This window comes from Trichoplusia ni, chromosome 8 (assembly GCF_003590095.1).
Source record: "Trichoplusia ni isolate ovarian cell line Hi5 chromosome 8, tn1, whole genome shotgun sequence".
NCBI lineage: Eukaryota > Metazoa > Arthropoda > Insecta > Lepidoptera > Noctuidae > Trichoplusia > Trichoplusia ni.
This window is the reverse complement of record NC_039485.1, coordinates 3284261-3428439: the sequence shown is the minus strand read 5'-3', so window position 1 is coordinate 3428439 and position 144179 is coordinate 3284261. Positions and strand designations below refer to the sequence as shown.

The following is a 144179-nucleotide window of genomic DNA, read 5'->3' as shown; positions in this document are numbered from 1 at the left end:
TGCCTCTTAGATGCTCATTTAAACAATGAGTTCAAGTTCACGTTTGGAATTAAAGTACGAAAATAGACTTTATTGCTTTGCACAGAAAGGAGCTGTAAAGGACATGGTAAACTGTTTGCATAAAGATTGATTCAATAGTGAAAAATGTATACTGTAGTCGAAGAAGACCTTTTTCTAATAAAGAACGAAAATAAACCCGGGGCCTTAGCATCTCATCCTCAATTTATAACATTGTGACTGGAAGCGTGACAGCGCTTTGTACGAAGAATGGTTTCTCCCTCTGATACCTGCAATAATATCGAAAGACGTGGTAGTAGCCACGTGTAAATTGCATTGCCATTGGTTTTGAAGCTACCCTGAAAATTTCAACCTGCTAGCATATCGGGAAGTGCCTCAAAATTGATTTGCAAAAAATTAACCAGAACGACAAACAAACATCCAAGAAAAGTGAGTTTATAATACCGTACAAAAAAAATTACATAATTAACATGGAGAAATAAAAGAATCCATTCATTGTTCACATTTAATAAACGTACACTACTTTGAGCAACTAATATTCCCAAAACATCACTGCATCGGTTACCTCATTATCGAGATAGCGTGAATACAAAATTTGAAACAAAGTGAAACTAATACAACTAAGTGAGAGACCATTACTGGGACCGATAGTGCTAATGCTCGTAAACGGTTTAGCGGGGCATAACGCTTGTTCGGGGCTAGACAGGCCACAAACACACTAGCAACAATGTTACCTTTCAAATTAAAATAGTTGTAGTGTCCAGGTGTTGCTAAAATTTATTTCTATCTGTACAGTTGCCTCAGTTAGTGTATATTATTCGGTCTTGATTTTGATGTTTTTTTTATTTTAAGTTTCTTAAGTCTGCGTTCCAAATTGTTAAAAATCGGTTTAATAATTAGAGGTAGTGAACTTGGCTAACTTAAAGACAGCAAACATATCATCAGCTATAGACGTCATTTACATGTAATCCAATAAAATCCAACAGATTCAACTGGACTCGTTACATTAATTCAAAATCTAGCAAATATTTACAAATTTCCTGAAGAGCGGTCCTTTATAGCTTGAATTTGATACCCTTTCTTTTAATACCTATGTCAAGTAAACTGTTATTGCTTCCCGGTGTTTGGGAACGTGCCTTTGCGTTCCATTTTCAAGATCTTAACAACGTCATAAGCAAAATGTGTTGTTTCTTTACCCTTTACAAAACGCTGTAAAACGGGGTGATTAAATCTGCTTTTCTCTTAGTGTTTCTCGTGTTGAAATTGCAGCGACTTCCATGAAGAAGTCGGTTGAAAAGGTGTGATTGTTTACAAGGAAACATCATCATTCAAACATCAACTCTAACAACCAACCTGAGGAAAAATATTGATCCAGTGTTGATCTTCTCTTCTAATATATAAAATTCCCGTGTCACGATGTTAGTTACCGTACTCCTCCGAAACGGTTCGACCGATTTTTAGGAAATTTTGTGTTCATATTGGGTAGGCATGAGAATAGAACAACATCTATTTTTCATACCACTAAGTCATAAGGGTTGCTCACACTAAAAAAAAAAATTTTTTGGACGAAATTGTTTTTTTTTATTATGTGGCATTAAAAATACATACAACTAGAAAAAAAATATTCGGCAAAGCAACGTTTGCTGGGTCAGATAGTATTAGAATAATAGTGTATTAGTGTAAAAGTACAACCCTTTAAAAACTATAGTGAGTCATTGATAACTCATTAAGAATATTTTTTCGCGTATTCGATGACTTTATAATTCCTTTCGCTCTGCCTTATTAAATAATTGCTTGCGCCAGAATAAACGTTCGGAAGCAAAGCTTACTAAGAACAATTAAACTTGGTCGTAAACATCGTTCGTCAGCTGTGTTCGTTAATTCCAAACTTTTGATGGTAACTTTTGTTATATGGGGCGCAATCGATCGACTTACGAGTCGAACATCAACCTCCACTTTTGTTGCTGATCAAATCTTTAGTTTAGAAATCTTTTCGCAATTTTCTGACAATATATATATGATGATCTACGCAGGATAGCTGGCGGGAGCTGAATGCGAGCAGCCGAAGGTAGATCTCGATGGCGTCCAATTGGGGAGACCTATGTCCAGAAGTGGAAGAATATGGGCTGATGATGATAAAGATGATGATATTATGGAGTCGGAATCAAATGAAACAATGAAGAAAGGATTTCGTTCAAATTTGCAGAGACTGTATGGAACTATACGTGCCGAATTATTTATACACACGTATTTATCTTGAAACTAGTCAGGCTATCAAAATAAATAAGCGTGAGTAAACCATTATTAATTGAGTATCTATAAATCCGCTACATGAAAGGTATTATAATAAGCGTGCGGAAAATTGTTTTGTCTGACCATAGATGGAAGGTGTAATAATGCACTTGACTTATACTCTGTCATCCACATTATAACAGTTTCCAAATCAATTAAATGTACCTATGTATCCCTTAATCAGATTTATAAATACCGAAGAACTGAACAAAATCCTGTTTCGTCTTCCCAAATAACGACATTCCTTATTTGGGACTACGAGCTCTTATATCAAAGCTTCCTTTATGAGAGCGAAACGGCGAATACAATTCGAGCATTTACCTCTCGCTTCCTCAACGGCGTCAGTTCTTCTCATGACAAATGTACAGCACTCAGAAATACGAAAAAGGTTCAAAGCAATAAGTTCGATAACTTGGTTGAGCTTTAACAATGGACATCTGGGCTTAATGCATCTTTACGACGGACGGACATCACACATTAAATGCGGAACGAAACGCGATCGGGCATCGCTAATGGTTTAATGGGTTTCTGCCCGAAAACGTGACGGTCGACCAGAGAATGCTTCGTAATAGCGATTACTATGCAGATGTCGTTCTAGGTAAAGCACTCGATTATTTTATATTGAGTTTTTGATAAATCTTTAGATACATAGTACCGTAGGTAGTCTTAAAACTTATATATTATGTTGATAGCACAGATAGCCAAGTGGTCAAGGTCACAACGCCAAACCCACTGAGCGCAATGTTTTGCGGTTTCAATTCCCACTTAATACAAGCATTATGTATCTAGGTGTGTTTTTTTGTTGGAGTCAAGAAGGTTCAAATAAAAAAAAAGAAATAGATTTTTCAACCAGTTAAAAAAAAAAACAAAATTCAATCCTAAATTAACCCCAAAAAATTATAAACTTTTAATTGATGCTAACCGCTTTACGCAGTATTACTCGAACACCTGCATATTTATGGAAAATCTACTGAGAATTAATTAGTATTAAAGTGAAGTTCAAAATTATGTACGCTAAGCTTATTCAACATTCAACAGGTGAGGTTCGTTAACCTACGACCTCTGTCAAGTTACACCTTTAGGGCCTTCAAAGGTCTGTAATCTATGTTGAGGTAGATTAGGCAAGCCTTCACATAAATCTAGGTTTTATTTCACTTCGAGAGAATCTAAATCTATTTGGATCAGTTTAGGTCTAACGTGTCTTGACCAGTAGTGATAGGACCAGCTCTTAGTAAAATTATCGTAACTGCGAAAGAGAGACAATGCTATACGCTGAATAATCCTCTTTCTTGCTCACACATTTGCAATAATATTACTTTAAGACGTGGTGGTTACTCAACCTGTCTGGTCCAGCTTCATCATTTATCTTCAGCAATTTAGTACCTACATTAGATACAAAAACGGTTGAGGTTTTTCTGAACGTGACTTTTTACCTCAATTTCTTAGATAGGCAGACGTTTATATTGTTACGTAGAGTTTTCTTTAAATCGGTTAGCACTCTCCGTTTCAAATTATGAGTAGGTAGATATTATACGCTTTATAAATGAATGTCATGTCATGATGGTAATGAACACTTCTGCTGAGGAATTTTATTCTTGTGTCATAGGGGTTTTACAAACATTTAAATCGCATGGATTCTGTCTTACTATAGATTTGGATCTTAGAGGCTTGATTATGATATATTTTACATGGATATTATGTCAAACCTCTATCTGTAGTAGACAAATCCATCGATCCATCATCATCTCCGTAGCCTTTTATCGACTATATTCGAGTCGGTTTCCCGTCTCAGGATGCAGCTAACTAGCAATGTTTTACAAAGAACGTCTATCCATTTGACCTCCTCAAATCAGTTACCTGGACAACACGATACTCCTTAGTTCGACTGGTTATCAGACTTCCTAGCTTCTGACTAACTATGAATAACGACGAATAAGTAACCACGAATAGTCGGAACCAATTTAACGTAGCTTCCTAAACACGGAGGAGAATAGAATGGAATAGATTACTTAATTTATGATTAGTTAATTAATAGATAAATTATTTATTGTACACTATACAATTGCAGCATAATACATACAGTGCTAGCTATTACACAGATGGTCATCCATCCGCTCACCGACCGTGTCAAGTGTAGCTTAACTTAGCTTAAGCTTATAGCTTAGCCTTGAGTATCAATCCACGGATTATTGAAAAAGGCCGTTACAAGTCAACGAAACAACTGATTTGCATTTGTAATAAGACAGTAAAGATTTAATTATTATTATACTCTATCCCCCATAACATGGGTCGAATATCAAGCAAATAGCATATCATTCACATTTGAATGATAAAGGGATTTAATTGAATGGACCGGCGCTTAAATCTTAACAAATTATTCCACCCACGATCCCTCAGCCGGGCAGCCTATAGAACTTAATTTATATCTAATATCTTGTTCCTAGGTTGAATCGAAAATTTAAGGCTGTTAAGCTTTAGAAGAAATTCGTAGTCGTTTTTAGTCCATAATTGACGTGGAGGTATTAAATCATTTAGGCGAGGCAAGAAATTTCGCTTAAATATCAATTCAACAATATTCCACAACTTTTCAAGATTAACAACATAATCAAGTCTCAAACTGAACAAAGCTTGTTTTATGAGTATTAGACAGCTGATATACATACTCATATATTTACAAACACATAATATAGATGAATTGAATAATTAACTAATAATACATAAACTAATGGTGTTCGACACCCAAAATATGTTTTGGGGGGGACAAACCCACGACCAATATACCCGTTAGAGCCACTTACCACTATAATAACAGGCCAGTCCAATGAATATCTCAGCTCCGCAATACATATATTGGATTTTAAGCGGCAGCATAGATCTGCTATCAAACGTCCCGGTCAAATCCGGACCCATAAGATAAAAACGGAATCCTATTTCTGAGGCATCACCGACATCACCAGGCTGAATCTCAAGAACCGTGCTGGCTATATTCTATTCTATAAATTGATTGTAAATTATGTTATTTTGTTTCTCTTTAGCCTATTTGTACGGAATCTTCAGAGCCGCGAATCCGACACGCACTTGACCGGTTTTATAAATGAACTGTCTATAGATTTGGAACTAAAAATACTTGTGTTCCATTGGACATACGATAATAATTGGTCTATAGCGATGCTACACCAAAGACTGAAGATTAACCATGTACTCGTAACTTACTTTACATATAAAAAGTTTTACAGTAGGTAGTTTTCAGTCATATTTGAACACCGTTTCTGTTATACCTGTACGGTGACTGAACTAGGGCAAAAGGCAGATAGCAACAGCACCTTTGTTCCCCGGTTCTACCTATTCAAGATGTTTCAAAGCTTCGGTTAGTTGGAACAGGGTAAAGTAGACTAATCCACATCCATACCTCCATTTACCTTTACCTAGAACTAGCTCAGGACACCAATTTGTACTTAATATTTAGAACAATGTACTTGGATACAATGGTTACCATCCTGACCTGTTGTCCAATGGAACTGAGGACCTTGTAAGGTATTAAGATTGCAGTTGTGGAAGTGCGATAACGTTATACATTTTGTATAGTTTCGTAGTTTTTCTACAATTACAATAACTTTTTTTAGTAGGTGATGATCGTAAGGCTGTGCATAAAAGAGTGCATGGGACGTAATGATGAATAATCGAAATAAAGATAGTTGGTCACTGATCGCCGTTGGTTTTTTTTTGGCCAAATGCCCATTATACCACATATTTAATTGAAAAGCTATTGTCAGAGTTAGTTATGCAAGCACGTTTTAGTTGTCCTGCAAGCCTTTAGGTACTCATTGGTACCCGGAATTCTTAATAATCAAATATTAAATATTTGAATTTCTTTATACTTCAATCTCTACTAGGTAAATAACACATTTTTTTATTTTGATTTTGATTCTGTTTGTAAGTCACACAAAATTGTTTGTCGTGAACCCTAATGGACACTAGAGATGAAGAGATTATGAGAACCAAGTAAAAGCTCAACGAGGCTTAAACTCTGACACCAGGTTATACCAAGTCAAGCACACACTATCCGAATAAAATGGTACAAAAAACTTGCATTTTATAATAAATATATTATTGAGGGTGAATCCCAGTACAGTCGTTGTCTAGTTTGGAATGGGAACCTCACCTTTCCCAGGAGTGCCGTGCAGTACGACCTCACTCACGACCTACTTTACGAGTTCGTAGTCCTCAGGATCTAAATGTGACTGGCCGTACAAAATTATAGCTTTTAATTAAATTCATTCATATTATATAGGAGAGTGGTATCATTGTCCAAGAGTGGCCGGTTGGTCTACTTGGTCTAGTGTTTAGTGGCCCTGACTGCTATACTACAGGTCCACACTGTCGTGGGTTCGATTCCCACATGCCACAACTTTCAGACAACGTCATCTAGCCTCAAACTAATCAAAGTCCAAATTATGAGAACGACACAATTGATAAATATACTTCTATTTGTCTAGGACATTTAGCTTAGATAAATAAAATATATCTAGTATCTAAAGACACCCAGTTCAGCCAGCCAGGTCAACCATTCATGAATCGCACAAAAGCTTGTCCTACGCTAGGATTGAACCCGCGACACGTCGCACTTAATAGGTTTGACGTGATGACCTCAACCACACGGCTACGCTAATTATTTTGACGACCTACTTAATATTGATCTAACATCCGTGTAAGTACTTTCAATCCATTAACCTGAATATAACTAATTGATTAAGTATTTACGTAGTTCGCGGATGTTACGAGTTTCGAATAGTTTGTTTCATTTCTAAGGTTTAATCTTTGATCGGAGTTTAGGATAAGTACATTTCCGGGTAAATACACATTAACATGTGAGATGTTACAACTATTTGTAAATTATTATTTATCAACATGTATATATTGACTTACTTAGGTACATATACACCGTGATTTTTTAGTCGTCTATAAAAGCAGTCCAGTTCATGTATCCAATGACTAGAACACGTTCATGATAAAAAAATAGGTATTTATGAGATTTGAATAAATTTAAAATGCAATTTTTATTCAATATTATGATGCAATTCGTAGTTTTTTAGAAACACAACTCTGTTGCGAGCGCGGTCCGAGCCTTGCAACAATGGTGAGGGGCGCGGGCGGCGGCGTTTTTATCATTTTTAAGAGTATATTTCAGATTTCTTTTGTTTAATTTTTCTTCGTACTTATTATCTTAGTTGATGATAAAAAAATAATAATCGCGCCTAGGGGTATTTTACGTTGGATGCATGAACTGGGCTACTTTTGTAAGACGACTAAAAAATCACCGTGTTTATGTATACAGTCCTCCTTATCGTTTTCGATAACGGCGACCATTGGCAATTTACCTCCTAGCAGTAGCCCAGATGTGACTAGCTAGACCGAGTTTGGATCTAAACACTCGGTCGCAAGCACTGCAGTAAAATTGACTGCAGAATTGAGAGTATAGGTTAGGAGAGGCTTGCATTAAATAGGTCCTCTTGGCGCACAACTGTTTTTGTAAACGTCAAGTCGTTCGATGTAAAACGACTCCAGAAGCTAGACGAAAAGCGCCAAGCCCAAAAAGAGAGGCCTAAGCCGTCGTACACCTTACTTAGGTATAGATATATGTAGGTATAGCAACAACAATACTTTGGAAGTGATCTTGCTGTAGTGATATTCCCATTATTGCTGAAACGATCTGATATTTTGTACGATGAGACTAGAAAATCTTTCAAATAAAGTCTGATTAGGTGCACAACATCAAAGGCTTAATTTTATATCAAATAAAAAGTTAAACGAAATACTCAAAAAACATTATGAAAGTTGAAGAAACGAAAATATTAAGAGGAAAAGATGAAGTTATAAATATTAGGAAAGTTAAGGGAACTAATTTAAAAGTTTTCGGAATATTAATCGTTGCTGAAAAACGCCTGTAATTAAAGCCCGTAGTCCCTTTTATTTGATTATAAAAATATTTAATATCTGTCTATTTAGTTTTAGGTTCCATTTTGTAAAAACAGCTTTATCAAGCAATATTTACCTATCTCGCAGAAATAATTAAAAGTCCCAAAGTCAACAAAAGTTAAAGACAAGTTTGGAAAATCATAAGTCCTCGCACACATTTCAAAAATATAATAGTTCTAAAAAAACATTTTTTTTTTTGAAAAATACATTGTGTTCCACCGCTCTGCTAATAATAACACTGCTGAAAATGTTTAAAACAATAAAATTTAAAAATGATATATCATTAATTATAAGCATAGGCTCCTAAAAGAATTATGTAAAGTTCACTTTGAAACTGAAAACACTAAAATTCAATTATAATTGCGGGGATCTTGGACTAACTCACCTAACCGCCATTGCAGAATGATCCATTTATTAGCATACAACGGTCTAAATTCAATCACAAAATAAATTATAATTAAACCTCAGAACTAATTACGTAAACCTATTAAACCATTGAACGTATCTATCATGCATATGGCTTAATTACAATGGATATTTACTTAATACACGCAACATAAATCCAACATGAGCTAAATCCACCAATTTCAAAGGAAAGACCATCATAATAAATGCGTATTAAGCAAGGTCCTACCACCTGTTTAAGTAACACCGTTGCAGCTGTGAAAGAGAGAGATGAAAAATATAATATTCCACAACTTTCACACAACGCCATCTAGTGTCAAACTAAGCAAAGCCATTATTATTATTAGTACTAGACAACATTAACTGATATACACACATAATAGTGATAGATTACACCCAGAGACAGAAAAAAATATCGTGCTCATGGCACAAACATTTGTTCTGGGTGGGGATCGAGCCCACGACCTACGGTATAGCAGTCAGTTACTAACCACAAGACCAACAGGCCAGTCACCAGTAGTTCGTCTCGCTCTCACTTTGGAATAGAATGAGTTTAGGAGTAGACGGTAGGCTTCCAGTGCTTTACGAATACGTACGCTAATTGCTGATTAGATGTGGGAATTGGGAAAAGTTGCCAGTTGAGATATGTAAAATCTGGCACGGGAAGCTTAGGCGGGAACTCTCTAGCGAGCGATCGTATACAACTGACTTATTGCTGAATTTTATTCATGGTTTTACTTGTTTGGTAGAAACTTTGCTATACGAAAATTTTCGATTTTCAGACATGTTTTATTAAAAGTAGTTTAAAAATTTGCTCGTTTTTGTATTTTAACATGTGTTTTAATGCTTCCTTGCATAATGTACCTTTTCCAAATTAACGATATAATTATTATGTAATGCACATTATTGTAAATCATAATGATCAAATATTATATATTCCAAATGTGTTTGTGATTGTACGCATAGATAATACGTATACATAGGTAATAATGCGCGCGATTAGTTTTATAAATAATGTACCAAGATATAGGCATTTTGTTTTATATCTACTGTATATTTTACAATTACTCTTTGCTTCGCTTAATAAACTTATACTTCATTTATTTAAGTAATTAAAAAGGGTAAACAATTTTTTGCTTTTCCTGTCTAAAAACTGAATTTTGAAATGAACTATAAAACTGGAAAGTTAAGCAGCCCCAGAACGTAAAAATAAAATTCTGAATCAATATTCAGATTGCTGAAATACTTCGATATTTTACTAGGTTTGCTTCTGAATATACGGTTACACCAGCAAAGGTCAAACCCCAGTAAAAATAGATCGAACATAAATCGAACCCAGTATTGCTCGCCTTTTAGAATTTGCCCGATTTTTTTTCAAAAACCTTCCCAGCATATGTGGTGAAATTTCTGGGATAAAAAATAATTTTGATATATATAACTGGTATTTGCGCATAGATATCATGCAGAAACTGATCTATCTGCAAGTATACATTCAACATAATAAACCCACTAGGAGCGAAGACTCGTGAGTTCGATCCCTGCGTACAAAGCATTTGTGTAATCTACAAATGCTTTTCCTTAGCCCGGTAAGTAACTTGAATGTTTGAAAAAGTCCCCGCGACAAAAATATCAAATTTCTAAGTTAAGGGAGAAACGAATAAAAAATACTTTAAGACGTGAAGTTTTAAAATATATTATTTTATCGTTTTACCTAGTCTCGAGTTTATTGACTATTTAGTACACACGCATATTTGTTTAGATTTTACCATACTTACTGCAACAAGCCTGTCAAATTATCACCTCCATGCTTTCTACATTTTACCAGTAAAATTTGTCCGCCTCACGATTTCCTTACAATGTATTTTACTTTTACACTTTAGTACCTAAGTGACAAATAGTGTTCTGTCTAGAATCTAGATCGGTGCTAGTAGTGCTGTCCTAAAAATAAGACAGGCTATTTTATTTGTGTTTTGTTTGTTGATGTAACGCTTTGAATCACAGGACATTATTTTTCTTGTTCTTTTTGGGGTTACCCATCTTTATATTAGAGACGACAAAAGGGCCGTTGGATCATCTCTTGTTATTCTACTATTAGTAAAGGCTGATGAATGAATGGCAATTGGATTAAAATTGAAACTATTTCTAATCTCTTAAGTATCTTGTCCACACAATAATTCGAAATTATTTAGTATTGACTGTGATTTTTCACCCCGTATTGAAGAACCAAATATTGTGTGATACGGTTAGTGCCAATTTCATCCATTTTCTATTCGTTCATCGGCCATTGTAAATAGCAGAATTTTGGCTCTGCAAGTAACTGTAAACCGTCGCACATAGACACCCACAACACTGCAGGATCCGCTGATGCGTTTTCGTCCTTCAAGCAGAGTGTGGTGATGAAGGTCCTTGAAGGTTCCAAAGTCATAACCATATGAGAATATTATTGCAGTTATTTTGTAGTCATGATCATTCTAGCCTTTTCCCAACTATGGTGGGGATAGCTTCTAGTCTAGCACTCTAGCACCGTAGTAAAGCTAGTAGTTTACTTGTAGTAGACAGTACAAAATGCGTAGAGAAAATATATTGGACAAAAAAATACAGTAATATAAATTACTGTGGTTTATCATTGCTATATGATATCTAAGTCTTTATTTGAAATATTGTTGTTTTAGATCTGCCTAGCCTAGAATGTAACCAGATCAATTTATTTTTGGATTAGATTCATTATTTTTCTAATATGGCACTTAGAAAGCACAGAAACAATGAAATAAGTGGCCGTCTATATTCGAGTCTTATTAAAAAATGCTACAAACATAGGAGAGAATATATCGCCAAATATATATCAATATCGAATCAAAGAGACAGTCCGAATTAATTATACGTCCCACAAAGCTTTTTATACTTGCCAATTCAATACCAATTAAAACAAAAGCTCTTTCCAAAGACGAGGACAACTTAATATCACGTCCAACGCAATTCCAAAAGTAATAATTCCTGTTTTAAAATTCCCGTATTTCCCGTTACTCTTTTGTTTTATCGAAGAATCTATAGACACGAATACAGCACGCAGATCGCAATCATCTCATAACAAAGAGCCCGAATAAACACGGAACAGCAAAAATATTCGTGAAAGAGAGTATTATGCACAACTCGTGCTAATTTATTCTAGCAATTAGCAGAACAATGTATTTTTCTCCCTAGAGTCGCTGGGACCTACAAAATATACATTGTATAAGATTTTACGTTATGCTCGTACATTATAAATTGGATCTTCCGTACCGTCCTCTGGGAGAAACCAGGAAAGCTATGTAAGCGACCATTATTTTGAAGATATGCGAATCTTGGCTACAGAAATGTTTTGATAACGCCGTGAATTATTTGCAGTGGAGACGTTTGCGTGCGTACATTATTTAGAGCTGAACAGAAAATTAAGATATTTGAATTTACAACAAGGAAGGAAGTTTATTTTATTATAACAAGCTTTTATTTACTTTCACCTGGGCCTTTGTTCGTAACCAAATCTTGCAAGTTTTATTTCATCTACGTCCTTCTGAGCATATGTATACTGTGTGGTAATTCTATATTATGATGACATGGATCTGATCTTATTCTATACCTGGATGATGACTGTAGGAGTGAGGAACGACACAATCACGTTTTGGGTTTTCATATGTATTGACAAATAATTTAATCTTAATTTTCTGTTACGATTCCATGCATCCCTATATTTTTAGATGTTAAAATAATACTATCTATTGCTATTCCTACTGCTACTATTTCTTGATTGTCTAATAAACTATCTATTGGATATAGAACAGTACGAACACGAAAAAATAAATGAAAATAAACTTTTCAAAACATCGAAGTCATCAAAACAGACCAAAATAACCCAAAATTGATATGGTTGTGTCGTTTTATTGGAGAGCTTAGTTAAGACCCTCCTGCCGTTCATTACATCAGCTCCATAATATCAAAATGCTTTATTTTCCAGCAAAACAGTACGTGTGCTGTTTTAAATTTAGGAAATATTTTACTTGCAAGACAACAAGTAGTAGACAAGTAAAAAAAGCTTGTGAAAACAAATGAGTCTCAGTTACCATTTACTTATACAAGTACCACTCCATTACAGCATGATATAACCATTTACTACAATCCCCTTGCGCCTAAACAAAGCTTATCAGGAGCAATAATCAGTATAGAGCCGTGCAGTAACTAACTTACCTCTAATAACTCAAGTTCTCCCGAACTACAGACAGGCAGGTCATTCCGCTGATATTAACTAACTTTAGCCATCGACTTCCACTAATTACTATACGAAATAGCGTCAAACTTGATAATAATATATACTTCTATGGAATCTGTGGCGATGCTTCCAGAGAACTCTTTGTAGATTTCTGTGGAATCATCATCATCGGCCTAGACTTTTCCCACCTATGTTGGGGTCGGCTACCAGTCTCACCGCTTTCAGCTAAGTAGTTTGTGTGAAATTTCATTTGTTAACAATAATTCTTCAAAAGTACATCCTTTGGTAGATGCTACTGGTGGTGAAGGGAGTTGTCGTTGTGAATCTGGTCTTGTGGATTATCAGAAGATTATGGACATACATGGATGATCGGAAAAGGCATTTTAAAACTGCTACTATTGCCATCACTTGTTATAGAATCATGTATCCTTAAACAAATGTCACCTAGAGTATACAAACTTAAAATGGCGCACTTTTGGGAGGCCTATATTACAGCGTTGGCCCGCGATTGGCTGGTTTGGTAGACAGAACATATGTTTGATTAAAATGCGTAATAACAAAGAACTCTCCAGGAAATACTAATCCAAACAACTTATCCAAACAATAAGAAGTTAATCTTTAATCCAACAAGGTTTTCTCCAAAAATTTCTTCAAAAACTTCAGGCTTATACGACTAATGTGATAAACCGAACTTCTAAATTACATTTTCCTCACAGTTTCTAGAATTTCCAAGAGGATTTCTAAGAAAAGCCTTGCTTATTTGTTGTCTGGCTGCAAACCGCTTAATTGAATCTAAAGCAAATATCGTTGTTTTCTCAAATGATATGAAAGCGTGACTTTCACAATGATATATGGTTCCAATTACTATTGAAATGTTGTCTGTATTTGTATTTCGTTAGTGGTTCAATGGTTTAGTTTTCATCTTCTATTTTAGTTATTGTTATCTAAAGGTCACTATTTCTCTTGATTCATCGAGTAATAATAAATTAATATGGACGATATGAAAATAGTGAATTAATCTCTGTTGGTGAATGACGCAATGGTGGATTTCATTTCCAATCGACATTTTACCGGCGTTCAAAACTTTTACATTTTCGTACATACACATAGGATAATAGGTTAATTACATATACAATTAATTATTTATTGGTTTCAGCCAAACATGCCAAAATATTTGATTTATGATATGGAGTTTTTCTTTGTTTTTATAATACCTATTGTGAGAATGATTCATACTTAGAAGATGCAAGTTTACTCAAGCGTGTTTATCGGGATTGCTCGACTAGTTTTGGATACGATCTGAGTTCCAGCTCACACGCTGACGTGGAAGCGTGTTTACTTTGCCTGGTATTCGGTTTTTCTAAAGCAAACTTCTGACCCTTTGCCTAAAAATGATTTCCTTAATCTGTATCTATTCTAAAATTCTTTTCATTTTTTCTAATCCTTTAAGATTACCCTCATTGAAAACCCTTATTTATCTTAAAATAAATACAAACACCGTCACCAGGTACGTCTTAAACGAATTTGTTTTTCGGTTGAATTTGGACAGGAATTTTCAGGTGCCATAAATTATGTAAAAGCGATTTGACGCTAAGTATCCCAACATAAATATAAATTGTATTAACGGTATAACTGGAGGGGAGATACGTTATCCAAGACAAAAGGTAAACGTGATGAAACCAGGGAACATGATTAAATATTCAGTGTTCAGGACGGTTATGAAGGAAAGTACTAGCTTATGTACTTGAGGATGGGTGGAGGTTACGAACAAGACTGTTACGTAAAAATCTGGTCTCCGTTTTCTTGTATTTGTTTTAAGGGCCCCAAAGGCATTTTTCAAAGCAGAGGCCTATCCCTCAGTTTTGAATAAACATTGTATTTTAAAAAAATCTATTTAATGCCCTTAGACCCTAATTAGACATGACACATTTCCATTATTGCTGGATGCTGTTTCAAGTACTTAATGGTAATTTTTCCTTTACTTTTTAATTGTTAACTAAATAATACTTTTCCTGAATTTCCGTTTTGTTGCTAATACTGTTTCTTCCTCATATATATTATTTTATAATAATAAAAGTATACACGGTGATTTTTTAGTCGTCTTACAAAAGGAGCCCAGTTCATGTATCCGACGTAAAATACCCCTAGCCGCGATTATTATTTTTTTATCATCAACTAAGATAATAAGTACGAAGAAAAATTAAACCAGAGGCTCGGACCGCTCTCGCAACAGAGCTGTATTTCTAAAAAACTACGAATTGCATCATAATATTGAATAAAAATTGCATTCTAAATTTATTCAAATCTCATAAATACCTATTTTTTTATCATGAAAGAACTGGGCTGCTTTTGTTAGACGACTAAAAAATCACGGTGTATAATTAAGTATGTTATCCAAATTAACTCCATAGTCACCAAACAACATCATCATGCACAGCTTAGACAACCGTAAATAAAAACAAACCTATAAAAGATTACGACCACAAAACCAATGAGGCACCCACCGAATAAGGTAGTGCGAAAATAAATAATAACTATCTTGGGAAGCAATCATACATTTCTGGACGGGAATCAGTGACTCGAATCAAATATATCAAGCAGAAAATGGTACAACCAATCCTAAAGGTTACGCAAGTACATAGGCCTTTTTGAGACAAGAGGAACGATTGACTGAATATAGTCGACTCACTGTAGCCCGCAGGCCCGCTCACTGTAAGATGAACATGATCCCACGGAAACAAAGTCTGGATAAAAATTTTACCCTTTGTTTAAGCCAGGCTATAAGCTATCTGTGTACCAAGTTTCGTCTTAATACGTTCAGTGGTTTTTGCGTGAAAGAGTAACAAACATGTCTTAGTGAATTCCATAATATTTATTGTATTCGGATTTCACCGCTGACATAAACCTAATATATTTTTGTCGTAATATGTAAGGCGTATATTTATGTAACCCAATTATATCTTTTTGTTCCTTATATCTCTATTTAACTATTTACTAAGACCTTAATTGTTTTTATCAATTGCTGAATAAAACCTAAAACCTCTTTTTGGATCCTACATACAAAAGCGTTAAATAACCCAATGTTCGGTTACCGGACTTTGGGTACTAACTATTCGATCTAAAAGCTGCTCGCGAACAAAAGTTTATTTAGGGGCGTCGCATTTTAAATAGAAAACGAATTGAACGAAAAACTACTGCGGTTATAAGAGAAGCGATACGTTTTTTGGACAATACTGTTCTAAGTACAGTTAATGTTTTATAATTTAAGTATTGACTATTTTGGTAGATGTGATTTTTTTTCTTTCAAAAAATAAGGACACAAGTCACCAGTATTTTTTTGGAAGTCCGTCTTGCGTTATAATATGTAGACAAGATAAGTATGATAAGATGATATGATACAAATTTCGCTTGCAAATATAAACTTAATTACCATAGAAATAAAGCATATTTACAAAATTTTACATTTACAACTGTTTGTTTGATAAACAAAACTGAGGTCTTTAGGTTTAATACGACCTAGATTTAATTAAGCTAATTGTAGTCTTGAAATGTAACGAGCATCTTGATAACACTTGAAGCAAGGAGTTGTTAACATAATAGCACACGTATTTCGTGTAGATATTAACGTTAAAATGTTACCTTATAAGGGCAAAAGTAACTTGTAGCGAAATCCAAAATTATTGTAGCTGAAATTGTTAGATTCCTGTTAGTCTGTTTGACAGTCGAAAATTAATGGATTATAATATTGCAATTAGTTCAGTTATTCAACTGAATAAAATCAATGAAAGGTGATATTCAGATAAAGATAATGATCCCAATCTCTTTAATTAACCAAACAACAAATGTAACTACTTAACACTTCCAAGTATTAATACACTCATGCATTTAGATAGATGCAGTTCTTTATGTGAATTGACATTAATTATATTCTATTTGTTTTGAAGTGTTTCTTAAACACGATCACACGATCAAATTTTATGGATGCAAGGGAAATCACAATTTCAATCTAGCTAAGAACCCGCAATGAAATCACGGCACTCCCACGCAGAGAGTTAGCTCGTACAAAGGATAGTGCCCTAATTTACTAGAACACTAAAGTACTCAACCCACCCCGACAGTAACGACTAATAACGTTACCCAAAAAACACGAAACACGTGTCTTGAATCCAGAAAATTTACAACCCCGTCATCTCTCAAATGGGCCGTAAAAGTAAACCTTCCGTAACTTCAACATAAAATATCAACGGGACATACATATACAGAACAAAAGAATATGAGATTTCTCCATTTGTCATTACAATTGTAATAATAAATAAATAAATAAATAAATGCGGACAACATCACATACATTGTTCTGGACCCAAAGTAAGTTGCTAAAGCACTTGTATTATGGAATTCAGATACAACGAAGGTACCACAAACACCCAGACCCGAGACAATGTAGAAATGTGAATTTTTACATTGATCCGACCGGGGATCGAACCCGGGACCTCAGAGCTAGCGACACCTTGAAACCGGTGCGTACGCCACTCGACCACGGAGGTCGTCAAACCTCATAATAACATATTTGTACATGTAATAAACATGTACAAATATGTTCTTGTAAAGATATTTGCTGTCTACAAAATTACTCAACCCCTTCAGTTCTGCTAAGGTCTGGTAAATTTGAGGCCTTGACGGTATGTTATGTTAACTGTCTTTTGTTTTGAATTTACAGACGGATCACTGAACAATATTAATAAGTTATTGAAAAGTCAGGTCAACAAGTTACTGTATTTGGAAGTGAAGACGTTCTGGGAACATTGTGAATGCGGAAGTTTTGTATCTAGTACGTTTGATATACGAGGTTGTCTAACTTTGATATATTTAAGCGGAAAGTTATGATGTTGTCTAAATAAACAGCGAATAGCAAGAATTTTGATTGTTACGTTTAATTTCGTACTTCCTATTCACAGTATACAGCATCAGATCAGTTTTCTCATTAAAATTAAAAGCCACGTAATGTACCTGTTCTATTCATAAATGCAAGCAAAATGTCAGCTCAACCGGAAATCGGAAAATGGGTCAATTATAATTTGCGAGGTTTGATAACAGACAAAAAGTAAATAAAAGCTTGTAAAAAAAGATACCCGAGTGTCATTTTATGTCGTTAAGCCCTATTTTTGAATCTCTAATTAAAAACGAAGCCGGTATAAGCCAAAAAGCTTTGACGAAAGTAGGTAATTTTTTGGTCCACTTGTATACATATTTTCGTCCAATCGTGATATCGGAATTTTTTGTTCAGCAAAAGCTACTGATTACATAACAATTTTTTGAGGCACCTGTTAACGTACAAATATATCTAACCTAAGTACGACTTCTAAGCAATTTTAAACTTTATTGAATCACAAAAGAGTATAAAATGGAACGGACCTTCAACTTTTAAAGAAATATTGTAGAAAAGTGATGCCACTTTACGTCATGTAGTACGTCGTAAGGTATTGGTAAGGGCCCCTGGTTTCATTACATTTTCCTTAACAGTTAAAGTGAACGTTAACCCAAAGGAAATTAACGACACTCAATGAAATTTAAATTCTCACAAACCAAAACTTTAATGTTTCGAAAGCATCTCCAATATCAAAAAGCATTAAACCGCTTATCCAAACCAACAAAACTTTAGCCGTCAGTGTAAATGACTTCATTCCACAAATGTAGGTAAACACTAATTACTTCAGGAACTCCAAGTTTCAAAGTGTATCTCAAAGAAGTTCTTCACGACAAAGTAAATAAAAATATCTCTGGGAAGGATTAGTACTTCAAGATAAATGTTACCGTCTTCTAGAGAAAACTGATCCAATAGATTTACCGTTGGAAGCCGCCATTTTATATCATGTGAATTTTCCGTAGATAGACATCTATATACTGCAGGTTAGAATAGTGGTCGAGGTCACCATGTAAAACCCACTGTGCACCGTGTCACGAGTTCAATCACCGCGTAGTACAAGTGTTGCTGAGATCTAAATATGCTTGGTCTGACTTTGGGTGTCTTTTTGCATATGGCTTGAATTCTACTGAACGTAAACAAAACAAAAAAACATGGGACATAGAATGAAACCCGTTAACTGGTAGTCAGATTCGCTACACTGAAGGTTCCGTATTAAAGGGCTAAAGAAAATCAAATTTGCAAACGAAATTTTGTCACCTTGCCTTAGTGACCGTCACTCGATTTCTTTTATTTGTGGCATCATCTATGACTCATTATATTTCAACTGTGTAGCTATCACGGTTTATAAGATCCAGATGACAGACGTACGGACAGCAAGCGGAGGCTTAGTAATAGGCTTCTATATTTACCCTCTGTATTCATGCATTCTGATGCAAAATAGAGCCCGCGAGGTAATGAAATGTCATTCTCGATGTGTGTTTTCCTTTGAAACGCATTGAAAGGAGAAAATAGATACACATTATGATGGGAATGTATAGTTTAGCTTTGTATTGAAATGTGAATATTGGATATTGATTTTATGATAATAAAAGTCTTGTATATGATATTCGAGACATCTATGTAGATTGTGAGTTTTTTAGTTCTCAGTTATGCACTAAAGCCACTGAGCGCACTGTATCGCGGATTAGATTTCCGCTTCACAACATTTGTGTGATCTACGAATACTTATTCTGAGTCTGGGTGTCATTTGCGAAATCATTAGCAATCGCTACCGCTAGCGGGTTTTTCGACCAGTCTTGGAAAATTATCAATAGTGGACCTCCATATTCTTATTCTATTAATTGAAATGAGGAATTCATAAACCACCTTTGCTTCGTGGAAATAGCAAAAACTAAAAAGAATGCTGACTAAAGGTCAAGGCAAATTACGTCTGAACTTTACCAAATAGGCCATATGTAACCACAGCCCATGCAATCACAAAACAGAGTCAAAGGACCGAAGGATCAATATTAATAGTTTAGCTTTGTCTACTTGTAATATAACCGTTGGCATCGTGCCAAACGCGTGAGGAAACAGCAAGAAAATTTATAGTTACGCACCAAGGCATTTTGGCTTTGAGTAGCTGCCCGCAAAGTTTCTCCAAAGGGGAAAGTTTGGGAAACGAAGTATGAATTTGAGGAAGTTTAGGTGACTTTTGGAGAAAAGTTAAAAGGTTAATTTGAAATGACTGGGATGGAAAGGAATCGGGGTAGTATAGATAGTAATTAGGACCTAAGCCCTACGGTTGTATGTGGAAACATAATGTGATCTTTTGTATTGTCATAATGGGTGTTTCATAATTAGTAATCTAAAACTTTTGGGTTAATAAGGTGGTATTAGCTTTTGCTAAAAGAAGGTTTGTACTCCATTTCTGAAAGCACGTTAATTCAAGTTGGAACCTTCTTTTTCCTATGAAAATGAAAATGGTCGTGAAGTTAAGGATATTCATTCCTTTTCTCATCACTCATTTTTAAGTAAAATAGAATCATGTAGATATATAAAACTACTTCTATTAAAATCAGATTTAATCAAATTATTTTTGCAGCAATCCCCAAAAAATAAATAAATAGAAGACTGATAGTTCGCACAGCGCTCTACAACTATATATACTTAAAGTACAAACACAGCCGATAACACTTGTGTCCGGATTGTCCGGCAATGTCAGTAAACATGGCAACAGTTACAACTCCTGGCATCCGAAGTATGTTCGGACAGTTTATCTTTGTTTTTTCCCAGATAACACGTAAACTTTACATATATGCAGTCGAGGTTTTCTCTTTAACTGATAAGAAACTTTACCGCGTTTATTTGCTAACTAACTTTGTGGTTTGTTTCTTTTAGTTTAAAGGTAAGGGCTTTTCCCACGTTTTATACGCTCACTTTTCTTGCTTGTGTGTTCGTTTGTATGTCGTTCCAGTTGGATTTTTGCAACACAATTTTGAGGCACTTCCCGATTAGCTAGCAGGCTGAAATTTTCAGGGTAGTTTCAATCCCGAAAACAATGCAATAGAAAACTATAAAAAACGGGTGGACCGGTTTTACTAAAATTTTAATGGAATGACATTTTATAAACGTAGGATTTTAGATTTTTTTTAATCTATAGATTATTTATAGTTGCTTTAAGTCAGTTGTTTTCATGAGTAAAAGGGACTAATCAATAAACAAATGAAATATGATTTTGCAGCACTGGTTACTTCTTTGCCGGCAACCCGTGACCTGATTCTATCTATATCATATTAAAAAGTTATACACAAAACCAATTTTTTGTAAACCAATTTCCTCCCTCTCCATTTTAAGGCTTCACTCGAAAGTTCATAAGCAACCATTGATTAACTTGGTACGTGCAAATTGCTGTTTTGAATCGTTTTTGTTCATCCCCTGTTGGTCAATTTGGGGGAGTAGAATGTGCTCTCATAGGTTCGAAACAATCCTTTACAATGAGTGGATTATTTTATTACGAAAGTTCAGCCTCCGCTTTTAAATTGTAGGTGCTAATTAAACGGTATTCGGAGTCCTCAATTAGTAATTTGATACGGACTTTTAAGTATAATGTGAAACTTTGTTTGGATTTCCAGTTTCGTTTGGTTTTTTGGGATGTAAAAAGAGATACGATCGTCACTTGTTTTTAAATACCAGTCATTTATTGTAATGAACATTTTTTCCTTTTTTAAATAAACGTTTGTGCCTGTAGACAATTGTACCAAGTACTGGTAGAACCGTTTCGATAGTATTTTGTTTTACAAATAATGTAGTTTGATCACAGATACATATTTAGTTTTCTAATCACTTAGACGACGTAGACAAATCACAGCATTAAATAAAATACAATCCAATTGAAACCCTTTATAAACGCATTAGAACTTTTATACCCAATAAAACCTTTCCTTAGGGATTCGCATTAAACAGCAGAATGAAGATTGAACTGAGCTTTTTTTACTCCGTTTCACGATTTTAACGAGTAGAAGCAACAGTTTGTATTTGTTTATATAATAGGCCTTTGGGAGTTCTGAAAGTTGCAGACATGGATTATAAGAAATACGTAAGCCTAAAAAACGTTAAAACCTTATCGAATGAATCGATAATGGATTTGAAGCTTACGGAATTAACATTGTTTCTCTTAAAAACATGCTATGCCCGCGTCTTCGTTTTGCATAGTAAAGTGAATTTGTGAAAGTGATAAGCGTTACAAACAATTATTATGCGTGACACAATAAATTAAAAAAGAAATGTTTATTTGACACATGGAGAACTTAATTGGCATTACTTTCTTATTTATAGACCGATTGAATGACGGAAAATAAAAAAAGGCACTGTAAAAAACAGCGAGTTGCACTACGGAATTAAATACTTGTGTCGCGGTGAGTTTCACAAAAATTAAAGTCACATGCACAAAGACACTTTATTGTTGTATAGAAACATATACCTAAGTAATAATGTATTTATCGTATAATGTCAACAGAAAATCAGTTTATATACAGGTCATAGAAATGTCACAATCTCGGAGCTAAGATATAACAATATCATATCGTATCGGCCACTGCCCTAATAAATTAATTAAACAAACATTTTACGCCAATTGACACACATAACTAAATTAACTAGTTCGTAAGTCGCAGTCGCAACTATAATAAGTCTTGATTATAATGTAACATAATGAAATTGAATCGAGTTTAGTTTTAAACTATGGGCTATACGGCGCTACATCTAATGTAAAAACGGTCAAGTGAGTCATGGACTCGAGAGAATGATGGTTCCGTACGAATAGGCTCAAAAAAATTGCATAAGTCATCAAATTTTTGGTCAAACCAGGCTTTGTTTAAGCTCGATTTTTAGTTTTGTTATTGCTGATTTTTTTGTTATAAGTGCAAAAGAAATACGTCACCTGCAAAATCTCGGTTCTTGAGATACAGCCTTGCAACAGGTGGACGGACAAGCGGATAGACAGCCTAAACAAATAGGGTAACGTTTTTATTCTTCGAGAAAATCAATTCCAATAACTATGAACTTTAAAAAAATGCCAAATCATACGACGAGACAGTCAAACATGTTTGTCTAAGACGTTTGAAGCCGTTTGAAGTTAGTTCAATGAATGACTTCACTTTAATTTTTGACAAGGCTTTCAAACTGTCAGCTGAAAGGACCAAAAAGATTTCATTCAAAAACAAAACACGATAATTCTTTGAGACAAATATGTTGGATAGAGCCCGGGGATTAAGGCTGCGTTTCCACCAGTGTGCGGGGATGCGAAACTAGAGATGTGTTTGTAAAGAACCAATAGTCAGCACAGCACAGGTGGAAAAGGCTCAGCGGTCATCCTCGCACGACCTATTTCCATCACTATTTCCGCAAATGCAGCCTTAACAGTATGTCAACTATTTCTATAATTGTTTTATGATTATCTTATTATAATAACTCTCATGAGGCAGATTCGTAATTATGTTTTTTTCCCAGCGTATTTGTCGGGATCGCCCGACTAGTCGCACGTTCAGCTCGTGACCCCGTTTCAACCCTTGATTAACGACTCTGGGCGCGTCCAAAACTAGTCAAGGTTTTTTCATGTTTTGTTTACGTACTACACTGCTAAGTGAGTTCTCAGCTTTAGAAGTAGGTTTTTGTTACGCTACTTAATAATAAAAAGATATTTAAAGAATGAAAGGACCTATATTAATAAGTAGGCCATGTTTTGATGTCTAGACGCAGAACGTCTATTATTAATTCCAAATGAGTTGATAAACATAAATATCTGTCATTGTTACCTTAAAGCTAGCATAAACCGCGAGGGTGTTTAAGTTTCAAACATCTGTATACATGTTATCTCTGTTTTAAATTGTAGTCAGTTATGCGAAAAGTTTTTATCTCAAAGTTGGTTTCGTTTCAAGTTCGTTTTTCATAATTTTGACTGTCCGCAAGGGTATCTGCAGCCCTGGTGCACAAAGGGCAAAGGAAGGATCATGAGTGGGATTTTAGTTTGTCAATGTCTGATCTGAAAAAGGTCCACTTTAAATATACGTAGTAAATATTAAAAATTGTTATGTTTGAAGTTGTTAATACAAAAAATTCAAATTACTCAACTATAACGACGCTAAAACGACATAAAACATTCCCAGAACGGACAAAACTGACGGTAGTTTTGTCTATTACATTAAACTCGAAATGAACAACGAACTCAGGATTTACAATAAAACACCTCTATTTTCCTTACCCTTCAGGGATTAGTCGTAATTTAGGAAAGCAAATCCGTAAGAAAAGTCCCTCATTCCCTTCGAAACCCTCCTCAGAATATGAAGTAGGTTGCGTGCAACAGCTATATTCAAGTGGTATTAAGGTCTTCGCATATTAGGGAGTCTTCAAAATAAGCGAGAAAATGTCTTGCAGCAGCAAATTTGTCAAGCGCGGTACTGACACGGCACTTTAAAAAAAAAGAAGAAGTAATTTCATGGCTAGTCTATAGTGGCGCTACTTATAGCTAACGCCATTAATAATTTGAAGGTTACTTAACAAAGACTCAACGTCACTTGCATTCTCACTCACGAAATATGAGTTTTATGCTGTGTGAATGTAGAAGCATGAAATTTGAACGGAAAAACATGACATCTTGTTCGATTCCTGCCTAGCCACGATGTTTTTGCACTGTGTTACTTGACAGATTTATATTCAATATACCTAAGTTCAGCCATTGGTACTGTTTTTCTTAATAAAGGACAGACGTGTTTCCAGTCGCTACTTACCTATCTTAATAAATTAGAGTGGTACTAAAAAAGAATAAGAAATAAAAATACTTGGTCCATCAGGCTTTGACATCAGACATCATACGGCCGTAAGCCGTACCAAGACTTGAGTTACAATGGAGGCGTTAAGTCAGTGTAATGTGCGACGACCTTTACAGTTCCGGATCACATCACTCACTTAGCAAGGAGTTTAGTAACATTGTTAGTCGAGTTTGGTGTTAGTACCAAGATTTAATGAGTAGTACTAATTAAATGTAGATTTTAGCAGCTAATAGGAACCTGAGTGTTAATTTGGCGAATTAAATGTACCCAATGTCTATAGTGAAAGCTTTGTCGGTGAAAAAAAAAGGAAACAAACTTTAAAACTTACTAATTTGACAAAACTGTTTGAGCCAGAGTAAACCGTTTTGTCATTCGTAGATACTTATCGGGACTCGTCAGACTAGTTTCAGAACCCACCCGATAGACCTAGAAGTAGGTACTTTGTACCAGAACTTAGATATTTATAGACTACCTAAACATCTCTAAGTTCTGGTTCAAAATACTGAGTAATAGTATTGAGGCGAATTCCTAAACAAAAAGGAAAAAAATCAAATACGTAGTTTAAGAAGTAGCCAATAACAACAAATTTAAGCTGCCAATAACAACAAATACCAAACTAGAACACGAAATAAATGTATATATCCGTCCACGACCCTGTAAAACACAATTCGTACCCGCCAAAAATATTTAAATAATGAATCCCAACAATTCAACTGACAAAATAAATGAAACAAACATCTGAAAGTCGCGAAGTGAACTTCGTGACGTAATCATTGTTATTCGGCTGTAAACTTTTTGTCCTTTGCTCCAAACAAGTCTTTGTCAGGTCCTCAAAGGATTTTCATAGGGCATTAAGGCCTTGTAAATTGGGGATTGGGGTTCCGCAAACTGTTATTACTGCGCGGATTACCTTTGAAATTACAAAGTTTCTAACTCCATAATGTGATTGCTTAGTTTCGTATAGACGTGTCTTTAGAAATGGATACAGCTTTTAGTGGGATTGTTTACCGAGATATACCGAGTGTCTCTGTAAATACTACGTAATTAAGTTTTACGTTTAAGTAGTTCAACTACTTTATGCGAAACTCGTGGCTTTATAGTTTAAAACTTTATTAAACGACTGATGTAAAAGATAAGTTGCGCTAAATTCTAGCTTTTCGATTTTGTAATGGCTGCATACTTAATGAGAATCTCTAATGTGTCTTTAATTATAACTAACTAGTCTATGAAGTGTTTTGGTATCTTCTCTTACAAAGTGGGTTAACGAGCGGAGACATCTATGCAGATGTATTGTGGATACTCTAAGATAAAATAAATGTTTATAAATGTTTACGATTCATGATAAAACAAGTAATTTTGTACGTATATTATTATCATAATGGACACGGTCAAATATAAAAACTTTAACAAATGATCGGAAAAATAATACAAAAAATACAGCAAGCAAGTTACAAATAATTTAAGTTACAATACAACCTTAAACTGAAAACACTGGCACATTTTAAGCATAAAGGAATAAAAAAGTAATACCACAGCAAATGATTTAAATTTCGAACCGAGATCAGAACGCCGCCATATTTGACAGCAGCACGTCGCGAAATTGACATACCTACATGAATTCATACAAATTAATTAAATTGATTTACAAGATTATTACTTCTGAATGACTTCTAAATAATAAGTAACCATGCAGTCTGTGGTGACGTTTGAGAAACCGTTGCCACATCTGAGCTTGGCTGACTGGGATGCTCGCCTCTACGGGTTACAGGTAAGTCTTTATGATGTAAGATTTATACTGTGACTAGCCTTTGCCCGCGACTCCGTCCGCGTCGACTTCTATTTACAGAGAACGACGGACAGACGGACAGACCAGACAGAGTTAAATAAGCAATATTTGTGTCAAATTTAAATATACTTCAAGATTCTATTTACTTGTTTTGGTCTTTTTAGAAAATATTATGTAAACGAACGATTATAACTGGAAAATATTTTTAAAACTCTTGTGTCGGGCGCATCTATCGTGCACGCAGTAACCATATTTACGATAAAATTCATACTTAAGCACTTTACAACCATAAAATTATTTATGCTCTTTCATCAAGCTTCTTAAAATAACTCTTTGTACTTTTAATAAACGAAACAGACAGGTTTTATTAGAAGCTATTGTTCAAAGTTATTGATTTTCGATACGTTCACTTGGAATGTTGAAAGATGGGTTGTAATACGCTTGAGCCGTACGTTAAATACCTTTGCCTGACTGTGATAAATGTTTTCACGTGCTTTGCAAACTGTGACGAGAATAGGAGACATTGTTTTTGGTTACGAATGGACTACTAAATGGTATATTAGGCATAGTCAAATGGGTTATGGATGTAGTACTCGTTGTTTGTAAAATATAATTAACTAGCTGTTGCCCGCGACTTCGTCCGCGTGGTGAGAAGATAAAAGTTATAATTCATACCTGCCTTCTATCTATCTATCTGCCTTCTATCTATCTTGTAGGATTCAGTCAGCGTTTGCAATGTAAGCGCGAAAAATGTGTCTTTTTACGACCTCACATTAGAAACCTCAAAAATTGTAGCCTATGTGTTATTCTGATGTATAAGCTATATTGTGGTAAAGTTTCATTCAAATCCATTCAGTAGTTTTTACGTGAAAGAGTAACAAACATCCATACTTCCATACTTACAAACTTTCGCCTTTATAATAGTAGTAGGATGTACAGCTAAATCGGGTAGGGTTGAAAGTCGACCCGAGCATCGCTTTGGAAAAGGCAAATTATGAGTAGTTAGATCCAAAATAATATTTACTCAAAGGACTGCTGTTGCTAAATACTAACTCCAAGTTTATAAATTAAGTACAAAGTTGTATTCGGCATTTGGTAACAAAATCAGATTAACAAACTGCTAGAAATGCTTATTGAGGATTAGAACATTAGTTTTCAGTTGGTTTTAAGAGGAGTTTTAATATAAAGGCTTTTTGTATTACGTGGCTTGATGACTTAATTAGCACCTCCTTTAATAAAGCTGGTGGAATTTAACAGCACGAATAGCCAAGTGGTTGAGTCAAACACATTGCGTGACGTGGTCGCGGATTCGATCCCCGCGTAGTACAAGCGTTTTTCTGGGGGTGTCTTTGTTTTTTAGAAAGAATTGAGTTTAATAATTAAACTCCTTAGGGTAGGAGTCGATACATATAAAAAAAATGTTAATGCGAAACCGTGCTCTACGCTATGGAGCTCTATCTTACTTTTGGATGCAGCATCAGCATGTACCTAGCAATAACAACTTCATGCAAATGATTGCGTTTGAGTGATTTATAAATCTGATTTTACTCATGAGCTTTTAGCTGAGATATACTCTGAAGTAGTTACGTCCGCGCGTTGTTATAGAAAAAATATAGTTTATTTCTTTTCGTCTTTTTCTTGATAAAGATCATGTTTCCCTCTTTATGAGGACTCTCATAAATAGTATCATCGCAATAATACACATTTATATCGAACATAATGTATCAGTCAAATGGAGAAATGCCTATTACGGAGATTTTATATCGTGTCATCGAACCTCTAATAATTTCATGAAAGCTTGTTATTCCGTAAATTAGAAAAGTTTTATTACGTCTCTGAGGTCTGGAAAGCCTATCATAAACGATGAAATACCTTTTTGTATTTGAGTCGTGGTTGTGTAACTTTTAATTAGGGATTTCTTTTTTATTTTCATGCTCGAAGTAAATTTCAGTCTATTGCAATCGATGAGCTGAACTTGGTACGAATAAGCAGGTGATTTTAGCACCGAAATAAAGTTAAGACTATCCCATCATTCATCATCATTCCCCTGCCCTTATCCCAATTATTTTATTTGTGGTCGGCGCAACATGTCATCTTCTTCCATACCTTCCTTTCGGCCGTCATCTCACCAGAAACACTCTTTACAGCCATATCGTCTTTCACACAATCCATCCATCGTTTCTTTGGTCGTCCTCTTCCCATATATCCATCCACATCCATGCTTAACGCCTTCCTTACCACATTTGATAAACATAAATTGACATTTTATTTGGCGATCTTTTCGTAGATACGAGAAAGAGAGATACAGGATTTGAATACTTGCCATATCTGAAAGAAATTGTTGATAATCATCAAAAGAAGAGATACAAGAGTGTACAACATTATTATTTATAACTTTACTAATAAGCTTAATGAATTTGCTTAACTTATATTTGTTCTTATAAGGCAACAAAAAATTATATAAAGCCAGAAAATATACGTGTTTCTAGATAAAGCTCTTAGCAACGGCATTTAGAACGAACTGTGTTTACAGGCGCGAATCTAATTTACAAAGCAGGTCACTTATGCACACAACTGCCACACATGGGAGTGTTTTAACTTTTACTCCGGCAGTTTAATATAAAGTTTCATACTTCATTAGATAAACAGTTTTATGTGGGAGTAAACAACAAGCTAATGAATAAATTAATAGAGATTACTAGACTTTGGTACCTGGTCTATTTCTTTGAGCATAGGTTGCCTAAAGATTGTTGTGTTCAACGTACAATTGTGGGCTTTTAATGTAAAATTACGATGAATTGTTTATTTGAATCTCTCCATATACTTACAATTTAATACAGTGTAGGTTTCTATTATCGTTATTTGGTTCTAGCAACGGATAAATACTGCACTAGTAAAGCATACTTGAAAATACTAATTGTTCAACCTAAACCATTTACCATATTAATTACTGTCACCAAAGAAGTGATACGGTCGCTACATCATTTTATACAGCTATACCCTAAAAACCTTATCTTCCCGCCCATACAAGAATTGCACAAGTTTAGTAGCAACATAACTTCCAACATAGAAATTGCTATAAAACTTTTCTCAGGCGCTTATACGTGCGTCACTCAACGATACTTTTACCAGGAAATGAGGGCTGGCCTGATGACCGATGGTCTTTATGTCATCCCAAGTTCCACAATTTCCCCGCGTCAACTTTTCAAGGATACAAACTGCCCCTGTGACGTCATTAGGAAGATTTACATTATGTGGCACGACATAATGTTTGGTTTATTTTGTGTGACTATGGCTTTTACCTTCGAGGCTCGTAAATTGTGTTTCAGCGTTATTTGGGACCTAAAACAATAGCTAAAGCACTCGATCTAACTTATTGTTTGCGTTTGAGCTAGGTTTGGTAGGAACGTAATATAAACAAAAAGCTTGCGTGTGTATAAATGCTTGTGACGATGATTAAACAGACTTCAGTTGATAAATTTAAACATAACAGTAACCTACATTTTATCAGATTATTCTCAATAATTCAAAAGTAAATCTAGTCGATTCCGATTCTCTAATCCTACAAAAAAGTCCAATTTATTTAGATTTTCCCACTAATATAGTCTTAAAAATTCCTAATCAAATGTCCTATGCGCCAAAGGCCTAATAAAGAAAAATAACTTCACCATTTAAATTCACATTACTGAACAAAATCTGCACCTTTCAAAGCAATAAATCAACGATACGTACGTTATCTAATACGTTCCCAATTGACACCAGGTAACCGCTGACACCAGAAGGGCCGATGCCTTCGACCTCCGTCACAGCGCCCACCAGCTTCGTAACGAGACCCGCATCAAGACTGAGTGGGACAGCTACCATAATAATAACCGCCTTCGGGCCAGGTAATACTGAAACATTATTGTTTTTTTTTTTTTGCCTTGACTTTTTCCCCTGGGATGAAGCTCTAATGACTTCAAACCACTTGTGCAAGGGATATGTCGGTCTATCGCCGACTAAATTCACTTCGGGCCCCTTCAACAGCCTGAGCGAGAGCCACGGGATTGCTTGCGCATGCTGTGCGAGGCTCTGGCTGGGGCTTTCGAAGGCCTACAATCTGTTTATTTTTTTTTGTTTTGAAAGCAAGGTGGCGTTATATGCCAATACTACGCCCCATCGCTTCCACTACAGTATGATCGTTGTTGCGTTTGACAAAATCAGATAAATTAATTTAACTGAATAAAATATCATTATCCAAATAAACTTATCTTAAAAATGGTATTTTAATAACATTTATGTATGCAGAATATGAATACGAACAAAATATACCTCTATACATTTTATTTAGTCCTGCAAAGCATTCTATTCCTGACGCTAACTGCATGTTTTTGAATTTTCTATTCAAACAGAGTCTATGAGATCGAACAATGGCGATCCACACTGCAAGAACTGCTCGATCTCTTGGACCGAGAAATGGCCAGCCTCAAAGAGGAGAAGGCGTCCACAGAACGGGAACTAGAACAACTCAACCTCCCTCTTCTCGTGTGCTCCGAGTGTCTGTCCAACAGAGATGGAAGACGCAGCTCCGAGTTGACTTACGATCTTGCTGATACTGAGCTTAAGAAGGTGAGATGTATTTGGCTTTTTGAATGAGAGAGGAGACTGTTTGGTTGAGGTCATCACGCCACTGAAAGCGCCGTGTCGCGGGTCCGATCCCCGCGTAGGACAAGCATTTGTGTGATCTACTAAAGCTTGCTTTAAGTCTGACTGTTTTTAGTGCATGCAACTTGAATGTTTGTGGAACTCTCCTGCACCACAAGGATTCCATTCATAGCAGCAAGAGACGTCTTTTTAGGAGATACTTAGAATAACTCAATTTCCCTCTGTACTAGTTATACTGTATCTGTACTAGTTATACTATATCTGTACTAGGTAGTTCCCAAGTAGACTTTTGATACTAATCTTAAACAGGTCCATCTTCTTTATGGCCATTATTTTAGATAGCTTTTAAGTATGATGGCATGCTACGTATTAATGCTTTTTCGTTCACCTCTTTGCTTTAACTAGATTTTTTAACAATTATTTTAAAACTAACATATTATCTTTAACAAAACATGTCCCCAGGACAGTTCTGGAAGTGCTAACTTTTCCTACCTACTTTAAATGAAAATCACTAAAATTCCACTGTACTAATTGCTCAATTTAAAACTGGCTACCAAATCTAATTTGCTGATTGTTAAGTCCACTAGAAGCTCCAATTAGCTCGCAACTGCCGGCTAAGCCGCTAACAGATCGCACTGTTTAGTAGTTTACGTTTGTATTCCAACACTTAATCGCTTACTATCGCTACTCACTGTGAATGTACATTCTCTAATAATATAGCGATAGCCAATCGATTGATAAAGCTATTGAGACTAAATTGTTCCAACGTAAGGAATTATAACTTATCTTAAGATGTATCGGAAAACTCGGTTAAGATGCAAGTCGAACTCGCGAGGCAGAAGTTTGCAAAATACTTAAATTCTAAATAATTAAAATGTATCCCCATTTTAACTGTTGCTTAGCCTCGATTTTTATTTTACTCCGATAATATTAACATCTGTGTAAAATGCAACTGTTTAAAAGTTGCATTCTAGTGTCAGACGGACGGACAGACTCAGTATATCCTTCGATGTAGAACCCACATTATGCAACTCACAATTTTGTTTCATTGTAAAATGTAAAATTAAGAGTCCAGAGACTATTATGTGTTGTTTCTATAAATAACTGTTTTTAGATTTAACTTCCTACGGGGAAAACTGCCGTCACAACAGACGTACTTAAAAATAATCCCAAATTAAATTTACCCGCTTTTAAGTTAGGGTTAATAGTTTAGTAGAAAATGAAATCTCTCTTCGTTTAATTAAAATATCCGAAACCAAAGCTACTTTAAGCTTTTGGCTTGTAAATAAAATATCATGGTTATGAACCTAATTGATCTTATTAGCAATAGTTGCTCATACCACATATTGCTTTTAACCTTAACTAATTAGGCTAAAGTGCTTTGAATTAAGTTTACCTTATGTATAATTATGCTAGTTATTTTATGTTGAAAGTATTCTCGTACTTTACGAAATTTCTTTACGTTATTTTTGTCACAAGCCTTGTACAAATCACATTTTAAAAATATACGATATCTTTAAAAAATATCGTAATGCAGTATTTATTGTTGCCTATGAAATCAATCAAAATATTTTGTACTTACTTTATCTTCAGTTCCCATCAAATGTTACATGGTTGTATTGACTTAGTTCCAAAATATGTATTTAAACAATTTACACCTTTAAGTACATTATGTGAATAAATCAATACTAATCAGACAATCAACTTTCCACAGGAACTCTGTGTCACCGAAAGCAATAAAAAGATGCTGATCGACAGATGTCAATCAGCCTGGGAGAAAATTAACAAGTTGGAAGTAATCAAGTTCAAACTCCAATTGGATTTAAATGACAAAAACGAGGCCCTTCAGATAGACAAGGATATGCTCAATTTGGACAAAGACTGTGCCAATATCACTTACAAAACTGATTCCCTGAAGACACCTAAAAGGTTTGTTAATAGATTTAAAAAATCCGAAGTTTTACTACTATTTGAAAGTTGATAATAAGTGTTCATTTTTGCTTTTTATTTTTTGCCGTCAAAGGTGGCAAAAATATTATATACAAACATAATAGAAGTTTTCATTTTAAGCACGTTACTGCTAAATAATTACACAAGGAATATAATATTTCTTGGATGCAAAAACCCAAGCTTTTCTCTTTACAAAATGCAAAACTGTAAACACTTAATCATCATTGAACTCTAGTGCTAATATAACATTAAGGTGCAAAGATACGGCAAGCCAATTCCAAAGACTTCTTGAAAACATTCGAAAGGACTTAAAACTTGGTACTTGGAAACAATTAAATTTGTTAAAGTTATGATACTCGTCGCGTGTCGCTGCACCTGGGACCCTGTTAAAAGGTTCCAGAGGATCCTAGTCTCATTAATAAGACAAGATATGAGCAGACGCTAAGCGACCCAACTTGCCATTTCGTATCGTCTTTTCTTTCTTACTATGATCATAAATTACGAAAAATCCACCTTGGGAAGTGAATTTATAAATATAGCCATATTTTCTTTTATAAAAGCTAAAAGTGGAGAGCTAAGTAGCTAGGTTGTGAAAAATTAAGGTAAGTAAAGTCTCACTGAAGAAAAATGACAAAATTTTAGCTAGGTTTCTAAAATTGTGTACTAGCTAAGTTTGGATTTAGTAAGATTGAATTACAATCAGTATAAAGCTATCGCTCTTTTTTAATATTAATCGAAAATACGAAATTCGTCTTGTTGTAGTGAGTGTAATATCCTATAATGGTACAAAATAATGTTAAAATATAATATATAATACCTATAAAATAAAATATTTACTCAATACAAATTAATGTTCTCTGATTCTCAAAAGGCTACATTACACCTACGAGTATTAGTTTATAGATTAATTACCATTGACGGTATCTAAGAAATTATTAATAGAATCTATTACTTCAACCTTTGGTTTTGTAATTGGGTAAAATTATATTTAGAATGTAGGTAATTAAGATGGTTTTCCAAATGTTTAGAAGGATTTAGTAACACGAATTCAAGTTTCTGTTCATTGTAGCTTTATTTAAGGGTTGTGCTTTAATTTACGTGTTTCGGTTTCATTGTTGTTTGTCTAAGTGTTTGTTTCCGCAAGAATCGGATTATTTGTAAGATCTTCTATAAATATTTACTGTTTACTTAAAGGATGTTTATTTTAACGCCTACAGATGTTTTAGAAAGAAATCTCTTTAACACAAAAATCTTTTCATTTTACTTCTTATTAGCTTTTGAAAAGGATTGTCAAGGTTATTGATTTAGGTGACTATACTTAGCACATTCCTTTGAGAGACCATACGCCATAATAAAAGCTGTTTTTCGTTATCCCAGGATGATAACCAACCAGCAATGGATAGACAAATGCGAGGCCACAAAACAAATGGCCATAACCGAACTTCAAGACACTTTACGTCTCCGTGAATCCCTATTCGTGGCTCGGGGTCGCGCAAGGAACGCTCTTAGGGCCCAAACTGACGTCACGAACTACATGCTAAGAAGGCGCATATATGACACACAGAGGGCCAGAAACGAACTGGATTGGCAGAAATTAAAGGTATAAGCTATTTTCTGAAATTTTGAGCTTGAGAATAAATGACTAGGATTAGCGCGCAGCGTAGATAATTAGGTTGTATGACTGTGTTTAATAAGCTGTTTGCTCATTAGCCTGGTGTATTCATATTGTTTACCGCTTTAAAACAGTGCTAAGTCCTGAAACGGTAAATAATATGATTTAAATGTTTACTCCAGTGAATGAATAAATGATAAATAACGTTCATATTACTGGACCCAAATTCAAAAGGTTCACAGTTTTTGTGGATAAGTTTTCAGCAATAATTTCTTTAGTAATCGTTCACGTTCAGCATAAATATTTATAGAGATAGTATTGTAACAGAAAGAAATTCTCTTAGGCAAACTATTCCTTACATAACCTTAGGTAAAATAGAAATTGTAGAGATGTTCCGTTACCCGGTAACGGAAATACACAAAACAGTTGGAAAACTTAGGAAGTTGGTATCGTACAAAGTAATAACTCCAAGCAACTTTATTCATATACTTTATACTTAGGCCCCGAATGAGACAAATAACTTAGAACTTTTCAGTTGTGTTATTAGGTATTGTGTTTCCATTTTTTGTATAGAACATTGCTTATCTGATATATGTTCCATTTGCTTGTGCTTGTACTAATATTTAATAGCTTCTTGTTAGCCTGTGAAGCAGTTTAACGAAAAAAGTTACGCAAAGCAGGGAACCGTAAAATGTCTAAAAGATTACGAAAATGGGGCAAAGGCAAAAATATTACAAAAAATTGTCGTAAATTTCAAAATAAAAGTAACTAAAAATCTGATTATTTTTAGATGGAAGAAAATATGGACAAGCTAGCAACAGAACTCAAAGTTATGGGAGAACAGTTTGCCGATAAAGTGAACGCGTTGAAAGTGGCTGAAACCCGCTTGGAGACTCGAGGGTACCGCCCGGGGTCTGAGTTGGCAGCTGATGAAGCCGATATAGGCCTGAAAGATGAGGTTCGAAGCCTAAGGGAAACCATACGCCAGTTGCAAGAGAAGTTAGACTGTGCTAAGTAAGTTACTATGTTTAACAATCAATCTAAAAAGATATGTTACGTGTAATTATGGGATGTTAAGGTGTGCAAAAATGAAGCTCTAATTTTTGTTTATATTTATCGATGAACTAGCTGTTGCTACCGTCTTCGCCCGCCCTATAATTCTTGCCCTTAATTTCTCGTCGACCTCTGTGGTCGAGTGGCGTACGCACCGGTTTCAAGGTGTCGCCAGCTCTGAGGCCCCGGGTTCGATCCCCGGTCGGGTCAATGTAAAAATTCTTATTTCTACATTGTCTCGGGTCTGGGTGTTTGTGGTACCTTCGTTGTATCTGAATTCCATAACACAAGTGCATTAGCAACTTACTTTGGGTTCAGAACAATGTATGTGATGTTATCCGCATTTATTTATTTATAATTTCGGTTTTAGCTAAAAACATTACCCTCTTTTAAAAGTCTGATGAAATAAGGTTGTGTTAGGTACCGCCATAAATTTTATTGCAATTGGTCCTACCGGTCGAGAGGTATCTCAAACACACACACATATTCCCAAAAATGATTTATTTTTGTGAATAAACAACGAATAGCTTTAACGATTTCATAGAAGCACCTGCAAATTCAACTTCACACCACTTATCTCTACTAGCAAATATACAATTGGTCATTCAAATTGGTCATCGGGGATAAGCTATGAACTATTCGGACACCTTGAATAGCACTAAAATTACCAATTTCCTGCTTATTTCAAAACAGAATAACACATTATTTAGACCGGAGAATTTATAGTCGTGTTATTTTAGGTCGGTAAGTTTCCTTTACAGGGTAAAGGAAATTATATTATTATAGTTATGAAACATATTAGATTTTTTGATAGATTTAGGCGGTTCCTTAATTTCGTTTCTCATTCTACTCTTGCCCTGACCATAAAGCATTTAGTAAAGAATCATCTATATTATGTCTTAAAAATGATTGTTATCTGAAAAATAACTCAAAATCATGAAACTCAGAATCAATGAAAAATCAATCAAATACATATATTAATTGATTTTTTCAACTCTGCAGAGCTACATACAATGCTCTGGAAGCCGCTTCTATCAAAATTGGTATCGACCTTAACGACAAGAACCAATCTTTGGAAACTGACACTCGAGCTTTAGAAATGAGAGCGGCCTTAGAACCAAAGAGACCCCAAGGTTTGAACAAGAACTTGATTCTCGCGAGCATGAAAGATGAAGTGCCCAATGTCGAGGGTTAATATACCCCAGCAAGAAAGCCAAAAAATATATTTCATGATTATCGAAAATTATTTTTGTATAGAATTTGTTTAGATATCAAAACTATTAGCATTTTTGTGTTTCAAAATTTTCGTGTCTCATCAAAAAAGAATTCGCTTCTATTTTAGTGTTTAACGGTAATTGTTTCTACATGTCTCTTGAGAGTTGTGTGTATGTGGTGAAAATTTTGTAATTAATAATTTTATGTTATTTCTATTTGTTATTCATAGCTTTACGAGTTTATGTTTATGATCAACTTTAATTGTACGACGTAATTTATGACTTAACTTTACTATAACTTTTCTGTGGTTAGTACAATTAATAAAGACTTTTTGAAATACTTGTCTTCCACGCTTTTTATTTTCAAACAATTAAAATGATATGGTATCTCCCAAAACCGTTTAAAGGCTTTTACATCAAACAGACTTATTTAACACAAGCAAAATCAGAGATATTTTTTCTTTACTCTGTAGTGAAAAGAGAAAATGGTAGCACAAACGAACTGATTTGTTTGCGAAAAGTAATTGTGCAAGTTAGCGAAAATATTTCTGTGATGCCTAACGTGCGTGTATTTAGTTTTTTTATTTTTCCGAAACGTAACATTTCAGAAACTTGTTTTTAAAGGAAAATGTTATTTTTGAACCAGGCTTTCAAACGTTTTCAAAACACATAAGTACAAACTTTATTAATATAATATTTAACTACACATCAACCATGTTGGAAGCATTTTAAACAATTTATTTTATGCATGATAAAACTAGAAATTTAAGCATATTAATCAAGTTTGAACTTAATACCGGCAAAAGTTATATGTGGCCAGTCATGACCTGTCTCTTAACTTGTATTGAACACGGATCTTACATTTCGAGTAATGTATTTTGATCTATGCAAGTTGAATTGCGTCACAAGGGCGTTTACTACGTTTGCAGGTCACTGTCCGGACTTGTAATGCGTCAGAACGGAAACACTGAAGCAGTGTACATAGTTTTTTAAAGGCTTTTGTAGTAGGTATGATGATTTAGGTAAGTAGAGAACTGGACATTGGGGGAAATACGGCTCAGTGGCGCAGATTACCGCGTAAATCAGTTTCTCGACAATTACACATTTGGCTACAGAAGTAGTTTCAAAGTTCCTAGTTTATACGAAAGTATACAAGACAATGATTACCGACCGATAACTGCCGATGATTGAGTGACTGATTTTGCCCTCCCATAGGTACCTATTGCTTGCGTCGCCTTTCTTTGTTTTTAGTCCTTGTAATGTGTCACATTCACAAAGACACACTCAGGACAAGTATACGTAGATCACACAAACGTTTGTCCTAAGCGAGGATCGAACCCGCGGCACGTCACTCTTTGGGCTTCTCGTAGTGTACTTCAGTACAGCCTTTTCGTACGAAGGACCTAAATAGAGAGTAAATAGAAAAGAGCATACAAATATTGTAAGGACTTACGTATCAACGTTTCATGCTAAACACTATACTAAATGGTTGAAGGCTAAAAAAAAATCAGTCATCACAAACGCATCTAAAATGTATATCGAAAGAAACAAGTTAAGCAATCTATCAGTTAATTTCCTGTTATCATGACAGCCATTGTGTATATTAACTTACTCATTTTTTGTTTATTTTTCGTCGGTATTTTTAGACTCGCCATTTACTTCCGATGAGGTTCATGATAGGGCATTATGTCGCGTTTCGGAAGTGACTGGCCTCAAAATGGTAGGTAAACGATGATCGATTGTCAGAGTTCATCAACGAAAGTCGAATATCTGGCTGGCTGCCAGTAATATTACTTTGAAGGGACGTAATTATTTGTGTAGTTTTTTTATCAGTCTCATTTGGGAACTAAACGGTGAAACTTCAAGACATCAAGAGATAAGAATGAAAAATGTCCATTCTCGATAAGTTTCTACTTTTCTTCAAATATCCCAATACTCTTGTTGCTAGGCAGATAGGTTTATAAGATTTCTTTATCGCTTTTCTGGGGCTAGTTCGAATAACCTAGCGAAAAAAATATTCTAAATATATTTTGAACGAGCGTGCCTACACTATCGTGAATTGCTTTCGGTACTTTAGTTTAAAGAGAACTACGTTTAGTAGCAGACGACGATATGTTGATCTGATGATGCTTCTTCTTTATATGGAAAAACAAAATTAAATAGGTACATTTATTAAATTTTTGTCCCATTCAAATTAAGGTCTTTGTGCACTCATGTAGTAGCGTAGCAACGTGTATCTGTTTTCTTAAATATTTTATTCGTCGTCCATTATCCCGCTAAATAACTGTTTTCATCTACTCAATTATAGCATGACAATACTTATTTATAGCAGAGTAGGCCTAACTTTAAACAAATACAAAAAGTCTAGAACCAAGTAAGCGCCACAATTTGAAATTTGTAGTCATTATTTTAGAACTCCACTTACCAATTTGGAGTCGTGCCTAAATATCGTGGTAGGCTCTGTTCAATTACGTTGGTCTTATGCTGTCAAGCGAAATGACGGTCAACGATACCTCTCACGCTACTGTATTTCCAATTTGGAAGACAAATTGCAGAAACTGTGCTAAATGGTTCCAGGAGATATTATAAATACCAGATTAATTTTTCTTTTATATCCTGATTTTGTTTCTACCAATTAACAATTGAAAATTAAAAGGAAGCATTCATTTCCACATTATCCACGTTCATCATTACACCAACTTTCATTATTCTTTTATATTGGTATTTCTATTGCTCTCCAAAAACAATATTTTGCAAACTCTGCAGTAAATATATAAACCTATGTATTATTTGTCGCTTAATGAAATAAATTCCCGTTTGAAATATTATACAAATATTGAACATGAGCTTTTAATTGGTTTTAATGTTTATACTCTCGTATTCCGGGATAGTCGGTACACTTGTGGTGCTTCATTATTATTTACGCTACATTTTCAACCCTTGTCCTAAATTTGTCGGTTTTGTCATACCAAAATTGTTTTTTTTTTGCTTATAACAATGTTATACTTCCGATCTGACTTGATTTACGCAAAATATCTTCCAGAACAAATTAATATGATATTTCCCTTAGGCTCAAGTCCATCGCAGACTCTCTTTTCTTGTTCTATTTTCTTTTTGTCTGATAATATAATTGGTCTCTATGCTGACGAATTGGTTGTAAATTGACCAATGATTTTTAAAAATGAATAAACTTGCCTCACTCTATACTATAGATATACTATATTTCGTCAAAACACAAATTTTTCGTCCAGTACATTTTAACAACCCTATCAGACTCTTAAACTAAACTCCATGGTTCTCATCAGTAAGTCCTCGAAAACTAACACTATCAACTAAAACTACATTGACATTGTTTAACTTTAAGCTCGCGAACGAAGCAGTAGCAACCGGTTTTAGTCTGCTGTCAAAGTCGTCAGACTTGTTTGGAATTTTCATCCGGGCGTGCGACATGATTAATCTGTTGTAAAAGAGAACCGGAGCGAGTACAGTCTAGCCAATAGCTTTAGGATTGCCTTAAACTAAGCTGAAGTAGAGCTGAATAAAGAATTCTTATTGTAGTAGATTTTTTATGTCTTTGAGGTAATAAATAATGTTACGAAATGAACGAAAAACATACTGGAACAAACATGAAATTAGCAAGGTAAATAGATTAGAATTTTTGCGTGACACTACTACTTCAAACTTTAGAGCATTTTATTTTGTTAATTATCTGCATCATTATTTAACAGACGAACTCACTGGAGTTAAAACTTTTGTTACATCCGTCCATTATTCCTCTTCTTAGTACCATTGACATCAGGTAAGTATCATGAATGTTTCCGGTATGAACAGCTCGACCCTACAAAATCGAGAAGGGATGTCGAAGTACGAATGACCAACGACAAACACCTGTTTGAAGATGTTATTTTATATTAATGTTGTGTGTGTTTGTTGCCATGGGTTGCTATACATTACCGAACAACATTGATAGGACAAATTTGAAGAATGCAAAAGCAAACTTTATATCATAGTTTTAATTACTTCATTATTTTACAAGACGGTTACGGCTTTACGGCTGCGCGTAGACTTACGTGACGTGAAACTAGCCGCTACTTAAGCAAAGTTACAAACTAAATCTAGTATTCTAAAGAAGTCACAATGAACCAGAAAAGACCTGGAAAATTAGCAACAGTATAAACCACTAGTTGTCGCCCACGACCTGAGCGGGTTATAGCTTCCAAATCATTACTCACTACAAAGGTAGTTTGTGTTAATCCTCCGTATCAAATTTCATCGAAATCAGCATGCGAAATTATCCAGCCATGTGGCCGTGAAGAGCCAACAAACGTACACACATACTTTCGCATTTATTATGTTGCCCGCGATTCGTCGATTTATACCAACCCTATTTTTTTCCACATTTTCCTTTGTGTATTCGCTCCTATTAGTCGCAGCGTGATGGTATATAGCCTAAAACCTTCCTCGATGAATAGTCTACTCAACACAAAAATATTTTTTTAATTTGAACCAGGAGTTCCTAAGATTAGCCTGTCATACATTTGTATAGAAGTATAGATAAGAGTACTAAGGCAGTATCGAAATCTTGGACATTATCTAAATCAAATTAACAGTTCCATATACTTAATGGATACCTCCCGTAGGGTTCAGACATGGTTGGTTACCTAGCCAGTTGGTTTTAGTATAAAAAGCCGAGTATTCCCATCAATCTTCACATTCCTCCTTCTATCTTCTTCCCTTCATCTACATCTGAAGAACATCTTCCAAGTAAGTATTCATCCTTTTATTTGTATCGCTTTTCTTATTAAACACCTTTGCATAGTAACAGTTCATTTGCTACTTTTTTTGTACCATATATTGTATTTTAAATTTACTGAAATTTTCGTTTTGATGATTGATTTTGTCTTAGTCCTTTAAAGCCTTCGTTTGCAATAGTCAAAAGCGTTGCATTATTATGCATGCCCCGAATTTATACGTATTTATACGTATCGTAATCATAATATTCACTTATCGTATTAGAAACGCAATAAAATTGATACAGAATAGAAATCTTGCTGCTTCTTTATTATATTTAGTTAACACAACGCCTGAATAATTTCAAACCAAAATTTATTCATCAATGTTGACCCATTTCTCAGTTCAATTTAACAAATGTGCAAAAGCAAGTTGATTTTCAATACGAATGTGCACTTGAAAGTTACTTAAAATAAATTCAGGCTCCGAACATTCTACAACATCCTGATGCAAAGCACTTAAAACCTCGTGACATGAACGCAGCAACTGCGCATGAGCACAACAGACTCGCATTATACCTTAATCCCGTTTTAGACATCGTCCATTTTCAAACCGGACTCATATATTTTGTCAGCATGATTTCATACGCGGAAACACATATTTTTTGTAGTTAGAGAACATTAGAGCATCAATCACCTCATCTCGTATCCGGCAGGATCGAGAATTCATAATTTTAAATTTAGGAAGTTGTATTAACAATAATTGAGATTTAAACTGATAGTGTGATAACGAGATCCGCTTCCTAAAAGCCACGTGGGCGTTCCATGACCATTTTCATCTAGACAATTTCCATTGCTCCGTAATTACGATCGCATTGAACATGCGCCGGCTTGACAGAGCTATGTAAATCTGGTAACGATATTATCGGTGCCTATCAGCTACTTAGTACACGAACCGTGTCTAGAGGTTGTTTACATTTGACTTTTGTTCGTTGGTGCGGAAGTAAAATGCTTTTGTCCTAAATGTTGGTTTATTCTGCAACGTCATAACACGTGCAGAAAAAAGTTGTTAGTTTTGCGTCAGCACGTTTACACACGTGAGTTACTAAGATGTAAGGTCAGTAGGATTTCTATTTCGTATAAGACTCTGGGTAGTCTTTTCACATTTGTATGATTGACTGGTAAAATTCGGATCCATCTTTGTATATAATGAGCTATCGAAACAAGAAATAAATATCTTAAACAACTTTCATACACGGAAGTCAAACAAAACAACCCCAAACCGCAGAATATTTCGCACGGCAAATTAACTCGAGAAGTCAGTGAACAGTTATTGAATAGCCCCAAAAGTATCATCCACAAACATTCAGGCGCCGCAGGCTACCGCTGAAGGCGATCCGGTTGATTCCGACGCGACAGAATAGTATGGACGCGTACAGAAAATATATTGCATAATTTTGTACCGGTAAAATATACAACAAGGGAACCTTATCTATTTAATTGTGACCGGTTTTTTAGCCTGTAATCAGTTTCTTGACCTGTTCCTGATAGATTGATGCAAATAATTCAAGGACGGATGTAAATAAGTAGATATCGAACGCTCTGGTAAAAATGTTCCATTTGCGTTGACTACAGCTACGTTATAAACGGAAAAATTACACTAATCGTTGTCATTGTTATTTTTCCTGCTTACAATCTACCGTACAAGACACGTTACATTGCATCTTACGAAACAATGATTCACAGTTTCCTTGGAAGACATCTAGCAATAGTTTCGCTATCAATCGAAAATCACACCTTGGTCTACTTAATGTATTACATAAAACCATGTGCGGATTTCCAATGGCTTGCTCGTATAAGGAATTTTAAAAAAACGAAGCTATGCGGAAGAAATTTTTAAAACAATATTTATAATGTCATTGATGATATTTACAACCAGTTTTGTTTAAATATGTTTATTAGAATAATATGTAATTCTAATGTCTTTTTGTTCTTTGTTTTTAATGCATGAACCAGTTAGGTACGTCAGGGGTACGTCACGACGGCATAAATCTAACATAAGATTATGTAAAACACCATATGATTAATATCATTGATTAGTCAGCCATTGCGAAAACAATTCCATACACGGTTGATTAGTGTGAACTTTTTAAAGCTTTTAATAAAGAAGATTTATTTATAAATTGATGTCGAAAACTAAATTTACAAGGTAATCCACAAGCTAAGTCACAGTAGATTGCAAAATGTCATTCTGTGAACGTCGTGGTTTTATTTCGAGAAAGAACAAACTGTTCTATTTTTGACGAAAATCTTCGCCACTTTGACATTATTTCCAATCTCTATTTATCAGTTCGCTTGATTGCTTTTTTGTTCGAACAAAAAATAGTAAACTCAATTCTCATTTATCCTTCACAATAACCAAAAAAAACGTACTAGAAACCAAGCAAAAAAATACTCTACCTATAAATCTGGAATAATACAAATACAAAGAAAGTCCATATTAACATCAACACAATGTCATCGACTTCCTACTTAGAACTTTCGTCTTTCGCAAAGGTACCGACGCCGAGCCGTTTCCTGGGGTATCCCTTAGCGCGGCGCTACGCCCCACCCCACTTCAACCATTGCTAGTTAAGAGGTTACATATTTAAACAAGTTCCATTTACAAGCGGTCCGTAGCGAGAATTTTCCGTTACACGCACGTACGGACGTACGAACATACGAACAGTGATAGCATGCTGTAGTGTTATTTTATTATTGTTAATGAGCTTTCCTTGTGCTGTGCTTTGAAGTGTCACAAATGGAAAACTTAAAGTTGTACAAGTATTTCGTGATTTGTAAATAAGGTATGTATGCTTTTAGTGTTCAAATTAACATTTTTATAAGTACTTAGGTTTTTCTATTTTTTTATGACAGTGCGTTTAGTATTTTCCATATTTTTCTTGTTCTAACTTCCATTTAAATACCGAAGCCCTCTTTTTTCTCTCCTATCCCCCAGCGTTTTTAAAGCTGACCATTGTGAAGTACAATTCTGAAAGCACTCTTTTCGGAAACGCTCGTCGAACTTAATTATAGAACCTGAGAGACAGTTATTGCTTGAACTTGAACTTTAAGTGCGATAAAAAGCTACTGTAGGTATACTTACACTTTATTACGAGTAATAATCAGTAATTCATCTTTTTCGGCGCGGTCCTTTTATACGCTCTAGAGAATTAATGTTAACGAAATTATAAGCAAAGGATTACAGTTACTGTCAAACTCTACCATCCTCTTAAAGGAAAGCAATCTTCTTAACGGAATGTCGCAATTGTTCCAAAATCTAGAACTTTTTGAACGAATTTGTTTAGTAATCTTACTGGTACAGATTTCAAGGAGCACTGTAAGAGAAACCTCATCTGACGACAGCAGGTTCGATCCCTGCATGCAGTAAATTGTTTGTCCCATAGACTTGCATTATTTTGCCTTGCCAAGCGGTTGTGTAATAACTTTCACAATATTTCACTGACAATACAGAAGTAAATATACTAAAAACCAAAAGCAAATCGAGCAAGGAAAAAAAACAAGTTTTAGTGAAATTATATTTTGCAATATCACCCAGACTTAGCGGCTAACTTTAGCCATGCCAAAGAACTCTCTGTACCTATAATGCAGGGTTCACCGTTTAGATATGAAACTGAAATAACTATGGTTCCAGATCACAAAAATGGCCGGCAAGATCACCGCTGCTATCGTCCTCTTCGTCGCCGCCGCCTTCCTCGCGAACTTTGGACATGTCGCCTGCAACCCTGCCATTGGTAAGCAGTTACTAAATTCTATAATAACTGCAAAATATTTCACTTTTGGAAGGGGTTAGGAACCTAACCCTTTTGCTATATTGGTCTTTTGTTTTTCTTATCCATTTTTGACAATACCTTAATACGTTAAATAATTTGATGATTTATTTCGTTACTTTCGTAGGGATTTATATATTTTCCAATTTGCCTGTAGTGTAATTAAATCAATTTAAATAACGGGAAAAGGTTCAGGGTCTTTAAAATAATCCTGTCCATTTAGCAGGCATGGTAGAAATATAGAAGCTTTCAATTATTTCAACTTTCTTTGGCAATATATTGTCGCGAAATTGAATCCAATAATGTTAGCTCTACATAATACAGTACTTAGGTACATATGCATACTCCAATAAATAAGAGATTTTTCACTTAAGGCACTTTACGAAAAAACTTAAGCCTTCGCCTAAACTTTTCACTTTATTTCACTTGAAATATTTTTTCTCAGTAATTTTGTACGACGGATTATAACTCCGAAGCAAAACATTTATTTTGCATTAGATTTTTGATTCAAGATTTTGGCTCTTTTCTTTAAAGATTACAAAAAATATCCTTTACAAACTTGAACAGTTTTTATGTAAAACATTAATTTTATGAAAAATTACTTAATATAAATCGTGATTTGATACACTACTCTCTAAATTAAGTTCAAAAGAATAATAAATAGCAAAAAAAAACAATTAGGTATTTATAATAAGGAAAGTTGGATGCTAATGTATGGCTAAGTTAATTCGAGCTTACGCGCATTTATATATAGATATTAAAATTTAAAGTCGTGTTATTATAAACCGTGACCTACGAATATGTTTTGAGTCTTCGTGTTGAGATAATCTTAATTGAATCTTAGGTTTCAATTCGGTATTGTAATTTTAGTTGCTTAATGATTTAACTTTACAGCTTCAGTTGTGATCGAGTTTTAATTATTTCAGCTAGACGCTGAACATAATTTTATTTATTCTGCCGTATTTTGGGTGATTTCATATAAACCTGGTTTCGTCTAAAACATCAAAAAATACTTTGTAAAAGGACCATTTTGCAATCTCGATCACGACCCAAACGTAAAACAAATGATCTTATTCTAACAGACTCTCACCAATATCTTATCACAAGACCAAGTAATTTTTAATTCTTCTATTATTAACATTATCGAATCGTGAAATAATTTAGGTAACTTAAAATAAATGTTAGCCTAATTAGGAATCTATCCAACACAGGTACCTTAAAAATATAATTCCAACTTAAAAGTACCAAACACCCCATGTTGTCCCAACAATTTCCACCACGTAGCAAACGCAACCTCAATTCCTTGAACTACCTAAAGTTAAAAATAGACTTGTAAACTTTTAAATTGTTCTCTATACACGAAAGATGTACCTATTGACAGTCGGATCGCAGTGAGACAATGACCTCAATCCGCAATTTGGACAGCTCACTTTCGCTGATGTTACGCAATTCCACCTTAGCCGCTTACACTTGACCCCGTAACAACAATCGTATTTTTATCGTGTCATCGTGTTATGAACATTTTGTTAGAGTGTACGTGAATGTGGTTCTTTGCTTTTGCGATATTTTGGAGAATAGGAAAAAAAATTCCCGAAAAGTTTTTAGTTGAATTTAAGATTCTCTTATCTAATCCACAGTAGTAAAGGCTTACACACTATTTTTCACTTAACTACCCCTTTGACATCTACCCTTTAAGAAAAAGTAGGGGTTTTACCCCACCCCACCCCCCATTTGTCAAAAAGTCCATAACGGATCGCATAATGAGGATTCAAATTGCCGTTAATGGCCTGAATTCAATGTTTTTCAAATACGGCCAATCAGTTGAAGACATCCCAAAAACGGACTTAAATCTACTTATTACGTTCCTGACTCACGAGAAATATTCTTGAAATATCTTTACGTATTGTCCATCGCCTTAGTTAAACCTGAAGTCCTGTTTACGACACCCGTGGGAGGCAAGAAACCCCATTCCTTCCGAAGTAGGTAACAAAAGCTCGATGCAAAAGTATTTCGCATTTCATTTCCTAACATCTGCAGTTCTAATGTTTTAAGTACACCCAAGTGGTGAGTTTAGTTTAATGAAAAATATGCAGATGAATTGAAACTTCAATAGGTGCTTTTAAATTCTAAACTTGGGTCAGCGAAAACTTGCCTTATTTTGCATCTTTACTTACAAGAAGCAAGATGTGTTTATTACTTTACCAGTACATTTACCACCACTCTCTGGTATGTAGGTTGTAGCGGCAAAAATAATACCCCCCCCCCCTTATTGCAGTTGGATTAAAGTTGCCTGTCCTAATCCAAGGTGTTAGCTACCCCCATAACAAATTGCTAGAAATCGGTCCGAAACATTCAGCATAAGAGGTAACAAAACGCACCTCTTTGGAAAAGAAACCTCACCTCTTTTGAAAGAATATTAGAGTGGCTTCCTAAGCAATATTTGGTAAATCTTCTACTTAGTCTAACTAAGATTTTCAGAATTAGAGGCTATGGCATGGTGCGTCAACCACACCTGTAAGTATGTTTATTTTTCACAACCATATGGAAAATATTCTTCTCAAACAAATTTAAAAAAATAAGGAGATTATTAAGTAGGTAACTTTTCTGACTAAACGGAGTACAGTTGTCAATTTCTTAACTTTAGCATTTTGTATTGTGCTATCCTATTCCTGGTCTTGTATTCTTCCGACATTTGAACAATATTAATTTAGATTCACATTGACATTTTAGCTCAAGAGTCTGACTGAAAAATAGCTAAATATGACTTCCACTTTCCTTACAAAATACATAGTCTAAAGTCCAATCTTTGGAGTAGTCACTTTAGTTGTCGCTGTAAAAAGAGAGGTCGCTCTACGCAATTTAAAGCTCCTTCTCGCTTTTACGAGAATACCATCTAGTTCCGAATATTGCGGTCTTCTGTCCTCTTAAATACCAAAATGTAATCACCACTTTTCTTCTAGCTACCGGCTACGAACCTATGGAGATTTGCATCGAGAACTGCGCGCAGTGCAAGAAGATGCTCGGGGCGTGGTTCGAAGGTCCCCTCTGCGCAGAATCCTGCATCAAGTTCAAGGGAAAGCTGATCCCTGAATGCGAAGACTTTGCCTCCATCTCGCCTTTCCTTAACAAGCTTTAAGAAGGATATATCAAATTCTAAGAGCCACGTTTAGTTTTAGACTTGTTTAGCTGATTTGGATCTTGTGTCTTTGATAGCAAGGTTCAAATTTGAGATTTTATAGTTGCAGTATAGGCCGCACAGTATCATCAATATCTTTCCATTGTTTTAAATTCCTGACAAATCCACTTAATGATATCAGGATACATTTCTCAACATTTTAACTCTATTCGTGGCTCAAATTTGTACTTGAATATTCTAACATTCCAACCGACGACATGCCAAAGTATTTGATACTCTATGTAATTAGTTTTAAGATGAAATTCGTTTGTAAGTATTATACTCGTATGTTATTACAGGGATTATTATTTAAGAACGTAAAGAAAAATAAATGAATGCGATTGCACATTGTTTTTTATTTGTATAACCAGTACAAAAGTTTTCATCGTAAAAATGAAAATATTTAATTTGATTCCAATAACAATGACAATTATGTGGAATTATGCCAATGACTTAAAACACATTTTTTAATTTAGAATAACAATAGTCTTATTTTTTCTTTTTTTAGCTGCTACGGTAATTCTCTATTATTATTCGACTTAGTTGCAAGACTGATTTGAAGTCAATGGCAACTTTAAAAGGTAGAGTTGCCACTATAATACGATTTAAAAGATTTTAATACAGCAAAACAGTAGTCAGTTTTTAAAGCACATTTCAATAATTTTATTTTAATACCCACTGTATTGATATTGCAATAATATTATTTTTTATTATCTTAAATCCATATCTTATAACTTGCACAAATCAAGTTTATTCTCTTCTTTCTTTTATAACACAATAATGAAATATCAGTTAATTTTAAATGAGAGTCAACTCGTTTATTTTGTATATAATAGAATCTTTACAGCTTTATTTATAAGATTTTATATTAATTTTCGATATTTTCCCAATTTCATTTTTGTCACATATTATAAAAAACCATTACAAAAGTACGTAAACCATATCTTTCTTATATTATGCTTAACTTAATCACATTCTATCGCAGATACATCGTAACATCTACCAACACCAAACATAGCCGCCTTGTTGCTTTGTTCTGACAGAAAAAATATATTAAAAAAGTCCAGATTCCATATGTACAGGCTAAAGAAAAACATAATCAACTATCTATTTCAGGTGTCACAGTTAATGTGATAAAGCCTGGTGACAGATGGACGGTCAATCGAACAGACATCGTAGCCTTAGTAATAGGGTTAAGTTTTTACCGTTTGGGTAAGGAAGCCTAGAACATGACTTGCCAATCGTAATTTTACTTTAGAAACCTCGATAATAGAATTCGTTACCCACTGTAGAGTAAACAGTACTGTCATAGGCTATTTGAATTTTTTGCATTTTACTTTTAAAAGAAACCCCAAAAGCACGTTCAATATTATTACCGCTTTGGACGCGAGCTAAATTGCACTTTATTGCGTTCAATTACAGTTGCTGTTCATTTAACTTTTTATATATACTAGTCCAATAGTTCAGCTGTCAGAACAAAAGTAACATAACATCACACTTTACTCTCGTATAATCAATACTCGCTACTGGTAGCGTTGTAAAACGACGGTCAGTTGACTGCTACCTCTATTTGTGGGGTTTCTGGCTCGGTTAATGCTTGCGAAGGATCAGGTGGAGCTGAAAATAAATTATTTAAATTAATATTGAGAAGAAAAATAACGGTTATAATGTCAGTCGTTATCCAAAATGTATCGAGTGACCACTCAATAAATTTATGACCTCACCACCTAATCGCTGCTTAAACTCAATACTTTAATTTCATTTAAACATGGTGGTTTTTCTTTAAATTTAATACTAAAATCGATCATCAATCACATTTTGGGTGGGCTAAATGCTTTAAAGCATGAACATTTACAACTGGCAATTAATTTCTAAATTGCCTAAATATCAACTGCAAAACATATCCACAAAATTTTGTTACAATCTGATTTATAACTTACCTTCTGTGGTATCAGTTGGAACTTCAGCAGAAACATCCATAGCTTCAGCCTCTTGAGGTTTTTCTGGTTCTGACGGGAGCTGTAGACATAAACAAATCAGTTAAAACGAATAAACAATTAGTTTCGTTTCCAAAAACTCTAAACTAAATTTTGTGAAAGTTGCTATCCAGTAATAATAAATTACAAATGTTGATCATTTTAAAAATTTTAGTTTCCTATACATAATCTGTTAAACTTAAAACCGACTAAACTGGAATGCATGTCTGTATGTCTCGCTTTCACGCCAACACTACTGAACCGATCGTAGGGTACATAGATAATCCTGAGCTCACGAAGGAACATATGTTACTATGAAACGGGAACCATCGCGCGCTGTAAACTGAAGCCTATGTAGACGATTTCGAGGGCAACAACTAGCAGTGATCAATAAAACTTACCTCAGGAGCAACTCTAGGTATCTTGCCGACTGTGTGTCGGACGCTGAATGGAGCGCATCTCTCGTAGTAGTTGATCACGAAGTCTGGATACGCCTCGCCTAACTCGTGGCCAGGTACCACATCTAACTCCAGACAACCATGCCTGGAACATTAATGATTGGTCATTATTTTGTAGAATTATTTAATCTTAACAAAGTAGAAAAGTTTTAAATGAAACAAAGGTCTCATGTTGATAAAATTGAAACAGGATAGCTTTTATAAATAATAATATATTTTGAATAAATTTCACTTTAAACTACTAACCATTTAACTAAGAAGTAGAGTGTGCCATGGAACAGTTGACCGGCAAGGATCTTTTCAGGAGACAAACCACGTGCAAGCCCCCGCGGTTTCTCAATCTCTTGAACAGCCTGGAAATGTCATCCACAATAAACATAAGTTGCAAAGTAATTGTGGGGTAATAAAACTTGGTAAAAACTGAAAATATTGTCCATAATAAATAATAACAGTTGCAAAGTGGTTCTGTGTCAAGTAATGATAGAACCCACTTTTGGAGATAGGCTTATTTTGATGGTGCATTCAACATTCATACAATTGCAATACCAAGTGACTTCCAAAATCATGTAAATGTTGATATGATGCTGACAACCAATAACGCTAACATATTTGACTACAATTCTGCATTATACAGACATCTCTCACATGTAGATTCTGATTATCCTTACTTCAACTTTCTTCTTCTTATCTCTCCTACTTCGTTTGCGACTAGCCAGACTCTCTTCTATAGGATCAGGTACAGCCGCAGCGGCGGCGGCGGCGGCGGCGGCAGCTGCGGCGGCCGCAGCAGCCGCGGCAGCAGAAGCCGCAACAGATGCGGCCGCTGCTGCCTCTTCTGCTTCCTTCTCTCTCTTCATGCGAGCATCCTCATATGCTGATATCAATTCCGGACAGTCCAGATTATCTTCTGGCTCCCAAGTATTGTCTTCACTGAAATTGAAAGGGAATACTTTATTTTTAAGTATTTTTATAAATTGGAGTTCTGTAGAACAACCAATTATGATGTTGTGCTACAGGTGTTTTCAAGTATGCCAATGTTTTTCCAATGAGTGGATCAAACCTACTGCACAGTGTATAGCGGTTCTCTTGCATGTAGTCCTATACCCCTTGGCTCTTTGTGCCGTAGCCGTGTAGCATAATCAATTCCCATGGTAAATTCTACCCAGCATTAAATCATTCAATGAAGTAGTTGTAAAATGATGTATAAAAATATTAAAATACACTTATTTGAATTGAACTATCATATTGTTGATCTATGCTAGAAAATATGTGAAAATATGTTGTGTCAATGAGTAAAAATATCCACACTGAAAAATACTTAATGCAAAACCAAAATCAGCAGGGTAGTCTCAGACAGAGACGACAGAATGAACTATATGTATTCTTACTGAACTGGTCACTTGCTGCTCATGAGAGAGACAAGTGGAGGAAGAGCGGACAGCTTTCCCATCAGCGGGCTGTTCTAGTTACAATAGTAAATATTTTAATACAAAATTTAGCACAAAATACTTACTCAGAATACCCCTTCCACTTCAAAAGGTACTCGACCTTGCCATTCTTAATCCTGCGATCCAAAACTTTCTCTACTGAGAACTCTTCATGCCTTCCACTCTGAGGTCCCATGGTTGTGGGGGTCATTGTGGTCAACGGTGGTGCTGTTTCCATCGGCTGCGCTGGTGGAGCCGCCTCAGGAAAGCTCAAGTCAGGCTGAGTTAGCGAATCCATTGGTTCGTCCATTGTGAACACTGAAATTATAATATTACACACTAATATAAATTTCAATAAGTGTAATATGATAATTCTTTACTTGAAAATTGATTATTACCACGAATAGAACGGTAAGATGGAAAATGAATGAACCAAAATGTCAAAAAAGGAATTGTTTATGTTTCCATTTCGTCTTGAGTTGTTATGAAACCGGCTTGTTGTTGTTAGTGGGAAAATTGATAGTTTACTAACCTTAACTCTTTCAGACGATCTATGTATTAAACACAGGCCCTTATGAATTAATGTGTTTTACAGAGAGAAGTTCGATAAATTATTATATTTAATAGAACTGAATTATAGAATACGAATCGTGAATCGGGTCGATTTGACAAGCGAAAGCAAACAAATAATTCCACGCATAGAGGAAGGAGAAACATTCACAGTGACCACAGATGATATTTAATGATGTAGTTTAGTTAATTTGCACGAGAATTCTATCTAAACACTATTTATCACTTTGTCATAAAATTAAATAATCTTGACTTATTTTACGCAGTTAGATAGAAAAATAAAATGCATGTTATAAGTATAACCAAAAATAATTAAAAGCGCTTCCTCTCTCCAATGCTCTTAAAGTATAAAAAATTTGCTTTGCCCGGCAGGGGCCGAATCTTTTACTTTTAGAACCTGTAAGAGCTCATTATGGATTCCAAAAAACGATTTAATTTGAATGAATTGTAGAAATGACAAATATACTCCATTCTATACTGTAAGACCGCAAAACGCATTTTGCCTGTATTTGATGTTAATGGTGGAGAAAAACTTTTATAACGTATTTATTCATTAAAATAACGTAATTATAACATGGGGCCAATAACTTTTAAGTTAGGTATAATAAATGTTCCTCATTTTTACATCCTACGTCAAGTGGTCCTATTTTAATTGATTTCATGTTGTATTTAAGCTCTATCAATCACAAAGTATGAAAATGGACCTTTTACTTGAATTTATTACCTTAATTATTCTTTGTAAGACCTTTTCAAAGGCCTTGTTCTTCTTCATCCAAACTTTATTGTCTTCTTTAAGTAATTTACTTTATTTAACTAGATCGCGATCGTCATACCACCTTGAACTAGACGAAGCTGCAAAGGCGTGACGTTAAGATGTAAACTAAAAATATTATACAACATGAAATTAGGTACAGGTTCGATTAAATGGTTTAATTATAAAGAATTGTTTGATTCAGTACCTAGCCCAAGGAAATGAAACAATTTAAAGTGACGTATATTTTATGTACAATGTTCATAACCATAGATTTAGAATTACATGACGTGATTCTTTATTTAAGTTCATAACTAAACGCAAACGCAAAATCGCTGCGCTAATGTCAGAGCCAACGTTATAATAACATTGTAAATAACCTACAAAAAGCACAATAACACTACACTTTAGAATAATTAGTTGCCTGCCTGCTTGAAAATCATCTAATTTAGTAAGTTTTTGCATTTCGCTACAGATGCACTACTTATTCGTACTTAATATAATATGCTGACGGCAACAGTATGTTCTGTTGTCTTAACTTAAAAATATTAATATTCTTATATGTTTATTACATTAGTTTTCTATTGATTATCAATTTTACATGTGGTATTGTACCCGAACAATACGATAGCAGAAGAAAATCGAATAAGTATTTTATCTTCAGCCTTTCTGATGTTTCTTTTTTTTTTAGGCTATGGCAAGCACAGGTCCTTTCTCAAGCAGTACAGCGTTTTGTGCGCGATGTGGTTCGATTCTGCCTCTCTTACAAGAGTTTGGTTCAGTCAAGTGTTATGCTTGTAAAGCCTCATTTGATGCTGAAAGTAAGTTTTTTTATGTGTCTGTTTGTAAAAGTTTCGCTATGCTGATGATATATGCCTAATATGAGAAATATTAAATTGACTATTAACTTGTAGTCTAAGGAAGATGAAAAATGCTTGAATATGAAAAAAAAAAATAGTGATTAAAATTCCTCATTTATTTTTTCAGATTTTAACAATCTTAAATTTAACTACACAATACAATTCAATGCGGTCACAACTGTTAATAACGAAAATATATTAAATAGCGATGGGCCTGAGGGACCCGTTGTGGAGCGGAAGTGTCCTAAATGTGGTAATGACCGAATGTCATACGCTACACTACAGTTGAGGTCTGCTGATGAAGGGCAGACAGTGTTCTACACATGTATATCTTGCAAGTAAGAGACTTAATTTTTTATTTTCACTTTTTAATATTAAATATGATACATAGTATAAATATTGGGATTGAAATTTCCAACCCCTAGTTAGCTAATTGAATTACCAACCCATAACTACTGTGGTAATCAGTGCTCAAAACTAGGGGCTTGTGCCCAACAGTGGAAAATTAATAAGCTGTAAATTGTGTATATCCGACACTAGAGAATTCATAAAAAAAACATATTTAAATTAAATCTAATTACAAGCTTTATAATAAAGATCTAAATACTACTAAATAGTATATCAATATATTGTGAATTCAGTAGATATAGCTTAGCTCATATCAAGTAAACTAAGTATAAAGTCAAATATTGCTTTTTTTTCAGATACAAGGAGACAGAAAATTCATGAAGAAAATGTATTTCATGTCGTAAATGTAAGGTTACTGTAAATAGTCATTTTAAATATATTTTTAACCATATACAATCTTTATTTTTCTTAGTAGTGTATAGTATGATAATAGTTATTTTCGTATATAGTAGTCTGAAGATAGAGAACCCTTATCACTGAGTAGTAAGGTTGATTTTCGTAGTTTGTTAAATGTTACATAACTCACAAATACTCGAGGATTAGCATAAAATAGTTTAATAAGTAGTAGTAAGCAGTAGTTGTAGTTTAAAGCAATTACTATATACCGTTTGACTGAAGTAAAGTCACGGCGTTATGAAATCTCTGTGATGGTGCTAAAAGCGTATTTTTTTATAATTTAAAATTTTTGTAGAACCCAAATATTTTATAGATGACAAATTACAGTCGGGGAAAGCGTGAGGAGAGCTTGGAAGAAGGGGCATTACTATCATCTGTTTACTTCAAATTAACCCAAAAAGTCTAAGCTTTTTAGAAAAAGGTGGTTTTCTTTTTGACTGAGGCAGACCCAAGCCAAGATGGCGGGATGACGTATAGACATGCGTTTCTACTGAACTGGTCGCTCGAGGTACATTTGAGTGGTTGTGGAAACAGAATACTAATAAAGGGAATAGAAGGAACGCCTTGGCCAGCAGTGGGACTTTCCGGGCCTTTACTCATCAAGTGAGCGGCGAGCCACCGCCTGCGTATTTATTTACATTCGTAGAATGCAGGGTGCCATAGTTTTCTGGCTTAGTAATCGGACCACATAGCATGTTATAGTACAAAAGCCTGTTCATTTTTACACACATAGTATGCAGTAGTTCTGCATCTGCCTTGGATTCTGTGTGTACGTTCTTCCATAAAGCGTACTTAAAATAAGTTTCCAACAAGGATCCTACATGTTGGACCTGTGTCTCTGTGTACGCCTTAAAAAAAACCGCGTCTTTTCTCATGAAGTTATCCCGCGAATGAAGTGAGGTCTCTAAGTTTTTATAAATGCGTGTCACCTAGGAATTGTATGCACGGTAAACACGCAATTAAAGTCGACATCTCTGCTTATACTAAACATACTTGTTGTTGGTAGTGCTTATAAAGATTTTGTCTGATTTGGATACTAATTTAGAAAGTAAAGACTGACAATGTTCTTGCCTTATGTCGACGCCGTAACCAGTGCAGTGAGGTCTAAACGTTTTTACGCATGATACGGTCTACTTAGTGCAAGACTTAATTAGGTACTCGTCTTTGACAACTACATAGATTAGTGGACCTAATTAGATTGTTCGAACGCTGTTATCTGCGTGGTTTGTAAATCCTTGAGTAAAATCTTACTGGTTTATAAACTATACTGTCGGGCCTGGGCATAGAGGTACCGTAAGATAAGAGATTTTAAACCACCCCAAAAATCGATAAGTTTTGAATTAGCCACCTTTAGTCATATTGGCTAAAATAGCGATTTTAATTGAGCATAGTAATATGATCGAGTAATTCAAAAATTAGCGAGCTTTTTTTTCTAAAACATCTCAAAATGATAATGTTTTTTTTCTCCAGTAGGCAATGTGGGAATTTAGGAACGATAGTTGCTTGCAGATCTAATGGCTAAGTATGCGGTTCCAAAATGTCATTCCTATGAGGAAGAACCGCCTTGCCATTAGAAATTCCTCTAAGATTTCAAACAGCGGTGTATCATAAAAAATATACCTACCTATAATCACGCGCATTCAGTTCCAAAGCCAACTGCTTATTAACTGTAGCCTTGGAACTATCGGACACTAATCTACCACTTAGCAAGTCAGCCTACATATTTTCTTGAACACTAGTCATTACCTACAATACTCTACTCATTCAAGCCACAGCCGCCACAGGTGAAACTTACAGTTTCACATTCAACACGCGCTACCGCCGAAGAATCTAAGCATTTTTTTTATAAAATAAAGATAGATATATGTTGTATTGTAAGCGTAAAAGAGATAGGTGATAGTTTTTGATCGAGAGCGTTGCGGAGTCGAGATGAGACGGTAATTAATTTGATCAGTACGTTGCTTATGTATGGGTAGTGATGGCGGTTGTCGATGTTCTGTTTCGATAAAATTAATAACTATATATGTTTTTTTTTGTTTTGTGTGTTTTTAGCTCTGACGTATGACGAATGTTTTATGATTCTATTATTTATTCAATGTTCTGAAAGTGTTCTGATACTGTTATTTTTTTGCCAAACTTCTAGGCAGGAAGCTAATACTTTATCTAAAAGAATACCAAAGAAAGTTTCTACCTATCAAAAATATCCCCATCACTAAACAAATTCAAATACCTTCCTCTATAATAGTATTTTGTTGGAACTTAGTCCCAACGAAACCTTCGGTTAAACTTAAACCATTTAGCAACGAGCCCTCCAATATCCTGTCACTCTAGATTTATCGAAAGACTTAAATATAACGGTAAACGTAATCTGCACGGCGTGACCCCTGCTGAACTGTCAGCCATTTCACACCCACGCTCTTGTTTAAGGCTATTGACGCGGTACGATGAGAAATTGGAGAAGGCTTACTTTAAATCGATTTCCCTTACATAAAATATTGGTCGTTTTTACACGTACGTCAGAAATCGATCGTCTAATTAAGGAAGCTGTATGGACGGATGATTTTGAAGTGTCTTAATGACTGAGAAAAACGAAGACGAAAACTCGCATCGCAACATACCGTCAAGGTATATGTAAACTATAAAAAGTTTCTCTATTGCTCAATAAGTTTATTGTTCCAGTTTTACTAGCAGAAATCTTTTTACGATTAAAAATATTTTTGTAAGTTTTCGTTTGCTTCTTTCTTATTTATCCTATCACTTACATTTAACAAATACTTTCTTGCTGCATATTTTTCACTGAAAGACTTTGTAAAATACTACTTTCCTTTCATCCCGTTCGTTCATTCGCTAGACCAACACCCATTTCGTACATTCGTCTTCTGAATAAGGCTTTATTGCGTGTTACCGCTACCGCCAGGTTAGAGTCGAACCCACCACCTCCGGCATCGCAGTCAGTCCCTAGAACAACAGGCTAGTCAGTGTGTGGTTAAAGACCCCGCTCTTTGCTGTGTAGTGCACCGTTAATCTATTACTAGAACAACAGTCTTACTTCAAAATGTTCGTGGAACAGAAAAGCGTTATAGAAAGTAGCAATGATCTAACAAAACATTACGTACTGCGTATATTCTATTAAGAAGGATTCAAATAGAACCAGCGAGTTTTCAGTAGATTCGTTCCCCACAAATGGACAGCGATTTCGTGGTTGTTTTGTATCGATATCGATGTTTCGTTCCACCTGTCACTAGTGCGGGGGCCGGGCGGCAGGTGCGCACAGACGCGGCGGCGCGCCAGTCTCCCGCGGCACTCGCTTCGACCACACGTCGCGACACACCGCACTATTATCGACACGTGCGTGGCGCAACCCTAATCTGTTGTTCTATTTTTCAAACTGTGTTGTGTTACCTCTTTTCGGCCGGGATTAATCGACTTTTTATAACAGTAAGTTATAAAGTTATTTTTTTTATTAATTTAAGTGCCACATATCTGGGTTATGTTTTGGTTTCAGTGTTATAATTCAGAAATGCGTTACCAATTGGCACAATAACGTGTTTTGAACGTTCTCAACGGTGAAAATCCGCTTTTCGCTTCACTTTTAAGTGTGTCAGTGTGTTAGCATTTTCTTCGGTGCAAAAAAAAATAAATAAATGTTTTCACCAAATCAGCAATACTTTCTTCTGAATGGTCGTGCCAAAATCTGTCGGATAGCGTTTATGTATCTCTTAATATTGCTTACAATCAATTAAGCCGTCCCACATAGCGCAGTTCTCAAGACATTTAACACGCAAACCGCTGTAAATTAATGTACAAAGGAATAACAAGTGGTTCTTATTTCACGGCGGAAAGGTACATTTTGTAAGCGATAAAAGATAAGACCGACAAGGGAAAACATGGCACTTTAAAAGCCCCCATACAAAAGACATCAACGCGCCACGCACGCTGCCCGGCCCGTGTCAGCGGTTTCTGTTCAGATTTGTATACAAGTTCTGAACATGAGAATTGTACTATGATCTCGTTGTATACAATACTAATTACAGATCGTAATGATAATTATGCCTAATATTATAATTCGGACACCTGGGAATGTGGGTTTTAATAATACACTCACGCATTGTGTGAAAAATCGTAGCTAATAAAAGAAATTTAAAGCAGCATCCGCACACATAGTGGTACAATTTATTTTCTTATAGCTAAGCGTAGTTGATCTTTGATATAAGATTTACGAAGTATGATGTTGGAGAGTGTTTCTCTTTTGAAAGAGAGTATAAAGTCTATGAACGAGATTCACAAATCTTTACATTTAAAAAAAGTATACTGCAATCCATCATATAACAAAATAAAACATAATATATTGTACATATAGTGAAAATGTTGTAATATTAAAAAAAAGATTGTTCCGAATCTTTTCTCTTTTTGATAGATAATAAATAATATATGTTTTCAACCTGACCGAAAGTCACAGAATTTAATCGATAACATAATTAATTTTCTACATGCAAGGCGTAGAAAATGCGAATCGCTTGACACACGTAATTACTAATTAGCGGAATCTAATTAGAAACACCTTAGCCATTTTAAACAACATTTAATTTATCCAAGAAATGTTGAGGTTCAAAGTTCCACAGCTTATAATTAAGGCGAAACCCGGAAAACGAGTAATCGATTCTCTTAACCGATTGAAATGTTAATCGAATTGACTAAACGTCTGAAAAGCGTATTCAACATTAGCATTGAGTTTACTGTGTAATGCGACGATGATTCGAAGTAATACACACTTCCGAATACTATATAGCAATTAAGTAATTCATGATCATTATTAATTCAAACTAAAAAAAAAGTAGGAGGGTTAACCTGCAGGATCGATAAAAGCTGCAGTGCAGCAATAATTTTACTAATTACAGACGGGAAGAATGGTAGTATTAACAGAAAGAACTAGTAAACCAAAAAAAACAAAGCAATGAACGGTCAAATGAACAATATTTAGTAACTAGCTGTTGCCCGCGACTTCGTCCCCGTGGGTAGAAGATAATAGTTATGATTTAGGTATACCTGCCTGGTTTTTTTTCACATTTTCCATTATATCTTAGCTCCTATTAGTCGCAGAGTGATGGTTTATAGCCTTCCTCGATGAATGGTCTATTCAACACAAAAAGAATTTTTCAATTTGTACCAGTAGTTCCTGAGATTAGCGCGTTCAAACAAACAAACAAACAAACAAACTCTTCAGCTTTATATATTAGTATATAAGTATATATATTAGTATATAGAGTATAGATATAGATTAGTATAGAAGTATAGATAAAATAAGATTAGGTACCTACATAGCCTAAATATATGTCTGTTTAATAAAAAAACCTCTTGAACGTAATCCAAACCCCTACCAAAGTTTCATCACAAAATTTGATCATAATATATGTTTTACTCCTATAGAGTACATAATATCAGGAACAGCAAGACAGTAGTATTATTATCAGTAAACCAGCTTATAAAGATCATAGTGCTGGATCACAGGAGTCTTATCACAGCGATTAAGCATTGATGGCCTCTCTCTTAATAAGATAATGAAATTAAAGTAATAATCTCTCATCAAAAATCTCTCTCTACTTAATAACTGTATAACCAACAATTATGTCTATTTCCACAAATAACGTACATATTTCACGGCTCTTCACATGTTAGTTGAAAATGTATAAAAAACGGCTTACAAGTAAATGAAATCTAATTAAATAATTACAGGTGTACTGATTAGATTCGTATCTTGTTTAATTTTTAATCCGTTATTTGTGTACAGGATTTCGTGTTTGGTATTTTTTAGTTTAATTTCTACGTAGATATTAGAGAAGGATGTGTATTGCTTCAATTACTTAACAGACTTATTTTTTAATGAAACGAATGTAGAGATTATTAGAAACAGCACTCACTTGCTTTACATCCCTGGTAAAAATGCAGGAAATCCAGCCTTTTTTCTTATTCCGGTATGAAATACTAACTTAAACCCACGCCGAGGGCACAGCCTGGGAATATGTCGGATTTCCATCGATTATAAAAACCCCCTGTACTGTTTTAGCCAGCCGATGGGTAGCCTATATATGTATTATAGGAAATTATGATAAAAAGAGTTTAAGCACAACCTTTTCATTCCCCAGTGATAAGATAAAACAAGTCAAAAAAAAAACCCGATGATATTGTTTTGCTTGTCTTAAAAGCGCAAAAATTTACACTAAAAATACAGTAAATTTTAATAAGATTCCTAGAAATCGTTCCATAGATGGCAATATTTAACTTGAAAGTACAAACATAGCAAATTAAATAAAAGACTAAATTGTTTCTTTATTTAACTCGTGAATTCCTTGTTTTGTTTACTCAACGAAGCTTACAAGAAACTAGCAGTTGCCCGCGACTTCGTCCGCATGGTTAGAAGATATAAGTTATGATATAAGATACATTGGGTTACAATATCGCAATTTTCTTACGGAACCCTATATACTTATCCCAGGTACCCGGAATATTTTCGAAATAAATTATAGCCTATCTTCAGCGGTGATAAGCTATGTGTGTGTGTAGCTTCTTAACAGTGAAATCATTTTTCAAATAGGTCAAGTAGTTTCGAAGCCTATTCGTGTCAAACAAACAAATCTTTCCTCTTTACAATATTAGTATAGAAAACTCACTATAATTTCACCAATGAGTAATAACAATCAGCTGATTCATTCAAATTCTTTCCCCAAAAGTATTAATCTGAGGTCAGAGACCCAGTTTCTTTTTCTTTATTTATGAGCTTATTATATTTATCAGTCAGCTTTCTATCAAAAATTTAAATTCTGTGGTTTTTGTGCCGTGTTATACTATATTCGGTGCGTATAAGATTGGGTAGTTATATTGTTATAGGTAATCTACCATAACGCTGATATTATATATGAGAAGATATGTGTATGTCTGTTTGTTTGTTACCTTTTCGCGCATAAATAAGTGGCTCTACGCCGTGTGGGGCGCTGTCTCACACAACTGCAACTTTAATTGAAGTTCTCACGTAACTAAATTAATTAAAATCGCTAGCATTATTATTTCTTTCAATTACTTGCAAAACCCATCAAACTTAGCCAACGTAAAATACTGTCCGATACAACGGAGAGCATGCGTGATTATACCAGCTATAATCGCATAAGTGAATCGTTAAGCTACGCTTGACGCGGTTGTTCCGTATATGGGTGACCATCTTTGTCATATCGAATTCCTCCGTGTTTTGAAAGGCACGTTAAATTGTGGGTCCCGGCTGTTATTTCTACATCTTTGGTAATCGTCATAGGTAGTTAGAAGCTTGAATGTCTGACAACCAGTCTAACCAAGGGGTATCGTGTTGCCCAGGTAACTGGGTTGAAGTCAGATCGGCAGTCGCTCCTTGTAAAACACTGGTGCTTAACTGAATCCGGTTAGACTGGAAGCCGACCCCAACATAGTTGGGAAAAGGTTAGGCCGATGAGTCTCATAATCATATTCATCGTCATCATCATTGTCAGCCCGTCTCAGTCCCCTGTTTGACATTGGCTACTCTCATGGCAATGCACTGAGCTTGATTTCCAATCCCAGCCTAACGAATATCACCGTGCCGTAGGTATACGTTAAAATCGAATACTTAAATAATGCCTAAGTAAGTGGCTATAACAGTTATAAATACCTACGCATAGAATTTATATAATGCTTTAGAGCTTAGAAGATTATAAAATATTATTTAGTGTTGAAATAAATACGATATCTTAATGGAATTTAAGATCATAAACATTAGCAAGATTACGTTGGGGAAGTTCATAGTCTCACAACTGTATATACCTAGTGTTATGGTATGTCACAAATAAGTTCAGAATTTAGAATTGAATAAATTATTTTATCTTTTCATTCCTTTTTGTTGACTGCTGTATATGTAACCATTTATCACGCTTTTAGTTTTTTCGTTAATTCTTTGTTCAGGTTTTGATTTAAGTTCCATTCTCGATCCCACCCCAGATCATGATTAAGGACTCCGATTGTGTTCGAAACTAGTCGGGCGATCGCATACGCGTTATTTTCTGCAAACTCTATATTTTTCATGTATTAATGTTTTAAGCAACAAACATGTCATTTATCACTCTGCAAACATAATGAAAGGACAAGTTAACTTGCTTTCACATTAACAACATGCAGTATCTATTTATAACAGGAAACAATATACTTATCGCGAATATTTTAAGTGGTAGCACATGTTGGTTGTACAGTCGAGCAAACTTCATAAAATTTGCTGTTGCATTATAAGTGTAAATTAATTCCATTTGTGTAAAAAAATATGTGATCGGTTTTGCACAATGATAAGCGTCATGCCTCGTAGTTTTGCTTCACTGTGTCACGGGGTTATATACATCACATTCATAAAGACACCCAGACTTCGAACAACTACTACACACTATTGTGGATCACAAAAATGCATGTCCTATGAAGGGATAGAACCTGCCACATCCGTGCATATTGGAATTAAAACAGCGATCTATAAACTATTTAAAAATTTATTGAGAACTAGCTGTTGCCCGCGACTTCGTCCGTGTGGTTAGAAGATATAAGTTATGATTTATACCTGCCCTGTTTTTTCCACATTTTCTATTGTATCTTCGCTCCTATTATTCGTAGCGTGATGGTATATAGTCTTAAACCTTCCTCGACAAATGGTCTATTCAATAAAAAACAATTTTTCAATTTGAACCAGTAGTTCCTAAGTTCACGCGGTCAATGTCAACGCGGTTCAAACAAACAAACTCTTCAGTTTTATATATTAGTATTCATTTCAACGCCGAAATATTTTAAATCCTCATACCAAGTTTATGAACACGCCTGTACAAAACACGTATAATTGACATCATAATATTTCGACAAGCTATCGGTTCCGCTGTTATTAAGCTATAAGGATACGCTCTTAAAATTTTAATTTGTTTTAAATGTTTGCTTACAAATTAATAGAAGTATTTAGATCAAAAGATACGTTTAACTAAATACAATAAGTATCACAGATTAACGTTCAACTTCCCTCTATTTAACATATTTTTTCTCCGTTTTATTTTTGTACCTTTTTTATATTTTTGTCTGTTTCGACGAACTAAATAATTCGGACGTATTTAGTAAAAAATTGTTTAATTTGGTTAGTTGCATTGTAAACGTTCGTTAACGTTAATGTTTATGTATCTCTACACTCTACTTGATACTGTCAGAGAAGGCATGAGTTTTTAGTCACGGTAGTTCTGTAATATGCCCTTCATTTAGTCTTTCGAACGTACTCCATGTTGAACTTGTCTCCCGTATTATGGCACTTCTTGTGGCGCGTGGGTTTCACTCCATTACTCAGGCCATGACGTCGTGCATCCGTGCTGTGAACTCGAATTTATCGACCAAAATGTTCTATGTTGAACTTACGCGATCTACGTTAAAAGTAGTTTATGGTTTAAGTGTTTTAGTGAGATTGTATATAAAAGTATGACAATACAATTAAAGTAGTCACATGCGAACATGCCCCACATAATGTTAGCTGTGATAATGTACGTAATCTAGAGACGTTACTGTTAACAGATGCAGTCTGGGGCGAACTCTCACTCGCGTGTGGCGTTACTTAGGATTTTGTAGAGGGGTTCCGTATGCAATTATTGTAGTTAATAGGGGCTGAATATAAATACATACCGAAACATATTATAAGCTCTTGTTTAATATTATTGTTTTGAAAGGTTCCTAGTTATTATAGATTTTTTAAACGATGGCGAAAAAAGCTCTATGGTCGGCAAGAACGAGGCCGTTTTTTATGTTACGAGAAATTAATTTTATCAGAAATATTTATGTACTTTTATTACGATTTTTATTTTGTAATAAATTAGAGTATTTTTATTCTTATTTGAATGTACTGTATTACGAACCTATTTAAAAAAAAAAATGTTATAAAACTAGTTACATTTCGAAATCATCAAGCAATCAATCAAAACACTTAAAATAAACTCATCAAATTTATTATTTTACGAATATCAAACAAAACGACAGCGGTACCCTAAATATTGCGGTGCCGAGCTAGCGGAATTCCATAAAATCATGATTAATTTATTAATGTTATACTGCTCATCGCCGCTCTCTCTACTAAATGGGGCTTACGCTTCGATGGCCGGCCGTATCCTCGTAAGATACAGTTATACACACACATTATTTTTAACCGACAGCAAAATATGATGTGGTTATTTTGGATGTTTCGTGTTAGGTGCAGCGCAGACGGCACACTTTGTGCGATCGAGTCTGCGGCGCTCAAAAAGTCTGCATGGCGCGCGTGTGCGTTGCTGAATATAATAGCATAGGTTCTATTTTCACAGACGAAAAAGTGCGTCACGGATAGTCTGTCGTGTGCGCTGCACCTTATACTGGAAAATTCTTGGCAATCTGTGTGACCAGGGCCCCGATTCTGCTACTTTACAATGGCCGATGAATGAATGGTAATTGGATTAAATTTGAAATTATTCCTGTCCTGTTAAGCATTTTACCAATACAATAATTGGAAGTTAATTGTATTGACGTTGATGTACCATCTCGTTCTGAATTTACAATTATTGTGAAGAAAAATGTTTAAGAGAATACGAAAATTGTCATTTTAAGCTAAATTTCATTCATTCATCGGCCGTTGCAAATAGCAGAATTGGGGCCCAGAGAAATATGCAAAGTTGATAGTCTGTAGTCGTTTCTTCTCTGTATAGAATTTTCCCAGAGAGTAGGACGTTTACTGCTGGTTTATTATAACTAAATTAAATGCAAAATTTTATGGGTTTTGTTCACACATGCCAATGCATTTTTAATGGGATAGTGCTTATTATATTTTTATTTAGTCTGACGTTTACATTCAATTTCAGAAAATTGAAATTGAAACACGATGAACACTTAAAATTGACACTTCAAGTGTCTGTGAACTTTATTGATTAAGAGCCGATCATCAGTTAACTTCTATCTGAGGAATAAACATGATCGTTTGACATATTTTCTATACAAAAGCTGTAGCGGTAGTATTGAAAGTAAGTAGTGAAGTAAAATAAGAAAAATCGGCCCTAAATGTGCTGAACTATTTTGTACCTGATTGAAAAACAACTTTTAAATATTATTTTTTTGTCTTTGCCTTTCAAAAGAGACAACTTTACAAAACAATTCAGCGAATTAAAGAAAAATCCGTTTAATGTCTATTTCCATCATATTCTCCTCTTTTTGAGGCCCATTACAAATTGCTGACACTATCGGATACACAGCCTCGGGAGTCGGGTGTTCATTTGACAAATGTGGCAAAGTCTCGACAATGTCAGGGCAATGTTATTCCTTCCGCGTGGGCTTAACACGTACACCGAGTATTGATGTTACTTTATTTGTGAAATATGACTCTACTGTACCATCTAAATAGGGATGTAACGGTGTGTTAAATGTGTTTGGTGTTTTTTTACTTGTTATTTTCTTTGGTGGTTTTTGATAAATCATGTTATACAGTGGCCCCCGATTTTCTGTTATTAATTAACGTATTTTTAACTCTACTATACTATTCTTTAAATGTGTTTTATTTATGTATACTAAGTATATTACTTATGTATATACGTCAACAGATTATAAATCTGGTTAATTTATGTTTGATATTAAAATATCAATGTAGAGCTACGTACGTTATAATATCAAATTGAAATTTTGATGATTAATACTTTTGTAATTTGAGAACAAAGATCTTAATACGGGGTTAACGACATTATGCTTTGGTAATACGATGCATCCTTGTATTTTTGTTATACTCTACACTTTAACATACATACGCTACATTTATTTTATTATAAATTTATTTTAATAATAATACTTTGCATACTGTATTAACGATGATTGTTGCAATGTAGGACATATTATTCATCTCCCTAAACTCTTACAGAACGACGGTCTTCATCGCTATCAGACCCCCTATCTATCCATTACCCAAATAAGCGAAAAAAGCACGTGTAATACGCGTATACGGCACGTGTCAAGTTAGTATAATGCCGGCTAATTATTCTCATGTCCCGCTAGTTTCGGACTCGCCTCATTCCGTACTACGGTAGCGCTTACTGTTCGTGAAACACTCTTGTGAAATGTTTATGTGTTTTCTTGGACACGTACGTGCTTCCCATGCAGTTTGGTGTATTGGGAACTTGTGTTAGGCTTTTTGGTGGGTTGTATTTTAGATTAGGTTTTTCTTGTAAGTTTGGATTATAGAGTTTTAAGTGATGTAAGAGTGGTGTTTTTACCGGTCGTATGAGAAAATAAACTATAAAATATTTTGTGGTAATTTTTATTATCATACCGAGGATAAATAATATACAATTGACCTAAATTCGTTTAGGTTAACGGCGGTTTGATATGTCAAACTTTGGCCGGCTTAAGACAACCCAGGCCACTTAAACTACCTAAGCCAGAGTCACGGGATGGCTTGCGCATGCACTGCGCAATGAGACAGTCAGATAGCGTAGCCTTAGTAATAGAATTGCGTTTTTACCTTTTGGGTACAAGACCCAAAAAGGTTGAGTAATTATAGCTAAATGTAACATTCTAGCACCTCAAACAAAGCCTCATAGATGATGTTTCTTTACATGTTTCGACGACCGTGCTACACGTGTACTGTCGATAATTCATCTTGATCGTCATTTTATGCGATTTCTCTGTCTCTCATAACGAAAGTGACGTGAGTGATCGCATTTACATAGTTTCACTTGTTTTTTGAGCTCAATCATGCGTTAACAATTGAAATGTTTAAAAAAGCTTTATAGGTACTTGCTCTGGTTAAATGTAAGCATGTATGTATCTGTAACAGTTTTAAAACTTATTTTTTGCCCTGATTGAGTGATTATATTTTAAAACTATTTACAGTCGTTTTCAATATCGAGGAAAAAGGCATATTATGGAACATAAAATAAGTTTTCTAAATTAGAATTCGAAATGCTTACCTTTAGTAAGAAACGTGATCAAAGTTAGTTAATTAAGAACTATCTTTACCTTTAAAACCCAACTAATCAAAATAAAAATCCTAAGCTTCAAACCGTAATTAAACGCCATTCAAGCTGTATGCCAAAGCAGTAGAGTTCATTTTTGTGGAACATTCACATGTGATCCGTACGTGTTTCCGCGTCGTGTGTTGAAGTTGGAAGGTGTACGAATGTACCGTAATATTTTGTTACTAGAAACCCGTAGAAACAGCCCGGGTCAAATATGTCACATGCTTTATTGCGTCAAACTATCTGATAAGGGAATTTACAACAAGAACTAACTTTTCAATGTAGCGTCAGTATTGAAAGTCTCTACAAAGTTGTCAAAGAGAAAAACGCGAGTCGTGACTTTGTCGATGATTTTCACAAATTGTTGTTTATTTTTACCCAAATAAAAACATTTTGAAATATTAATATCATGTTGAATATAACTCAGAAAAGGAACTCTTTGTGTTCAAAGAAAAAAAACTTTGATTGTTGAATTTGTGTCGTTAATGAGTTTTGATGAATTAGTTCGCTACTTTATTGAGTATTCAGACTCTACCTTCGGTAAGTGTTTGGTGTCCATGTATCTGTTAAATTAAATTAGCATAAGCACTTTTGTTGCTGACTCTACAAGTTTATTCTAGACTTATTTACATACGCGTGTTAGCTGTTTTTCCAACGAAGGTTAATACATATGTATGGAAATCTTTACCGTCGATTGACAGGTTACAGTTACACCATCTGAAAGGGGTAGGTAAGCAACACGGATTCATGATTGTCTAGATAAAGTCAGGCTGTCAACTTAAGTGTTAAGCTGTCAATTTACTTTTAAAAAAATGACTAAAAAAAATTTTAAAGTTGTCGGATTCCACCAAAATTCACAGAGAGATAATAGTTCTTTTTTAGTGTTCTGTACAATCCTTTAGAAGGAACCTTATCGCTAAGGCTCTGCTGTGTGCCCGTCCATCTGTCACCAGGCCATTCATGATCCAGGTCGTCCATATCTCATGATAGCTAAACAGTTTATGTTTTCCCAGACGAAATTACTGTTGCTGCTATATCGTAATCAAATCGAGGTTAAGCAAGTGTTAGGACGGTCATCAATTTTGCTGATCTTTAATTTAATGATATTTGTATTTCTTAAGCCTATTTGTAAAGAACCGCGTCGCGAATCTGAGTCCCAATTGGCAGGTGTTTTTGTAAGTTCGTTATTAAGTGTGTAAGTATGTATTATTGTTGAAGTTCACCAGTTATAGCAGTTTATACTTTGTTCCTATAATAATGATAGCAATCAAACACTTAAATAGGAATGTATAAAAACTTTGCGAATCACAGCAATAGGTTTTCTGTGTGAACGTATTAATTAACTTACCGTCATAATACAACGATAAATTACATTAATTAGTCTACTTAGATGAAAATAATTATGTTATTGTTCAATTTGTGCGTGCGATACACTTGATATTGCATGCAGTTTTTCAAATTGATGGATGTGTTAGAACCTTTAGAATATATATTGTAATCATTTGCTACAGGTTATTCAAATTGTAATTAGTTTTTATAGACTACCTAAAATATCATTATCCTCCTAGCCTTTGTTGGAGTTGGCTTCCAGCCTAATCAGATGCATCTATGTACCGAAGGATTATGCGATTTCAATCTAGTTTGTTTTGTATAAAAGGTGAACTATATGCAAGTGTCAAAAAATTAGTCTAGCCATTTAAAAGTTGTGCTGGTCAAAAGATGTTTGCTATGTCTGTTATGTCAAACAGACACTATGCTTCACGTAAAACACCTATATTTCGTGGGCACATGCATTATTTACGTCTTTTTCCGTCGTGTAAATAACTGTAAAACGATAGAGTTCGTGTGGTCCCAAATGATTGATTGGACGATGTGGAATACTTGTGTCGTTGTTGGTTTTGAGTCGTGACTTCGACCTTTAAGAATTCTCTACATGGGAAATATTGACAGTTATTGTTTCATATGTCTTCCTTGTTAATAGCTAGGTGTTTGTTGTATTTATTGGTGTTTACGAGATTATTGTACATTGTTGACATGACAAACTCAGGCTGTTTATGTTACCTTGAGTAGAAGTGATAAATATTTTAAGAATTTTTCAAATTGTCGTATTTTCTTTTAAAACTAGGAGATTATTTTTAACGGTAATTATTTGTTATCTTTCGTCTAATTTGTCTACGAGTACTGTCAATAAACTCGTTATTGAGTTATTCTTTGAAACATATCCAATAAATATAAGTATATATATAAGTTTTCCTATGAAGTAGGTTCACGGCGTAGGTGTTTATCTATTTGGTTAAAGGTTCATTAAGCACTTGCACACCTAAATAAAGAAATTAATCATATTAGAAAAGTTTTGAATAATAAATTGTAAGTTATTAATGTTTTAATTAAAACATTGTCTATTCATTAGCGTAGGAATCAATCATTAGAAGTATAATGCAGTAGGAAAAGCAATCTTTGTTCTTAATTGAAAATATGTCAAAGTTTTTATCTTTTTGTTTGATATATTGTGTTAGCATTCGACTTATATTTATGGTGAAGAAAGTGATTTATTTTTGTTGAAGGGTTAATTTAAAAGATGCTTTTATACTTTCGTAAGTCTATGGATAACATTATATGATCAGTAGAAAAATATTGCAGAAAAAGTTGTTGAGTTTTAATTACGAAAGATAAAACGAAACAACGCTTCTTCGTGTGACATGCTAAAAATAATAGTTGGAACTTGTAATGGAAATGGTTCGTTGTATTTCTTTTACATAAAAAAAAGCTTTATTTAAATAGACGCCTAGACTTCACAAAGTGAACCTTTCAAAACGTAAGTTCATCTCCGAATATACTACGTTTTTCTACTAACAAGAGTTTTTCTATTAACAGTATAAAATCCATAAAAATTCTTCAATAATTTAACAAAGTACAACGAATCCGTAATAGGTATCATGGTTTTACAACATTCCATGGTTCATTGCTTCGCGATGGCTCGTTAGCTCTCCACACATTGTCAAAGATGCTAACGGTGTCATATACACGTTAGTTTTAAGTGAAAATAAATTCCTGTAATAAATTCTTGATGATTCTATATTTTTTTTGAATTTGTAGTAAAATTTACTCATTTAATAAATTCGTCTCTTTCTTTTGCTCGTATTAATGAATTTAAACTGTTTTTATCTTTTTTTAACAGTTTTCCATGCGTTTTTTTTTATTTTTTTGTCACTTTCTGATGTTTTCACGCTTTTTGTTGGTGATAATGCCATTTCAAGTGAGAAAACTTTTGTGATTCAAAGATTTGTGATTTTTCGCCAAAGGCTCTGTTTGATTTAAAGTCTTGCAATAGCGGACTTTAACTCACGCCGAAGGCACCTCGTTTTCTTTCAATAGTAAGGGTATTTTTGATGACAAGTCTCTGGGAATTGCTTACGCACGTTTCTCACACCTATGGTGGGTGACATCTGTATAAAATTGACAAATATTGCAAGAAGTACTATGTAGATATTTAAGTATTTATTTAAATAATATTTCTAATGTTTATTAACTTTCTCTATTCCATACAATGCACAGATTAATCATTATACCAGTTCCTTGACACAGAAATACCTATATATTGTCATCAATTCATATTGTCAGCTGTTCGCGAAATAAAAGAACATCGAAAGTCACTTTAATACTGGTTTTATGTCTAATAATATAAAAAAAGAAATTATCAATAGGCGCGTCATTCACAAACAGATATGAACTCTCTCTTACTTTTTTAGGTAAAAACCTACTTTAAAAGACCGCTTTGTTACATTGTCAAAGGGTATTTAAATTGCCTGGTGCATTATTATCGGGTTAGTAGTCGATTTGCCCCACTTTAACTCTTATAAAAGTGCATTACAAAATTTTGGTGTACCGGATTCGCCCGCTGTTACAATTCTGTCCCGGGCCAGTCCCAAAAAAAAAATTAAACTTAAAAGTATTCGCCCGATTCGGGCCAATCGACTACTAAGCCCTACTGGGGTTTTCTCAAATGTTATTGTACATACTAAAACCTTTCAGCCCCCATTAATGATTTCGCAGTACGGACAAATTATTATTGGAGAGGTCAAAGACTATTGGCATAACATGAAATTTAGTGTTAGGCCTAACAGATACTATTTAAAATTTGTAACATCGTAGTCTTTTCTCCCTGTTTTTTCATGTCATGTTTCAAAATAAGACCACCGCACGAATCATTTATCACGAGGGTTTCATAATTCAATTCAAATACAGCATAAGCTAAATTCACACTCAGCATAAGTATTCGTAGAGCCCACCATCGCTTGTCTAACTCGGGGATCGAACACGGTACAGGGCGGGCACAGTGAGTTTTTCGTGGCGACCTTAACCACTAGGCTATCTATGCATTCATAAAAGGTTTTATTTCCTGCCTTGTAATCTTGCAGCTGCTTAAAGTAACAAGTAATTGAAACTCCCATCGCATTTTATTTACCATAAAATAATAACACACCTTCTTATCTATTACAAATCATTACTTCTTAAATAGACAGGTTCAATGTCATACATGTTACTATCATTAATTTGTAGCCCGAGGTGTTGTACGCGACCAGTATAAGTAGACCCTCAGTTCTTTTTACAGAAACTTTGAACTACTTTAATTCGAGCATCTGCGGGGGTCATTAAAACCGGTTAAAGCTGATGATTGTGCCTCAAACCTCTTGTAACGACTTCTCTTCTATGTTTTGCTGGTTTAAATTTAAACTTTATTCCCTTGGAATTAAGGTTCACAAGGCAAAGGAAACACCTACGCCCAGGTGTGTAATAAAAAATACAATGAGATATGATGATTAAAACTTTTTTTCTACGTCTCTATGAGCGAAAATTTACCCGTTGTCTGTAAGTAAATTATATTTTATGGTCGTAGGTAGAAGTATGTTGAGTTATGGGATTCGTCTGTTCTATTCTACACAGTATTAGTCACCATTCATTTAATTATAAAAGTAATAAATACTAATAAGAGAACCGGCGGATTTTTTTGCAGTTTTTGTATTTATTAGCTTTTTTCTGGCATGTGAAATTTTGATGTGAATCTGGATATTATTTTATGATGGGTAAAATATTTAAAAATGATTTTAAAATTGTCGTATATTTGTTTCAGTAAAAAATGAGTTATTTTGCACTACACCTACTAACTATTCTTTGTCGGTTGTAAAAAAAAATATTATTCGAATTTTACTTCAAATTACTCTTGGTTTCCTGTTATGTTTTTGATATATTTTAGGACCTGTCAAAAGATTCTTCCAAAAACGGGCAGAGTTTAGTAAAACACTTTCTGAAAACACCAAAAAATTATCACCCCACTTTATTTCGAGGATTTGACTTATGACATAATTATTTACGACCATCGATTTAAATACCGCAGCTTATAACTATCTTGTAACATTTGCAACACTGTGTAAAACTCGACGCAAATGTAGCTCCTCATTATACCATAAGCAGAATTTTCATTACACTAGTAAATATCCAAACACTTAAAACTCTCAGCATTTTCGTAGATTGTTAAAGAACTTTACTAAATTGCACTGTAATCTGTAAAACCTCAATTCGACTACGCGATAAACATCCTGCAAGTTGTAGTACATTGCCGCCGATGATCTGTCGCATTTGATTTCAGATAACCGCGGCTCCGTAGTGTATTGCAACTCGAACGATATTCCTCGCATCGTCTTGAGTCTTAAGATGGCAAACGCACTTACCATTCAACATACCCTTAATATAGCCGATGTCTTTATGTTCTATAGTTTACTATGGCTTTTTGTAGAAATTAAGCCATAACGCGAAGCTAGTGGTTTGTCTCCTGTAAGTTTGTAGATGAAATGAAAGAATTTAGTTATAGCCTGTTCGGTTCGATTCTCACTCAGTACAAATCTTTGCGAGATGATATAATTTGTTCTGTGTCTGGGTATAATATGGTATTTTTTATGAATATTATAGGATACTTATCAGTTGCCTAGAACTAATAATACAAGCTTAGCTTAGTTGGAGAACAGATAGCATTGAGTAAAATTGTGAAATGTGATTATTTCATTAATGTTGTCAAATATTAAAGTATAAACTATACTCTGTACTAGAGTAAGTTGAGCTTTCATGGAATTGTAAATGCTACTTAATTCCGAAACGCTAATTTATGTCTTTCTTAACAAAACCTATTATGCCTTGGATCTTCGATAAGATTAGGTCGGTAATACTACAAATGTAGATTTCATAGAAGATCTTTGGACTATTAAAATTCTCACGCTTTTAAACGCAAGCAAAAAACACGATTCAAAAGTATTATTTTTGATGTGTAAATCAATAGATACTACTAGTGTGGTCGTTATTACCACATCAAAAAAACATAAATACAAAGATTTCAATCTTAAACCAAGTTCAAATAACCAGTATAACTTGAGCCCCATCTAAACACATTCAGCGAAATAAGTAACGACTTTCGTTCCCTAAGGGATGCTTGATTACAATCAAAATAATCTATTCAACTTTCCCTAAGGCTAGCTACAAACTATTGTTGGACATGTTAAGCTTGGCCCCGATTGATTCGTAAATATCCGTTCTTAGTAATTATTGTGTGTAGTCAATGGTTATGAGCCAAAGATTAAGTATGGTAGATGGTAAAAAATATGTGGGCTAGGTATATTGTTTTTATTTATGGGTTTAAAACGAAAACCTATTATTTTATTAAATGTCTTCCTTGTCTTGTCACCAGCCGGTATATCATGAACCGTAATAAAAATAAAAATCACGGTTAAAATTGTGTCTCCTTTAACTTATTTGTACGGAAACCTTAACGTCGCGAGTCAGTCTCATACTTGGCCAGCTTTTTTTGCGTTATTTTTTTGTTGAATGAGTAGAAGGAGGTAATATAAATGAGATGATTATGATGGTCATTGACTATTTGGACAGGTTACGATGAAGACGTGTAGTGTGTGGAATGACTTGAATAAGTATTAATCAGTGTCACTACTGCTTCGTAGGCAAGCTGGAACTACGTTAGATCACTAAAGAATACTTGACGACCTCCGTGGTCGAGTGGCGTACGCACCGGTCTCAAGGTGTTGCTAGCTCTGATATCCCGGGTTCGATCCCCGGTCGGGTCGCTGTAAAAATTCACATTTCTACATTGTCTCGGGTCTGGGTCTTTACTACTACTATACTTACATTCATTTAAATTTGAACATTGAACGACTCTAGTAAATTTTAATTTAATGTAAAATAATATATCCTGGGACAACTCACACACGGTTATCTGATCCCAAGCTAAGCAGAGCTTGTGTTATGGTAACCAGACAACTGATATACTTACTTATATATTTCTAAATACATACATATCTTATACATATAATAAAATTGTAGAAAAGTGAAAACTGTACATTAAATATTTTTAAAAAAGAATAATTGCAGGGTGGTCTACGAACGATTCTGATGCCGAAAATATGATTATTAGAATTTTTGTCTGTTTGTCTGTTTGTCTGTTTGTCTGTTTGTCTGTATGTATGTCCGGAAAGATCTCGGAAAGTACTGGATAGAATTGATTCATATTTTCAGAGAATATCAACAAGAGGTCCGGTCAACATACTTTTTACTTATTATCCCGCTTTTCGTTACAGGGGGTGAGCAGGAGCCTTTTATATCTATAAACAAATATCAATTTATCTTATAAACTACTGAATATATTTCGTTCAAATTTTGCATGAACCTTATCGTACACATGATACAACAAATATACAAAAACCATAACGCTGCTATGCAGGGGGCATGAGCAGTAAAGTTTTCAATTTTTGGACTCACCCATAACATCGTGTAATACAATTATGAGGTGTTTTTTCACTCCATTGAGTAGTAGGCAGCCCGGTCATCAATTTACTCAAAAAACATCACGCTATTTATCTTAAGACTTTTGGCAGAGCAATAATATATTTTTTCGAAAGTAAATCATTTTCACAAAATCAGTCATTTTATTCTCTTTCAAGTCTAATGTAGACCTAGCGCGACAATAATAAAAATAAAAGAAACATAAACTATTAATACTTTTATTATTATTCTTTTGATGCAAATGTTACTTCGTAATCGGTACATTCTTGAAACAAAGGAACTTAAATTATTTTTATTTTTATTGGTGTACTAAAATTACTCAAGTTCAAATGTGAAATGCCGTAATATGATTTTGTGTTTATTTACGATAGGTGTATATACCTATGTTTTTAGCTCGGTAATGTTGGCGATGCTACTTCAAGATAAAAGAATTCGTAGTGACACTCAACCCAAAGTTGCATGTAGTTCACATTGATCTCATCTATAATTATGCATAACAATAAATTACTGAACGACACAGTTAATTATATTACATTGGTTCATCTGTAACAACTAGCAACAAAAATATAAACTTTCAAACAAAAAAAAGCCTTTCAAACAATGAAATAATGTTTTCTTAAATTTGCAACATTACATAGGCCAAAAGTATTTCGGATAGAAAAGTCCAGAAAACTTGCATAATAACTTCATAATAGGTATGCAATGTGAAAGATCTATAAGACCAAAGCTATCAATGAATAAGAGCGTTCGCTAGACGATTTTTGACATTACGTATCTATTGATAGAACAATGTCTACTGATACCTGGGATATTTCAATGTTTTAACGATTTGATTGGTCTACATCCGCCATTACAGAGACCGCACACGTGGCCCTTCCAAAAATTCCTTTAACAAATTATTGTATTCTCTACTTATTTTAAATTTTCTTCTTTCGTAGCCTGGTAAAAACAGGGGAAGGAACGAGACTGAATAAGTCTCTGAGATCCCTAAGCCGACGAGGATTAGGAACATATTTTTGGAAATTTCCCCAATAAGGCTGATAATAGCGTGTAGCTATCAGCACTTACATCCGTCACACAATGACTGGAAAATTCATTTTGGCTGTCGGTATCGACAGCGTAACCTTATAACCAACCTCATGTAGTCTTTATTTAAGTTCCATTTATGCAGTAGGGATGACGGTATTTTACTTCAATGATCGTCAGGTAGGTTAACGAATAAAATACGTATTTTTTCTTTGTAAATTGGTACAGTAAATAGAACTCATGCGCATGAAGTCACTTTTATGTTCATATTTTGCTTTGTCGTAACATCACAAATTAGACATATCCCAAACTTTAGATTTTTGTCATTGTCAATTTAAAAAAAAGGGTGTCTGATTTATTTTTTTCATGCTATTTATTTATCAGCAATTTAAAGGCAAATCATGTTCAAAACACCAGGATGCCAAGCTAACACGTTTACCAACTTTTTTATTTTGGAAATAAAATGTTTGTGAGGAAGATCAGTTTTAATATTAAGAGGACAATCAAACATAACGTGTTTCAGGAAACCGTTTATCTGGGCGCAATTTTGCAAAATCTTATATCTTATGACACTATGTAACATCCACAGTTACCGAGCCCGACTCTCATTTCACCAGCTCCGTCCACAAAAATAATTTGACATCTTATTTATATCGTCAGAAAACATCGTGTGTGAAAATAACAACTGTCTGGCTATCACTGTTCCTGAGAAACAGCCAGGTGAAAGACAGACGAACGGATACCGGGGCCTCAGTAATATGGTTCTGGTTTACCTCTTTGGTTACAGTACAATAATAATTTTATGATACCTCATAATCACTGTCATAATCCGTCTAACAATTTCAGGTGTAGGCCGGCCAAAGAACAGACGTGCTCGAAAATCATAACCCACCCAATTAGAAAATGGAAACCGTCGAAAGTGAAACATTTTTAGCAGAAGTGCTAAGACTGAGTTATACCTTCTGTTATTTTTTCATACTTGCATCCCCCCCCCCCCATTTTTAAACGGCTCGATTTGTCAAACATGTCTTAACGAGCACTCGCACATAATTCACGTTTAAATTAAAATAGTCCAATTCGTTCGGAAGCTATGATGTCACAGACAGACAGGCAGGCAGATATGTCAAAGTTATAAACCCCTCTTTTTGGGATTAAATAAGAAAAAGTCATTAAAACAGCTGTGAAATATTTGATACCAGGGTAGTCTTTGAGCCGCTCAAGATTCATTATAATTTAGAAAAAAAAGCAAGCTTAAAATGTAAAAAAAAAGTGTTTCATTTTCAATATTGCATTACATTTTTGCGATGATCGTTATTATTAAACTTCATAGTTTTTGGCATCTTGAAAATCACGCAGACGAAGTCGCGGGCAACAGCTAGTTCTAGATAAATTACACCCAGACACCAGAACAAATGATCATGATACATCACACAAAATTTGTCCTGGGCGGGAATCGAACCCACGACCTCCGGTATAGCAGTCAGGGTTGCTAACCACTAAACCAACAGACCCGTCGAATATAAATTACTTGTTTTCATTGCCATTACCACAGTCTGCAGATCAAATACATCAATAAATAAATAGGTTTATGTGAATTTAATATTGGCGCCACGCTTAAAGCGACATTAGATTTATTCTTCCGTCAAACACAACATTGGTATTAGAATAAGTTGTCTTGTCTGCACTAGCTGTGTCCTGCGGTTCCGCCCCGGTACAAATCGAAAATGATCCTACGGGAACATAAAATCTCCTATGTGTTAATCGTGGCTATAAATTACTGGGGTACCAATTTTCGTCTAAATCGGTTCAGTGGTTTTTCCGTGAATGACGAACAAACATCCATACATACAAACTTTCGCGTCTATAATATTAGTACGATAAACGAATTGGAACCGACAGAGAACGATTGCAATCATAAGCAAAAGATAATACGCAACGATACACAATATAATTAAGAATTAAGCTAAGCATTACCGCTCCAGTTTCTAAAATAATACTGTTTATTCAACAAATTAGATGTACGTTACCGTTTCTGTTAATACAATGGACAATGTAATCGTGCTTAACCGGTAATGGATATCTAACAACGATATAAATACGATCGTGAGGTATAAAACGTTTATTGATATTGTCTGTAATGGAATTTTATTATTATGATTTATATGTTTGAAAGAGATTCGTGATTTAAGAATTAGGTATAATTGTGCTGTTGATCGTAGCTATGGATCTGTGGTTTCGGTAATTTAAAAGTTGATAGTAAAAGAAAGTGGTTATCGTAATGATAGGGATATGTATCAGGATATTAGGTACTAGTAATGTACCTATTATTATTGTAGAGGAATATTTAAAAGAGTTGATTGATTATAATTATTAACTTCAAAACAATAAAAGTTTTCTTTCATAAACTAGCCTTTATAATATCGTTGTAGCCTTGTAAGTAGTGCGTTATACATAAATAATAATGCATTCAGGGCGCTGTTGCGGCTTCCGCGGTTCTGCAGTGCATCAGGCATGTTCGCCGATGCTCATATCGACGGTTTTGACGCATTATGGCGTAAAAAGTCTGCATCCTTGCATAGCAGAATAATCGGGAGCAGCCACAGCTTCCTGAATTTTTCAGACTGTGATACTGTCCATACTAAAAGTTCTATGCTCTCTTCAAACTTCTCCACGTCGATTTTGAAGTGGATATACTTCTTAAAACTCCTCTAGATTTTATGATTCCAACCAAGACTATTGTTTTAGTATCCGTGTCAGCATTAATAAGCTTATTATTTTTAACAATTACTTTACGACTGCATTTTTAGATTTTATGTCGCTTTTTATAGTAAGCTATTTTACTGTTTCTCTGACTGTTAATTTATAATTACGATGGGGTAGTCGTGCTCGTTATTTGAATTAATGTTCCACAATTCTAAAACTGTAGAACTGAAACTTAAAATCATCTTTTTATTATTATTAAAACGACTCCCGCGACGAAAGGATTCTTTAAGCCTTGTGTTGCGCACAAATATTCAAGTAACATACACAGAGACACCCAGACTCAAGACATGCATTCGTGGGCCACACTATAGCTTGTTCCAAGAGGGGATCGAATCTTTGACACGTCGCGCTTGGCGACGGCGACGGTCGCTTAGGGTTTAGCGCGGTAGCCTCAACTTCTCGGCTGCCTATGCAGACAATCTTTCAAAACATACATATCATCACAAGTGGAGCTTTTATGTGAAAACAGTTTTGAATAATCTGAATAGGTTAGATCAAACATAAATATGTCACATAACCATTATGATCACAGATTAAATAGTCTTATAAAAGTGATATAAAGATTAGATTAGTATAAAAGATCTGAGGGGCATATCACTTCCCTTCGAGATGCTATAAATTGTGAGAAAGACATTACTTATTGTGGCTAATGTTTGTGCTATGCTACCACCTTTCTGCAGGTGTGAAAAAGAGATGCCACTATACACCGTGTATTGCTCTGTCCTGCTTCCACAGTTATAACGAGGTGATCGTAGGCAATCTGATTTACATGAGCGGTACAAACTGATACATTGCTTCCGATAGTCATTTAGTTTGTTTTTTATTCAGTATTTGATGTTCTCTACCTGCAACGCTTGTTTTTCGACGAGACAAATTCTGTTGATTGTTGATTGTAGAGTTGTAAGGGAAATGCGCTTGTTGAGATATCTTTGATTTTAGATTTTACGATTACATATGGGAATGGTAAAAATGCTACCCTATTCTGAGACTCAGCTGTCTGTCCATCTGTCACCAGATTTCTATCTTATAAACAGTGATAGCTAGTCAGCCAATTTTTAAAGATGATGTATTTGCTAGCTTTTTTTTGGACTATCAAAATTTTGATAGAAGCCACTAGGCCACTAGTTTTCTTAGTCTGTTTGTAGACAGAATCAATGAAACTTAAATTCAAATCCCAACCAAAGGAATACAGAAGGTAGAAAAGTGTTTTCGTGTATTAGGACAAAACAGCTTAAAAAATCATTTGCACAATTTCTATCTATTGCGACAACTCTGCAAAAACGTATAAGAAAGCGTACAACATTTATACACGTACGAAGCGTTATTTGTTCAGTAAGATGCGTGAAATATTGGAAAGACGTTTTCAAGAATCCGTAACAAAAAGGTTTCCATACTTTATTGTTTGATTCAACTTTCTCGAATATTACATAAATGACAATATTTAGAACTGCTTTAAGTAATATCCATATCATAATAATTATACCAGCTATCGTTTGCCCTTTATGTTTGTGCTTGCATAGAGCAGGTGTCCCTGGTAGATCGCCCTATCGCATTTTAGGTTAAATTTTCAACGAGGTTTCTGTATTTCGGACCTATATTCCCGTGAACGTCTTTACAAAAGACTGGATTCTATTGCTTGAAGTATTGGTAAAGTTTCCGTGAATTGGTGAAGTAATACTTTCAGATTACTTACTTATTTTTCGTTTGTTTTCAAATAAGCGACTTTCGCAGAGAGGAACTTAATCCTTGTGTAGCAGATGTTTCCCAAGCGGTTTGGCGTGATGACCTCTACCACTAGACTAAATTTTTAAATTTATTTCTTTAACAAAATGATAGAAATATTTAATAATAAATTATCTTCAAGCGTAAACGTTTACTGCTACAACTCATGCCATCAAGACTTGTCTCAACAAACGGTTTGCGACAGTAAACTGAAAGATCACCACAACTTAGCTGTTCTTATCCTAGTAACCACATCATTTCAAACAATGACTAGCTTATATTTAATAGATGGTTTAGTGAAAGCAGAAACTGCCATAATGTGTAATGTGGGTGTACTGTAATAATATTACGGTCGCGTAGAAGTTGTGATAGACTAGTGGAAAGGCCGCAGGACTGCCAAGTCAAATGTCTCGAGTTCGATCCCAAGTACGTTCCGACTTTTTGAATGCTGTATGCGTTTTAGAAACCAATACCACTGCTTTTGGAAGGCACAAAAAATTTAGGTCCTGCTCTTGATCTGATATCCGGTATAATAATGTCCAGTGGTAGAGGTTCTTTTTTCACGAGATGTCTGAGTATGTCTTAATAGAGATATTTTTGTCATAATAGAGATATTTTTCTATTATCCTCTTTTGTCTCCTACGGAGACAAATCTTTTCCACGTGATTAGAATATGACTATGTCGAAGTAGGTTTTTTATTACATCAAATACATTTTAAGGCCAAGTCCAAGTTCCCCGAGCAAAGAAAAATGTAAGATTGCACATAGGTGTGAAAAAAATAGATAATGATATAGAAAGTCTCAAAATGAAGTTGCATTTAATTGTACAAGAGTTAGATATCCGAGACACGATGTGAGTTACTTCTAAATTACTAATGGAATACATGTTTTTCCCGCGAATCTGGCCGCGTAAATATAACTTTATCTTAATGTGATCGTATCTTAAGTGCTCGATTTATTTAATTTATGTTTTAATTATTCACTCACAAGTTAAGAAATTAATTAGAATGTGCAGTATGTAGTCTTTATCGATTTATAAAATGAAAAAAGTAACCATCTAAATGATTTTATCGTGTAATTATTGTTTTAACGTTCTGATATTTTTTTAAATTTTTTGTCTAATTTATAAAATACTAGCTGACCCAGCAAACGTTGTTTTGCCTAATTTTTCTGAACACAGCAAACGTTGTTTTGCCTAATGAATTATTTCTAGTTGCATGTATTTTTTAATGCCACATTATAAAAAAAAAAATTCGTGAAAAAAAATATTTTTTTTTTAGTGTGAGCAACCCTTAGGGTTATGAAAAATAGATGTTGTTCTATTCTCAGATCTACCCAACATGTATACAAAATTGCATAAAAATCTCTCCAACCGTTTCGGAGGAGTACGGTAATTAACATCATGACACGGGAATTTTATATATCAGAAGATGATTCGTTCACACAAAAGGTTCTGACCTACATTTAAAATAATGTTAATAAAGCCATTAACCCATTTAACAACAAAAAATAGAAACTCTATAATTATTAATATCAAGGGAAATCAAGCGAAGAATATTGTTATGAATTAACCGCCAGCAGAGTTACGCACGGAGAAACGCCACTAACAATAAAGCTACACATTCACAGCAATATAACCCTTAAAACTTAGTAATAGAGTGGATAATCGTGTGAGGTTTATTCACGTAGTAAGATTGTGTGTATGAATATATTTCACGCTAAGATATTGGGGACTGGGGCAATATATACCGTTTATTACTGTATGCTCAGTAGTATATACCTGCTAATTTAATAATAATATTTTTCTCTACATATTTTCTCGTAGAGCCACCGAATAGAAAACATGAACGTTCTTTGAAATAAAATGCACAAAGACATTTTGAACAATAATATGTAGATCAAAAAATGCTTATCCTACTCGGGGATCGAACTGGCGACACGTCACGCAAAATATTTTACTCTACTTTTCTCTACGTATTTTCTCTTAGAGCCACCGCTTGGAAAACATGAAGGTTCTTTAGCATCCGTAATTGAAATCGTTTTGATAAGAATCGTTAGCTATCGTTTCACTATCTGGATAATGTAAACAGTATAATGAAAGCTCTCCGATAGAGGAAAATTAAATTGTAGGCTAATAGCTTTTGAATAATCTTGGATTTGTTTGTAGTAAATATAAATGTATGGAATGGCTAAAATATTCACGGGGTTGTCGTACAACTGATTTCATTTGTATATCGATAAATGAAAATTGTTATTTAGAGTATTTACTAGATTAGACTTTAGTTCAAGATATGACAATTATAGTCTGCCAGTCTAGACTCGGCTCCACAAGATGCCATTGAGCTTAGGAGTAAACAGTTTTACATTCCTTAAGATAGAATATTAAGGTATTCAAAAGATGGCAAGGGTGCAGTTTGAACCCAAAAAGACCAAAAAACTTTGCTGGTCCACCTGCACCACAGTAATTTTTATTTGCCATATTGCATAGTCGAGTAAAACGATCAAAACTTGCGCTCAGACTAACCGATTTTGTTTCGATTTTGTTACTAAAACCACCTCTCCATTCACCCTTTTAGATCACGCACCAGTATTTAATTACCCAATATCCTATATTCTCTTTTATCCCATGATCTGTGGGCATCCCGCGTTCCGTATGTAAGTCACAGCGTACCGTAGTGTTGTCGTCATACTGGTACCGTTACAGCACGGTCGCGTTCTTGCCCCGCATCTGATGCCTCACCTCGAATCGTCGCATCGTCGCCTCTTCATGACATTTCGTATGCCGCATGTAGAGTCGAACTGATGAACGTTTTGAACTGGTCTAGTAATTACTTCTTCATAGGATTTGTGTTAAAGGGTTGGTACTGTTATTTTTTTTTTCATTTGATTGTAGTAGGACCTCGCTTGGTAGGCTTCGTTCGACATTACTCTTTAAAAAGTAAGCTTCAGTCAAGGGTGTTCGAATTTAAGTGAAGTTAATAAAATTCTTATCTATGATGATATATCATAGATGTAAGTTTTCCGGCTCTCAAATTTCAAAATTTAGTAACATATGATCTTCTAATAGGAGCTTCTAATGGAGTTTCTAATCCTAATAGTTTCTATGAAAGTCATGTGTTTTCTTCCAACAACCGTATTTAGTGTCAACCAAGTAGCCTATAGTGCCGTGACTTTAACAGAATACAACATTTACTACTTCAAGTAACAAGGTAGCCTCAGGCTTGCATGGTGCCAACAGAAAAATGTTTGAATGGTCTATTGTTATGCGCTTACAATTCTTTAACTTGTTTAAAGCAAATTGTACTTTGGTAGCTGGTACACCCTTAAGCTTTCCATCTTGTAAAACATTGTCTTTTAAACTGTCGAGCAAGTAAAGCTTAATACCCTTTTTTTTCTTTGTATACAAAGTAGAAAAGGGACACCATTAATACTTATGAAAAAGTAGGCCAAAATAAACGCGACATTTTCTTCGCTATCGAAGGCAATAATTCAAATAAATTATCGTAAGCCTAAGTCCAAATTAATCATGCCTTGATATGACAAGGAACACAATCGAATCGATTTTTTTATCGATTTTCATAATCGAAGACTTTCAACAAAACAAGATTTCCTCACGAATTCGGTCAATCGATAATCGTTATCAATATATCTTTGTTTACCTTATATCGATTTCTTGGGAATTAGAAAGTTGTATCGAAAACTATTGTATTACACGTCGGTTTCAATACCGCTATAATTTCGAAGATTTTCGTCTTCCAAGTATTTATGTGTTGTGCTATGATTTGGCAATTAATCCGACAGACGCAATAAACTCCTTCGAGTGGTGGAGTGTTTATTATAATTTAAGAAACTTTCGGTTTTGTAAGGACGTAAAGAGCTTATAATGGTGACTTGCAAAAGTCGCTTATTTAGCAGCAATTTATTGTAACAGTAGTTCGGTGTACCGACAAAGAGTTACATGATTAATAGTAAATTTCATGTCTATCGTTAAACGTTTAAATAATTTACTATCTAGATCACGCATAAAAGGGTTTAAAGCAAGTTTAATGATAATCCAGAAATCATTGGTTTGATTTAAACTGGTGCTTAACGCGCGATTGTTAATAATGATCGACTTTAATCGATAAATTTACTGACTTTCTCATTAAACAAGGGATTTAACATTAAATCTCATTAAACGCCATGTACAGGCCTGAATTATATGATCGCTAAATTTAATTTAACACCCTTCAAAGCCAAATTAATAGTCTTTGTCATTTTCAAATGGAATCTAGACAAATATAAATCCTTGAACGTGAGTTAGCTAATTATTGCTTTAAAATCTACGCTAGGAATTTGACCAAATGCCGAATTCATTGACTATTAAACTCATGTATATTATTACTAGCTCAATGTGGATTGAAGAAAAAGACTTCCGCAATTAAGAATTTCATTCCTGTAACGTGGTAGGTTTCATAAACACACAAATTGCACGCTTCAAACACCCAGACTCGGGACAAGCATTCATGAATCACACAAACGCTTGTCCTACGCGGGGATCTAAAACTCGACGCATCGCTGTCTATCCAGTGGGCTTGGCGTGGTTACCTCTACTCCCAGTCTATACCGGCAGTAAATTTTCAAATTTCTTTTATACAAACCAATTTATATTTTCCTCTTGTTCCAGATTAAACGAAGCAGTTCGGATTTAGTGCAGTGTTACAGATATTATGTGCAGTGACGCTACACTCTTCGACCTGAGGGACAGAAGGTGACAATTGTTTTGTGAATACATGTTTGTGAGTTGTGTATGATGATCGTTTGGCGAACGAAGAATACTAGTCGTCGGAAATACGGGGGCTGGTGAGTTTGATACCTTTGTTTAATTGTGGATGGCGGATTTATTGATACAAGAGAAACTTCTATTATCTTGTTGGGGGAAAAAATAGTTTAAATGAAATTATTCATTTCAATAATTCTGAGATCAGGTAGAATAATAAGTCATATATGTACTTGAACCAAGATATCGCATGGTTTTTTTAGTACCTATACCTTAAGACCCAGTTACATTTCTAAATAAGTTTAAAGTCTAATTGCATATCTATAGGATTCAAGTTTTAAGCACTAAGGAAAGAATTTGCGACTAGTTAACACCTAATTCAGTATTATGCTTTTTGGTTCTGTTTTGGGAAAGTTAGCTATTACTATTGATGTTAGCTAAGGATAGAAAATCTTTCGAGAATGGCATATTTTCTTTCTTTCTCTTACTCAGTGTTCTCTTTGAAAGACTATTGACAGCATGCTATTCTTGACCTTCTTTTTAACAGTTTGTTGACAACACCCTCAGGAAGTCACGAGCTGTTGAAAGTTTGCGACCGCACGACGGAAGCAGTTTACTTGTAATTACAACAATAATTACAGACTAGTCGGGTTCCCAGTAGTGTCTAGACTAGACTAGGAACCGTCCATCCTTTCCCACGAACGTTACACTTAAGTGACCGGTCATTTGTGAATGGGAAAAGACTTTTCTAGATATTTTTCCCAGGTGCAAATTTTACGTGACGAGTTCTTTTCTGTTTACAAAATTTTATGTTAATTGTCATAGCCCTCAGTCTTAGGATTTACTACACTTTAATTTATAAAAAAGCCAGATTTAGAATGATTTTTCACATTGCATTTAGGTAATTCATATTCAATATCATTCAATACTCTAATAATAATTTACAAAAGAGTGAATAAAAATTTCTCGTCTTAAAAATTGACAAAGTCTGTTACGATTCAAAAAACTCTCATCAACATCGGCCTAGCCTTTTCCTATGTTGGGGTCGGCTTTCAGTTCGATACCTTATTTGTTTATCCAAAAAAAAATACGATACCAGATTAATCAGTGCTTAATCTGAATTAAAAAAAAATACGACTTCCTCATTAAGGAATTTTATCCTCGTTTCGCGGGGAAAACTTCTTCTACTTTAACAAAACTGCTGATGCACCAGCAATTACACAAGTGCGGTCCACACATAACCTGGTCTTATCATTCTAGTGAAATAAACTTACAGATAAACACAGGATGTTGTAATTGACTCGGTAATAATCCGATATAGTCCAATATAACCTAGGGCTAGCCTGGCTCTAATTAACCAATTGAATTTATCTTTCAATCAATTGATGTATATGATATGATAGTTGGCTTTATGAAGTTGCTTTGTACAACTAAATAGTATTAATACATGGATCGGTTGACAAAGATTCTAATCCAATTTTAGGTGTGATGTTCTTTATGAATTAAATAGAGTTTTTTTTATTATTTTTCGAGTGTGCTTGTATGCTTTGCAATAGGAAATTTGTTATCAGTTCTGGAATTCACACTTTAAAGTTTCGCTCATCAGATAAATTAAATTATTTGATAATGCGTTAACTTTTACTACTGTTTTAACGTATCTATTAACTATTTTACATCCATGGGATTAATTATAGGTATTCCTTTACTGCTATTAATACTACATGTAGTTGTAAAATTGTAGCAAATCCTATAACTCAATTAGCACTATAGCCTGTGGCTCGTAAAGATAGGTTTATCAAATAAGTGATTATAAAGGTACGAGTACACAATATATTAATATTTGATTTATGGCATTATTGATACTAGTGTTTATCTAGTCCTAAGAATAGCTACTAACTCAGACTTCACATTCTATATCAATGATTGGCATAATATTATTTTAAATGAGCCTGAATCTAGTAAGGTTCTGTTTTTCGGTTTGATTATCGAGTAGCGATAATAATAATGTTGGTGTACAACTCTGTATCAATAAAATTCGACTTAAACAGGTCTCGATGCTGCCAGTAGTTGCTTTTCACTAAAACATTTTTTCAAAGTACCTCCTTCAAAATGATCTCAAGAGATTCCTGCTTATTATTAGGAACACCAATTATATCCCCATCCTAACAATTCGCCGCGGGGCGTCGCAGTTAGCAATCTTGTATGATACACCTACATCAAGTTTCGTACGTAAGCGTTTTGAGAATCGTACGCGTCTTTCTGCAGAAAGCCTTTTGTAATTTAAGCCTTATTGGGTGAGAATAAAGTATGTTTTCAAACGACATCACAAAATACCAAAACGCAGATGCCACGCTTTCGACGCGCACCGTTCACGTCGAAACTCTTTTGCTTCACCTCAAATTAAACTTTATGTTATCAACATAGATGTAAAAAATAGTTTCGAGTTGATAAGCGTGGTTGTATGAACGTCTTACGCTTAATATCTGACTACGGGAGGCCTGTTTCTGTCTAACAAGTATTCCTAATTTCCTCCTAATGTCTTTAGTGGTTTTGCGATGTCATGTTCCCCTCTTTACAATTTCGCTGTGGGGTGTTTTGACTTTGATATGCCATGCAATATACCACGCTGGGCTGTGAGAAAATTATGGTTTGACGTCGAAGCCTAGTTGTTGGATATTCAGAGTTGCAGTGGTTTGAAGTCTCTGTTTGACAAGCAAGGCTTTTATTAAGACCCTAAAGTGACTACTAGTAAACTAATACACGGCAACAATTGCTCGGATAGCCGACTGGTAGAACGTCGCCACGGTATATCCATGACGTGTCGCGGGTTCGATCCTCGTGTAAGAACATTGACTTTAAAGTCAGTAAATCCAACCGCGACACGCGACATTGAATCATTGTTTCGGGGTTGTCGCGTTTGCAGGACTTGCTAAAAAAAAGGATAGAAAATTAAAGAAAGTCCGTTAACTTTATTTTTTTAATTTCAATATGCAATTTCAAAGGAAAAAAAAGACTGAGTTTTTCTCATAGCTTGTCATTACATTCAGTTATGTTCTATCCTTAAGTAATAAATAAACAGATACTCTCCCATGTCTAAAGGAAGATAATAACATCGGCTCAAATTCCATTTCCATACTTTACTTGTCATAATGTTTGATACGGTCAGCTGCATCGTAGACTGGTGCGTTTAGCTTATTTTATGGTTAGATGCCTTTAACATAAGTGAAGGAGTCAATGTTTGAGTCTTAGACATAAAACACGTAGGTTATTGCTTTGAGTGAGGTCTAAGGAATGGGAAAAATGCTGAGAGGATTTGTTATAGGGATGAGAGCAGAATTTGAGTGACATGATTTTTTCTGGATGTTGTTACTGACTAACTATATTATATTTTAAACGTTTATAGAAATTGAATACTTATGGTGTCAGTTTTTTTTAGATTTACATTCCATTAAGGTTTTCTCAAGCCAAAGAAAATTCTGTCAATTTTTTTTTCTGCTTTCGAACTTCAACTACTCGTAACTTCGATTCCATGCAAAATTTTACTTTCAATAAAGACTACAAACAGGGATTAAGTTTCAATATAAGCAATGTATACTTAACCACAATTCCGTGCGTTCTATAAACTGAAATAATATGTGATTATACATTATTACACCACAATTCATATGAGCCATGAATATGGTGGCACGTGCTGTGGTCAGCCCTAACGGGGCGCTGTGGTTAGGCCGCTCACACACTTGTGTCTTGTGTGGTTATGAGCAAGGACAAGATTTCATGCACGAAATCATTCAGAAGTCCTCCATATCCTTGTTAATACGGTCGAGTTATTACGTTAGGCCTTTGTGGTTTTTCGCCAGTTCTTCCCCATAGTCATTAGACTCAACTGACGTGTTAACTAAAAAAAAATTATTTCTATTATAATTCAATACGATCAGCATATAGACCATCAATATTTAAGATTCGAGAAAATAGACATTCGAAAATAAAATGATGTGGCCTAAAATGACACATCTTAAGCTCCGTCCAATACATTCTGCGAATCTTTAACACACACTTTAAATCAACAATACACATTAGAATGTATATGCCTAAACGAGGGACAAAAACAAACCCGTTACCAAAGATCACGGTTGACATTCAAGTGTCCCACATATAAATGCCAATTGGACATTGGTATATTTTCCTCCTCTTTAGCGATACGTAAGTAGCTCATAATGCCTTCATTTGGCTGGCTTTGTGTATTCCAATTGAACATGTGAATGAATAATCTTCTGTTTTCGGCTAGTCAAATTTAATTTAATAACTGGAATGAAAAATGAGGAATGTGAAGGAATGAAGGCTAGATGGATTATTTGAATGAGAGACGGCTGATTGTACGAAGTGACAAAATGGATGGGATTGAAGTAAAATCAGATTGGACTGACCTCAGACAGCTGTTTGATGGTTGTTAGCATAAACTGATGATGAGCAAACATTTTGTCCTAACCCTAAGATTAAGATTGAACCTTTCTCAACACAGATTACAAAATTTCTCCTTCTTATCGGCGAGATATCTCATAGCAACAAGTCAAAAGGTTAATAAGATGTCATTTGGATGCATTTCTATTCCTTTAACATTTTCTGGATGTGTTGTATCTTATTTCAAAAGGTGTACACTCTCAGTTTTGTCATTAACCAATATCCTTCCAGTTCAGGTATTTTTACTGTTACCGCATTAAATGATCATAATCAATCATTTGTCAGTTCATTAATGAGCATTCGCAAGGCTTTGATATAATTGACAGTCTTGAAAAATGAATTTGTGATTGTAGTCTGGTGATAGTACGTACCTCATTAATTGTTTCCCTCCGGTTCGATCTTAAAGGATTCTGTTGGCTTTCAACTGTTTCCACAATCAGGTTAGTTCGTAATTATGTTAACTGTTCTGAGCATGCCAGAGGTAATAAGCAAGGCGCCGTTTTTTGACCACCTACGAAGATTTTCTTTTGTTTATTTTTGACAATGTCTTAATGTTTGTAGTTCAGTTGTTATTTGAAAGGCTTTCCAGTTATGGATATTATTAAAAGATTTCTTTTCTAGATGTCCGGTCACTAATTATTTTTTGTCCAAGTACTTGTTAATTCATAGGCAAAAAAGCCTTTGCCCTAGAAATCTTGGTATCATTGTTAGTTGCATCATGCTACCTTAAATTGCGTCGGCGTTTACGTAAATTTGATTGATGAAAACGACCCACATTCCATTCTGGGTACTTAATAATTCAAGGAAGAGCTTAAAAAAGTCCGTGCGTCTGACCAAACGGAGTTAACCGTTAGGTTCCGTACGTTACTTGAACATTTTCATCGATTTGTTCATGTTTAAAGAAAACTAGTGGTATCTTTTTATTGGACAATTTGAGACCTTCCTTCGCCTACTCCAAAGAGATTTTTAATGCTTAATATTATACAAATTATTTCAACTGTTTATATTTCTTTTCCATGATCAAGACCTACTTTGTTGTCCATTTCCCAAAGACGTTTATTGACAAAACCCGCCACTACATCACGTAGGCATCTCATAATTAAATTCGTTTGCATAGAATTTGAATAATAACTTCACATAAGCTTGTGAGTTATCGAGAGAATTTCCCATAAACGCCAGTTATCGATATATTTGCTTTCTTACAGCTAGATAGTATCTCGTATTTACAACTAGAATTGCATCTGAGGTCTAAGGTCTTATAGCGACACTGGTTATTCTAGTATTATAAATGCTAGTTGAGAAAAGTGTTATTTGTCTGTTTTTAGAAGCAAAGTAGTACAGCATGATATGATTGCAAATGGAGGATTAAATATCACGTGCAAGTAGAAAAAAAGTAAAAGTATTCGAGAAGTTAATTAGAAGTTAGGAGATTAAAAAAAAAACGAAAAGGCCAGTATCACCTATATTTTTAGTTTCAGGGGAAAGATTCTTAAAAACCAATTATTTGTTCCTGTTTTCTTAACCTACATCTAATCCCATTTAAGATCCATTTTATTTTCCTTTCAAAATGCCCTTCTATCAGTATTTAAAGTTAAACTGAACCCTAACTGTCTGCGGCGCACAAAAGCCTCCCACAACTGCGATAAGGCTGGTTCCTTGCTCCCAAAACTGTGGAAAAAAATTACAATAATCCGGTCTGGCCGCTGTAACCAATTTATTCTCAGATGCTGCTCCGACCGGCGTTCTTGTTCCCTATAAGATAGTAATGAAAGCATCTTTTGTTGTATTAGCTTTGATATTGCTCAGTTTTAAAACTTTAAAGGTTTTCTTCTACTTTGTACTGTACGTTTTATTATTGCAGTGCGACTCCATGCCTGATCGTTAATTTTTAAATGCATGAGTAGTTGTTAATATGTATTATTAAGTTTCTAAAGTTCTGCCACCTAATACGTTTTATCATTCGGTTTTATTTGGAGCGTAGAAAACTTAGCTTCACTGATTGTCTTATTCTCGACAAAACGTAGTTTGCAGTATGTGTTGTTAACACATTCATCCATTTATAACGTGTCACATACAAGTGTATTTCCTTCATAAAAAAATACTGCTCCTTATAAATATGCTTCACGAACGCGATAAGGCTGGCTCTCTGCCCCAAAAGCTGTCGGGTAAGCCATAACTTATCCAAAACCCCGATAGCCTTCAAAATCTTTAGTCTCACATTGAGCCCGGTTATTAAGTGTTCGTTATTACACATTACCACCGCATAAGTTATCGCTGCATTCATTCAGATATTTTGAATGTATTTTGTATTGGTATTCGATACAACGTTTAGGGTATAAGATATTTTCGGCAATTTATGAAGCGGTACCTCGTAACTTGGAATTTATTCGGTCTGTATCGGAATACGGTCGGGCAACGGCACTATCTATCTAGTTCTTTCAACAGATACGTGATTACACATTACCAATTCAGAAGCATCACCTATTTTACACTAGCACTGAATATTTAACACTAAGCAAAAACAACAAAAGCGTCAGATTTATGTACCACGATTTATGTAAAGAGCCATTTGAAATTCCACGATTTTTAAAATCGTAGTCACGCGTTTTAATGTACTTACATACTCTACGTATTATTATTAGGGGAAATCGGATCGATACTGAGATCTAATCGAGGCGGCGCGTGCGACTCGTTCACAGCACGCATGCGCAGAACGGCGGCATGATGACGCACTTTCGTTTCGAAAATTAATGTAATACCAGTGCATTTTGGAAATTGGTTCACCGTTTATGTTTTGCTGTGTAATGATATGAACAAATTGACAATTTAGTACGTTGCAGTTTTGTGCTACAAAATTATATATCTCGAAATAATTATACGTACTTTTACATCTTGTTGTGCGGGTTTTGAAAAAGGAGTGTCTTGTTAAATTCCGTTTAAGTCTTAAAAAAGAAAAGAGTCGTAAAGCAAATAACAAAAAAATACATGCCACATATAAACAAAATCATAAAAGTATTCTGTATTGATAGGTAACAGGATAGAACCGCACACAGATAGCCAATAATACTCTACAAATATTTGTCCATCAACACGAAACGCACTCTTACCGTTAAGCGGTCGCATGTTGGCCAAACCTATTTGCCAAGTGTACCAACTATTTGCCAAGCACACCGTCTATTTGCCAAGAATACTGATATTTGATATAACCATCACTTACAGTAACGGTCTTTACTTATTATAATGTCGTGGCTTGAGTCGGACTATTCGTGTGGCCGACTATTACACCGACTTGTAATTATTTGTCATGAATTTTCTCCATGTCAGTCTGGTTACGTGTAAACTGTTATTAACGTTGACATATGTTTATACCGTATGTAAGATCCAGTATTTGATGTTTGTTTCTAGTTTACATTAGTGTTATTCATACGTAGAAAGTCGGTAAACTAACTTCCCATACAAGGAAAACTTCGAGGATATACTTAGATCGAATTAAATATGTATTTTTTTCAATACTGAATAACAAACGGATTTTTCAATTATTCATAGTTGATACTACGCGACAATGTCAAAAATTAATGTAACCATAAAACGTAAAAAATTGCTCAATGAAATTTATTTTAAATTGTCTAAAATTATTTATTCCGTTTCTACACTCAGTTGCACTACCGTGTAATTGATGACAAATTCATACTTCACGAATTTCATGGTAGGCCGCTTACATTTTGCCACAGCGAGTGCCAGCCAATGAAGACATTATCCTATAGTTAACTGCCTGTTGTGCTAACTCCCACTTGTCAGTAAATAACCGGAGTTTGTATGGCGACAATGTGACGGCTATAATTTACATGGTTTTATTCACTTGTTCGTTTTTGATGTTCTTTTGTTTTCTAGAATGTTATTTCATTGTGAGCACTGGGCAAATGGTCTAGTGATTTATGTAACGAAAGGTTGTACTTGCAACCTGTCAATTGTTTTGACTGTCTTTCAGTGTGGTTATGACGTTTTAAGGCGGAATTGACGGTGTAGAAGCGAGACGTAGTTATACGCTGTTTAGTGTGTTTTCTCGCTTCCACATATAATAGTTTTAAGATCACGTGACATAGGAATATTTCTCAAAACAGAATCGGCTTCAAACGTGCCTTAAAGTTTGGCGTACTTTAAATAGTTTACAGTTTTTTGTATGTTATGAAATCTTCTAATATATAAAATTCCCGTGTCACGATGTCAGTTACAGTACTCCTCCGAAACGGCCTAGCCGATTTTTACCAAATTTTATATGCGTATTCAGTAGGTCTGAGAATCGACTAACATCTATTTTTCATACCCCTAAGAGTTAAGGGTTGCTCACACTAAAATAATATATTTTTTTTGGACGATTTTTTTTTGTTTTTTTATAATGTGGCATTAAAAATACATACAACTAGAAATAATTTATTAGACAAAACAACGTTTGCTGGGTCAGCTAGTATATAAAAAAAAAAAAACATAGGCTGTAGTCTTAGAGAAGTTTCTAATATTAGAAAACAATATATTACTCTTCCTTCATTAATGATTGTGACATTCAATAATTGAAATATTATCTAGTTGTAATAAATCTGTGTAATTGACAGCTTCAGTACCGCAGGGCGAGAAATAATGAATAGTTTTAATTCCTTCATTTATCTTGATGCAATGTTATTTACGATTTATAACGACAGATGTATTTGAAAATTGATTGTAAAATGTGTACTTTTGTTTTTTAATAGTTATAATGCGTGGTAGTAGATTTATTGCGGGTTATTTAGGAGATAACAATCTTGTGTGTTTTATTACGTTTAAATAAACATTTATGTCTGTGATACTATTTCTATTAATGAACGCGTACACTTGATTAATCACACTTATATTTTATATGGGAAATTTTGCGAGTGTGTTTGTGTGTCTGTATGTTTGTTACCTCTTCACATTATACGGATTATGATGGAATTAGGTATAAAGGCCTTTTTCCGACTGCACAAAAAGAAGGCAATGAAGCCATAACCGACAGCAGTAGGCCGAAGCCGAGACAACAGTTAAGATATTTATACTAAATTATAAAACAATGTATCTAACAACGACTTAATTAGGCAATTTTAAACTGTTATTTCACATCAGTGCTTTATTAAAATTTAATAGATACACAGGGACATAGACAAATTCAAAGTTAAAAAATATTTCTAAATTTCCCTTCTCTTGACATACTTTCTCTATTATCCTCCAAGCATAGGACACATCTTCATTCAAAAAGAGGTCCCGTCATAAAACTACCAAAAAGTTTGTGATCATAAATGACAAATCAAACGTCATTCTGGAGATTCCATAAATTCGAATCGACATATTTTCATTCTCACTGGCCAGTTATACATTTTAATACACATATAAACCAATCAGAGTTATAACGACGTCAGACCACGAGATTATACAACTGACATTGGCCGTGAACAGAGTTCAGAAAAGAAAGTTAATACTAGCCATTAATTTATATGGCGGCTTTTAGATCCGCTTGCTCGGTAATGGCGGTTTTATTAAAACAAATACTTTACAAGATATTTTGATATATATTATATTGAATTGCGAAATTGAAACTTTGGTCTATTGAAATTTTGGACTCGGAAAATTACATTGAATGGAAATGTATTCAAGATCACACCGTTCTCCTTGAAAAAAACATATATACGAAAAACGGGGAGTAGAAAAATAAGTAGCGGAGATTCGGTGCGATAAACATGACTGGCCTATTAATTGATTGGTTAGGGGCCCTGACTGCTATACCATAGGTCGCTAGTTCAATTCCCACTCAGGACAAATATTTTTATGAAGAGCACGATGATTTCTTCTGTATTTCAACTAATTTTCATGTGAGGATAAAATTAACAACCATACAGATATTTTATCAAATGTTGTTAAGATAATGATAGCAGAAAAATTCCTTGGCCATGCAAACTAATCTGTTTCACTGTCATTATTACTACAAAAGTTAAAGCTAGTATATGTTACCCAGATCTAATATCTGGAGAGCCGTGACGATCATACCGACATAGGTGTCAAAACATTTGGAACCCTAAAATGCGATGACATAAGTTTCAAAATACTTTGCCTACAAAAATCTAATCCCATAAATCACCTCTACAGTTTCACTTTTAACCAACACTCCAATTCAGTCTTTATTCTGGTTATGACGCAGCATTCTATAAAACTAAAACATCGGATTATCCGCGACAGCGAACGAACACGATCAATTTCAACGGGAAAACAAATTATCGAGTCGCTGTGTCGTCGAAACAAACTAGTTTATAAACAGACTAGCTGTTGCCCGCGACTTCGTCCCCGTGGGTAGAAAATGTAAGTTATGATTTATAGCCGCCCTGTTTTTTTTTCACATTTTCCATTGTATCTTCGCTCCTATTAGTCGCAGCGTGATGGTTTATAGCCTAAAGCCTTCCCCGATGAATGGTCTATTCAAAACAAAAATATTTTTTCAATTTGGTCCAGTAATTCCTGAGATTAGCGCGTTCAAACAAACAAACAAACTCTTCAGCTTTATATATTAGTATATAGATATATTAGTATAGATTATTCATACATTTTCACTTATGGAAATCACAGTTATATTCCTGTGAACTATTCGTGTATTAAAAAGATTTATATTATAAATTTTAATATCATTTTTGTATACGAAAGAGAAATTTAACGATGAATGTTGATTTTTGAAAGTCGATTTGGTTTTGTTTTTTTTAATAATAAATTCGATATTTTATATACTCATAACGACTATTATCAATTTATTTATCTGTTACTTGAAGGTAAGCTAATTACTCATTTCGATAGATGGATAATTAAAAACGTTTTAAACTTAATTTACTTGCTATTGAATTAAGGTTAATATTAAATATTGTTTCACTCGTAAACAGCCAGCAGCCAGTATTTTGAGTTAATTCTTAATAAAACAACGATAAATATGTGTGAAATACTTGTTTAGTGAAATGAAAATGGAGTAAGTATATAAAGGGGAAATATTTTCAGCATTTTACATGTCTTTAACATGTATGTTGTTGGATTAACATATAGTTTATTTACTGTCCGATGGCATTAAATGAAGGTATTTTTTTGCGACTATCACATCCTGGCAAGCAAAGTCGCGTAGCTAGCTATTATTATACCAAGCAATTAATCAAATTCGAAGTGTTTTTAGTCTATCTTCATAAGAGTTGATATAAAAAGTGTGTATTTAGATAGATAGAGCTATACACTTAACAAAATCCCGTCGAATTCAGTTGAGGGCTTAGGGATGAATAAATTTCATTTTGTTAAGCACTAATCTTATTTATATTATCACTTAGATTACAAACATAATACCTTTGTATTTATCAACAAACGTTATGGTTAAGACCAAAGGTTTTAGAGAATGCTTTCCGGATAAGATCGTGAGTTCTAATCCCGATCGGTGCAATTATAGGTGCTATGTTAGCGAGATAAAATGGCGAAATAAATTGGATTTAAATATGGTCTTCGTGTGGAAACTTTGACTTGTTTAGTTGTTTGTCTGTAAAACCATTGTTTCAACCATTCCTTCTTTGTAAATTTTCTATAGAATAGGTCACCTGATTATCTATTCTTATTGAGAACGGTTTATGTTGCATTATGACCGTACTTGTTTTATAAATCGATTGTGTTCTGAATTTGATGATATATGTTACAGAATACCTACATGATTTCATTTTGTCAGGAACGTTTGTAATAATGAAATATTTTCTTTTATTTTCAGGTCCAAAATGGCATCAGAGTTCGCGTCACATATAAAAAAATCGACAGTTTTATGGCTCATCTTAGCCTTAACGAATGTAAGTACCGATTGATTTTAAAATACATCGTTTATTATGATATCTTTTAAAGATATGAAATGGACGATAGAAGGCGAATGTTTTGTCCAGTTTCTAAATAGATGAAAACTCTTTTTTATTTTATTTGTGAATTTAATTGAAAACAAGATCCATTTTTACGTGAATTCTTAACAAAAGTCGTTAAAAACAATCAAATTTTGTAAACAATATTTACCTCTAATAAAATGAGTTGCTATTGTGCTAATAAGGCAACAAAATAGAATTGACACCTAAAGTATTGTTTAAAAATACTAAACACCGACTTCTACGTCACTGAAAAATACCTGTACTGTCTTGCTGAGGGTAAAGTCAACATCAAAAGGAGATGATCAAAATCAGAATTCAATACTGACGCTCAAAGTTAGCGTCCAATTGTCTTTCATTGAAGTGATTCAAAAGTACGTGAACCGAAATAAATTACAAAAATAGTTCTGTTGCGACACCGTTCATTAAAGTTGTATTTCTGATTTTGAGCATCTACTTTTGCTTGTGACTGTACTACGATCAATCATGATTCAATCAGGAACTCATCCTGAAACAATTGCAAAGGAATACCGAGTGTCTTTGACCCCTTAGTGTGAGAGCAAGACTCAGGATCTAATCGACAGACTCTGTGAAGTGCCGATGTCACTGGCAATTATATTTAACGACGTGATAAGGCCTATTCTCAAAGCAACGACTGAAACGAATCGAATTCACTGGCTGGATAGAATCCTTCTATTTCTTTTTAACCTTTGTAATTTTGTTTTTAAGTGATAGGTGTTTAATTAGCTTTTTAACGTGTGTTGCGAATGGTTGTCGTGGTGTAAATACGATGTGTCATTTTGTGATTAAAGTTGTCGATTGGTATTTGATGTTACAGCAAGGTGTAAAGTTTAAGCCCGTAGTTCTGATGAGGTTTAACATACCCTTGAAAAGTTGTAAGATGTGCGTCTGTCTTTATATATTACATTTCGTCTTTGTCTTTAGTTTTTTTCATCGTTTAATGTGATGATACTTTGTATTTCGCAGCTAGATAAAGAAAAATGATAGATGGACTCAAACCTTTGACTTTGCAGTCTTCTAAATCTGTCAAATAAATAAATGAAATCATCAGAATATGATTAACGACCTGCAAATTCACAATTACTTAATTTATTCAAGTTTTCCTGTCTAGACTTTAGAATAGAAATCTAAAATACGGATCGAAAAAAACTACTCGATTAATTCGTGTCCGAAAATCTCTCGATGCATTTTTACTCGATCACACTTTCATTTTCTCGATATCTCGTGAGAAAGAAATATTAAAATTAAAATGCCGTAATAAAAGTAAGATTGGAACAAATCAGCCGTTATTAAAACTTATACTTTTATTCGGGTTTATTGTTATTAATTGTATGTAACTCGTTACTGTATGTATCTAAATTGGTTTATACACATGTTTAATTAGTTAGTGATGTATTTATTTTCTGTAAACCGATTATAATAAGGGCACGTTTAATTTGGGTAACACTCATGAGTTGTTGAGTTGCACGACTGCTACAATCTATTTCGTGTTTTGTTTTTACTTTGCCCTACCACTTAAATATAAGTAAGGAGGCACGTTTTAAAATTACAACGACTTTAACAAGTTACTAAAAAGTGCTTACAAAAACACTTTGTTTTTGTAAGTAGAAGAAAATACCGAGACAACCTCTTTTTAAACTAGATTAAAGACAAGACAACAAAGACAAAAGAAGAATAAGATTCGTTTAAAATAAGAACGTTGTGTGAGGTCCACATTTTATTCTTTTTAATTTATAACTTGCTGCTGGTGATAGAGAAAAACTAAATTCAAATCCAGAATAAAGCTCCGTTAACAACAAAAACCCGGCGAGAGTAGACCATTGAGTAAGCAGAATTGAAACGCCGTCCTTGACGAGGTCGCATAGCCTAACCGACCAAATCACGTTGTCCGATACATACGTACAGCTTTATATAAAGTGTTGGCTTTCACATTCGGTCGGTTGTCCATGCTCAGTGTCCGCTCCATTTGACTCGTTGTCGTCGCATGCGCGTCCGGCGGCACACATAGCGCACATATCGCACGGCAACTGGACCAAGTTAGTAAAAACATACGGATAGAGTTTGTACTGTTCGCAGAATCAATACGCAATTATTATTTTTATTTAATTTATTTTTCTTTTTTAATATTGGTATTCTTTAAATAGTTTTGTTTATAGGAAGCACATCGAAAACATACCTCAAAAGTCGATATTGTACTGTTTTGAGGATTTTGTGAAAATAATCGGTACCATATCCTTATTATTTATTTAAATCATTCTTTAATATGGATAAAAGTCAATTCAGATCTGGTATAATGAAAAGTTAGCCATGTAAATAAGTACGCAGAAATAATGAATCTTTTTTTTCTATCGGTACTTTACGTTCCGGATTCGAAGCAGTATCTATGATTGCTTATTTCAAGCTCTACGTTTTACTTTCTGAGTTTTCATGAAGAAGTAAAAATGCATTCTTTTTATATTGTATTAACAGTTTTCTCGGCTTTTACAAGCATTTTAGATTTCGAAGTTGTATGATGGAATGTAGTATAGTGTAGATACATATGTTTTATATACATTGTTTTTTTTTAGTAATCATATTATAAAACTCTCTATTTTTTAATTAAAACAGTTTTCTTACTATCCCATAACACCCATTTTTATTTTAAAACACGAAATAAGTATGTTTTTGCCTTCTCCAAATCAAGGCTAAGGTGATACATTTTACAAAAAAACTAAATTTAAAATTGACAAATCATCTGCATTACAATGAGTATAGTCAAACATACTTGGACACTCATTAAAATCCCTTCAAAGTCCACACAGCAAAAACAGTTGAACGTGAAAATTATACCGAACAATAGAATTTGATATCGCATACCTGTCAAAGATAAGGCGAAACAGTGTGTAACGAGGTTGTCTAAGCGACCGCAGAATTGCATTCATGCATACATTACGGGGAATGTACTTCACTCAATACAACCTACTTGTTACGGCTCCTAGTAAAGGGGCAATGGAATTTAATTTAAATTAATTTGTTTTGTTTGACGTCAATGGGTGGAATTTGAGTAACGGGTCAATACACGTTGTTCAGTTTCAAGTAGTCATAAGTTGATGCTGTCTCCTTTTTTTTAAAGGGTAAAAATGTGCGACAGATATACTTTTAAGTACATCTTAAGTTGAATTGCGTAAGTAATTGATGGTTATGACGATATTGATTGCTATTTACTTGTGTTTTGACTGTCATGTAAAGTATGGTACTGGCGTATGTTAAATAAAGTGGTTTCACGATCGTCATATACTTTTTTTGTTCAAAATCGACAAGAAACACCGAGTGTTTATAAATAGATATAATATAACTTATTCAATATAGAATAGTATTTATGTTATTGAAAAGTTTATAATATTTTTATTCAAATATATTTTTGCACGCCACGTTATTTAGTAGCAGCAGTATATAGCAGTAGTAATATCCTAGTGGGTAAGATCATATTAAGTCAAAGGCAAATCGCGGCATGCACAAATATCTTATCAAATTCATATGCTTATAACAAAGTAATATTTGCTAAAAGCGGCAAAGAAAACATGAAAAATTCAACTGTCTTTAATGTTTCATGAGAAACAGTCTGGTGACAGACGGACATACAGATGGAGTCTTAGTAACAGGTTTTTTTTTGCCCTAGCGCTACGGAACTGCACATTACTAAAATAACCAAGCAAAAATCACAAAGTGAACCGCTTAAAACGTTCAAAGTAATTAATAATAAATTCGTTGATTGATCAGATAGAGCCTTGGATTAATATCTTTAATACATCGAAGTGACTTAGGTCAACATCAGTCAAGATCTCGATACGATATGAATTCAAACGTCAACGCTTTGAATGATTACAGGAGGTATGAGTACGTACGAATCTTATTTGATGTTTCTCTTTAGTATCGATTTGAATAATTCATTACGTGATTTTTAGTTTGCAAATTTTGGGGTTTTTTTTGAGGATTTCTATAGTGTAAGATTGTTGTAGGATTTACGAAATTGGGTGTAGCAATGTACCTTTTTCATGTAAGTTATTGCTGGTTTGAAGTCAGTTGGATGTTTCTTTGGCCACAGCTAGTCACTAATATATCAGTGCGGAAGAATGTGTGTTTATATGTATGTATGTTTGTTACCTTTTCATGCTTAAACAGCTGGATTGATTAAAATGACAGCTAGTACCTAAAACAAACAACAAATAAACCCAAGCAGGTACAACAATGTAAGAGAGAAGAAAATCAACGAAGCCAATTTCAAAATAACAAATAACACATTTGTATGAAGGAAATCCGCCATGAAAGCATCAAACGGTTTTATTTACGTCTAGTATTATGGTCAAGATATATCTACACTGCACATACGGCCCTACACCTAACACACGTACGTATGCGTCCGCGGTAACATCCTGTACAACTTGTGAAAGCCGTGTGAACCCCACATGACCCATTGTACTTCAATTATAAACACTAATTACTCTCAGCTACGACACAGTTTAGAATACCAGTAGTAGAGTAATTGTCGTGAATCGATTGCCGTGATCGATTAGTTTCTTTTGTTAATGAGATAATTATATCGATTTTCAACGGATGTAAGAGTTATTAAGTGATTGTTAGTTATGTACTGATTGTTCGCTGTTTATTTCCAGTAATAAGATCTAATGAGTCAATTTTACAAATAAACTTTAATTTTTCATTTGTCTATGAAGCAAAAAAAGCTTTTGAGAAAAGAAACTGGTTAGGATTTTTTTTGAGAGATCCTATTTCTGGGATATTTTAAAATCGCTACAGTTCACCTTGATAACCAAAGCAATTAAAATTACCTTAAAATTAAAAGCAGTGTTTTAGAAACAATGCAAAAGTGAGGATTGCAATGAGAAGGATAAAATTGTGTGCCATATACTGTGTTCTGTTTAAGATAATGAGTGCCGTATTCCACATGAACTTGGCAAATAAGCAGGAATAAATATATTACGTATGATTCATCATGAAAATCTATCAATAAGTAGTCAAGATTTCTCTTCTTGAAGCGCGCAAAACATTCATGGCCAAATGCCTCCAATTTTCCTCACGTACCAAGAAAATGTCCAAAGAGGTCACTTAACACAAACAAAACAGGACTTGGAAACATTTTCCATGAATAAAAGATGGTTGACAGACAAAAAGGGGAAGCGTGCTAAGAATGAAAAAGGATTACGGATAACGGGGACTGAAATTTGCGTATCACAGGTTGAATATGCAGATCTTATGGGTGGTAGCGATGACGCTTTGTCGTGGAATGCTAACGGTTGGTATACTTCGACAATGAGCCTTGTCGCATAGGTTTTACTATCGAAAGTAATTTGGAGCCGGTTTTTGAAGATGTGCGCACGCGCTGGCCGATCCGGCCGCATAAACGTGATCTCGTGATGTGGAATTGATGTGACAACACATTCTTCTGTGTTAGTGGTCTGTTAGAAAATGTTTGGACTTTTTGCAAGTTTAAGGATGTCTTCTTTATTGTATTTAGAAATAAAATAATGAGTCTTATTTTTTAGTATATAAATACCGTTAGGTTATTATGTTCTTTTGAAATTCCTTTCCATATTTTCATTGCAATTATTCGAGCTGATATGCCAAAATTTTGAGTTGAAAGGTTGGGGCCTACAAAACTAGTCCCCAATTCTATTTCAGTCGGTATATTCCAATAGATTAGGCATCAAAGATTATATTTTTGATCTTAAAAAAGAGCAAAATCACGTATCAATCTACATTTAGAATAAACACACAAACAACACACGCTCATACATTTTCTCCATAGTAAATAAACGTCGGCTCCTATCAAAACAGCGAAACATTATGAATCAGAGTGCGCGTCACTTAGACCGGTACTAAGTGTGAATTGACACTAATTGTTCATGTGTCTTGGCTTTCGTTTCTCTTAGATGGTATCGGAGGCTCTATGTAGGCTCTACGTGTGCCTTTAGCAGTTTATAGCTATCCGTTTGTCTATCATCTAACGGTGGGTTCATTACAATTGGTTATAGGAACTTTTTGATTTTTAAGACCATTTACGGCAATCGTTTATTGTTGCGACGTATCGTCTTTAATGTTATATGTATTAGTGTGGTCTAAAACGACTCTTTCCTGGTCTTTATTCGGCTTTAAGCGACTTTAGGAAATCCAGTCGATAATTCCGAGATTTCTGATCTTATATGCTTATTTTTATTTTGTTTTATGCTGTCAGATAATGTTAAAATAATACATAGTTAAAGGAAATGCATTTATCTTTTAAAAAACTGCTACGTTATTGAAAACTAGCCAAATATTTTTAAACTCTTAGTCTTCAAATAATTTCATATCGCCGCATTGTAATCAAGTGTGTAGTATTGTATACTTTTATTATTTCTCGCCTTTTCTAAACCGGGGTCGACTTCTTGTTTTACCGGATTCATTGAAATGTCGTATTTTACAAGGATTTACTCCCAATCTGGTCTCCACCATTCATGTTCAATGTAACTTTTATGTCCTCTCCAAACACTTTATAAAATAGTCCTAGAAAAATAATTGCCCACATGCGAACTTTTTTTTAATATCACGTAAATAATGCCAATGAAATCATTAAAATTAATTAATGAAACTAATTATATTTTCAAATTAGCGTCCAGTCCAAACAGTTTCTACCTTCAATAAATTATGTCTGTCATAACATTTTTACGTTTATTGTTTCCTACATAAATACCCCATGCAGTGTTAATTGTAATTATGGTTTTTAACATGATACATCTAATAAATTGATGCTTGAACAGGAAGTTATTTTTTTATTAACATATTAATGGTGTGAATTGTGAAATGTTTACATTGAACAATTTATGACTTGTCATGTCAGTGAATATGGTTTTTATAGCGTATTTGATGTCAACTGTTGAGCTTAATTGTTTTGTGTGGTTTATCTTTAGATAATTCAATGGTCGCCTTCTTTTCATGCTGTATACCTTAGTGAGAAGAAAAATCTTCTAAAATGTTTTTGACAATAGATTTTTTGTAATCAGTGAATTGTCGAGAAATGTAAGAACGAGACAAACTAGAAAAGTAGATGTGCAAAGTAAGGGTAAACTCTTTATTTTTAAGTATCCGTTCCTGAAAAACGCAACCCTGTCACTATGACTCTTTTGTATTTCCATCTAGACTCTACATTTTCCATCCGACTGTCATCAGACTCAACAGCCGTAAACTTCTTCTTGTGATAGCTTATAAGTCGGAATGTCGGCAGGATGTACTGACTTTTTTTCTTTTTCCTCTAGCATTATCCTTCTCCATAGTCATTCTCCCATAGTCACTAAGTTTGGCTCTGTACTCGGCTGCAACATTCTGTTGATAAACAATATATCAAATATAAACATTCGAAACAGACTCGACATTACACAAGTAACTTGTAACAACCAATATCGTAAACTAGCCGCCATTGAATGAATCAATAAATACGTTTGAATAGAGCATCATTCACGGATACTACAATGTTAGTTCAGTGAAACTAGCTCAAACAACTTGTATGCACTGAATTAGCTAATTACGATCATGTATTGGATGGGGTTATGTTAGATAGAGACGAAATAATATAATTTTTCGTTGATTTTTTTTGAATATAAGTCAGTTTGCAGAAGTTTGAACAGATTTTTATTACCATACAGATAAGGGCGACACGGTAGCAATAATAATAAAAGAAAGAAACTGAGTAAATCCTTGTATCATTTAAGTTAGTACTTAAGAGTTGTCAGCTGCATCAACTATTGTTCCAATATTATATTTGTTAAAAATCTACAGCAAAAGATACTTTATGACTTTTATAATTAAAGCTTTATAATTTTAAAAAGAAAGCTTCCTTGCGAAGTTTTTGTCCTCATATTATGTACATACAGAAAATTATATTATTTATTTATTGAATAAAATAGAACGCTAAAAAAAATTACGCTACTCATATACACATAAAATATAACTTATTATCAAAACAGTAACTTATAACTAATCGGTACTACATACAAAATTTTAATAGAAATTAAAGATACAAGGAAATACTAAAATAAATTTATTTATTTATTTGATTATCACACTAATCTACCATTACAGGTTACTTAACCTAATGCGGTAGCTAGGACTAAACAAAGGTCTAAGTATTTATGTGAACTAGGGTTTCAAAGATTGAATTATTATGCACATAGTTGTAGGTCTAAATTCCAGCAACTGTATTAATATGCAATTTTGTGATAATTCTGATATGCATAGATAATAAGTAATATATTTGGTTAGCTTTCGCATAACACTTCTAAAGTTTCTTTCCCATTCATATAGTGTTTGTATGGCATATAAATCTATGGAGTTTAATCCAATTAGAATCCCGTAAAGGTTTTTAATTTATGTGGTTTTAAATGTTTATTACCTAACATTGATTTTCTTAGACTTATATTTTATGTTGTTTTTATTTGGATTTTGTGCTTATAAAATTAAGTGGTAGGTACCTAATCAAGTACTAGTACCATTTCAAACAAATATTAGCAAAACACTTGTTACCCACATAGTGCTAAAAACACTTCATACTTTCTATTGTTTAAGGAGTTTTTAAAATTGTCGCGCATAATTTATGTTACAATAACACAAGTGGCTATCATTTTAATCTATACGAATTACAAAACAATACATATATGCAAACAAGTTTTAAGAAAAAAATGTTTTCGGTAAAAACTATCATAGATGAGTTAGTTCTAGGATTTCGTAATTTTTATTTATTTTTTCATCTGAAGGAGGTTTTATATCGTTTGCAAATTTAATAGCACGTTTAACACATTACGTACATTTAAACAACACTTTATGTTTCTCTTTGGAACAGCCGTTACATCAAGCACAGTCTCTTTAACTCCAAAACCAAAAGACATATAATCTCATCCCATCGTGACCGAATACAATAACAACTTTATATCTCAAGAACAGTTACAGACATCGAACGCAAGATATTTAATGAACAGATGAAGTCTATAATAAATATTATTGGTCAAAAGCAACCTTTCAGAGAGACACAGCGAAGCTTCAATTTGTACGTCGTTAAGACCCAATGGAACCGATAAGGCAGATGTACCTGTAATACGAACGTGTAATTTGTATCTCATAATATGGCGGCAATTTAACTATAAATAGACGAAACAGAATAATCAATGAATTATATGTTTGAAGCTTGCCTTTTTCGGGAAACGCTAGGCTCAAAAGATGTATTTATTTTTCTTGTAAAAGAAGTGGTTGATCAGGTGGAAGCCAGGGGGATGGTCAAAAGTCGAGGTGTATAAATAGGTCATTCGTGAAGATAACAGATGTAGCTGAGGAATCCCTAGAATATCAATTTACTAGATTGCCCTAAATGTCCAGTCACCACAAGTACATTTGGAGATGGTTACGGTAGTTTTTTTTTTTAATATTAGTCCATATATAACATAAGTCGATATATTTGGCGATCGACATATCTAGGCTATATAACATCACGCTGCGACTAATAGGAGCGAAGATACAATGCAAAATGTGATGTGATGAAAAAGCGGAGAAAACGTTTCAAGATCTTCTAACACGTGGACGAAGTCGCGGGCAAAAGCTAGTTATAGATATAATTCTAAAATAATCTCCGTTCTAATATACGAAATGACGTTAGACTTGATTTATTATTAGCTCTACTCTTTCTAGAAACAAAGTAATTTTACCTTGCGTGCACTAATGTGGGATCTTTCTATGATTCAGCTTACTTTTAATGCCTGGATTTCTTATTCGTCGCGTATTTGTTTCGATCACCTGTTTTGTAAGAATATTTATGTACGTAAGTAACGTTCTAAAATCTAAAACGTAGCTTGACAATGATGACATGAAAGTTAAAGGTTACAGTTTACTGTGCGTATGTTACAAATTCTTTCTTTTACAATTTCCAAAAAAAATATCGATATTTTCAAAAGTATTTTGAAAGTAAAAACTCTTTCGTATAATAAATCCATAATGAACAGTTTACGAAAAACTTTCACTGAGTTTAAAAATTCTAAATAATTCGTCTTTTTAGGATTATGGCGCGGAGAAAGTGTTTTATGTTTTACTTAATTTAGAACATGCGTTCAATTCCAGTTTCTGTTGATATTTAAACACAATTTTTAATGAATAATATAAATAAATAAGGAACCTGTATCTTTGTTAGTATTACAATACCAGAAATCCCATTTAAAAAAAAAGCAGATATCACATCTTCTCCCCATTTACCGGAATGTCTCCTGGAAAATATCTGTTTCCACAAAGCATTCTTCCCCATGTTTGCTAGGCTCATGAAGATCTAAATAGCTCTGTAAAATAGTGCTTAATCCATCTGGATCCCGTTAAGTAATGCCATCTAGTCTCAATCTCAGCAAAGCTTGTTCTATGAATACTAGACAACTGATAAAAGTACATTTATACTTTGTAGATAAAATATACACCATCACATCTCAGAACAAATGATCGTGCTCATCTGACAAGAATTTCTCCTAGGTGGGAATCGAACCCACGACCTCCGGTATACCAGTCAGGTCCACTTACCACTCGACCAACAGGCCAGTCACACACTTGTAGATAATTCCAACAAATTAAGCACAAGATCAAATAAACACCAAAATTAAATTAAATTCGTATGTATCATTTACGTGTGACTATTTAAATAACTGTCATTCAAGCTTTTATCATAATTTCATGATAATGCTCGAATCTTAACATAATGTATTTTAAATTTACCTCTAATAGGCTTAAAGTCAACGATTAACATCACATAAACCTTATTAATGTATTCACTTCACAAATTAAATGGCCGTTTTCATTCTTTTTTTGATAAAATTGCTTGTGTTTTATAAAAATACGCCATTACTTATGGTCAAGCCTACTTGTTTCAATTAAAATAATCTCAGATTAATGTAAACTGGATTCGGAATCGAGTTTTTTTGTCGTTTGACATAGTTTGTGTGTGCAGTTAGACGTTGTAATGCGAGACTGAAGTAATTTTCAAGTATTATTTGTGAAAAACAATTGGTTGTTTGCAAACTGTACCACCATATCATTAATTAAAAGTTGTTGTCAGGGGCTCTGCCCGTTGCAAATCGAAATCATCGCATTGGAATGTAAAATCGGGATAAATATTATCTTATTTGTTAATCCAGGTTATAAACTATCTGTGTACCAAATGTCATCCAAATTCGTCGACTTTTTCGCGTTTATTATATTAGTAGGATGATTTAGTTGATTCTATTTTAAAAGTTCTATAAGGTTATTCTAGGACAGCACGGATAGCTAAGTGGAGGTCAAAACAATAAACCCATGCACTATGCACGCCACGAAACCGCGCCACAGTTTAGATCACCGCGTAGGACAAGCATTTGTGTGATCCACGAATGTTTGTTCCGAATAATATCTTTTTGCATGACTTGAATGTTTTTCAAACTTAAGGATAGCATTAATTGCTGCTGAATATTTCATTAATTAAAAAGTAAGAAGCACTGACCATCCTTTAATTATATGAAATGTAAGACATTTCTTGCATCCTTGAGCCAGAGTACGTCCTCATATGGGACTTCACTTTCAAGGTCAAAATATTTGCATCAACCAAGAACTACACACAACCTCAAACACCAACCAAACAACCAGCTCCGGAATAACATCCGTAAATACAATTCCGGACTCTACATTATCTTTCACATCCGTCAATCAAGCGGCCATTATTAACATACGTCAAACAATAAGAGATCCCATTCACACACGACACCAACAGTTCGGACACGCGATTTTTTGTTGTTTAACAGTAAATAATTATCTCTTGTATTCAATTAGCTCGGTGAGAAAATGACATGGCTATCGGACGGTTCCAACCTATCATTATGGCGCGATGTAGACTATGACTAGATGTGGCAGAGATGAGCGAGATTATGTTGACTTAATTGGAATTAAACTTGTATGTGTTGTGTGAGATATTAAAACGAAAGTTATGATTAGTGTCTTGTGGATTACTTGGTTCATTTTTAATCCTAGACGCAAAAAAATAAGATTTGTAAGTTTGGCGTGACTGTTTGTTTATGGCATTATAGCTCCCGATCGGATTAAGCGATTTCAATTTAGTTTATTTTCTATTATATTATAGGGAATTATGTCAGAGTGTTCTGTGTCATGTTTGATAAAAATCAGTTTAGCCATTTAAAGGTTACGGGGTAAGAGTTTTTAAATTATTAATTGTGTCGTATTTTCTACTTGAGAATATGAATACGATCTTTTGTTATTCTGTTGCCCTGATTTAACTCATAAACTTTCGTGAGTGAAGAACTATTTGATTGATAAAACAATTGAAATCAAAGGAATATCTAAGTCTTCTTCTTACTCTGAACTTTCCACGAAAAGTTTTAGTAGATACCTTGTAGTATTGACGATAAATGAGTACCATGGTCCAATACATTCCGAAGTGCGCTCTCAACAGTCTATACACCTTCCATTATCTCTAATTCGTAGTTCGTAAGCACCTGGCCCGATGCCATTGAACCTGCGCCGGCGTAGTACCGACGACATCGCCAAAAAACTTGATACACATGTAAGTAAGACCAGTTTTTAATTGCGCCGAACATTTTTGATTGAGTTTTCACTAGGAATTCGATTATGGGGGATGTTTAGGTAGTGTTTAAAGACGATGGGTTTGTGGGTCGTGGTGACCTATTTTTTTAATGTGAAATTCTGTTGGGTACTTGTAGGTGTAGGCTTTTGCTTGTTTAGGAGTTTTTGGTCCCAAAAAGGGTAACTGACGCTTTACAATAGGCAAAAATGCACTCTGTGTTTATTTAATTAGAGCATATTAATCATCGAAACCAAGTATGGTACACCATTTTAAAATACTCAAAATAATATACCCGAAATGAAATTCAATTATTTATTCTCCAAATTGGATAATCGACATGGTTTTTACATGTATTTTTTTTCAAGCTAGCTGTAGTCGACATTCCCAACTGGCTGCTCTGAAAAGAAACGTCGAAACAAAGTTTAGACATCACAGAACCAAACTTAGCTAAGCAACTACGTTTTAAAATAGTATTGACAGATGTTACACACCACACAACTTCTCTTCTCTTACTTAACGCACATAAAAAAAGGTAGGTGCGTCTATATGTACAAAAATATAAATTCTGATGACGTAACGCGATACCTAGAGTGAACAGCTGCTCGCAGGTGGCCGAGGTGATAACTTGATTTTGCGAGACCACGCATGCGCAGAAGACACATCATACTTCACTATAGAAGGACCATTTGTTTCGTGGAGAGTTATTTTTAAACTTTCGTGTACATTTGTGATACATAAGGTGGACTTATGCGGCAAGATATTATCTTTCAATCAACCTTTAGGTCAAATGACTGTTAATGTGGTTTAAGGAGGTGGTTCTACCCGAGCGATCCTAGGACCTCGGCAAAGGCTTAGGGACCACATGATTTAGTCGGTCCAAATCCGAATTATCTTGTCTTAGTGCCATCGGTGTATATTAAAAAAGACCCTTTTCATCCCTCATATCTAGCATTAGCTCGTAACGACCCTTAAATAGAGTTTCTGTTACTGTTTTCTCGAACTTACGTTTTGGTTTTACTGTTTTTTCTATTCTTTTTGTTGTTGCTATGCCGAAATGTCCAAATAGGTGTTTATTTCCGTTTATTATAAATCATTACACGTTAGATGTGCCGCGTTATAGACGTAGCGTCTCGACCGGTTTTGGTTCTAACTAAAACTTGGCAAACATTATGACCCGTTGGGTGCCTATTCTAATATCGGATGATGTAGACCTACGCTTGGTGGGTGTGGTCTTAGAGCTAGAATACTGGCCCATACACACTAAATCGTATGTATCTTGTACTATCTCTTCTCTCTCTTATAGTAATATACTATACCTCAACTTTCTCATAACGCCATCTATCCTCAAACTAATCAAAGCATGTATTTTAAGTACTAGACAAATGATAAACATAGTTATGAAATCTAAATACCCAAACAGAAAACAAATGATCGTGCTCATCATACAAACATTTGTCCTGGACGGGAATCGAACTCTCGACCTCCGTTAAAGCAATCAGAGAACCTTACCATTAGATCAATAGGCCAGTCAATAATGATCCCAATGCTAAAACAAGTTGGAAAACTAAAGCGAAAATAAAGAAACGAAATAAAAGCCATTATAATAATAGACAAAAAATATTTGGAAAAGTTATTGGTTTAATTTGCCATTGCTGTTCAATAGAAATATATACCTACTTAAGCAGTTCTTTAAAAAGTATTGTTGCCGATGTGGAAGCAGGATAGCGATAAGCGTTGTTTGATGTGCCATCCCTTTTTCCCATTCACGAACTTTATTAGATAATGGTATAAGCACTAAACTAGAATTTATTCATCTAAAATCATCATAGCGGTCGCTAAATTAAAATACCGTATTTACTACTACTAGTAACATCCACACTTAAAACCCACACAAAGTAGCTGTAGAATAGAAAAGAAAAAAAACGAAGTGTCATGATAATTCTTTTTTTTATCGAATTTTAATGGTTTCTTATGACGTTTTATTGACAATACGTTGTTCCGGAAGAAATTTAAATTTCTCGCATTCCATGGCCCAGTAGGCGGGTCGTACTTAAGAGCTTATTTAATAGTGACTCATGCGCATAAATCGCTTTCTTTTCACATTCGCCGACCCCTGAACGCGCTTTCCGTAACTTTATTATTTTTAGTGAGAAATGACATTCGATGATGCTGTTATAACTGGTTTAGGTTTAACTAAAATTGGGAAATATTTATTTGCTGTCGGTGGGACGCTGAGTTGATTTAGCCTCCAATAGATGAATGCAATCCATCTGATAACTAAAATAAACGCATCCTTAGACAATTTTAAGTAAGCATTGATTTTTTTGCCTTGTGACACGAATCATACCTTTATATTATATATTATACCTATTATCAAAATCATAATCATTTTTTAGGTTCAACAGTATATAAACAAATCCGTTGTTTTTTTTCCATGACAAGACGTAGAAACTCTTTACATAAAACAAACAAGAACTCATTGTTTATACAAAAAAAAAAAAACAAAAGGCTCTCAAATTGAAACCCACCTTGTATACCATTCATAAAAAAATAATCACCATCCTATTAAGAAATTAACACACCCAAATACAACTCGACACACTTTCCGAAGCGTAGGTCTCAAAAGCTCTTAATTTAAACGCGGTAATGACATTGGCAAGAATGCCAAGTAACGACCAAATACTTGGAATGTCTGACGTTGACCCAACCCAAACGAATGTGAATGACATCGGTCCCCGCATATGCTAATATGCATGAGTGTAAAATGAATGAAGCGGTGAAAGTCGACTTCGAGTTTGATTAGGAACTTTTTAGAAAAAGTGAGGACAATTATCGCTTGTGTGAATTCCATTGTTGTACCTTTGAACTTGGAAAAGTATGGTAATAAACCTAGTTTTAAAGGGTTTATGATACACACAGATAGTAGTGTTTAACTGTTAATAAATGTCAGTAGACTGCATTATATCTTAATGGGTTTAATCAATATATATGATTCTTATATTCTAACTTGTTTATACATACTACCCTAAAACCGTACAAACTACTATTAACAATTTCAGAATAACAAAAAAAGATACATAGTTTAAAAATAATTCCTTAATACTTTCCTTTTATAAATAATACTTGTTCTTGCCAAAAATACGATAAATAAATAAATAAATGCGGACAACATCACATACATTGTTCTGAACCCGAAGTAAGTTGCTAAAGCACTTGTGTTATGGAATTCAGAAACAACGAAGGTACCACGAACACCCAGACCCGAGACAATGTAGAATTGTGAATTTTTACATTGACCCGACCGGGGATCGAACCCGGGACCTCAGAGCTAGCGACACCTTGAAACCGGTGCGTACGCCACTCGACCACGGAGGTCGTCATAAAGACCACACACATATCTTCAAGTATTTCAAACTCCAAGAAGAATTATAAGCACTAAACCAAACGACTATATACCTCCCATAATTAATACTTACCTCATGTTAGTCTGTCAGCATTTCCGCATTAACTCCACTGATTAATGTAAAACGATAATAATGAGAAACAAAGTGATCTTTACATGTCTTAGCATAGCCTTTGAACCTCCTTTAAATGAACCAGGCAAGAAAGCCTATTTATAAATGTCATTGGACGTGTGAATATCCTGAGTTTGAAATAAGCCTTTAGATTATATTATGAGCTATAGAGAAATTGTAAAGAACAGTTACAGTTTTAAAGGTCTTAATAAGGACTTAATAGTTTCATTCCAATTCTACCATTACTTGATTAATACGTGATATGTCCCACTGCTGGGCAAAGATTCCCAACGTTTCTTCCACTTGTCTCTGTCAGCATGAACCAGTTCAGAAAGATGAATTTATAGTTTCTTAATTTTATGTCGGATTCAGTAATATTTGACTTACGAAATACTTTTCGCACTCTGTTATTATTATGCTCATTTTGTAGAAAAACAAATAAGCACTACAAATCCTAACTCTATTTTAAAAGTAAGTATTTGAGGTTGACATATACCACCGTCAAGCTGTTATCACTCAAACTTGCAATTTGCGTTAATATTACAGGTATGGAATTAAATTGTAAATTTATCTGAGATTGCTGCGGTGATAAGGTCAGGAAATTATTATAGAAGTGAAAGACACTTGAAACCACAGATTGTGTATCTTCAAGTGTGTTTTGAGGGTTCCGTAATCAAAGAGTAAAAATGAAATGCTATTACTATGGCTCCTCTGTTTGTCCGTTTGTCAGCCTTTGCATCTCGTAATCGTGATAGCTGGAAAGTTGAAATATTCGCAGGTGATGAATTTCTTTTTCTGCTGTAAAAACATTTGATAAATGATTAAATTGAGGTTAAGCATGTAATGTTAAGTTCAATGGTGCCAATTTTTTGTTTTGGTTTTTACCCTTGTTAAAAAACCCTGAAATCTGGAATGAAAAAGTTTACAGTAGCTAGTATCAGAATTGTTTAGAATCTGTAAATCCAAGCCGTAATCATAACGCGTCAGTAAAAGTAACACGTCGTATTTTTTCATCTAATTTGGAGTTGATGATGTTGAACAGAATTGTATAGATTTTCAAACCAATTCATTCAAGGATAGCAAAAATCATCTAACGGCTAGTGAAACTAAAAGAAACGCGTATCTAATGGCACATCTCCTATAATGACAGTCAACGTGAACAGCTGTGGACTGATTGCCTTCCAACACCTGTTAAAGTAATATTCGAGTTGTGGAAAAGAGACAGCACGCTTTATCGTAGAGCAGCATCTCCTTCCCACGTCTGTAATGGTATTACATTGAGACATCGTGGTACGTTCATGATTGCTGTTCGAAACGATACAACTGCGTTCGTCATTACTGTAATAGTGTGCACGCGTACTCTAGTGTTGAGAATTATATAGTAACGATTTAATTAGGCGATTATTTTGTGTCGAAAATTAGGTATCGAGTACTCGATTACATTTATGAACAATAATGATATGATTTGTTTTATTTTGGTTTTACGATGTAACTGGACGATAGATATTTGTTTTACTCGTGTTAGTCTGGTTTTCTGACTGTGATTACGATATTATTAAATGTATTTAGTATTCAGTAAGTACATCTTTTCTTTGCGTTATAGGACTCTTTTTACAAAGATCGACGTAAAACTAGGCAATAAAGGGGGTTTGATTAAATATTTATCTTCAGATTATGTGGTTAGTATTAATATATTTATGTTATGTATAGCGTTTACGTCGATTTAAAAACTATTGAACTTCTAGTAATGTATTTACATTTTATGCGATATTTGAAGTCAGTAGAGTTTAGTGTGTAATAAGGACTAACTGCAACTTAGTGGCATAGAACTGATCTGATGCTGAAGCCGGATGGTAGGCTGAAAACAGCGTCAAGTTGAGATTATTCGTAATGCCTTTTTCCAGTACTCTGATTCCAAAGCAAAAAAGCAATGTAAAAGTTTTTTTTCATGTTTTTTTTTAAACTAAAACTTTTGACAAAAACCGGAGCATATGAATATGTTGCATCGGGTAACATATTCTACAAAAGAGACAATCAGGTTAGGCAAACAGGTATCTTCTTGTCATTAAAGTAACGATGCGCACGCGCCGATCGTCTAATGACGCTCCAACATTAATAGTGACAATTTAATTTGTCAATAACGAAGGCTCTGATATAGTTTCACTTTATAAGATTAATGTGATTTCGATTTGAAAGTATCTATTACTCCAGATACTTCAATCTCGATTTAATTTTTTTGGAAATTGATAGAAATTGATTGAATTGCATTGAGAATAAAATTTAAAACTTGAAAGTATTTCCAATATTTAAACAATTACAAACCCTGTTTTTTTCAACCCCAACGTATCATGTCTGAATTTGTTGACAGCGAAAAACAGAGCTTTTCTAACGAATCCCACACTAAGTAATTTACTTCTTAAAAAAGAAAACATTCAAGTCACATTAATAAGTATAATTCAAATATTAAAATAGGGTATAGCTTCTCCCTACAAAAATACATATTCAATAGTACATTTTTATACAACAGCATCATTTCCAATGACTTCCTACAATTTGTCTCCCATCATTATTCAATACCAATTTTCGTCAGTCGTCATTCAGAACTGTCACCGGGGCCCATCACTAATGATTTTGTGCGTGCCACCGTCGCATGCGCCGCGACTAACAACGTTCAGCATTAGAGAATAATAGAAAAACAAATTGAATTAACGAGAATTTTCTCGTACCGTCGGAAGAAGAAGCGACGAATAGAAGTCAGTGAAAAATGTGATCTTTTTTCAAACAAAACACAATCTGACCTCTTTATGCCTTTTTATGGCGATTGTACCGGGCAACAAAAATTGTAAAAGATAAACTGCAAGTTTAGGAGGCAGTGTTTGTGACGTAACAACAAGCAAATTCTATACAAAGAAGTGACGTCACGCAAAAGTTCCATTCACTGTAACTTGATCAATATACGCTTGAGAGACGAAAGAAAAAATGCGTACCTAAAATTATTACTAAAATAATTGCCCTTAGGACAAAGAAAAACAAATGTCTTCATCCCTATTACGACACTGATGTTTTGGTAGTTCAACAAGTTGCGTAATTAATGACTCCTAGTATATTATATACATCATACGAAACAACAGCCCATATCACTCACCTCAGGCATTTGATAAATTACGTTTGACACCTAATATAGCTAAGCATATACCTGTAAAAGTACAAATTCCTACACGCCATTACAAATATCTAGAGTGACTTTTGTTGTCGACTCTACCACATAGAAATTATGTCGACCGCGACGCTTATTGTTATTATGGTAATTTTATACGTCACGTCAGGTGTTTGTGCTTGACGTTATAAAGGGTGTTTATAACACGTTTCGGTAATTCAGCGGACTACGGAACTATGGAGACGTTTAATTTAGTTACAGATGCGTGTTGGATCGAGATAGTTCATTTAAATCTCTTGAAAATTTATTGTTGTAGCCTATTTATTTAAAAAAACATACTGTGTGAATTATTTTAACTATTTAACATGTAAAAAAGGGCTCCGTTTGTCAAATCACCGACAACTGGCACTGTATTAAGACACGAATTTGATACCCAGGCCAGACGAAAATATATGACGTTTTTCGATTCGGAAATAAACATTTTGAGAGAACGGCTACTATACACACATTTCGAAAGAACGGCTATGAGAATGAACTATAAATTAACCAAAAAAAAATTTATCTTTATAATAGGCACTGAAATTAATTTGCCATGTCTGCTTTTACAACACAGCCTATTGTCGCTTCATCACATTTTATTTTAGATTAAAGTTCTCAACAAAACCTCTGCATGTTGGACCTCTCACCCCATCTACGCCCTTAATAGCAACCGGGTCTCATCTAGCTCATGACGATATACCCTAAAAAAATATATGAAAAATAATTAGTTTGTCTTACATTTCAAACTCCTTAAGATTGATCTAAACTCATTAAAGGCTCTCCCTCAAATGGTAACCTACTTAAAGCATATAATTACGATTCCTATCTCCACAATACGTTCTAGTAATGAGTATACCATGATAAATGTGAAGGATATAATTACGGAACCCTTTCGAATCACTCATAATCATCCTTTCTAAAAATATAAGTACCTTTGAGGTATCCGACCCTATTATCGTAAAGGTTGGTTCGCTACGCTGTATTTTGTTCTAGTTTCACTATTTTCGAGAATAGCTGCCAGCCGTTTAACAAAAAAAAGACAAAAAAAGAAAAACAAAAAAAGTTTGAAGTTAAAGGTTTTATCAAACAAGGCTTAATTCAATGCAAATTAATTGTTAAGAACATTACTAAACACAGCTGACAAGCTTAACAGTTGACGGCATTCTAGAAGAATAATGGAAAATATAAAAATCCGTTTAAGTTTTGAAGATTAGATTCTTTTTTGAGCCTATTTTATTTTTATGTTTTCCATATAAAGACCACATATTTTTTACACGGTAAACCACGCTGAAAGAAATTTTTAAGGTCCATTAATAACTATAAAGATTTTCTACCACCTTTAATCACGTATGTAAGCGCCTTTAGCTCCACTGCATTAGCACCCATCGCAAAGGATGCAACGATTATATCATCTACCTATTATTACTTACGTTCATCGACAGACATCATATTATTTTCTCTAATGCGTTAAATGGTTTTTGATGACTTCCTTCGAGAAACCGTATCGGTAATTAACTGTGATTACAAACGGTAGAACGCGTATGTCTCTAGTAAGTGGTAAATGCTTTGACGTTTTTAAAGTTCCGTATTAGAAAGGGTAAAAACAGAACCTGTTACTAAAGTTCGAAAATGCTGAACAGTTAAAACTGTTGTCTACTTAAAACTGTGTAAATAAACGAAAAGTGGATTGATATAATCTTAAAGATTTTTTTAAGGATTTTTAACTTAGAGCCTTCTGAATTTAGATGAATGGAATTAGGAATTTGGCTCTACAAGAGATTACAAATTGGCTCAACAAACATGTAAAGTATTTGGAAGTTTCTTTTTTCACTTTCAATTCTCCTATTCTAATAAACTTGTCTTCTAAATCACGACGATTGGAAGAAGATTCTAATAACAACTCTTAACTTTCGTTTAATATGGAAATAGCATTCACAAAAACATAAATTACAAGCTATAAAGACAGCGACCAATTAATTACATCAATGACATTTACTGCTAGAGAAATTCATTGAAATATAAATCAGGGTCTGGGGCCTACACCAGAGTCTTAAAGACTTGGATGGTGGGAGCGAGAGAGCGCTCTACATATCGTATAACAGCGTCTCGCTTCCTCAAGTGCAGTTGTCTCACTTAAGAGGTCTGAAACCGCCTGATTTAAATGATGCATTTGCAATAGTGACGTAGAGTCAGATCATCCATCAATATATTGTGTTCAGATTTATTGCCAATATAGTATTTATTATGCAAGCAGTAAAAAACAGTTCCGAATTAGAATTATTTGACTAAAAGACTGACAGTAAATACGGTATATCCTTTAGGGATTCCTATACCTATATATTATTGTTTGCTATCTCTGCAAACAATAATATATAGGTATAGGAATGCGACACTAATTATACAAAGATTGCGCTCTTAAATGACATATTTTCTTCGTGGAAATATCACTTTTACCCCTATTTCTATATAATGTTGGCTTTGAAAGTTATATAGTACCGCTTTGTAGATACTTCGTTATGGTTTATGAATTATATATTAATACTAAGTAAAACGTTAACTTTATTTCAATTTTTAATCTTACCAAATGTTTGATTGATGTCCAATTTTAAACTAAAGAGAAAATAGAACCAACTACAAGTTCATTAAAAACAACTAGACAATGTTTTAGTAATTTTATAGCAGACAACTTGAAACTGTAAGATACTTTAAAAAATTTAAAGTACACGAAAATCTGCATTATACCGTTTCGATCACACTAATATGATTCAGTATCTATCTGTCTCGTTTTTCGAATTTCTTGTCGACGCGTGGGAACGAAATGCGTGTGCGCCGTTTTTCCTGGAACGTACGCTCGCGATTCATCAAACTGTTTTTGTACACAGATTAGCCAATGAGAGGGTAGGCACAGAAGTATAATACGAGTATGTCTCTCTTTTATTTTCTTGATTGATATTTATTACATTGAGTACAAAAATAATACCATGATATGGTTTTAATTACATTGTCAATTAGTGATAATCTTTATTACCTATTGTGTGTGTTCTGTGAAATGTCAACTACTTTAGAACTATTCGTTTTCATAGACCTACATAAGAATGATTTAAAATAAGAATAATAGACAGCATTAGTTATGACTGGTCATTATGTACTTAACGGATATGCCAACCTCCAACTAAAATTATTAGTTTATAATTTTAGTAGTATGTTGTTGTTAGTTGTATGGATTTTTGTCACTCCCTTACGCAAATACCACTGAACGAATTCGGATTCGAGACGAAACTGGTACACATATAATTTAAAACTTGGATTAAGACATAGGATAGTTTCAATCCCGATTTATGTTCCCGCAGAATATTTTTTTATCTTTTCATGTCGAATCTTATCTTACTTACTCTTTGGCATCCCTCACCTTGCGCACACTTGCCAATCATCCAATTTTGGCGTAAACTTGCCGCACAAAAATTATTCTTCGGCCATTTATTATGTTTACACTGCCCTCCTTCGCAGAACCGTCTCGATACTCGTCTACCGCTCCTTGGGAAGTCTACAGGAAATACAAATTTATGTTAAACTCACGTATTGAATGCTAAACGAAAATAAACCTTATGTGAAGGTTTTAAAGTGGTAGAAACATTGTAGGAACTGCTGGTTAAGTTTGTTTCTTGAAAAGGAATATTTGCTTTTTACATAAAGCTTTTAATTGATGCTGATGGAAAATGTTATTGTTTTGTGTTATTGTGAGCATTGATCGTACATTGATTGTTGTTCTACGAACAGGCATTGCTGGAAAAATTAATTACATAATTAATTATTGTTATGAAGAGTGGCAGTTTTTAATTTTCTTTTTATCTTTAAAGCTGTATCAGCATTTCATGGTTTACGGATAATCAATTCTCTCTATTTAATTGCATTTATAATTGGCATAATGTACTTACATGATTTATAGGATAGGTTTAGAGGATTTACCACCATCAGCTCACTGCGGGTTGGCGATTTCAGATTCCAATATTTGGAATCAAGGTTTCCTCACAATGTTTTCTTTTACCATTTTGAAAACGTCACATTGATAATTTTCCTGAGCTGGGATCGAATCTGCACCTCGTGCATATATTTATAAATCCATGCATAGAAACGCATGACTACCACTGATACATAAATGAATCACAAATATAGTGACAAAAAAAATATATTTCTCGACTGTATAATCTAGTTAAAGCAAAACTAAGCCAAGACGTAGTATTCAAACCTTTGAGAGCAACTGTGAAAATATAAGTGGCCATAAAGATACCGTATATAGACATTAACGGTAACTCTAATTAAAATGCCCTACCCATATCTCAGCTTGTTGAAATTCATAATTTCTCCGAATACATTTTTTGGTCACTGATGATCTTAATAACAAGATACTAAAGAGGTCACATTTAATTTATCTACGTCATAATGAGGTACAGTTACAAATATAAACTTTGTCTAATTTCAGAGAAAAAGTGGTAAAAGTACGAACATAAATGATTGTTTGAAAAAGTCATATTCAATCAAAACATACCAAGGCCACCATGACTTAATTAATTAAACAGTTCAACTTTTCACTATGGGCGTACTGACGCTATGGCAAAAAAGAACACACTAATTTTGCAGTATGAAGAATCATTACATCATCAGTCCCTCTAGCCAAGTCCAAGTTCAATATCTCTCGAATGTATGGCAGGTCAAATTCTCGTGACTTATTGAAGGTAAATGTCATCTGTCAGCCATACATTCGAGCGTTTTTTTAATGACTTGGCTAGTGCAAGATACATCATGCCAGTAGATTATCAATAAACTTCATTCATTATTTGTATATTAATACTAGTGTATCTCTTACAGACGAGAGCGAGAGCCGGCGAGCTCTGGCCGATGGACCGACCGGACGGGATGCCAGTCATTCAATCTCTCGAAGTGATGTGCGGGAAAGACCACATGGACGTGCACCTCACCTTCTCACACCCCTTCGAAGGCATTGTCTCGTCGAAAGGTGCGTATTGTGTGCCAGTTATTGTAATACGTTAGAGTAATATGTGGAATATATGGACGTTTGTGCTTATCGTGGAATGCGGACGTCGTTTGGACGTTTACGCATCTGTCTGCGAAGGTGGTATAGGGATGTTACAGGTAGTTTTTCTTGTATATTTTGTTTTGAATTAGTTTTGTACTTATATTTTGGGTACTTTAATATTAGGTGTGTTGCGATATTTAAAATTGGTGTAGGAATAATTGCATCAACGACTAATACTGAAGATCATTTTTACGCAGTGTTTTCTTGGTAAATATGCCATGATTTGTAGCTTACATTGAAAGGTTCTTAGATTTAGGAGATCTGTGAGGGTTCATAATGACTGACCTTTTAGAAACATCCTGAAAGTCCAAACAATAAATAATCTAAGAACTAAGTCAGACCAACTAGATCACAGTCCAAGATCCACAACAGAACGTCTACAAAATCAAAGGAAATGTTAGAAACCGGTGTATTCAGACCGCCACTAATTGTTGCTATAATTGCTGAGGTTTCACTCACAATTATGAATGCTACGTACTTAGTGAATTATTAATAAACCACGCTCCAGTTGTTCGGGTTTAAGTATGTGGTACTGTTACATACTGTACATGGTTTTACTTTAATCTCATTTATATACAATTTAGCTTTGTTATGAATAGTTTTGACTATCCGTTTTGATTAAATTTTGTAGAGTCTGTTTGTGGGTTAATGTGAAGGCTAAATATAGTGTTTTTTGTTTCTGTTGCTATTAAATTTAATTAAAAATTATTTGCGTGTTGAAAATCTCTCTGTGTTTGGCCAGTACTTATTCATGTCTATGTAATGTTGAATGTAAAATCTCTCAAGAGAACATCAATTCTCAAGTACTTAATTAGCAATCATGTTAACCAATAACCTATTCTTCATTAATTTGCATCCATTTGCAAATTAACTACGAATTGAAGCCGTACAGTATTTCGTTGTAAATGAACGGCTCTTCTTGGAAAACAGAATCGTTTCAAGCATTTAGATGTTACGATACAATTAATATAAAATCTTACTTAAATACTAGTACATAGATGAAAACTGAAAATATAATAAAAAAAACATTTTGTGTTTTTTGGCAGCCTTAAAAAACTTCCTTATAAGTAAGTTAATACAAAAGAAGGCAAAATTCAAGAATGATCTTTTGTTTTTAATTGCAAATTTCTATTATAAGTTTAAAAAGCAATGCTTAGTCACCACCCAGACGTGTTGGTGTAGGAATGTTGCTAAGCATGGCTATTTCCGCTGTGCTTCATTTTTACGATCAAACTAACCGTGAACTTATCTAGAATTTTAACTGGAATAGTCTAGATCTCGACGCAGATGTCTGTGACGTACTGACCTATATACGCCATTTGTATGTTGGTGTAGTGGCTGGTGGCTCTGACTGCGATATCGGAGGTTGTGGGTTCGATTCCCACACAGGACAAATATTTTTATGTTGAGCATGATTATTTGTTCTGTGTCTTGGTGTAATTTTTCTATAGTTCGTATGTATTTCGTAGTATTGCTGTATGTTTTATCAGTTGTTTAGTGCTTGTAGTGAAAGTTATTGAATATTATCAAAATGAATATTATTCAGTTTAATGATATAGATAGATTCAACGCAATAGATATTGGTAGATTTTCACATTTTGTAAGATTGTCTCTACTTCTTGTACTTTTTCCGCACTGGCTTAAATTAGTAGTGTGGGAGTGGTATAACAAATATCCTTGTATCGCGGGTGCTTACACAAACATTCACGTCTTATTCGAACCTGCTACACGTCTTGTACAGTATTAGGTGTGATGACCTCGACGCAGTTCTTACTCACGTTAATTTAAAACTGAGTGTTTTACTAAAAGACACCTAGATTTTTTACCCTTTTTGCAATACTTCATTTCTTGAAGTATTTAACCCAGTAAATAAGCATTTAGTAAGTAGATAGTTAACGAAAAAGACTTTTCATTTTATCCGGAAAATCCCAAACTCGCACCAGACAAGCGTTGTATTTATCTCATAGTATTATTTCCTTTGTTTATCTTGCAAACGATATTGCAATTAACATTGTGAAGGTGTGCGCTCACTTAATTAGTCATTAACATAAACACCGAGCCTTTAATGTAGTACTTTGCTTTCTATTTGTTAATAGGGCATAAAGTTTTACTATAACTCACGTTGGTAATGTTTTATTTCAATTTTCTTGAATAGTTTCCTTATGAATAAGTTCATAAATTAACTTAGATAGGTTTTTGTGTTTGATTCTGATCGAGGTATTTCGTGGACGATAATTTTTACAAGTATAACAGAATACTATTTTATTTTTTTCAATTAACAAAATCCTTAAATCGCCGCGAGTAACATTAGCCATATTAACATACCAACAAACACAAAAGATACACACATAAAACTTTTGTTCAAATTTCAAAATAAATCAAATCAATTGCGTCACGGAGGTCACATACATTTCGCAATAGTTTATTTATAACTCCCGCAAAAAGAGCGGTTTTATACGTTTGACAGTTTGTAGCATCATAACTCAAGAACGCATAGAGCGATATAAATTTATTTTATTGTGTATTATAGGTGAATTATGTGTAAAGACGCTCGAGCTATTTCATAGTTATAGGGGTGAAAGTTTTTACAGTCGCAGCTTGTTTTCAATTCTATTTTTATACATATAATAAATCTCTAACATGTCTTTATCCTCCCCAGGTCAACACGGCGATCCTCGGTGCGTGTACGTGCCTCCGTCAACGGGTCAAACGTACTTCTCGTTCAGAATCGCCTATGCAAAGTGCGGCACTAAACCAGGTAATTAGATATTTAATTAAACATTAAATAACACAGAATTAAGGTTGAATGTCGTGTGAGATAGTGGGTTGCTAACTGCACATTTTGAGTACAGATTTTTTAACGTACTGGTGATTTTGGTTTGGAATTATATACATTTTTGATTTCAATCATGTCGACTGATACTTTTTCTTTTTTTTGCCGAAAAATATTATGTTGTATTGTTGTAATTTTTAAATTTAATTTAATGTTCAGAGTAAATACCCAAATGCTGTACCTTCCTTTGAAAAATGATGATGATTTGTTTTTCTTTTACGAACGTTTTTTCGTTTTAAGAACTCTTAGGTTGTTCTATTATAAAATTGAAAACATCAAGATTCCACGTACCTGATTTCTATCCTGAAAAAATACTTTGACACTACCTATAATAATATCGTGTATATGTTTGTTTCGTTTTCTTTCGACCATCTTAATGATACCTTAACATTTAAGACACTAGATACAAAAAATACAAATAACAACTTAATTGGATTGGACATCAGCTAGTTGTTATACCACAAAAGATTTTGCAAATAGAAAAAGTAATGCAAAAAGTTGAAACAATTGAAAACTCAATAATCTTCTTTGTTTTACCAAGATTCAAAAATATAAGAAAGCAATTAAAATTAAAGGCAATTTAAGGCAAAATCTACACTGAAGGTAATTAAATCTCGTCTCGGTTGGTTCACTACAAATGGACCGTGGGTAGTGGCGTGAAATCAATAAATGTATCCGATACCTAATGATGCAGTCTCGCACAATTACTCGATATAATAAATTGTTTAAACAAATCGATTAATCGTACATCGTTCTCCAAATCGTCCTTAATGTGTTTGTTATTCGATAGTATCGATATATTGTTACGCATTCTCATGTACGAGTATGTGGAACATTTTTTGCGTTATCTAAGGTGGAATAGTTTTAATCTTTTGTGGCTAGGACACATTGAATGTATAGTCAGTCAAAATATCCTGAGAAAGTCATCCATCTCAGGTTATTTTAATAGATTATACTTTACCGATATTTTTTACTGGAGCACTAGAGAACCGGGTGGATCTTGATTACGTTTTCTCATACATGCTTTCTGAAAACGGAGGATTTTATATGGTGACGCAATTTGTGGAGGCCTATGTTTAGCAGTGGACCGTGATAGCCTAAGTTGGTTGTTTAGTGGAGACGCTTTATGTTATACAATTAAAACACATTTTTCTGTTTAAATTATGGGCATGTGTCTAAAACGTTTTTAGAACTCTTTGCGACACAAGAGCAAAACATAAAGTACGGAAATCGTTAACAAACAGCTGCGAGGAAACGTTTATGCATTCAGAAAAAATTCATTGTAGAAGAAGAATAAAATAGTGATACCCTCAGAGACTTATCTCATGCTTGTTATTATCGCATCGTATCACAATAAAAGGAAGAGAAACACCATGCTCGCTTCCACGTCCAGTTCTCTCTACATTTTCCATAATTGCTTGTTTATACTTCAATGCGATATCGCAATCCGTCACGCCAATGAAGAGAAACGAATGTTACCTCATTCCTTTGATAAATCATCTAAAATTGTGATGCGTATACATTTATAAGAACATAAAACCGTTATAATTATAGAGAGATTGAGATTATTGCGAATAGAGAGATATCTTTTATCTGTATTGAGTTATTAGCGCGCAAAGTTATTAGTCAGATGCGTTGTTCCTGAAGCGAGGTAGAATATACTTTTGTATTGGCAGACAGTGATGATATATTGTGGTGTAATTTTTTTTGTAATGCGGAATATCTTTATATTACATTAAAAAAAAAAAACGACTCCCGCAGTAAAAAAATTATTCCTTGTGTCACGAGAGGTTTTACAAACCTACAAATCACATGCACAAGACGCCCAGACACGCATTAGTGGATCACACAATGCTTGTCCTTCGCAGGGATCGAACCCGCGACACGTCGCGTACAGAGGGTTTGGCGTGGTGACTTCAACCACTCGGATATGAAACAACAGTGCTTTAATCTTGGATTAAATGCAATCGAGTGATATGGTTGGTAGTTGGAAATGTGGAATAAAATCGTTTCGTAGACGAGGGTTTTAAAAGAAGTACCAATAAATGTGTAATGTTCCACTATTTTTCTGACACCTCTGTCCTGTGACAAGTGATTACAATAAATACAATTCAGAAGCAAAAATGACAAATCCTTCCATACCGTCTCATAGAGTACTAAATTAAACTCTTCGGTAAATAACCAAGAACTGTTGATCATCTAATAGTAGTGACTTGCGCGCGTATCCTGAATACCTATTTCTCCTACTTGTCTGTAGACCATTGAACATCTATTAAACCCATTTAAATCAGACCATCGAACGACACCAGAATGAGAGACAACGCTGACATAATCATCTAATCAACTGCCAGATGATGTCAGGGATGTAGCTATCAAGGGAAGGCGTAGGCAAGATAGACGCATACTTGAAACAAGTCCAACACCGATTAGAATTGTGTTTAAGTAACAAATACTCGACTGTTTAGACTTTGCTTTTATATAAGGACTTGTTACTCAAATAAGGCTGATTCGATTTTGTTTTATGGTTGTCGTAGGTGTTTCGAATTCGAGACCGATTCGAGATCATGAGCACGAATTTAAGTTTGAATCAAAAATGTTTAACGGTTTATTCAAATCGTCACTTGTTTTTTTTTGTTCTGTGGCTAGTTTCACACTGTTTCTAAGTTTGTTTTGCAGGACCTTTAAACGGCCCTGAACGATGCGTAAATACATAACGCCTGACATAAAAATGTTCAAGATATCCTTAAAGTAACTTGATCATAGTTCTCAAACAGCCATCTAAGATTATCTAAGCAGTTTCAGTAACGCTAGCTAAGTTTGCGTATAAAGACAGCTCACACGCGAGAAATCTTTCACAAATTTTATCTTAACACCCATACGACCAAGGTAGAAGTAATTCATTTAAAACATAAATCAAAATTGCAAGCTAAGCACTTAGCTCGCTATCAGATCGTTTGCTTCCATTAATAATGCTTTGTATAGTGAGGAAACTATCCTCATCTTTATTCAGGCTATTAAGATTGTACGCGGATGCTGTCATTGTTGCATTACCGGTAATTAATTGATCGGACAACGTGAGGTTTATGTGATATGGAATTACTTAGTCATCGAACTTTCTTTGTGAGATATGTTTTATGGAATTTATAATTTGGTAGGTTTTTACAAATATTTGTGATGTGATTTTGTCTTAAAGTTAGTGATCCGTGATTTTCATTTCTTTTATATTTTCTCGTATTTAGAAAATAAAGTTTTTGGTCAAAGCAAAATACCAGCAGGAAGTCTGTCCATATTTTGCCATATCGTTAAACCTAATCTCGTATAGAATTTAGATTCCCCGTAACTATCGGTGATTCGTAACAATTTCGCAATAAATCTCCAGCATTCAAGTTTTACGGCACACCGGTCCCATTTCAACAAAGTCAGTGAGTTTTTCTCATGCCGATTCCTAGTCGCATCCACTATGGCTAGTGTGGAGTAACGGACGGCGCATGCGTCCCGCTCCTTCTGCGAACATTGCGCGTGCATTGTTTCTCGGAATCGCCAACCGACGGACCACATAACGCCACACATAAAGTTCATTTTCCCTCAACACCCGCCTCGGAGACGCCATCCCTCAATCCAACTTTCAAGTGTATTTCCTTCCAGCTGTGACGTACTAATTTCGACTTTAACTGCTTCTCACGAATTGAATGGCGCGTGACAATGTGAAAACGATTTAAAACCGTATGACATAGAGTCTGAATATGTCAGGCGCGTGTAAACTTGGAAGATTAATGTCCTAATGGATGGCCGTTCTGAAAGGGAGTGAGCTAGAAGTCTTTAGGGATCAGTTTTGCTTGCGTCACGTCGACCCGAGACCACTGACACGATCCGCGTTCTTCGGGCGACTTCCACTTTTTGCGTGAGTACATCCGTGTGGGTTTAGCCCTAGCAATAATAAGGATTTGAAAATTGAATAGGAAAACTTCGGTATTTAATTAATTCCGACATTACGATCACATAGTAATAAAATGTTGCGTCTGTTTATAATAATCAACCGTAGTTATAAAACCGTATGACATAAAAAACCGTTTCGAAAAAAAATCCTTCAATGGTGAACATTTTCATTACACACAAGAAATGGATAATTGCTATAGCTTCTTTTTTACAATGGGTACTAACTTTATTTCTTGTTACTTGATAAATGTTAAACGTGAATACTGTGAAGAAAACCAATGTCAAAAATGATGTGTTATGAAATCTAAATCATGTCAAACCTCTTTTTTCAGATCTCCACGGACAATTCTACGAGAACACAGTAGTAGTGCAATATGATAAGGACTTGTTGGAGGTGTGGGATGAGGCGAAGAGGCTGAGGTGCGAGTGGTTCAATGATTATGAGAAGACAGCGTCGAAGCCGCCGATGGTCATTGCCGATTTGGATGTAGTACAGTTGGATTTCAGAGGTAAGGTCATTTTCTATATATTTCTATATGGTATAACTTGCCATAAGCAGAGTGAACATCTTCTGGGACAGCAAAAGATTTGGAAGGAAAAAGGAGAGGCGTTTAGGTGTGGGATATCACATAGGTTTCGAAAAAAAATGCAATTTTCTTTCAAAACTCAAAAACAAATATTGGAAGATATTGAAACTCCCATCCGTAAATAGACAACACCCGCTTAGCACTAAGCGACATTCTTAAGTATTTGTCATGTCAGTTCGTCTCTACATTCCATTTGAAAAAGACGGAGACACCAAGCATGCCCAAGCTAATAGCAATATTTTACTCATTACCACTGTTAGTGCCAGTGCCAGACGCTTTTGAATATGGCCGTAAGTCTTTGGTAATATATAGGACCATCGACATGTACAATTCAAACTCGAAGGTTAAACAAAATAGGGAAATTAAATTTGATAGGTATTCATTCTCTTTCTTGAAAAGAAGATGTAGTGTGTAGAAATAAAGATAAAATATTTAATAGTACGCACTAGACTTGTCCAAATGACTACAGCCGTCAAATACTTTGAAAAATGACCAACCAATCAGAAAGCTCTACCTTGTCATTTCATTGGACGGCTATGACGCGACCGGTTTTAAGGTTTATTAGATCCCAAACAATGTAGACTGACAGCTATCGAAGCGACGAACCTGTCTCGCTGTGTACCATACCAACATTTATACCATTCCTTTAAAAGTCGACAAAAGCTGTCATACCAATCGAAGTATTACCAGCCTCGGGGAATGTTGGCATTTGTTTCGCCGTTCATCATGTATTGTCGCTCACAAATTACCTGAAATAAAATTTTGCCGTCGTCACCATGAAGAGTATCGTGAAGATTACAAAATTTTATATCTTTTTACGACTTGTTTGTATTTGAATATATTTGTTGTCTTTCAATCATATTTTATCTACACTAAATAACCACCAATGATCCTCGAATTCTATATGTCAATTTAATTCCTCTTATTATTTTTTATGTTCAAACAAAACGAAAAAAAGGAACTCGAGATAGTAGAAAATATGTACAAGTTCATCATGAGCATCGATCAAAACTGACACATAATGAATGCCTATCCCTTAATACATAAATACTTCGAATGTGCTCACCCTTTTAGACCTTCCTCGTCATTCCCTTCTCAACTACATTTGGTTAACAGGAGACAACGTCGACTGCTGGATGGAGATCCAAGCTGGGAAGGGACCCTGGGCTGCACCAGTGTCCGGCATCGTCCCATTAGGATCCACCCTGACTCTCGTCGTAGCCATCAACGATTATCGAGGTAAGACTTGGTAACTATTTGATTAAATCCTCTTTGGAAAACATGCATAGAACAATATTATATAAGTACAAAGTTTGGTTATGTCTGTGAAGGAAATGTCTTAAGGAAACCACTTTGCTGAAAACAACTAAACATTTTCCAACAATGTCATTTAAATTACGATATAATAAAAGTTTCTACAAATTCATCACACCGTGTGCAGTCATCCTCATACTTGCCTTTTCCCAAATATGTTAGAGTCAGCTTCCAGCCAAAAATATACTTACAGCCTATGATGGTCCCCCTGCTATACTGGCCACATTACAATTTCTCTTCCCATATAATACGTTTCGGCATTAATCACCAAACTCACTCAATGCGTTCTGCTCACTGACATTGTGGTCCTAGAGAATTCGTTTTGTAAGAAATATTTATTTCTTTCAAAAATGAAGTGTGCCATAAAATTATATTAAAAACCCACACACGCCGCAAAGATCAGTTACAATATGAGCAATACACACAGTTGCTGAGTACGCACAATGCCCTGTTATCCATAATTATACAGCAAACTCAAGTAAGCCAAAATCACCTATTGTTTACTTTTAAAACGCAAAAGGCATTTTCACTAATATTCATCAATTTTTATGACCGCATTTCCGTACCGCATGCGACTTAGTATAACTTTTATTGCGTGGGATAATGTTTTACAACAATTTTCGTTTGTTGAAATCAAGAATGTAAAGTTGTTCGTAAACTGTCAAACGTGATGACTGACATGTTTATAAATGGCTGATAAAACTGTTGATTGGATATAAATGTGATGAACATAGATAAAAAGTTTAAGTTTTACGGTCTCATGTTAAAAATCATAGTTGTAGACTACGAAAATAGAGTTTACTGCTTTGGAATAAAGTTCATTTTGATTTCAAAGACTTAAAGCTGTTTGACCAATGATACATTTGTAAGAATATGTCATCAAATAAGCAGTTAAAATGCTGTATCTCTAGTTTTATAGCCAAAAAAGAAAATATTTTGTACTTTATGAAGTTAACGAGATATTTAAATTTAACACTGTCGCTTTATATCTTTGAAGTTACAACGGTGTTATTAAGTATACATAATATATTATATGTAAATAATAATATATACAGAGTACAACAACAATGCAAGTTTATCCGGTAACATGTCTACCAATAATAATACATGTTTCTTTTTCGGGTACTGTGTGAAAAATAATATGATTCCATTTTTGGAATATAAAAAGAGTTTTTAATCTATTGTTAATCCATCATCAAAAGCTGTTACGTATTATAAAAAAAAAATATGTTACGTATTAAATTAATCACAGTCATACAAATCACCTTTCATCAAGGTTCTTACTAATAAATCACTAATATAATGGCAAAAAAAGTAAAGAAAACTTTCTTCATTATACGTACTTACGTAATATTAATTTATACTTATGAGTATCAAATTAATTATCTATAAATTGTCTTGTTGTAATTTGTTTCTTAGTGCAAAGAAATTACAGTGCATTATATAATTCCTTGTAATAATTATGTTTATCAGCTTATAAGTAGTCGTTTTTGTCCTGCCATATTATTGCAGACTTCCTTGCGTTGACGATTGTAAAAAGCTATCTAATGTAAAATTAAGTAGAAACGTCATTTAAATGGCGCGTCTTCCGTATTTATAATGTTTGCCGGCATTTCGCCTTTGAAGCCTGTTTCTATAATGAAGCATTAATATTAATACTGAAAATTATAAATACCTATGTAAGATTTTACTATCGTTAACCTTACCACTGCCTTCTAAAGGAATACCAATGATATTGTGGAAGTGAGATAGCGCTCTATGCCGAGTATTGCCGTCCCGCTTCCACGTGTACCAACGTATTGCTCAAAGCTAGTTTTAGGTCGCTGTATAATATTACCCTTTACCCGGAACAATAAAATATACCTACGCGTAAATGAAACTCAATCGTAAAATAAATTTTATTTGAGGTTCTTTAATGTATTGTTAACAGCTTATTCATATAATATTATTTTAACTACAAAACTACATTAAAACTACTGACCCAACCGCGATTAAATTTGTATGTGGCAAAACAGCTATTTTTCGTAAAATGAAAAAGGAATCACCGAAATCGGTTTATCAAGTCCGAGGTTCTGAAGTAACAAACATTAAATCCAACACAGATGAATTAGGTATCTCATCTTTTTCTTGTTGGTTGAAATGAATGAATGTATTTTTTTTTTCATAAAATTCAACATAGTTTAAGGAATTTTTCCAGCCGAGAGTGAAAACTAAAATGTAAACGCCTATATTGATTACGTTAGTTCAAAGTACGGGAAAATTAAATTCAGGATTGCTATTTACTAATACCATAAAACAATAATAATATTTAAAATGAGTCATTTAAAAAAAGAGGATATCCGTACATACGAAAGCGTTCAACAATTGAATGTTTCACGAATCAATTCAACGCTCAATCATTGAGAAAAATTTTTTCATCAAAAATATTCGTCCACATTCAAAATCATTATCTTCATTGTGCTAAGTATTATTAACACTAAGTCTCGTCAAATCACTAGTAAGTAATGCCAGTGTTTACACAAGCTAACGGTACCCAGAAATTGTAAAAAGTGAACTGGACAAATATGTACGAATGAGTTTGCTTAACGGGCTTCCCACTATAGGACTTGGGACCGGCATTGGTGCCTATTACGTACGTACATGCATGCGACAGCCAAGCAACAGCAATCGATAGCAAATATTTTACAAACGCAACGGCTTAGTTTTGGATTCGCATTGCAATACTGAAATTTGAGACAATAGTTTTTAATTTCCCACTTTCTTGTTTGTACGTTTGTCGTTCCGGTTGAATTTTTGCAACTCAATTTTGAGGCACTTCCCGATAAGCTAGCAGGCTAAAATTTTCAGGGTAGCTTTAAACCCGATGACAATTTAATTTATAATTATAAAAACGGCTGGACCGATTTTAATAAAATTTGAATAGAGTGACATTAAAAATCGTGGGTTTTTAGATTTTTTAAAATCTATTCATTTTTAAGAGCAGTTATTGGGCATAATTTGTCTTTGCTTTGCGTGATTGCAATACGTAATACTCCTGATACACCTTGACTGCTTCGACCATCTTTAAACGACAGCGTCTGACTGTATTTTATATAGCGTCGAGTTTTGTATTAACTATAAAGAGTATTTTTATTAGCCCCCAAGTGAATATAAGCAGTTAGATGATACGCAAGCCAAAAATAACACACTGTTTACCTAATTACAATTTACGTTTTCTTGGTATTGATAATTTTTGTTACAAACATTTTGAAATGTTCCAATTTGGAATTCACAGTTGTTATAAAAATTGACAGATTTAATTCATACGAAATGAATTCATAAAAAATCATAAAATTATCGTATCCGTCCGATATTTTTAAAATCTCTCAGACTAATTCTAATTTAGAAGTTTGGCCGCTCCAGGCTTTAAGTAGTTTAAGTTACCTTCCAAAACACGACAGCTTTTATCTTAATATGTATAAATCTCGTGTCACAATGTTTGTCCTCAATGGACTCCTAAACCACTTAACCGATAATAATAAAATTCGCACACCATGTGCAGTTCGATCCAACTTGAGAGATAGGATAGTTTAAATCTCAAGTTATAGTCGCAATTTCTTCTAACCACGCGGACGAAGTCGCGGGCAACAGCTAGTATTTATTCTAATTTTCCTCTAAAACACACATTCGAAAAGCCGGTGCGTGCTTTGGGTTCGAAGTCAAGACCTTTGACTTGTCCTGCGGAATCGCAATCATTAGCTACCGTAGCTCGTAAAATTACTGGTACTTCAATCTTAAAGATGCTTTTAAATCGTACAAAAATCATATTAATATATGATGTCTGTATGGTCGTTTTGATTCACAACGAAAAACAAAGTGAATTTGGTTTTCGTTGTAAATTAAATCAATGCGAATGTAAAAATCCACGCGAATGTACAATAGGGATGCCGACTAGGTATATAAAGTAATTATCTATTTACTCTCTCAGTTAAATAATTTTAAATAGAATAATGATAATAAAATGAATGAGATGGCGCGACGAACTGGATGCGTACCACAAACAGTGGATGGCAAAAGCAATAGACCGGACAGAATGGAAGAATCTAAGGGAGACCTTTGCCCTGCAGTGGGAAAGCAATGGCTGAAAAAAAAATGATAATAAAAAGTGTAGTCTATTAATAACTTTTAGAAATACATATCTCAATTTTCTCATAAGCCTACGAATATACAATAGTTATAATACAAAAGAAACCTATTAATTTCGTCTCAATTGAATCAATAGCATTTCGAAATCGTGCGTTATGACCACTTTTATCTAATGGACAGTTATTAATGATTGTAATGTGAATGATCTTTTAATAAGACGGATCTACGTTGGAATTTCACGTTCTTTGTTCGAGTTAATTGATTTGTTGTTTTTGTTGTGCGTCGGATTTAAGATCTAGTCTTACAGCGATAAAACGTAAAGATATTCCGGTAATTTTTCTTATGATACACGAGGAATTGTAATTTTTTCAGATAAATATGTATATTTAATGTAGCTCTAAAAGTTTAACCATCTTGCTAAGTTACTATACCATTGCTTCGGATGATTGTCAAGAATCTCAATTTCATAATTTCGTTATTTTTCTTATTTCGTCAATCACCCCTTTTTTGTCTATTTTAAAAAAGACTCTCGCATTCAGCCTTTTTATAATTGTGTCGCCACTAGTTTCTTAAGCATTCACACCTCATACACAAGGCTCTCAGATACAGGACGAGCGTTTGTCGATCACAAAAATGACGGCTCGAGCTTGCGACACATCGCGCACAGCAGGTTTAGTGTGACCTATGCAGACACAATCTTCCAGACGTACTTTTATATTGTCATAGCATACTTACAAGCATTTTTAAACATTCCCTTTATTTCCAAACAAACAGTACTGAATATTTCCGGTGTTAACCAGAATTGACGACTCCAAACACCAAGGTGCGGTCACAAGTTTGTAATGTTTCTACAGTTAATGGAATATTTGTTTACTTGGTTAAGTGTTTGACCATCCTTTAACTTAAACGATATCTGTTTGAGAATGCTGTTGAATAGCTTCTCAGCATGCTCTTGTAAGAGCTTGTTATAGTAATAATAGGCACTTCGTTTGATAGAACATTTTGAAAGTGGTTTTGTGCTGCAGGGAATATACATATGTTGAAGGGGATAAGGGGGATACAAAGAGGAAAAAGTAATAGGTAGTCATTATCAGTACGTGATCGTCGTAAGTCTTAATCGGTTCTTCCAAGCGGTAAAAACTTAGGACAATTTCCAACAATGTTGACCCGTTAAATTTCTAAGCACTTAAGTTAAAAACAACAAGCGACCCAACATAATCATTAGCATGGGCTATCCATTCATTACACATTGCTTGATTTGTTCATACAATTCAGAGATCGTAGTGTTTATGCCATTTACTCTACCATCGTTGGCCACGCCCCAAACATGAAATCTTGATACAACAAACAACGCACAGGCAAGGGCTAGGTAATTATAAAAGTGAATGAGGATGCATAATATTTATCACGAACAAACTTTTAATTCAAATTTGCCAACCGATTCATATTTTGTTTTGTTTGCGAAATCAGTGACGATACTAATGAATAGCGTGATAAAGTTTAAATCGATTGTTTGTATTAGGAGTGAAATGTCGTGATAACAACCATCAGCGCAATAAAAGGAATTAGATTTCTGAAATAGTTTCAGCGATTTATAATGATTCGAGAATGTGCCGTTTATCCGTGAAATGAATACAATTCATTTTATAACGAGCCTAAACTACATTGCTATTCCTACAGCAAAATTGTAGGTATCCTATTACGCTAATGATGACCAAAATTTTACATCAAGCGATCTTTTGAACCAAGGCTTACATCAGATAGTCCCAATTACCCTTTGCACGAAACTCACAGAGGAACTTGATTGCTCAAATCCAGTGTTCATCGTGTCGCGGCTTCGATCCCCGCGTAGGACAATCATTTGTTCTGAGTCTGGGTGTCTTTTTAAAAATCCTAAAACCAAACAAAACTCACATCCGATGATTTAAAGCAGTACAATTTCACTATGCATGGTCACCATATGAAGAGATCATTGAATAACCATTCAATGACAGGACTGTTCAGTCCTGTGCCCAGCAGTGGGCAATGCAAAGCATGGGGCATGGATTATTATTTATTACCTTTGACGACTGTCGCTTAAGAACCTATGTACCTCTATTTAAAATAGTATTGTTTTGGATGTGGAAGCGTGACAGCACTACAGCGTAGATCATCGTCTCACTATCACAAATGCAATAATATTACTTTAATTGGTGACGGTAGGCCCTTTGACCTTTCTCCTAAACAGGCTCGTCTTATCTTTCTAAGTGTGCGTTTCATCTTTCAGGTGAATTCGACATGCGAGTAAAGTCTTGCGCGGCTTCCGATGGCTCCGGGCATGTGATTCAGCTGTCAGATGAATATGGATGCGTGCTGCGACCTAAGATGATATCGAGGTAAGTCGCTAATGTTTTGCTTTTATCTTGATGACGATTTTTTGTTGGTTAAATCTTCAATTATAAATCTGTTTTCTGTAATTTATGCATATGTGTGTCAGTTATCTGTATGTTGGTACTAGTGCTTGTATGATCATCATTCGGGGGAATTAATAAACTTTTGTTGTGTTGTACTTTGTTTAAATCTGTCTTTCTTTCTTGCATTGTTTACCTACCAATTCATGTTTATTTTTCCTTCATGAATCTTTTATTTATTTTCTCTCTACTAGTATTCTCAAGTCATTAGCATTAGCTCTTATTTAACATTTTTGCATATTCCATTTCAGATTCCTCAAAGCCAAAGCAGTGGACGAGCGAGCGACAGTCATTACCTACGCCTTCTTCCATGCCTTCAAGTTCCCCGACGCCCTTAGCGTCCACATCAGATGCAAAGTCGAGATCTGCAGGCACGGCTGTTTGGACCACTGTCAGTTAGCCGGCGTCACCCCGCAAAGACACGGAGCATTAGACAGGAAAGACGATAGGACCCATCAAGATCACAACGATATAAAGTAAGCACTTAAAATGGACCGTATTTCAGAAAGTTCATTGTTTGAATCAATTCTGAAATAGTTTATTAAACCTCCGTCATTCGACATGTCGTAAATTTTCATTACATTTCAAGGTTAATAAGATTTGCTCGTAAAACCATTGTGTTATTTTGCTCTCGGTAGTTATTCAAGGTTAAATAACTTGGTGTAGTAATTAATTATTATTTATCATTTATGTCATGTATCAACAGTAAGGTTTAAAGTACGAACTCAAACTAGGAATCCAAATATATTCTTCCAACTTACAAGCGTTAAGGCGTCTGACAAATCACTATCAAGAATTTGTTCAAAATTAATGATTAGTTCGTTCTAAAAAAAGTTTCAAAACCGAATATTTTATTTAACATGACATTTGAATAACTTAAATACTAATCAACTGAGATTATTCAGACAACAGACCGACTATTGAAAATCCGTCGTTAATTCCGGACATAGACTGTTCCAAATCTGTCATTAATTCGTTATATATGGAGATTTGCATTGGCATGTCCAAAAATAAATATCTTTTAGCCTTTTTTTTCTGCACCTCTATATCAGTAATCATGAATGATAATTTAATTTCCAGTGACTCATCAGCTGAAGACGGCGGTCTATCAGATCTAGATGAAGCTCGTCTTCCACTTGAAGAAGCGTTTGGTGATGAGGTATCTGGTGACGTGGTCCTGGCTCCCGCTCCGCTACCACAGGTAGCTCCAGCGCCGGTCGTTGAACCTGAAACAGATCATGACCACAGGTCTGCAGTTGAAGAATTGGTTGAAGCTCTTGCTAGGCCTTTCACTGTAAGTATTTATGGATAAGCTGCTATTATTTATAATGTTTAACCTACAGATTTCCTGATGTCTAAATGTTATTGGAATGATAATTTAGTCCTAGTTTCTATCTTATAGCTACATGATATAAAAGTTTCATTCTTAAAAGTTCTGCTGATACTTTTATATAGACAGAACACTTCATAATTCTAGTGAAAAAATATTAATTAACTCTTCTCTATTGCCTTATGTTCTAGGACCGCTCCACAATGATTGATCGTGAACGTTTCCCTCACGGACCTCGTAACCTGGGTACCAACGTTAGGCCAGAACCTTCAGGCGATGGAGTGGTCCCAGCTAGGGCTCCTGGACCCGCTGTAGCTGGACCCCGGTCTCTTCGCAAGCGGCGCGCAGTCCGCGACGCCAGGTCTGCCGATGTTGGAGTATCGGGAATTTATGACGTAGTTTCTGAAGCTGACTTGGCCTTTGGACCCTCAAGAACTGAACCAGTTACTGTTTTCAGTGGAAGGATTCGTGAAGAGGTAATTTCCATACTTAAAAAATTCAATACATTCGAATATAGCCTTGCAGGATTCTATTCTAAAAATTCAAATTTTTTGTGCAGGTCGTGTACGGAATATGCATGGGAGCCGTTAGTTTTGGTGCCCTATTCGCTTCTGCAGCTGGTGCAGCCGCCAGTGCAGCGTTAGCAGCTGCAGTCATGCTGCAGAAACTGCGTTCACGAATGGCAGTACAACCGCCGCCTGTAGTAACCCCCGCACCGGCTTCACACTCCCTCGCCGCGTGGATGGCTCTAAGACTCTTGGGATCCCAACCACACCCACATCACTCCCGCGATGGTTGACCCAACCTAAAAAATCCTACCGAAGACTGTTTTTAGATGCTAATTCAATATACGTCGAAACTGTTTCTACTGTGTTTAAAGCATTCTCTTCCCTACGTGTAATATAGAAGGAATAACCGATTCTTCCAGTTAGAGTTAGATACCTGATAAAATTTAGAATTAACCTTCATTGGAGTTGAGGTCAGTTGCATCCATGTATTAGGTGTTAGACTCGCAGATTTATTAAATATGCTTATAATTTATGATAGTGTTAATAATGTTTCTAGATCGCCTTAAATAATGGTGCTAGGTCGTGCTACGGACTAAGTCCTGAGAAACCTGATATTGAATTTTCACTTTTGTGAATACATTTTATACAGATAAGTTTTGTACAGATTTTTTCTACTTTTATAATGACTAACTTATTATCATTTTCGTGTTCTATCGTGTCTAGTGTATAAGTATAAACGTCGAGTCATGCCATTAGTTTAAGTTTTAGTTAATTCATTTGATTGCGATTTTTATGTACTTTAGCTCAATTTTGTATCGCATGGAATGAAGCTCTAAGATTAAAAATAACATTGATTTAGATTTTCTCAGAATCAGTGTTATTTGTTTTATTTTATTTTGGTACTGAAACTTCGGAGGCTCTTAGGCATACTACATCAGTAGGTACCTCTTCAATGTTTGATATTTTATTTGATGCTTCATTTAACACAAATAATAATATATCTTCGTTCTCATTAATATTCTCATCACCGTTTCTATTAGAAAAAATGCGAATATTTTTATAAAACATTTTGTTATCTTCAACATTAATATTAATATAAACATTTTCTCCTGTAATCGTCTCTGCTTGAATATCATTAATGAAATTCATTTCAAGTTAAACTTGTATCATTAAATAAAATAATAGTTATGCCGACTCCTGTGCTTTACTGTTATGAATCAACTAGTTATAAATAACAGTTATACTGACTTTAGTATGCAGATTTTATTACAATACAGGGTGAAATGTAAATGACTGGGCTAATATTCTGAATAACTGTTTTGCATTACAAGTGAAAATATTTCACTTTATTTAATGGAACTAAAATCCCAATCCAGAAAGTGTTGTATATCTTATAATATCGTACATAATATTTTTTGTAACCACAAAAACATACAAACGACTTCAAATGGGCAATTCTCAAACTTGATGATTTTTTATGGTACCAAATTGCAGCTATTTCAAAAATTCGTTAAATGGTGAAATCCAGTTCGAAATTCTGAGATATCAAACATAAAAACATACAGACGAGTTAAGAACCTTCTTTCTTTTGAAGTCGGTAGATAAAAACACCAGTTGATCGAAATTTACAACTATTTAACAAATTTTTGATGAATAAAAACAATGTTCAAAACACCCTGTATAGAAACATATTTTTTTAATGAATTCTAACTAAAGTTAGTTTAACTGTTTATATTTTAGACTATTTAATAATTTGTATATTTAATTATATCATATCTAGGATAATGATATACTACTGTATCATAATAATACGAATATTAAGACACCAATGAGTTCTAAATAATAGTCTTTTATTCAAGAGAATTTTGCATTTATTTTTGTATGCATTTATATTTTTTTTGCTCAATATTTGTGTATCTTTTTAATAACTATGATTAGTTTAGTTAATTTAAGAGTTTTAGCTAGATTGAAAAATGGTTTGTGAGATCGACGGAACAAGAAGGCAATTAAGCTCTTTTAAATTAGTATATGGTGTTTATTGCGAATTAAAATTTACAATGTCTAGAAAAATTTCTCTAGCACATACATAGAACATTTGCAGTTTTGATTTTGTGGCCTGATTTGTGAATCAAAACTATCCTTTCGCCCTATCGCATTCAAAAATTCATTCAAATCGGTCCGGCCGTTAAGGAGAAATTCAGTGACAGTAGAATAAAATGCAAAGATTGAATATCGTTATATACATGCCAAAAAAATAATTGTTCTCATTAGATTTTGTCGACCACTCATGACTGTTAAATTCAATTGATTAGCCTTAGAGGTCCAGCACAAGCGTAGTCGATCTCACAACCATTTTATAAATGACATGCCACCCAAAAATCTTGCATTTATTATAGAAAACTATTATAATATAAGTTGAACAGAGTTTTCAATAGAAAACCGTCTCCCTAAGTGCAATTTTACTGTTTATCAATAATTTATAATAAAATTTTATACTTATTCAAATTTTCTGAGGTTATGGTACTTTAGTGTTTCTTGGCACTGTTTCTTTTATAAATAATTCCGGGGAGTATGTTTGTCTTATGAACAATATGTTTGGTTTCGCTGTTCGGATGCGGTGACGTCATGTGTTACGTAAGCACCTGTTAATTTGTTTAATGGATTAAAATTATGTTGAAACATATGTTGTGACTGTTATTTTTGTACCTAGTTTTCTGAAGGATATATGCAAAGAATATGGTCCTTAAGTGACATGTTATCTAGAGGATAAGCGACTTAATCCTTATGTCACAAACATTCAAGTTACTCCGCTACAAATAAATAATGAAACAGAAATAAAACAGAGCAGAGGTACGGAAAAACGGGATTAAAACTATGTGTTAACGGGATTAATCCAGGTTGTAAACTGTATGCGTACCAAGTTTCGTTACAAGCCGTCTTGTGGTTTTACGTGCTTTAGCATGTATTATTTCTACCCAAATCCCAAATTATTATATTACTTTGAGCTTTGTGTCTCTTATAAAACCTTGTTGAAACCCATAAAACAGATTTAGGCGTACGCACCGGTTCCAAGGTGTCGCTAGCTCTGAGGTCCTGGGTTCGATCCCCGGTCAATGTAAAAATTCACATTTCTACAGTGTCTCGGATCTGGGTGTTTGGTACCAACAAAGCTACCATGTTGTATCTGAATTCCATAACACAAGTGCTTTAGCAACTTATTCTAGGTTCAGAACAACGTATGTGATGTTGTCCGCATTTACTTATTTAATATTTCGTTTTTATTATAACTACTTTTATAGTAGAGGGGCCATAATATATTATAATTTCTAGTGTGGAAGAGAGAGATCGTTTGTACAACCATCATTATAGGTAATAGTACTTTAAGACATGTACTTAGACTATCAGGACTTCGACTCTTGAATTGTAAATAACAGCAGTGTGTTTTCGACTTCCGCTTCAAGGAATTGAATCCTTCTGTCACGCATAGGTTTCACAAACATTTAAGTCATATGCACAAAACACCCAAACTCGGGACAAGCATTCGTCGATCACATAAATGCTTGTCCTACGCAGGGATCGAACCCGCGACACATCGCGCTTAGTGGGTATGGCGTGG

At 34.4% G+C, this 144179-nt stretch overlaps 5 protein-coding genes across 6 annotated transcripts; 4 read left to right on the top strand and 1 right to left on the bottom strand.

Moving 5' to 3' along the window:
* Positions 1-26224: 26224 nt before the first annotated feature.
* Positions 26225-37272, top strand: LOC113496891 (tektin-B1). Its single transcript, XM_026876276.1, has 7 exons — positions 26225-26435; positions 30216-30340; positions 30845-31061; positions 32812-33026; positions 34425-34647; positions 35450-35673; positions 36715-37272. Exons 1-7 carry the CDS (start codon positions 26355-26357, stop codon positions 36905-36907), a joined length of 1278 nt encoding a protein of 425 aa, XP_026732077.1. The 5' UTR covers positions 26225-26354; the 3' UTR covers positions 36908-37272.
* A 6823-nt stretch (positions 37273-44095) lies between these two features.
* LOC113496646 (eclosion hormone) lies at positions 44096-49007 on the top strand. The gene is made up of 3 exons (XM_026875925.1): positions 44096-44502; positions 45351-45450; positions 48447-49007. Exons 2-3 carry the CDS (start codon positions 45360-45362, stop codon positions 48620-48622), a joined length of 267 nt encoding a protein of 88 aa, XP_026731726.1. The 5' UTR covers positions 44096-44502; positions 45351-45359; the 3' UTR covers positions 48623-49007.
* On the bottom strand, positions 48998-53222 carry LOC113496644 (chromobox protein homolog 1-like). Of its 2 annotated transcripts, none has more exons than XM_026875922.1 (7): positions 53055-53222; positions 52609-52840; positions 51764-52025; positions 51342-51448; positions 51039-51180; positions 50602-50680; positions 48998-50278 (listed from the first exon to the last, which is right to left on the bottom strand). In XM_026875922.1, the coding sequence occupies exons 2-7, from the start codon at positions 52830-52832 to the stop codon at positions 50211-50213; spliced, it is 882 nt and encodes a 293-aa protein (XP_026731723.1). In that variant the 5' UTR covers positions 52833-52840; positions 53055-53222; the 3' UTR covers positions 48998-50210. The 2 variants fall into 2 exon arrangements, with proteins under 2 accessions (XP_026731723.1, XP_026731724.1); XM_026875923.1 differs by lacking the exon at positions 53055-53222 and adding an exon at positions 52921-53007.
* A 926-nt stretch (positions 53223-54148) lies between these two features.
* LOC113496645 (DNA-directed RNA polymerase I subunit RPA12) lies at positions 54149-55502 on the top strand. The gene is made up of 4 exons (XM_026875924.1): positions 54149-54294; positions 54535-54664; positions 54831-55041; positions 55408-55502. Exons 2-4 carry the CDS (start codon positions 54538-54540, stop codon positions 55430-55432), a joined length of 363 nt encoding a protein of 120 aa, XP_026731725.1. The 5' UTR covers positions 54149-54294; positions 54535-54537; the 3' UTR covers positions 55433-55502.
* Positions 55503-58518: 3016 nt separating this feature from the next.
* Positions 58519-140918, top strand: LOC113496597. Its single transcript, XM_026875869.1, has 12 exons — positions 58519-58945; positions 86558-86733; positions 98892-98967; positions 123251-123398; positions 126139-126237; positions 130581-130757; positions 131952-132074; positions 138541-138649; positions 138976-139200; positions 139805-140018; positions 140246-140530; positions 140614-140918. Exons 2-12 carry the CDS (start codon positions 86681-86683, stop codon positions 140851-140853), a joined length of 1749 nt encoding a protein of 582 aa, XP_026731670.1. The 5' UTR covers positions 58519-58945; positions 86558-86680; the 3' UTR covers positions 140854-140918.
* Positions 140919-144179: the final 3261 nt, after the last annotated feature.

Bases quoted from the DNA above. Each gene is read 5' to 3' on its own strand.
- LOC113496644 (XM_026875922.1), bottom strand. From the start codon at position 52,832: ATGGACGAACCAATGGATTCGCTAACTCAGCCTGACTTGAGCTTTCCT. The intron at 52,026-52,608 runs GTAAGTATTTTG...TTTCAATTTCAG, and splicing joins AAGTGGAAGGGGTATTCTGA to TGAAGACAATACTTGGGAGC. The intron at 50,681-51,038 runs GTAAGTTTTATT...TTATGTCTACAG, and splicing joins TACCTAGAGTTGCTCCTGAG to CTCCCGTCAGAACCAGAAAA.
- LOC113496646 (XM_026875925.1), top strand. From the start codon at position 45,360: ATGGCCGGCAAGATCACCGCTGCTATCGTCCTCTTCGTCGCCGCCGCC. The intron at 45,451-48,446 runs GTAAGCAGTTAC...CTTTTCTTCTAG, and splicing joins CGCCTGCAACCCTGCCATTG to CTACCGGCTACGAACCTATG.
- LOC113496645 (XM_026875924.1), top strand. From the start codon at position 54,538: ATGGCAAGCACAGGTCCTTTCTCAAGCAGTACAGCGTTTTGTGCGCGA. The intron at 54,665-54,830 runs GTAAGTTTTTTT...TTATTTTTTCAG, and splicing joins AGCCTCATTTGATGCTGAAA to ATTTTAACAATCTTAAATTT. The intron at 55,042-55,407 runs GTAAGAGACTTA...CTTTTTTTTCAG, and splicing joins TACACATGTATATCTTGCAA to ATACAAGGAGACAGAAAATT.
- LOC113496891 (XM_026876276.1), top strand. From the start codon at position 26,355: ATGCAGTCTGTGGTGACGTTTGAGAAACCGTTGCCACATCTGAGCTTG. The intron at 30,341-30,844 runs GTAATACTGAAA...CTATTCAAACAG, and splicing joins AATAACCGCCTTCGGGCCAG to AGTCTATGAGATCGAACAAT. The intron at 33,027-34,424 runs GTTTGTTAATAG...TCGTTATCCCAG, and splicing joins TCCCTGAAGACACCTAAAAG to GATGATAACCAACCAGCAAT.
- LOC113496597 (XM_026875869.1), top strand. From the start codon at position 86,681: ATGATGATCGTTTGGCGAACGAAGAATACTAGTCGTCGGAAATACGGG. The intron at 123,399-126,138 runs GTGCGTATTGTG...TATCCTCCCCAG, and splicing joins AGGCATTGTCTCGTCGAAAG to GTCAACACGGCGATCCTCGG. The intron at 140,019-140,245 runs GTAAGTATTTAT...CTTATGTTCTAG, and splicing joins CTCTTGCTAGGCCTTTCACT to GACCGCTCCACAATGATTGA.